The sequence below is a fragment of the Nansenia antarctica genome (assembly GCF_963989245.1).
Source record: "Nansenia antarctica genome assembly, chromosome: 8".
NCBI classification, from domain to species: domain Eukaryota; kingdom Metazoa; phylum Chordata; class Actinopteri; order Argentiniformes; family Microstomatidae; genus Nansenia; species Nansenia antarctica.
In genome coordinates, this window is record NC_137678.1 from 51,708,199 (window position 1) to 51,852,377 (window position 144,179).

Here is a 144,179-nt window from a genome sequence, read left to right on the forward strand (position 1 = left end):
GGATTGATCTCGCGAGATTTATAAAACACCCAGCCATATTTGGATAAATCTCGCGGGATTTATCAAAAATAAGCCTGGATTTTCCTTTAGCAACGTTGATGGAATACCCCCCCTGGGCTGGTCAATTTGCTGGATGGAAATGCGAACTAGATCATGTGAGACTGAGGGGGGAGAATAACACTATAGAATAGCTGACTAGAACATGAGTCAGTCATGTAACTATTTAGCTCGCTAGAGCCAGATTATAGCTTTGTTAGCCAGTTAACGTTAGCTAGTAGCTACTCTTGCTACCGTTGACAGCTAGCTGTCTGGTAGTATGTTAGCTAGCTAGCTAGATGTCCATTTGAGTTAGTTAGTTATGCTGCTCATAGCTGTCAGCTATGATGACCAAAAACCGAAAAGAGACCGACCTTCATATTATGATGATGTAAGACGCGTTGGTCGTTGGTTAACTTGCTCAATCGGTAAGGATAATCCTAAACTCTTGCAGGGTTACAGAACATCGTTGGGATTTGAATTTTGGCGCAGTTGACGCAGTCCTTGACGTTCCGGTCACGTGATGTTTTCATTATCCAATAGATTTGTACAGCGAAAACCGGTGCCCGACTGTAGACCAATCACTGGCTGTCTGAATGAAAACCGGGAAATAATGTTCAGGACTCAGGAAGATAAACAGCAAGCAAAGATGAATGACTATAAAACCTCTCTGCACTACGCATAGTTAGCAAGTACACTGAGAATCCCTAACCCTGACATTATTTACTGACATGAAGTAGGCTAACATCCAGCAGGTAGGTTGCATCTTACCAATGACCGTTAACCTCCCTCTCTAACCTTACTAAAACCTGCCAGCCACTCTCTGAGCTCTTCATCTAGCTAGTCTAACCTTGATATCTCGTTACGTTTTCCATTGTACTCACACACATTGTGTTTATAACAGCGTGTTTGATGTTTCTGTTCAATTCAATTACAGCTCGTCAGCCATGATTTCTGATGCCCCGTAAAACACGAACAAAAGCGTTTCTGAACTCAGAGAAACCCTCACTGTCGTTCGTGGAGCCGCCACTAGATGGAGCTATACACCATGATGTGCCCCAAGTGCGACGTGCACTCAATCCCAAATCCTTTCTGGCAGAGGAGCAACGACCGAACAGCACAGCCAGCACTTCCTGGGTAATCCCACGACGGGGTGTGAATTGTGATAGTCACTCAATCAGAACATTGTTTATTGTAATTGACTGTGGCTTGTGTTTCTGACCTCTGCCCCTGCTCCATATGACCATCTTAAAGTCTTCCACTTTGTCACTTTCAGGTGAGTCCACAGTTTGATCTGCTACAGCTCCCTGCACCCAAAGCACGCCAAAGAAGGAAGAAGTGCCTGTCAGCGTCCAGCTTTCTCGACAGGAGTACTCAATTGTCCCGAAAAACGAGCGTCTGCCAGTTCCCCTCGTTGTCCTTTGCGAAGAAGACAACAGCCGCCCAATCTCACCAACCGAAGCGTGCATGTGGAACGAGGGCCGCGAGATCGGCTGTCGTGGGCCAAGGGGATCAGCAGGACCTACGTCAGGTCCAAACTAACCATCGTACACAAGAAACAGAGACACCGAAACGGCGACAGTCTCTCCGAAATAGGACCGCTGAGGGCACAGGGTTGCCTGAGGTAGCAGCACCCATAGGTGCATCGACCCACAATAGTTATTCGGAGGCCCTTCGGACTCCCCATTTAGCCGCACGTGACAACATACCAGGATGCTCTGCTTTGACCCCGGCCTCAACAAACAACCGCACCCCTGGCATGAGCAATGTCTTCACGCCACCTGACCTAGAGACTCCTGAATTACACCAAGGGGGTAGTTCTTCCTCCACCGCTTGTCTTCGCCTCCTGTTTCCTCACTCACAGCCGTCAACCCCCCCACAATCTCAGCACCACCCCCCTAACATGTTGGTGGCAGATACCCCAGAGAGGGACTATGGAGTGAGGGTAACATGGAGGAGGAGGAGAGGATTGAGGAGGCTGCTGGATGATCGAGGTCACCTTTGAGATGCATTAAATCAGCATCTGATATCGGATTAAGAACATACCGTTATAATCTATTATCAGGATTTATGTTGAAATATAACTATGGTTTACTTTGTCCATATTCTGCTATTAACATTGATATGATACAGAATGGATTAGCCGTCCATGGAGTGGAGTTGCAGAGTCCTGCAACACTTTATCTGAGGATGGGTGTCATGGTGAATATCAAGCTTCAGTGACACTGCAAACCCACCCAGCAACCTTTAGACATGACAGTGTGCACACAGCACAGATAACATTTTGTCATCATGGTTTATTTATAAACACAACGTTCTGGTTTTGTCCATCTCATCTGTACAGTGGGGCAATGTGGGTCATTAGATAGATAACACACAAATAATGAGTTTAATTTGTAAATAACACACAAATAATGAGTTTAATTTGTAAATAAATGCATTTTGATCTTTGTGAGGATAATGATAATATCAGTTCTTCAATAAAATGCACATTTTTAAAAAAATAAGTAATTTTTTAGAAGAGGACACTGCATATCCATCCAGAAGTGCATCAGCCCCACCACAACACCCCCTGTGGTAACCTTTAAACGTAATAAAGCCACATGACGCTTGATGTCCTTTCGGTTTGTACTTTATATAGAACGGGAGCATGGAGTCATACATACATGTCTGTGCGTCTTACACTGCGCACCTGTAAAGCTATCTCTGAATACCGGATACGGAAACGCATCCTGTCTACATCTCTGTAGTCCTAGAAATAATATAACTCCCCCTGGTGGGAAAACATAGATATTGCATCTCAATATAAATCCTAGGACCTAGGTATAATGCTCACATTATAACACCTCTCCCCCTTTAAATTTCAACATTCCCAAATGTCAATGCAATACAAAAATAACAGTAGGGTCTTACCCTTGTACTTTTCTCTAAAAATATATATATACCCGAAAATGTCTTAGCAACAGCTTACCAAATAAGGCACTTGAAAAACATTTTTAAACAGTTATACTTTCATAACTGTCCCATTAAACATTCATTCTGTCGGGAGGTTTGCGATCACGCTGTGACCTGCGCAATACTCCTGGTGACCTCGGACACACCACAGGTGACTGAGGTTTGGGTGGCTCTGGGGTTGAGAGCCTGAGAGGGGTCTGAGTGTCAGTGTGGGGAAGTCCCACTTCTCTTGGGGACACAGACACCTCTCCTAGTGAGTCTCTCTCTGGTACAGTCACTGGTGAACATACGTCTCCAATAGTCTGTCTCACATGGGTATCCACCGTGGTGCGATCTGTCTCTGAAACTGTGTCGTGACGCAGACGTACATGGTCCTGGTGTCTACGGAAAACACGTCCATCAGTCAGTTTAACAACATAGGAGACTGGGCCACTCTGTTTCAGAATAACGCCAGGCAGCCACGGTTGCTTGTTGATATTACTGAAGTTTCTCACGTAGACATTGTCCTCAGGTTATACCCCTGTTTTATCTACTGTGTTGTAGCACTCTGAGATTTTATATGTAAAGTGCTTTTATAAATAAAATGCATTATTATTATTATTATTATTATTATTATTATTATTATTAAGTAACAGGGCTGACAGCTCAGTAACAGGGTTGACACCAGTTGGTTGTCAACTGGTTACTGCTTGTTTAAGTTACAGTTATAGGTCTAATGGAGCTTAATGGTACATTCATAAACCTTTAACTCAAAACTACTAATCAGAATAGTCTGGACACAGATTTATTAATAGACGGTGATGAAAAATGATGATAGTATGGATGGAACCAATCGTTTTATTCAAAACTTAGAGCAGTTTTGTTCAAGTGACATAAAATGGCACGTATTTAACACCTATGCTCTGTGCTGCAGTCCTGGAATTGGAATAGTTCAATCTAATCAGACTAGTGGAGAAGAGCTTATGGGGTGCCCTGGTGGCTATTATTAATAATAAGATAATACAATGAAATATATGCAGTGGGTGTATAAAGTTGTTTTAAATTATTAATAAAAATACAATACAATATACAGAATTTTGACAACATCATTAGTCTTATGTTAGGCTTAAACATTATGTTAGGCTTAAAGTATGAGTAGGAAAATGGGCATAAAAAGCATAATAGTGTGTACAAATTCACCAGAATGCAGGAAATTAAGTGTTAAATCCTCTTTTTTTTCTGGGGGAGGACCCCCAGACCCCCCACTTGGTTGATGGTTGGCTCGTCAACCTGAACAGTTCTAAGAATTACTTTTAATACCACTTACAGTACACTGACACTAATGTTGAGAGGCACATTCCAGTTGTTACACTTGAGTATTCTTGCTTGAATGTGTATACATTGGTCAAAATAAGGTCAAAATAAATGAAACAGCAATTGTCCCCGTTTCTGTATTTCATCATGATAAAATGTATAATTTTTTCCTAAAAAGTTGGAAATGTCCCCAGATTGCATCTGAGAAATCTGGTCACCTTAACGGTCATTGGTAAGATGCAACCTACCTGCTGGATGTTAGCCTACTTCATGTCAGTAGATAATGTCAGGGTTAGGGATTCTCAGTGTACTTGCTAACTATGCGTAGTGCAGAGGTTTTATAGTCATTCATCTTTGCTTGCTGTTTATCTTCCTGAGTCCTGAACATTATTTCCCGGTTTTCATTCAGACAGCCAGTGATTGGTCTTCAGTCGGGCACCCGTTTTCGCTGTACAAATCTATTGGATAATGAAAACATCACGTGACCGGAACGTCAAGGACTGCGTCAACTGCGCCAAAATTCAAATCCCTTTCACTCTGAGTGGAAGGGAAACGATGTTCTGTAACCCTGCAAGAGTTTAGGATTATCCTTACCGATTGAGCAAGTTAACCAACGACCAACGCGTCTTACATCATCATAATATGAAGGTCGGTCTCTTTTCGGTTTTTGGTCATCATAGCTGACAGCTATGAGCAGCATAACTAACTAACTCAAATGGACATCTAGCTAGCTAGCTAACATACTACCAGACAGCTAGCTGTCAACGGTAGCAAGAGTAGCTAACGTAAACTGGCTAACGAAGCTATAATCTGGCTCTAACGAGCTAAATAGTTACATGACTGACTCATGTTCTAGTCAGCTATTCTATAGTTATTCTCCCCCCTCAGTCTCACATGATCTAGTTCGCATTTCCATCCAGCAAGTTGACCAGCCCAGGGGGGGTATTCCATCAACGTTGCTAAAGGAAAATCCAGGCTTATTTTTGATACATCCCGCGAGATTTATCCAAATATGGCTGGGTGTTTTATAAATCTCGCGAGATCAATCCAAAATAAGCCTGGATTTTCCTTTAGCGACGTTGATGGAATGACTTCCAGGCTGTCTAGATTCCCCTGATGTTAGCGACGAGTCAGCATCACCACAGAATTGAGATTGAGAATGTTTCTTTTGGTCCTTTATACAATTCACAATACATATACAAAATAAAATGTTTGCGTACCAGGACCAAAAAGGTTGTGGCTGAAGCCATGGCTTATTGCGCCTACCCTTGTTACATGCATGTTTTCTTTCCAACAACAACAACAAAATGTCACTTGCGCATCTCAACAGAAAACTCAAAAGTACCAAACAAAAAACGATATTAATGCGCCTACCCTTTTTACATGAGTGGTTTTCCCCTTATAAGTGCATCATCAAGACATAGAAACATTTATAAACAACATTTTACTTACGCATGTTAACAAAAAGTTCAAAAATACCAAACCAAAACGATATCTATACCTCTGTTCTATGCTTGTCAATCATCTTTTACTTTTTAGTCCTTTTGATTGAGAATGATGACGTCACGACATTGTGTTCTAGATCTAGAAGACACTCAGTTGACATTTGAAAGACGGATCTTTTTTTAGCTCGCTGGCTTGTCAGCCACCTAAGGAGGCTACTTCGATTTTGGCTTGTAAAGTTAGCTGTAATTGATGTTTTTGAGTGACTAAAAGTTGCGACGTTAGGCTAATCATAAGTTGATTGGTGTTACACACATCTGGTGTGAATGTATTTTTGCCTTGTCTGGTTTACGCTAGCTAGCTTTCATCAAGGAACATTCGAACGTTGTTGAATCAACTGCTGTTACATCAACCCTCCAGTTTACAACTCGTCTCTTTCAGGTAGAAGGATGTGTTCTGAATAGTACACGTAACTAGTATCAACTGCTCATTGTTCATCATCTGATTGCAATTAATCTAGTGGCTTGTCTTCCCTGTCTGTCGTTTATTTAGACAGCAAGTGAGCATAAAAGGACAGTCTCTGTGATCTGATCAGAATGAGACAGAGCCCAAGGAGACCACTGATCCTCAAGAGGAGGAAGCTGGCTTTCCAGCGAAATGATCCAGCTCCCTCACAGGATGAGCCAGATGGACCAAAACGCAAAGAAGCATCCAAACCATCAGGTGGCCAGCGCTTTCCTGATGGCATCCGCATGATGGACCACCCCACTATGCCTGGCACGCAAGTGGTAGTCATCCCTAAAACTGCAGACCTTCAGAGTGTTATTGCAGCACTCACTGCTAAAGGGAAGGAGTGTGGTCCTCAAGGACCCAACAAGTTTATCCTTCTGAGTGGAAGTGGCAATCTAGAAGATGGTCCGGAGGAAGGAAGCACCTCTGGTAGGAGTAGCATGGCTCTTTTCAGACGGCCAGAGAAAGCATCCAAAACGGACTACCTTCTAGATCCTAAGTCTCTGACTACAATTAAACCATGTAAGTAAATGTAATTCATGTTTATTTAATTTAATATTTTTGCTCAAAGAACCACCACATGTCATGAAAAACATCCATTGATGGAAGAGCTATTCACAAGGAACAGGTACAGGTTATTCTGCACAATCATTGTTTTTCAGTCAATAAGGACCTGGATTGCTGTCCACTAGATGACAGCCTGACTAACATCCAGTGGCTTGGGAAGATGAGCACAGACGGCTTAGGGCCAGATGCTGCCAAGAAGGTTTCTGACAAGGAGAATCATGATCCATGCCCACAGATACACCAGGTTTGTGTTCTGTCTCTTGTCACTGGAGTGGGATTGTCACTAGGCATAGTACACAAACCCTGAACCTCAAGGAGGGTTTACTGATACATTGTTGTTGCAGTAGTCTAACATGTTCCTGTGTGTTCTCCTGACACATTTGTTTACCCAGTGTGTTTGTCACACCAGTTTTGCCCTCAGGTGTGATAGTATACAAATAAAGTTTTAGGACAACTAAGACCATACAAACTTGATTCATTGTTTAACAGATTTGAGGCAAGCAAGCAAAGTCTATTGAGTGTACCAATATGAATAGAATGAATGTGAAAAGTATTCGAAATAGTATGCTACATGAAACAATTTATGAAGTTTGTATTGCCCAAGTGAAGTATCTAAACAAGCCAACCTATTTTTTTTCCTTCCAAAGCCACAAAGTAAACAAATGGAAACCGAAAGTGTTATCAAAGACCCCTTCTCAGAGAGGCCACCATACTCGTACATGGCAATGATCCAGTTTGCCATCAACAGTAAAAAGAACATGAGGATGACTTTGAAAGAGATCTACACCTGGATTGAGGGCCACTTCCCATATTTCAGAAATGTGGCCAAGCCAGGCTGGAAGGTAACCCATTTACTAAAACCATTTTGTCAGGTGTCCTATACAGACAATGTTGCGGTCAATTTCCTTTAAAATAGTGAAAATACCACCGCTCATCTGTGATCAGACTTAGCTGAGGTGCTGGAACTGAAAAAAATAACAGCATCCGCACACTCAAACACTGTACACATTTGTTTTGTTTATTGCGAGCTTTCTGTCATAGACCTTCCTCAGGCATAAAGTAGACAAGTGAATGCAGTGGTATAAAGGGTTCAAACAACATCACTTCATTTTAGCCAATGCACAACACCTGTGTCAAAAATGTCACCTAGTGGCTAGGCATCAAGGGAATTGTAGTCTTAGATTTAGTGGACTACAAAAACAAGTGTTCATGAGACAGGAAACACCTAAATCAAATATTTACAATATACATAGCAGGACAAAAAACTATAGAGAAATGCAGACGTCAGGCAGAAGCCATCATATAGCATAGAACATATAAATCTAAAGTAATTTATTCATAGCACGACACTCGTGTCAAAATCCTCATTTAGACCTAGGGGTTGTAGACTTCCTAGGGTATGGATCCAACTTTAAAAAGGAAACTTGCATTGCCATGAGATAATGATCTTATTTTGATTCCCTCTATGTCCCCCCCCGCCAGAATTCTATTCGCCACAACCTCTCCCTGCATGGCATGTTCACCCGTGAGACGACCCAAGATGCCAAGATATCCTACTGGACCATCCCACCAGAAGCTAATCGATGCCTTACACTGGACCAGGTTTACAAGGTGAGCATGTTGAAAGAACCTGTTTATTCTTATGTCAAGTTTTAGCCACTGACCGTCACAACTCTCCAAACTCTTCAACAGACCACACATGGTTATATCTGTGCGTATCACTGTCTTGTTTGCGTTGTTGATAATAATGTATCTTTGCCACTGTCACATCTTTCTTGGTTCCCTGCCCACCAGACTGGTATCGACCCATCTTCCTCGACCTTCCCTCATACGATGCAGGTCTCAGACCAACACGTAAGATTGTTTTTACCTTTCTTTCCCTCTGAAGCAGTCAGCCAGGGAGGACAGGACATGACAGGACAGGGCAGGCAGAGAGGACATGCTTTTCCATCTGGTCTTGATTAGCTCGAGTGGACATTTTATTGCAGGAGCAGATGATGCAGAGAGAGGCAGACACACACATGACTTTACTTCATTACCTCATAGAAACTGTAGTCAGTCAGCTATACCTTTTCCCCCAGGTCTAGCTTATTCTGTCTTCATGTGTTGCCTTTGAGAGGAGTAAAGGATTAAGGATCAATGTGTTGTATTATTATGAACATCTCAATTGTCTCTCAAGCGTGAGAAGAGAACGGTTCCTGAACTCAAGAGAACAACAGCTGCAAGTGCCCCTGGTGAGTGAGAGAAAGACTTGGGACTAAGTGGGGGGGAGCACAAGCAGCTGGAAGATTGTGAAATCTGGAAAGAGCTGGAAATGAAGGTGTAAATATTGTCTCATGAAGTTTTTTCCTCCCTCCTCCCCATGTTCAGAGAGGAAGATGAAGCCCCTTCTTCCTCGAACAGACTCATACCTGGTCCCCATCCAGCTCCCCATCACCCCCTCCCTCTACCTGTCCTCGGCTCCACAACTCTCTCTATCGGCCCCCCAGCTGAAACCTTGCTCTTCGGGTGGGACTAAGAAGGTCCGCATAGCTCCCAAGGTAAAGTCTTAATCACATTTGTTTGTTTTGAGAAATAATAATAGTAATACATTGGACTCATGTAGCTTTTCTAGACACTCAAAGACGTTTTACAAACTAAAAAGATTGAGTAGTAATAATAAAAAGAAACAAAAGAGAAATAAAAGAAAGTATAGGGGTCTAATTAAGTTTTTGATTACTAATCTAAATCTAAGTGCAGGACAATCTACTCTGCAATTGTATACTGCAATTACACCTAGATTTCGGGCAGAGAAGCGGCGAACAAGCAACGCCAGCGTCTTCTCTCAACTGGCATTTTTTGAAAAGTGAAATAATTTGTTTTGAAAAATCACCGAACAAATTATTTCCTCCATATGACGAGTGTTTGTTGTGTTATGTGTTTGGCAGGTGACACACGCGTACGTCCCCACCGTGATGGTGTGTGCTCTCCCCAAGGAGCAGGTGAAGGACGAGCAGGTGTGTGTTTCCCTGTGCATGCAGTCCCCCGGGGCCGTCCCACCCACCGCCAAGAGAGAAGTCAGCAGCTCACGCCGCAAGCAGCGCCTCGTCCTGCCCACCAACGAAGAGCCCGTGCTCCTCTTCCCCGACAGCACCTTCTTCGACTCTGGCTTTGCTTCCGACGGGTCGGCCTTCCAGAACACACGTGACACTGAGCTGGACCCCCGACCTGGCCCCGACAGCCCCGGCAGGGAGTACTCCTTCAAGACCCCTATCAAAAGCAGCCATCCGGCCTCTTCCACCCCCAGCAAGCCCCCCACGTTGTTGCCAGAGCCGTGGAGGGAGACCCCGCTGGGCAAGGAGAGCCGCGGCGTGCTGGACTTCAGCCCCATCCGCACCCCGGGCCCCAGCTTCACCTCGCAGCTCCACGACTACACCCCCTTCAGATTCAGCAGCACGCCCTTCAAAGACCTGCCCCTCTTCAACTCCCCCAGCGAGCTGCTCACCTCCTCCGGGCTCTCCGCCGGCGCCGCCAACTACCCCCCGGGCGGGGGACGTCTGCCGGGCTGTTCCCGAGAGCTCCAGGTCGGGGGCCCCTCCTTAGCCAACCAATCCCTCACAGAGGGCCTGGTCCTGGACACCATGAACGACAGCCTGAGCAAGATCCTAGTGGACATCAGCTTCTCTGGCTTAGAGGACGACGAACTGGGCATTGGCAACATCAGTTGGTCCCAATTTTTTTCTGGAGTAAGCCTTGCCTTGCTCTGAGCTTACCCTCCTCTCCCAAGTTCTTTCACCTGGGGAAAACATAGGCCAGAGTCTGAATACCAAGCTCCTCACATATCGTCTTCCAATCTACATGTGGGATTTCTTTCTGAATTTCAGTTTCAAGTTTTCGTCTTTGTCACTAACTCCGTCACTGCCGCTTTCTCTTATGCTGTCTCGTGTAGGTAGTTTCTTTCCACAAGCTACCAATATTTTGACTATTATAATTCACTGCCTCCCACCATAGTCTTGAAGGAACTGCTAGAAAAGTAGATAAGTATTGTATTTGCGTACATAGCCTATGTATGTTTGATTTGCACATTTGTAATATATTTAGCTGTATTTAAATGGATACATTAACTGATGAACCAGCGACACACTACCATGCTAGATTTGAAGTCCTTATGCCTCTGCTGCATACCTACAGGAGTTGCCATTTGATCACCTTGTAACCTGTACACCACGAACAAGTGGAGAGGATGTGGTCAAATGAGGAACAAAAACGACGTTGTCTACGCCCCCAATGAGGCTCAGTGTTTGCGGTCATATCAGTACCGTACATAAAAACAAGCATGTTTGATTGATCAGTAAGTCAACACCTATTTCAATGCACTTTTCCAAGAGACGTTCTAGATATGACACTTCTCATCAAAGTACTTTGTGAACTTATCATCAATGAAATAATTATAATTAATTAATAATAATTATAATTAAATCAATCAATAATCAATGCATTTTAGCAGTAGAGTGATCAGCTATGTATGTAAAAGCATGGTGTAGGGGTGATGCGTTTTCTTCTGATGTATCGTACTGTGTAGAAAGTAATCTATCGGAATAAAAATCTTTGAACAATTTTAGTCTAGATTAGAGGAATACTCATTTTGACCAGAACAGTTAACGATTGCAGTACCTTCATATGAGAGAGCAGGAGCTGAGGAATCGTTTGTTCATGACCAACCCAAAGTGATATGTAGCTTTGTTTCATTCTTAATTCTGTCCGGTTGCTTGCGATTGTATGCAGCAAGTTATCTGTTTGCTGTTGTGTTGAATATCGTGCCATAGCCATGGGATTGCTGGTGTTCGCAATGTGATAACATACCTCCACTGTTTACATCATTCCATCAGTGGTGTCATGTTACGGTTTGAATTTATTTTTCGATAACATTTGGGGTCTACAACTTTTCAAGAAAAGTGCCTTTTTATTTTTTGGGGGTGTTGGGTCGCTGCTCCTTACAATACATACATTGTTGGGGTTTTGTGTCAATATTTGTAATGGTCTTCCTCCACTTTGACTACCCACCCAGTCTCCTCATAATCATGTTAATGATTAACTGACACAAGCATTCACACCACGTACTTGCAATAACATTCTGGTCAGAATTTATCCAAAGACCAGATGGCACTACTGCAGAGATGGGAATAGTTGGTCTTAGTACAACACCTATTTGGGATGTTTTAGCAAAGCACATCAGTTTTGTAAATCTTTTGTATCTGTAATTTGAATAAAGGGGTAAGAAATCAGTTTCTCTTGTTTTATTTATGTAAAAAAAAGAAAGAACTATGAACACCTAACAGAATACATCTAACATCACTAATTTTCATTTTTGATTGAATAAAGAAGAGTTCATTGATTATTTAGTCAGAATGACATGGCGGTATAAGCCAGCTATATGAATCTACAGGGTCTTCAGTATGTCTGGACCTCCTGCTGAGCCACCTCAAGCAGGATCTGGAGCTTCTCACTGCAGGAGTCTAGAGAGAGAGAGAGAGAGCACTGTTAGGGCTTTCACACCGGCGAAGAACCGTTCCGGTTCACGTTCGCAAACCAAGTCTGGAACCGGCCAGTGCGTTCAGCCCAAATCTCCCTAGGCACTTAGGCAAAGATAATAATTATACATTTATTTATATAGCAGCTATCAATACAGTGTTACAAAGTGCATTACAAATGCGCAGATAAAACATGCAAATAAAAACAAAAATATACTGTAAGTAGGAAAAACAGTAAAACACAACACATTAAAAACAAGCTAGTCGATAAAAAGATCTGAGAGGATTGGATAGGTGAAAATAATATTACCATATCTCCACCCTTAACCGATAGGGGTGATGGAGTTCTTGCCACAATCTTTACATTTGGTTCATAATCTTAGGTCTCTACAGGACCCTATAGGGGTATGGGGTATATAGGGTTTATTTAGAATTCAGGTTTGGTGTGTCATGACAATGTTGAATATTGGCTCATGACAGCCACAATTATAACACACACAACCTCACAGAGGTCAATTCATTTCGATGGCAAGTTAGCAATGCAATAGTATCCGTCACAGATGTGAAGTGAACACGGCTGTGTAGATGGGAGTCAGAGTCGTATAATGTGTATTACTATTAGCAGTTGAACGGGCTGGCAGACATCCTGAAGAAGTCACACTCTCACCATTTTTCAATTCCTTCGCGATTGTAATGTGGCTGAAGAAACCACACCCTGACCATTCCTTTATAATAATAATAATAATAATAATAATAACTTTATTTGTATAGCGCTTTTCCTGCAAACACTGCAGCTCAAAGTGCTTTATTCATTATATAATCTTAATTGAATTATTTTGTTATTTATAGGCAATATTAAAAGGATGGGTTTTTATAATCTTAATTTAATTATTTAGTCATTTAAAGGCAATATTAAAAAGATGGGTTTTTAGTCTTGACTTGAACATATTTGCTGAGGTTGCATCCCTAATGTAAACTGGCAGTGCATTCCACAATTTGGGTGCATAAAATGAGAATGCAGCCTCACCAAATCTCTTATTTTGTACATGTGGTACACAGAGAAAACCAGCGTCAGAAGACCTGAGAGCTCTATTGGGCTGATATGCTAGCAAAAGGTCTTTCAAAAGGTCTTAGCGATTGTAATGTGTCTCACACCTTATCCTTTGTTGTGAATGATATTTAAAGGAGAGGGGCAGCATTATTCTTGGAGTTTTGGGTTAGGCCCGTCACAGACACCATTCTCCTGTGTTGTCCTTGAAGCACGTATTGTGTGGTTAGGACTTACAGTCATATGTTGCTTTGAAACTGTTACATTGGCTATTTTGTTGATATTATATATATTCTCATTTTCAGTTAAAACAACACAACATCATCGTGACCAGGTTATCACAGAGTTTACCACCAATGTCTGATGTTCACATGCATTGTTAAGGAGAGGTTGAGAGAGGTCATCAGCTACTGCTATAGGCAGGAACGTAAACTCCTAGCAAGCCGATTTATCTTAACGTGAGGGGGCGGTGAATTAGCATTTTGGGTATTCTTAATGGAATCTAGGATCCAATATGATCGATTGTCATACAGGGATGAGCAAGGCATTGTCAATCATTATTAACCATGGAATGTCTTTTGGAGTCAGATCTAACATTAACGTTAAGTTGGGTAAGCTGGTCATGTTGACCACTTGACATAATCATTGGGAATAAATGGATGTCTTATGTTTGAACCGTCGTCTATTTTTCAGTGTTTTCATTTTGTTAAGTCGTGACGTGTTTCCGGGTCCAAAGTTGGCTGAGGCGCTCTCTTCGAAATGCCTCAGTAATAATAATAATTCATTATATTTATATAGCGCTTTTCCGAGGCTCAAAGACGCTGACAAATATGGGAAAAACAGGAAAGTATTGTGTCCCTTGTTGTATGAATAGATCCATGTCTAAAAAACGATTGAACCGTCATTCTACCGCTGTAGTACACTGGTACTCTGGTGCGGGGAATTTCTGGTTTGGACCCGGAAATTGCTAAACGTCACTTTTGATGTCAGACTTAACAAGCGAATAGCAGCCACGTGACTCACTGAAGGTGTGTCTCCATCGGGCTGGCAGGCGGGAGCGCGCCACGGTCAGGTAGTACACAGGGACCCCAGTCAGGGTGAGAGCACAGCTGCCCCCCGTGTTCCAGGGGTCCGAGTACAGAGACGTCCCCACAATGGCGAAGCACACCACTGTGAAGGTGACCGCGATGGCTGCCGGCACCTTGAGAGGAAAGGATAGATATGGTGATATTAGAATTATAAGGTTCCATCTCAATTTTTGTCAAAATGTAGTTTTTTACATGTTTATTAAACAGTATTATTTTACTTTGAAAAACAGTACCGCTTGCTCACTTATATTTCAATGAAATAGGCAGGCTTGCTTTGATTTGATGCACTGTTAGCACTGTTAGCAGCATATTTACACTGTTAGCACTGTTAGCAGCATATTAGACACACACATACATATATGGCCACATACACATCGACACAGTTTGTCACAGCACCTTTATTGAACTAGACATCGCAGATGACGGTGGGCTTATTGTATTTTGACTTGTAAATCAGTCGATACAGCCGCCATACCGTGACCTGACCAGCAGGTGGCATTATGGAGCTGCTGTATCGACTGCATCGATAGATCGACACTTTTTCCAATTTAATTTTAATAATAATTTAATTAATTAATCATTTTAATAATTTTGCAGACGCTTTTAATCCAAAGCGATTTACAATTACGAATTACAGGGACATTCCCCCTGGAGTAACTGAGGGCTAAGTGCCTTACTCAAGGACACACTAGTAGTGGTGTGGTTTCAGGCGGGATTCGAACTCACAACCTTCCGATCACAAGTCCAACTCACTAACCATTAGACCACCACATCATCACTAGTTGTAATGGGCTGAAGCGCTAACAAGCTGCTATGTTAATTAGGACTTTATAGTCTTCAGGTGTGGGAGCCAGGCAGCATGTAGCCTTTATAAACCTCACAGACTCAGGGAAGGTATTCGCTCTTGAGGAGCAGAACTACAGAAGTCGTATCATGTATGCTGTGATGGTATTGCTGAGAATTGCGCTAAATTTCTGGATCCTCACAGGTTTGTGTGTAATAATTAAACTTGATGGTTTTCCATGCTGCATTTGGGTGAAATGGCACTTCTGTCTTGTTACTTAATCATTGACACATTTCCAAGTCTTGTTGGATGACACTGAGCGCTGTGTTCCCCATATGTTCTAGCACTACTCTCTTACGATGACTCTGGAGAGCTGCTTCAGCCTGTGGACGGGGCCAACGTGACTTTGGACGGGGCCAACGTGACTTTGGACGGGGCCAACGTGACTTTGGACGGGGCCAACGTGACTTTGGACGGGGCCAACGTGACTTACGACGGGCCCAACGTGACTTACGACGGGGCCAACGTGACTTACGACGGGGCCAACGTGACTTACGACGGGCCCAACGTGACTTACGACGGGGCCAACGTGACTTACGACGGGGCCAACGTGACTTACGACGGGGCCAACGTGACTTACGACGGGCCCAACGTGACTTACGACGGGCCCAACGTGACTTACGACGGGCCCAACGTGACTTACGACGGGGCCAACGTGACTTACGACGGGGCCAACGTGACTTACGACGGGGCCAACGTGACTTACGACGGGGCCAACGTGACTTACGACGGGCCCAACGTGACTTACGACGGGCCCAACGTGACTTACGCCGGGGCCAACGTGACTTACGACGGGCCCAACGTGACTTACGACGGGGCCAACGTGACTTACGACGGGGCCAACGTGACTTACGACGGGGCCGACGTGACTTACGACGGGCCCGACGTGACTTACGACTGGCCCGACGTGACTTACGACGGGGCCGACGTGACTTACGACGGGGCCTACGTGACTTACGACGGGGCCAACGTGACTTACGACGGGGCCAACGTGACTTACGACGGGGCCAACGTGACTTACGACGGGCCCAACGTGACTTACGACGGGCCCAACGTGACTTACGACGGGCCCAACGTGACTTACGACGGGGCCAACGTGACTTACGACGGGCCCAACGTGACTTACGACGGGCCCAACGTGACTTACGACGGGGCCAACGTGACTTACGACGGGGCCAACGTGACTTTGGACGGGGCCAACGTGACTTACGACGGGGCCAACGTGACTTACGACGGGCCCAACGTGACTTACGACGGGCCCAACGTGACTTTGGACGGGGCCAACGTGACTTTGGACGGGGCCAACGTGACTTTGGACGGGCCCAACGTGACTTTGGACGGGCCCAACGTGACTTACGACGGGCCCAACGTGACTTACGACGGGCCCAACGTGACTTACGACGGGCCCAACGTGACTTTGGAAGAGGCCAACGTGACCGCTGAAGGTGAGGCCCCCTCTACTGCAACGACCAATAGCAACCTGCCGGTGGACAACAACCTCACAGTGTTGGTGACCGGGGGCAACCTGACAGTGGGCGTCCGACGAGGGTAAGGCCTGTTTTATCTACTTTTAAGTCAATTCGTAATCTTATTCCTGAGTTCTCAAATTAACTTTACGTTTGTCTTGATTACTGTCGTCATTCTCTTTTTAGATGAACGGAACTGAGATCTCAGAAGTGTATCTGGTGTTTTATTTATTCTGAATAACATATTTTACTGAACACACTGAGCCTTTGGATGGTTCCTTACCTTCAATGTCTATGGGCCAGGAGAAAATGTAATTCATGGTTGAGTTGTTTAAATAGTATTGGCTAACATTTGCCAAACAATGGGAGGTTTGGGTCTAACCCCCTCATGATATCCACCTTGTTTCATCAGTCTTAGCTTTATGCTTTGCTTCAGAACCAGCATACCTTTTGACTCCATCTTCTGCATGTTGCTAAATGAGTTCTAACTAGTTAGGTATACCAAGAGTAAGAAACTATGCGGTCTAATTTAGCTAAATCTACGTTCCAATGGCTAAACCTCATACGCAAGCTGCTTTGAACTACAACCTGTCAATGAACAATGCAGAAGACCATTTCAGTCTATGCATGTTTGTGGGTAGATGCTTAAGTTGGATACTTTACTGACCCTTACCTAATTTTAACCCTGAAGCCTTGTCCTTGTGGTGGACTGAGGTTTTATGCAACTACAGTATGTTTTAATCAACACATAAATCCTGTAATAATCTGCAGAACATATTCCTACCACTAGGTGAAGCTCACACTAACTGACATTCAGAGAACCAGTTCCAGGCAAAAGGTGCAAACATCTGGCTAGCAGGCTATAGAGCAGGTGCCCTGTTAAAACCCCTGAATATTAGGCACAGGTCCACCATGGACCAATCCAGGGTCTGACATTAATTAGGCCCCTATACTTTCTTCTATTTACCCGTTTCTTTTTATTATTACTACTCGATCTTTGTTGAAGTTTGTAAAGCGTCTGTGTCTAAGCGCTATATAAGTCTAATGTATTATTAATAGAATGCTGATTGATGTACATCTGTTTCTGCATTGAATATTATTGCACAGCGTGCCCACATTTTAAAATGTCTGATTGGCTGGCCTGGTTGTCAATCACAACATTTACGGACCAAAGGCGATTGGAGGAGATGAGAAAATTGATGGTTGAAGGTTGAGTGAAGATATAAGATTTAGAGTGAAGAGATGGCGAAAGATGGCTCATACAACGCCTAGTAAGTTTTGTAATGTATATCTTCACTCTTCACACACTTTTCTCATCTCCGCCAATCGCCTTTGGTCCGTAAATGTTGTGATTGACAACCAGGCCAGCCAATCAGACATTTTAACACATTTAAGAACTGGCCAGCCAGCCAATCAGAATTCTGGCACATTTCTAGCAGGGTAAAATGTTTTGAGAGAGAAGAATCAAATGTTGCCGGTCAAGCAAATGTTGACTATCAACTGTGCTGCGTGCATTATCGACTTAAGCAGACATGCAAATAAACAACTTTTATTGAGTACAAAATCGATTTTCCTTTGCGCAAAATGTATTTTCTTTTGCGCAAAATAATATTTTTCTCGAAATAATTATGCCACATAATTAACTCCATACTTCGATTGCAGACTCAACGCGCGTGCAGAAAGATGCCACGAAACTCATGTCCGGTAGCTTTCTTTCAAGGAATTTCAAAAATAAAACAATTGAATTTCAAAAATTTCCGTAAAACAATTGTTATTTCTCGCCAATAGAGATGCGGCGTGAGAGCGTGAGAACTGGTTGAAATGCGTGAGTCTCACGGCGATTGCGTGAGACTTGGCAGCTCATTACTTAGATGCCGAGTTTAGAAGTATTTGGTTAGGGTCTATGTAAGCATCTGACTTCAACTGTACATTTTCCATACGCAACGACAAACAAACCAAACGTCCTGAGGCTCAACTTGATAAACCACCACAATACACTATGTGCTGTTTCAACATCATTGCCTATTCGGTTGTTAAGTCGTGACGTGTTTCCGGGTCCAACGTTGGCTGAGGCGCTCTCTTCGAAATGCCGCAGTAATAATAATTCATATTTGTATAGCTCTTTTCCGAGGCTCAAAGACGCTGACAAATATGGGGAAAACGGGAAAGTGTTGCTGTGTCCCTTGTTGTATGAATAGATCCCAGTCTAAAAAACGATTGAACTGTCATTCTACCGCTTTAGTACACTGGTACTCTGGTGCGGGGAAGTTTTGGTTTGGACCCGGAAATTGCTAAACGTCAGACTTAACAACCGAATGGAGTAATGTAGATCACCGTTCCGATGCTCGCAGGCCCAGACTGATTGAATGTGTCTTGTGACTGCTGAGGTAGGCTCCTTTCAGAACGGTGTGGCCGAGGGACAGATCGATGCAGCGATGCAGCCACTTTCCTCTATACGTCTGACAGTGCACGTAAACTCTGACGTGTGGGTCCTCCTGAACGAGGTGAGCTGTGTGTGTGTGTGTGTGTGTTTCTGTCTGTATGTGCATGTGATGTGTTTTTGCCTATGATTCCATCATTGTTAGGGTTTAAAGTGAGAGCCCGCCTGTGACGCTCTACACTTGGACCGGCATTGCCCTCTAGTGGACAATGAGTTATTAGTTTTCTCCATGTGCCTCATCACCGGCTGCTGGGAACACACAGACGATGTTATTTACAAGCAAGAGGAACATTGGATCAGCCTCCTTTGGGATTGCATACTGTGATTAATAATGTGTATTTGGAGGAGAGTGGGTCTTTAAAAATGTTGATTGTCGACACAATGGCAGACTGAACTATACAGAGCCGACAACTCTTGATGTATTTAAAGAGTTGTAATATATTATATGCCACTGTTGGTGTTTCTGGTCTCTATAGGAACTATGGGGAGTGAGGAATACTGCACTTAGGAGAGAGCAATCACTCCATAAAAGAATGTATTGTTCTACAACGGGCTGTAAATAAAGTGACTATTCATTGATTGTGGATAACAGACCAACTGAGCAACAGGTCAACTGCTATACATTTAATGCCTGTGTGGTGTTATTTGTAAAATGTTGACATTTTTGAGTTAGTAATTCATAAAATACAAAGGTTCCATCTCACAAAACATAATGGAATGTAAAAACTTTGATGCTCAATATCTCTGAACTACCCTAAACGGAGATGGAACCTTATCATTCTAAGCTCACGAAATGATGATCTGGTCATTTATGAATACAACACTGACCTCCTGCAGGAGAAAGAGTCCAAATAATGATTGCTTCATTATGGACTAGTTAAAAGGAAAATGTTCACTAGAACAATGGACCAACTATTGGCAGTGACATGAGTCATCGTCATAGCAACCTTGAAGGGTCTGGGGTGGAGGGGGAAGCGGTAGCGATGAATGAGCATCCCCGTGGTTGCCAAGGCGATAAAGAACCATCGAGAGAAGGAGGCGAAGTTAATGAGCTGGTAGATCTCTCCTCTGGCCACCATCACTACCACCAACGGGTACTGCAGGGAAATGGGCAACACAACCATCGTGACTATCAATCATAATAACTTTTTAATCATAATAACTTTTATTTGTATAGCCTTTTTCCTGCAAACGTTGCAGCTCAAAGTGCTCCAATCATTATAGAATCATAATTATTTAGTAATTTAAAGGCAATATTAAAAAGATGGGTTTTTAGTCTTGACTTGAACATATTTGCTGAGGTTGCATCCCTAATGTAAACTGGCAGTGCATTCCACAATTTGGGTGCATAAAATGAGAATGCAGCCTCACCAAATCTCTTCTTTTGTACAGAGAAAACCAGCGTCAGAAGACCTGAGAGCTCTATTGGGCTGATATGCTAGCAAAAGGTCTGAGATATTCTGGTGCTATGCCAGTGAGAGCTTTATAAACAATGCACACATTCACTCACATCTCCATGATGTGGCATTCCAACAGTACAGATGCACTCTATGCAACAGGTCTCTGATGAGGTAGATAGTGTATTGGGTCAGTACTCTACGTACCAGCAGCAGCACAGCAGGCAGTGGTGTCTGTCTCCGGATGTGGATCATTGAGAACAGTTTCGGCCAGTGGCCCTCCCTGGCCCCTACAAACAGCATCCTGTACCACAGACACACACATGCACATGCACACACACGCACGCACGCACACACGCACACATGCACACACGCACACACACACACACACACACACACACACACACACACACACACATAGACAGAGAGATCAGTTGTATGACGAAGTGTATTCTGTCGTGGAAATGTAAGTCCAAACCACTTGGTCCTTGGTGAGACTCTGCAAAGATGCATGTCCACAATATGTTTTCTTTCGGTTTATATGACTAAATGGTTACAAGCGTAGCCCGTAAGACAGAGAGCCCAGAATACAGTTAGAATACACATTTTTTATACCTTTCAAACCTCCCCTCTCCAGGTCAGGGTTGTCACAAGTTACTATCCTTGGGGTCATTTCTGAACAAGCAATGCTTCTTCTAGAGGGAACCATACATTCTTATCTGATGGGAACTGTTGGAACATGTTCTCCTGCATCTGTTAGATAACTTGTTTCTTCTCGAAGGTAGGGAAATCGTGGGAAATGGTCCACAGGTCAAGGCTGTGGGGTCATATTGAGGCCACGGTACAAAGGTACAAAGGTAACTACAAAGGTAACTCCTAGGCCAAAAGGGTAGCACCTTTCTGAGTAGAGCAAGGGGTGAGGAGAGCAAGGGGTTACCAGTTTCTCTAGTCAGCACGCATGATTAATAATTCTCATCTAGGGATTACATGGTTGAATCAACAACTTCATAAATGTTTAATCATCCATAACATTAAAGTCAACAGTTAGTATTACATGGTTTGTTAAACAATTAGTGTTACATATTCATATTTGGCCATTCCGATTCTGGCTCTGAAGCTTAGTGAGAGGAAATGGGAAAATGACCTGGGTACTCCGAAAAAGCCTCCGTTTAGCGCCCCGAGACAGGACGCAGCTACCAGCACAGGAACCACAGAGGCGAAACCTGTCAGGGCACGGTTGGCGAACGTCTGCAGAAACAGATGAGTTTGAGGGACATGACATTCGCCTGATGTTCACACACATTACCGCTACTTGTGAGCTTAGAATTAGGTTCTATCTCCGTTTAGGGTAGTTCAGAGATATTGATCGTCAAAGTTTTTACATTCCATTATGTTTTGTGAGATGGAACCTTAGTATTTTATTGATTACTAACCAACAAATTTAAACATTTAAAAAATAACACCACACAGGCATTAATAAACACCTAATGGGTCAGATTATGTAAAAAAACTCAATTTTGGCAAAAATTGAGATAGAACCTTATAATTCTAACGTCACAAACTGTATTTGATCTCTTTGGCTTTGACACTGTGGTGTGTCACTAACCACAGCTACAGCCTCCGACACCAGAAGCTCCTCTGCCGTCATCATGGTGTAGTACGCCACGTTAACCAGTACGTAACACACGGTTACGGTCACCATGGAGAAGATGATAGCCAATGGGATGTTTCTAGGAAAAAATAGAGCAAATGAGTATGAGGCATAACATTCTTTGAAATAACGTGCAACCACACATTGATGTGACACCTGGTAGTATGTTCGATATGAAAGTAGATGAAGTACCTATTTGGATTGATAACCTCCTCTGTGACATAATTGAGATAAAACCTTTGAGAGAGAGAGAGTGAGAAAGGAGAACAACTTTGCATACAGATTTCAGTGGACAGCGATACAGATACACTGTATGTAGCCTACTATTCATGTCCATACCATCCACCGTAGGCATAGAGACCAGAGAAGAAGGCCAGCGGCAGCTTATGCAGGCATAATGTCTCCGCTTCAAAGGAATTCTGGAAGTTTTCTGTCTGTCCTGAGGAGGGGGAAGAGGAATAAAGATCATGCCCTCAAACACTGGGTGTCATTAAAAGAGGCCATATTACCCAATCGATCCCAGTTACTGGCGTGACTTCTTTTGTCATTGTGCCTCAGACATCTATGTTTGTATTCACGCACTCAAATCAATGTTTCTGGTGATAAAGGCAGTAAGGTTGTAACTGCATACCAGTGGAGGCTGGTGGAGGTAGAAAGGAGGACAGAGGACAGGCTCATTGTAATGTATGTAACACTATCGATAATGTTGTACTTTTATATCAGTTCATACTGAGAATTGAAGTCTCTCTACATTTTGGCGATTCTAGCACTCAAGGAAGGCCCATTTCCTTCCTGTAAGAGATGTGCCAAGATCTGTGGCGCAGTGAATAATTCTGACTGTGGACAGGGCCCATAACTTGCGCAATCACAGATTTGTATAATATGATTGGTTCCCAAGAATAGTGACCTCATGACCAAGGACAGCTCTATAAATATGAGTTCCGCCCAATGTTGGGGGCTTTTTGTCTGCTATTTTCTCTCTGCGCTCATGTGACTTGGCTTAATAAAAGGCCTCTTTGGAGACTTTATCTACTTTAGCTCGTTGTGCTTTATAAGGTTTACTCAATCTATTAAGAATCAATTGAATCCACAACAATACCATTCCCTATTCCATTAGAACAAGCCTGTCCTCTGATTTCTACCTCCACCAGCCTCCCCTGTTAACTCAAACACATCCGCCCCCACCTCTGGCTAACGCAATGACACCAGGGACGATGATCAGGACCAGGGCGAACATCTTGATCACCGTCAAAGTGACTTGGGTACGAGTGGCGAGGGACACGCTCCAGCAGTTCACCGCCACCACGAACGCTAAAAGAAGAGATTGACGTACCCGTAAAGCTTAGTTCAAAACCGCCTTCCGTAGAAACCATACATACATACAGTTCACAACATGAGACGAGTCATAGACGGCACTCTATGGAAACCCGCACGGAATCCAGGTAGAAAAAGGAAGGAGAGCTGCGTCACTCACTCACTCCAAGGATGCTAACCAGTTTGATCACCACGGGGGGCGCCACGCAGGGGGAGAAGAAGGGCTCCACCACGTATTGGCCGAACGCCAGGGACACATAGGACGCCACCGCTGGCCTGCAGCATCCACATGGTGCACAGGTCATGAAAACAGCAGACATCGTATGACATTGTGTATAACTCTAAATATATCTCTGAATCAAAATAGATGATATGAATATATATGATATACAGTATATCGTGACGTTAGAATTATAAGGTTCTATCTCCGTTTAGGGTAGTTCAGAGATATTGAGCGTCAAAGTTTTTACATTCCATTATGTTTTGTGAGTTGGAACCTTAGTATTTTATTAATTACTAACTAAAAAATGTCAACATTTAAAAAAATAACACCACACAGGCATTAATAAACACCTAATGGATCCGATTATGTAAAAAAAAATCAATTTGGACAAAAATGGAGATAGAACCTTATAATTCTAACGTCACGAAGATCCACAGCTACCATTAACTGACCTGATAAATATGAACTCAGCCCAGAGGCGTAGGAAGGCAGGCAGGGGTCCCAGGGTCTCTAGTAGGTAGGTGTAGTGGCCCCCTGACTTAGTAAAACTGGTGCCCAGCTCCGCGTAGCACAGGGCCCCTAACACAGGACAGGGATAGATAGTACTGGCACATTAATACATTATAGATTATACAGTATTTTACTTCATATTTGCGTAAATATTCCTACAATTCCTACTACCTTTCGTTGTATGGGTATTATATTATTCCTAACAGTTACTGTGTGCTTTTATGGAGAGTTGCAGCATAAGCAGGATCACTCTCCCTGACCTGCCCATAGGCCTACTGCTAATTTGATCTCTTGAATCGGTCACTGTGGAAACTAAATCGAAATCTTTAAATCTGTTGCTTTAACATGTCAGAAATATGAGAGGATTGTGAACCCCCTGAGTCACATGACTCAGCTAAGTGAACACATGCCACACGCTTACATGCTTACTGTGGAAATGTAGGTTGAATATAACTAAGCTTTTATACAACAGTTCTACAGTGCGATTTATTAGTTAACAGTAATAAGCGACAACAGATTACTATTTGTTTGTTTATTTAATCATAAAAATAAACCAAAAATATTTCCGCAACTGAACTTCAAATGGACTGTTGCCTAGTAACCTGAACACAAACATGTAGTCTAATTAACGGTCATTTAGTAGAACATCTGTGCGGCGGAGTGATACATATAGTTAAAAGTCCCAGTGCTGTTATACTGTATATCAGCACTCATGGGAATGCCTCTTGTCCAATCAAATTACTTGGTCGGAACTAACTGTTGTATAATAGACTACAGTTCCATCTGTTGACCAGGGGAGGCTGGTGGAGGTAGAAGTCAGAAGACAGGCTCATTGTGATGCATGGGATGGAATCAGGAACGGTATCCAAGAAAGAACGGTACCGTTCCCCATTCCACTCCATCCATTTGAATGAACCCGTCCTGCGATTTCTACCTCCACCAGCAGCCTCCCCTGCTGTTGACATAGGCTGGAGTAGGTGCATGTGTTACGGTACATGTGAGAAAACTAGGGTTAGGGTTAGGTGCTAGGGTGACTTGGTACATGCCGGCATGTCTAACCCTAACCCTAACCCTAACCTTAACCTTAACCCTAACCCTACCCCTACCCCTAACCCTAACCCTAACCTTAACCCTAGCACCCTAGCACCTAACCCTAACCCTAGTTTTCCCACATGTACCGTATTCCCACATGTACCGTAACACGTAATATGCATTCTGTGTCTGTTCTATGTGAAATATGATTTCATCCCATTTGAATAGTCTTTTAGAAAGAAATGCTCCATGTGAGCTGCAACTCTTTTATCAATCTTGTATGTAATAGCCCAGCTCTTTCAATGTTCAACGAAAACAAACGGGATTCTTACCGAAGGTAGAGAGAACCCCCGCTAGTGCCCACACCACCAGGGACAGTCCCACACTCCCCGTGTTCATGAGGACCCCTTTGGGGGCGATGAATATGCCGCTGCCAACCACCGTGCCAATGATGAAACAAGTGGCGGGCAGCAAGCCTATCGTTCTCCTCAGGTGCACCGCATCCTCGTCCTTCTTCTCTTTCACCTCCTCATCCCCCTTTCCCTTTGTCTTGGCTCCATCCATGCCTCTGCTGCCTTGAAGGGGCACTCGGAAGACACCTGTCTCGGACAGGAAGATGACATTTACTGGAAACGAACCGACGACGTCTTTTTCGGCTTTACAAAAACATATCGTTCATAGCTGACACTCCTTCTGTCCGATGGTGACTGTTGTAAAACCCGTTGGAACTAGCTTTCTCCAACGAGGGCAACCATCCTGAATAACAAGGGAACAAAGCCTGCAGCCTTTTCAAGCTTCAACAACACAAGTAATTAAGGCAGTTTAGAGGCCCCCTCTCTCCCTCTCTCTCTCTCTATCGCTCTCTCTCTCTCTATTTCTCTCTTTCTCCACTCTCTCTCTCCCTCTCTCTCTCTCTCTCCCTCTCTCTCTCTATCGCTCTCTCTCTCTATTTCTCTCTTTCTCCACTCTCTCTCTCCCTCTCTCTCCTTCTCCCTCTCTCTCTCTATCGCTCTCTCTCTCTATTTCTCTCTTTCTCCACTCTCTCTCTCTCTCTCTCACTCTATTTCTCTCTTTCTGTGTTTGTGTGTGTGTGTGTTTGTGTGTATGGCTGACTGACTGGATGAAATTGACTGTGTGCACAGCTTGACACAGGAATCTAGCATGGGGAGAGAGTCCCCTTGTCTTGTAGAGGCAGCTGTACTGATGACAGGAGGGCTGTTTTCAACAACAATCACCTCCATTAGAACCACATGACCTGATTTATACTACCTCTTTGTCACCTACAAGACATGTGTAAAATAAAAGACACAGAGTGCAAAATAACAGCATCCACACACTCAAACAAATGTAGTTTATTGCGAGCTTTCGGTCATAGACCTTCTTCAGGCATAAAGCAGTCTGCTTTATGTTTTTTTGCACAATGTTTGTGTGTGCGGATGCTGTTATTTTGCACTCTATTTGACACTCTTCAGTTCCAGCACCTCAGCAAAGTCTGATCACGGATGAGCGGTGGTATTTTCGCTATTTTCAAAATAAAAGACATGAAATCAAAACAACATTTTTCAAAACACAACATGATGTAACACATACGATTTGAAACCTGGAATAGGGTAAGATACTTAAGTTACCTGGACTAGGGGGTACCTTCTTTAGTGATACAGGTTTGGCTCCAGCACCTAGTGTTAGGGTTAGAGTTAAGGTTTCCACCAACAGAGAGGTCTGGTACTGTAGCGTTATCTGTGTTTGAGGCATTCCTCTCAGGAGCAAAGTCACAGCAGTGTGAGATCTCTCTCTCTCTCTCTCTCTCTCTCTCTCTCTCTCTCTCTCTCTCTCTCTCTCTCTCTCTCTCTCTCTCTCTCTCTCTCTCTCTCTGTAATGGAAATGTAACCATACGGTCCTCAGGTGAGACAGGAAACCAACAAGATGGTACACAGTATTTACTCGTTAATAAGGTTTAATCAAAATAGTTTGCAAAGTATTGACTTCTTAAACAACACTACACAACAGAAGTGTCATGAGAGCTGTCCTGGCAAGAAGCCCTGAATTCTGGTTCTCACCAACATCTTATACTCGGACTGGACGGACAAGGTCAGCCGGCCCCCCTCCGAGGGTGGCGTGATTTACAGACAATGAGCTGGTGTGTACCTTATCTTTCTCAGTACTAGCAGATGGGCACACTATCTTGTCAAGTGGCAGATTTAGCACATTCTGTACTGAGAAGTAAGGTAAGAGTTCATCAGAACACAATATCCAAACTTGCATTCATGTAGAACTCCAGAGTAGTTAGATCAGATAACATACTGTTAACCTCTTAGTCTATGACGTTAGTACAGGAACAAATCAACTTAGGATATATTGATTATACACAGGAATAACAGGAAGACGTTAGAGCATTTTTAGCCATTACACTCTCTCTCTCTCTCTCTGAGATAGATCACACATGAGAAGCTCAACAGCAAACTGTCAGTGGCCTTTCTTCTCTCCTTTCCTTGTTTGCGCTTGGCTTACAGGGGCTGTCTGAGTAAATTCATCAGTGGCTGGACTGCTTGTTAACATTCCTTTACACAGCAGGTAACAAAGGCCGTTAATAAGTGCTTTTGTATTTCCATTTGACATGTTTTGTCATTACACGTGTGTGTGGCGTCATGGGGGCTGACAAGCGTTAGAGAAACATCAATAACAAGGCCGATATGAAGAAAGATAGACGTGGACACTCGTGGAGTCTCACTGTAACATGGTTTTAGACTAGATTCAACTTTATTGTCATCGCAGAGTACAAGTCCTATACAACGAAATGCAGTTTTGTATCCAACCAAAAGTGCAAATATTGATATAAAGGGCATAAATAGAACCAGAATGGTAGTGATAGGTGACTATGCAATATACAGTATGTGCAGAGGTAGTGAACAGTTTAGTTTAGAGTGTGACAACCCTCTCACGAGGACCAGGGGAATATGCACACTCGCGAGCTAGAGAGATGAGGAGACAGCGGATTTATTTAGCCTCATCGGCATATTTATTCTTTTTTTTTGTAATCAGTATTTTATTGAATTTGTCAATTAACACATTTCTTGACTTATACAATTTTTTTATAAAATGGTAACAATATCACCGAATAAGTCTTGCTGTCATCAACCAGAAATAATACAGAGAAAAAAACAAAATATAAAATTAAAATAAAAATAAATAAAAAAGCACCCCTAGATTACATTCATCACTCATCCAATTTGTCAACTTCAGATTCAGATTCAGATTCAGATTCAGATTCAGATAACGTTTATTGCCATTATGCATACACATATAGGAATTTGCTTCGGCATTACAGTAAGTGCGTTTATACTTTTTTCACGTGTATACAGAAACAAATGCAAAAAACAGGACAACACAGGACAGACAACAGTGCATTGGATAGTGCAACATATATAAAGTGCAGTGCAGAGTTTTTACAGTGAGTCCAGTGCATATTCAGTCCTGGGCAGACTTGGGGGCGGGGGGAGGGGGAAGCCAGAGTCATTTATCAGCCTGGCGGCTGAGGGGTAGAAACTGAGCCTGTGGCGGGCCATCAGTGCCTTAGGCAGTCGCAACCTTCTTCCAGAGGGAAGCAGGGTGAGGAGGCCGTGGCCGGGGTGGAAGGGGTCGGCCATGATCTTTCTTGCCCTCCTCAGAGCCCTGGTGTCATGCAAGGAGTTGAGGGAGGGCAAGGGACAGCCGATCACCCTCTCTGCTGAACGTAACACCCGCTGCAACTTGGCCTTGTCCTTGGTCGTTGCAGCAGGGAACCAGGTGATGATGGAGTGGGTGAGGATGGACTCTATGATGGCCGTGTAAAACTGGACCATCATGGACCTCCGCAGCCTGAGTTTCCTCAGCTGCCGGAGGAAGAACATCCTCTTCTGGGCCTTCTTCGTGAGGGCCTCGGTGTTCCGCTCCCACTTGAGGTCCCGGGAGATGGTCATGCCTAGAAAGCGGCATGACTCCACGGAGGCCACCGGGGTACCTCCCAGCGTGATGGGAGGGGGCAGGGCTGCTTTCCTACGGAAGTCCACCACCATCTCGACTGTTTTCAGAGCATTGAGCTCCAGATTGTTTAAACTGCACCAGCTCTGCAGCCCCTCGATCTCACCCCTGTAGGCAGAACTTAAGTCTTACAACCGACTAGCAATATATCTCAAGTAGCCTCCCCATTTTGCTGTGTATTGTTCATTTCTGTCCATAGTCCTGAAGGACATTTGTTCGTATGCTGCCACCTTTGCCAACTCCATAAGCCATTCCTGGAAAGACGGTTCCCCTGCGTTCCTCCAGTGTCTCATAATGATTTGTTTTCCAACCATTATACTGGTCTGAATAAATTCTGCAGCTCCACATAGAGATGTCATTTGTGGATCACTGAGAACATACAGTCTCGGACAAAACTCAAAGTTGTCCTGGGTAATGTTTTGCACCCATTCGTGGATCTTTCGCCAGTAATTTTGAATCATCCCAAAGTAAGTGAACCAGGGTCCCTTCCGGCCTGCAACATTTCCAGCAATCAGCATTGTCCTTGAGCTTCAGCCTGAACATCCTGGAGGGGGTCCAGTAGAACCGGTTAAGAACCTTGAACTGGATCAATCTAATTTTAATGTCTCTCGATACTCTCTTAATGTTCTCACATATTTTGTCCCATTCTTTTTCTGTGAAATCAATTTTCAAATCAACTGACCAAATGACCATCAATGCATAGGATACCTTAACCGTCTGTTGGAAAACCATTTTATAATAGATAGCCGCCTCATGTCCCATACCCATTATCTTTGTAATCTCAGACAGAAGAGTTGACTGTTGAGGTGTGATTCCTTTACCTAGAATACTGTCCAGCAAATGGCGGAGTTGCAAGTATTTCCAAAAATCATGTCTAGGCAACCCATATTCATTAACCAACTCCTCAAATGATTTCAGACCATCTCCCCCATATATGTCTGTTAATGTTACAATTCCTTTTCTTACCCATTCCTTCCATATAAAGGAACACTTATTTATTTGCAATTTGGGGTTATTCCAAATACAGGATTCAGAGTTAAGATAGACATTTACTTTAAAGGACTTAGATATTTTCTTCCATACATTGTAGAGGTTGGCTATTATAGGATGGGATCGTAATTCAAATGATAATTTGCTGGACATAGAATTTATAGGGGCAATAGGGGAAAGCAATTTTTGCTCAATCTAAAACTAAGGAGGGGCCCTTTCAGGTTGCAGTGTCCATTGAGCAATGTGTCTCAGGCAGTAGGCATAGTGAAACAATATGTGGCATGACGTCATCGAAGTGCGAAACGGGCGCAAAGTGCAAAGGCTTCAAAGTTGCGTTTTTGCACACACAAAAAAAAAAATCTGATTTCATTTTTTTGTCACCAGACACAAGTTAAGGTTTTGAACTACCCACTCGTTATTTTTTCGAGCAGTTTTACGATAGTTAAATACGTGTACTTAATCAACAAAATAAGCTTATTTTTCGCCTGAATGCTTCTGAGAACTTGGGGGCGGGAACGTGAGCCCAGCTAACAACAACAATCGGTGTGAATGGCTGTGAGCTCAATCGATGTAGCCAATAGCTGGGCGAGGGGGAGGGATAAAAAGCCACATGCAGGAAGCAGTGCGCTTTTGTTTACACCAGAATGTTTTCGACCAGACTCTAAGAAGGTAAGATCTTCTATGTATGTACATGCCTTTGTTAGTTAAGTTAGTTGTTAGTTACTAGTTGAAACCAGTGTGTTCGTGTATTTAGACATTTCTTTATTATTACCCACGAGCAACTAACTGAAACCAGTTCAGTAGTGATGGCGAGATGAAGCTTCATGAACTGTTGAAGCTTTCCATCCAATTGCGTCACACATGGGCCGAAGCTTCGTGTTGCTTCATTTGCTCTACTGCGCCATCAAGTGGACAATAAATGTATAGCAGGCAGAGTGATATTGACACCGTGGCTTTGGTGTGTGAAGCTTTGAATTGAATAAATGTGCATGTGTTACTAGGAACAACAACATTTTATTCATTTTTATTTAAAAATAACATCTTCTCCACAGTGCTGGGCTTCAGGCGGTTTCTTTTTTTTGAGACGATTTCACCTGCTTTTGAAAAGATCCTTTCACAGGGCACAGATGAAGCTGGGGTACATAGAAAAACAACGGCAAGTTTATACAAATTTCCCGAATCGGTCACGTGGTACGGCCGGCAGGCGAAGCTTCGCTCTTACCATACGTCATCAACACATGCCTCGATACGCGCACCACAAAAATCTGCCTCGGTTACTCGACACACGCTACGAAGCGTCGGCTTCATCTCGCCATCACTACAGTTCAGTCTGTAAGCTGAAGATTGTTAGCATGCTAGCATTGTAGCTCGGTATTCTGTCTATGTTGTAAGTACGGTTAGTAACTTAGTATGTCTACGTTGTAAAAGTTGTAAGACTCATGTTCAGTGTGTAATACTGGAATACTGTAACATGTCAAGTGTAATAGATTACAGAAATGTTAAAAGTTTAAAAACATGTGCTTTCTTTGTTAGAACCGAGCTAGCCGCTAGTTGGCTAATGCCAAACACACTACTCTGATGATTTTCAATACATGTAATGTTTTTCTTCTCTTCCTCTTTTTTCTATTATGACCTTCTCCCTTACGTCCACTGACCCTCATCTACTACCTGGAGTTACTATGGAAGTATGGAGTTGGACAAACATACTTAGTGCTACAGTATGCTTAGTGCTAGCATACAGTGCTAAACTGCTGCCGTCCAATGTCACCAAAACCTCCGTCTGGCGTCTCTACAATGATGCTCTGCAAACATCTGGTATGTAAAATGTGTGTGTGGGACTACAATCCAAGATTACAGAAATGTAACATAATGTAAAATATGTTACATTGTGTTAAATATGCTAAAACAACTTTTTAAAATGACTTGACTGATGGCTGTGTTAACAGCCAGGCCCTGTGTATACACTGTGATAGCCATGCTAATGTGCAAACAGTTTTGATTTTGCACAACAGGTGAGAATAACTTCATCCTATGACACTGTTGATTTGGTTGATTGAATTTCATTTACCCACACACACACCTCTGTGATGTTACTTTTCACTGCATCTAATCTTTTTCTTATCTTCCTCTTTTGCCTCTCTTTCTTAGGTCCACTACCCCTCTGACCCTCATCAACCAGGGCCCATGTACTTTCTGACTCCACGCAAGTGCGGCATCTTTGGTGTCTCCTGCGAAGGGATGCCTAAGCAGGTGAACTACCTCATCGATGAAGGGATGTCATCGAGTAAGGGCAGCAACGCAGTCATCAATTACCTGCATCACTTCTTCGAGAAGTATGGAGTTGGAGAAACATACGTGGACCTGAACTGTGACAACTGCAGTGGCCAAAACAAGAACAACTTCATGCTGTGGTACTGTGCATGGCGGACCATGCATGGCCTTCACAAGACACTGGGCCTCCACTTCCTGATTGCAGGCCACACCAAGTTTGGCCCCGACTGGTGCTTTGGCCTTATCAAGCAGTGCTTCAGGAAGACCAGAGTGGACACTTTGGATGACATTGTTAAAGTCGTGAGGGCCAGCTCTCCAGTGAAACACGTCAACATCCCCCAGCTTGTAGGCCTGGAGAATGGCACCGTGCTGGTTCAAACCTACGACTGGCAAAAGCATCTGGGTGGCTACTTCCGAAAGCTCCCACAGATTAAGAGTTACCAGCACTTAGTTTAGGTAAACCCATACCACCCTTATTGATCGGGACTTGGAGCTTTTCCAACTTTATCCTAGCACGTTTACCATTCCATAGAAACTTTTTGCAAATTTGGTCAAACCTTTTGAAATACACCTGGGGTATGGCAATAGGAAGGCATTGGAGCAGGTAATTCAATCTCGGGATACAGTTCATCTTCAGGACATTGACTTTCCCCCATAATGATAGAAATGGTGTTGACCACCTTTCTGTATCTAAAGCAATTTTCTTAAAAAGTGGGTCGAAATGTTTTTCTATTATTTTGCTGGTTTGATGAGGAAAAAGGATACCTAGGTATTTTATACCTTCCATAGGCCACTGAAAAGACCCTGCCTGGAATAAAGTCTTAGGGCAATACGAAGTTAGTGGAAGAGCCTCGGACTTAGACCAATTGACCTTGTACCCTGATAGCTTGGAGAAGGACTCGATGTTGTCTAAAAGTGCTGGGACAGATCTACCTGGGTCCGAGGCAAGCCATAATATGTCATCCGCATATAACATAAGCTTATGCGTGGACTCATTTATTCTAATTCCTGTAATATTCGGGTTGTTACGAATCATTACTGCAAGGGGTTCGAGGGCTAGACAGAAGAGCCCTGGTGACAGCGCCGAGCCCTGCCGAGTGCCTCTACCAAGTGTAAAATAGGATGATATTAGACCGTTTGTGTTCACCGCTGCCTCCGGGTCTTCATAAAGGATCTCAATCCATCTCAGAAATGTTTGGCCAAACCCAAAAGCCTTCAATGTTTGAAACATGTATCTCCATTCTATCCTATCAAACGCTTTCATAGCGTCGAGCGAGATGGCCGCTGTTGGATTGTTAGAATTTCGCATAAACCACATAATATTTATAAGGCGCCTCACATTATCAGAAGAATTTCTACGTCTAATAAAGCCCACTTGGTCCGGATGGATAAGTGACCCAAGTGTTTTATCTAATCTATTAGCAAGTATTTTAGATAGGAGTTGACAATCGACTGAGATCAAACTTATCGGACGATAGCTTTTGCAATCAGTCGGATCCTTCTCTTTTTTCAATATAAGTGTAATAATTGCTTGATTTAGAGACTGAGGTAGCCTACCACTTTCAAATGCCTCCGTAAGCATCTTTTCAAACAATGGCAGGAGATCTTCAGCATAACATTTGAAAAATTCAGCTGTAAAGCCGTCATGGCCAGGCGATTTGCCTGCTGGTAGGGCCTTGATTGCTTCAATAATCTCCTGTGAGCTAATAGGTGACTCTAACTCCTCTTGTTGTGCACCACTCAGTTTAGGGAGGTTCAAATTATCAAGGAAGGATACTATCTCGTCATCCGTGGCAGTGCTTTCAGACGTATAGAGGTTTATATAAAAGTCTTTGAAGGTGTCATTTATCTTACTAGGTTCAGTTGCCAATGTCCCTTCTGCATCCCTCACTGCTGCTATAATAGATTTAGACTCTTTCTGTTTAATGTATCTAGACAAGAATGTTCCCGCCTTGTCCCCAGATTCAAAAATAGTCTGCCTAGCTCTAAACAGAAGAAACTCAGTTTTCTTAGATATTATAGTATTATATTCATACTTAAGATGAGTCCGTTTTTTTACAAAGCACGTCAGATATATTCCTTTTTAATTTATCCTCTATATTCTTAATTTCCCTTTCTAAATCTAGAAGTTTAGCAGTGGAAGCCTTTTTTTAATGAGAGGAGTACTGAATAATGAATCCCCTGAGAAAAGCCTTCATGGCCTCCCATGCTACTATGGCGGAGGGAGCCATAGTAGCATATTTATTCTTAACAGAAAGGGTGAGGGGCACTGCCCACTGGAAGGAACGGCACTGCCGTAATGTTCAATTCAAAAAGATATATAAGGGTCTGTTAAGCCTCATTATGTAATAACTGCACATTATGTAATAAAATCCCAAAATGTAAACTAAACTAAAAAGTCACTTTCAATATGTAATAACACTGCATTGTGTAATAACCTGCACATTATGTAATAAATCGCCTGAACGCAAAATGTAACAACATTTGCCTACATTGTGCAGGTTATTACAAAATGCGGCGGTTGCACTTTTTTGTAACACAATTGAAATAATGGAAATGTACTAAATATATTTGACCATTAAAAGCATTTTAATTCTCCAACATAAAAAAATTCCAGAATTGCATGTTGTGTTGAAACTAATTAGTATTTCTATCGACCACTTATATGCTGATTTGGTTGCTTTCTTCTCAAGTTATGAAGCCTCCAATGGCAATTTGATTGTTTAGGAGGCATTCTGAAGACCTGATAACTCATATTAGTGTTATAAAAATGCCTTGTCTGGCAATTAACATTATGCAACTTTTCAAAGCATTTAAACGTACTGAGGATTTTATGACATAATGTGCAGTTATTACATAATGAGGCTTAACAGGGTCCTTCCACCGGAGGGGCTCGCCGGCTGGCGTCAGGGGGGATCGGTTGACCCGGGGTTGTAGGGCGGGTCTCCGTCGCGCTCTCCGTAGTCCAGGGGGTACTCCATACCTCTCGCCGTCTGATCCGTTGATGATAGCTTATCCGCAATCGGACGGGCTACGGTTTAACTGGTCTCGGGGGTCCGGGCGTACCTCTCTCCGGCAGGGCTATAGTTTAACTGGTCTCGGGGTTAAGGGGCGTACCTCTCCGGCAGGGCTATAGTTTAACTGGTCTCGGGGTTAAGGGGCGTACCTCTCTCCGGCAGGGCTATAGTTTAACTGGTCTCGGGGTTAAGGGGCGTACCTCTCTCCGGCAGGGCTATAGTTTAACTGGTCTCGGGGTTAAGGGGCGTACCTCTCTCCGGCAGGGCTATAGTTTAACTGGTCTCGGGGTTAAGGGGCGTACCTCTCTCCGGCAGGGCTATAGTTTAACTGGTCTCGGGTTAAGGGGCGTACCTCTCTCCGGCAGGGCTATAGTTTAACTGGTCTCGGGGTTAAGGGGCGTACCTCTCTCCGGCAGGGCTATAGTTTAACTGGTCTCGGGGTTAAGGGGCGTACCTCTCTCCGGCAGGGCTATAGTTTAACTGGCCTCGGGGGTCCGGGGTACTCCGTACCTCTCTCCGGCAGGTTGGGGGTTATCCGTCTCTCAATCTCTGGAGCTCGCCTCTCCCGGGCTCTCCGCTCTGCTCTCGTCGGTCTAATCACAAAGATAGCCGTTATTATATTTCAGTATTTCAAATGGTTGCCACACTCTCACCCGTCTGCGAGTCATGCGGTGCACTGGTAGTCTCTCTCCCGCCATGGGTTTGTAGGAGTCTATCACAGCTATCCACAGCTATCCTGCATCCGCTTGATGAGCCCACGGTTGCCGCTGCGTTGATTTGATGCGGTTCAGCTGTGCGAGCGGATAATAGAGCCCTCTGACCCTCTGCCCAGGGGTCCAGGGTGCTTTCCCAGGTGCTGAAACCCCGGCTCAGGGGTGGTGGTGAGAGGGATGTCACAAGAGGTATAGGCCTACAGTTATGGGTTTAGAGGTATATACAGTTATGGGTTTAGAGGTATATACAGTTACTAGTTTTAACTAGTGCCTCTGGTGACTTGGAGGGAAAGGAATTTCCTTTGTGTGATCATTATGTTAATGTCAGAAGGTGTGTGTGAATTTTATTAGAGGCACTAGTCAAAACTAGTAACTGTATATTGAATGTTTATCTATTTACTTCTTATATTTGCTTTTATCTATTTACTTCTTATATTTGCTTATATTTGCTATATTAGCATTGTCATATTCTTACTATATGCTCCTCTTGCTGTATTTTAATAATGTATGTAGCACTTTGAATTGAGCCTGTTGTATGAAACGTGCTATACAAATTAACTTGCCTTGCCTTGCCTAGTGTATGGGAACCATGATGAATAATTACACAGTATTAAACACAATAACTTGTTATTAGAACTGATATGCAACCAAAGTCACTCTGTACCATCATCACATGAGCGAACTTGACCTGGATGAACACGGAAGAGAGAGAGAGACAGAAAAAGAGAGAATATTTCCTTATTTTCAACAATAATAATGTTTATTCAGCTGAGTGCTGAGATAATTCGTTTGTTCAGGGAAGATCCCCACAGCTTTAAATAACAAATAAGCTCCATGTCAATATGAAACATCACATCGTTTACACACGTGGCTGCATTCATAGGTTATACTAGATTAACAGTTACTCAAAGGAATATTGAGAAATCAAGAATAAACTAAATTCTCAGGTCAGATTGAAACAGGAACAGGTTAGTAAACCTACATTATTTGACCTCTGACCTACAGAGCAGCGTTACAGGCTGGAGCAAGAGTGTCACTCTTATGATCTGCGTTTTTCTTGTTTATTTGAAGCCAGATGGCAACATTTCCACCCAACCGATTAGACGGCACAATGAGGGTTGGGGAAAAGTAGCCATAGGTCAGCTTAAGAGCTTGGTGCTCCTGCAGCCATTGAAAGTAAATAAAGGCCTAGAATATCGTGACGTTAGAATAATAAGGTTCTATCTCAATTTTTGTCAAAATTGAGTTTTTTACATAATCTGATCCATTAGGTGTTTATTAATGCCTGTGTGGTGTTATTTTTAAAATGTTGAAATTGTTTAGTTAGTAATTCATAAAATACAAAGGTTCCATCTCACAAAACATAATGGAATGTAAAAACTTTGACGCTCAATATCTCTGAACTACCTAAGCTCATGATATAGAAGTGGAGTTAACTTTCGATAACAGAACACAGCCTCTTTGTCTGTGTTATCCTGTGGGACCAAGAAAGTTTGTGGTAGGAAAGACGTAGGAGTAGAGGTAGAAGTGGGGCGGCTGTGGCTCAGGAGGTAGAGCCGGCGTCTAATGATCACAAGGTCGGCACATCGGTGGTTCGAACCCGAGCTGGCCACATGTCGAGGTGTCCTTGGACAAGACACCTAACCCCAAATTGCTCCCAGTGAGCGGGCCGGCGCCTTGCATGGCAGCTTGCTTTCATTGGTGTGTGAATGTGTGTGTGAATGAGAGGCCATTGTAAAGTACTTTGGAATAAGGCACAATATAAGTCAGTCTGTTTATCATTTAAGTTACTCATTAACACTTTGAGAAACGGCTGATCCAGAACTTTCTCCCAGGCACCTGTCTTTTCTCCTGCGTTTTGTTTGCACCTCGTGACGTTAGAATTATAAGGTTCTATCTCAATTTTTGTCAATATTGAGTTTTTTACATCATCTGATCCATTAGGTGTTTATTAATGCCTGTGTGGTGTTATTTTTAAAATGTTGACATTTTTGAGTTAGTAATTAATAAAATACAAAGGTTCCATCTCACAAAACATAATGGAATGTAAAAACGTTGACGCTCAATATCTCTGAACGACCCTAAACGGAGATAGAACCTTATCATTCTAAGCTCTCGACCTGTCTTGTCAATAAAACATCATCTTGTACTCTGAAGACCCACCGTCCGAGTCCTTCATAACCATATTGCTTATTTCCATTCATTATTCTCAGAACTAGTGAGAGTTTGTTGTCAGTCTTTTTAACTTCCCATTGAGAAGTTGACTGTCCGCTCGAGCTCTAAGATCATTTTCTTCAATAAATACTATACCTAGATTTAAAGCAAGTTCCTATTTTGAGTCTCATTAAATAATCCACAACAGCCCCCATAACCATAATGGGATGAGATTGACAGACACAGGGTAGATCTACAGATAGGTTGTAGATTGACAGACACAGGGTAGATCTACAGATAGGTTGTAGATTGACAGACACAGGGTAGATCTACAGACAGGTTGTAGATTGACAGACACGGGGTAGATCTACAGACAGGTTGTAGATTGACAGACTCGGGGTAGATCTACAGACAGGTTGTAGATTGACAGACACAGGGTAGATCGACAGATAGGTTGTAGATTGACAGACTCGGGGTAGATCTACAGACAGGTTGTAGATTGACAGACTCGGGGTAGATCTACAGATAGGTTGTAGATTGACAGACTCGGGGTAGATCTACAGACAGGTTGTAGATTGACAGATAGGGGGTAGACCTACAGACAGGGGGGTGGACCACTCACCTAATATGGGCCAAGTTGAACTCATGATATACTAAGCTATGATATTATGAAGTACCCTAGGACCACGGGCCTGTAAGGTACCAGTCACCTAATTATGGTCTGATATACATAGGCTACTATGCTATGATGGTAATATACACTAAGCTTAGTGTATATTACAAAATTAGAATTTAATTAATTAAATTAAATACGAAAATGCATTGTGGATTAACCTTCCCCAGTTAATGACCATGTTGTATAGTTTATGTCAAGCATTTCATTACTTATAATGTGCTTACACTATATTCTGCAAGCCTAGCATAGTATGCCACCCCCATCTGACTGATTCAGGGAAAGTGGTTATGAGAAGATACGTTTTAAAATGCTATATTAGCATTAGCCTTAGCTTTTAGCCAAAATGGTCAAATTTCAAAGGCCTGTTTTTTTAGATATCTTCAAATGCTTCGACATAGTAACACTTTGTAGTGTAGGGCCCTCTATCAGCCTGTCGACTGCCATACATATTGACGTAGCAGGGCAAATTCTCAGAGCATTTGAAAATTCTGGGCCAATTTTTTTTCTTTTCATATCATTTTCGCCGATATCTTTAAATGGATCTCTTATCCTTTAACACCATATAGAGAGACGTGCACCACGCATGTTCATATACAATTTCGGACCAATCTGACTTACAGTTTATTATTTTTAAGCAAATTTCTATAAGTTAAGCCAAATGTTTCGCCTGCAGAAAACCCTATGTTAAACACTATGAACAGTACAGACACGCTATGACAGTTCATACAGCTGCAGTACAGACACACTATGACAGTTCATACTGCTGCAGTACAGACACACTATGACAGTTCATACAGCTGCAGTACAGACACACTATGACAGTTCATACAGCTGCAGTACAGACACACTATGACAGTTCATACAGCTGCAGTACAGACACACTATGACAGTTCATACAGCTGCAGTACAGACACACTATGACAGTTCATACAGCTGCAGTACAGACACACTATGACAGTTCATACAGCTGCAGTACAGACACACTATGACAGTTCATACAGCTGCAGTACAGACACACTATGACAGTTCATACAGCTGCAGTACAGACACACTATGACAGTTCATACAGCTGCAGTACAGACACACTATGACAGTTCATACAGCTGCAGTACAGACACACTATGACAGTTCATACAGCTGCAGTACAGACACACTATGACAGTTCATACAGCTGCAGTACAGACACACTATGACAGTTCATACAGCTGCAGTACAGACACACTATGACAGTTCATACAGCTGCAGTACAGACACACTATGACAGTTCATACAGCTGCAGTACAGACACACTATGACAGTTCATACAGCTGCAGTACAGACACACTATGACAGTTCATACAGCTGCAGTACAGACACACTATGACAGTTCATACAGCTGCAGTACAGACACACTATGACAGTTCATACAGCTGCAGTACAGACACACTATGACAGTTCATACAGCTGCAGTACAGACACACTATGACAGTTCATACAGCTGCAGTACAGACACACTATGACAGTTCATACAGCTGCAGTACAGACACACTATGACAGTGCATACTGCTGCAGTACAGACACACTATGACAGTTCATACAGCTGCAGTACAGACACACTATGACAGTTCATACTGCTGCAGTACAGACACACTATGACAGTTCATACAGCTGCAGTACAGACACACTATGACAGTTCATACAGCTGCAGTACAGACACACTATGACAGTTCATACTGCTGCAGTACAGACACACTATGACAGTTCATACAGCTGCAGTACAGACACACTATGACAGTTCATACTGCTGCAGTACAGACACACTATGACAGTTCATAAATGACAAACTGCAGGATGTAAATACAACTGGAGACATTTATTTTTTTATCATTTATTTATTTATTTTTTAAAAATGTATTTATTTTACCTACAAGTTTAGTAGACATTGGGCCGGATTAGAACATCATTACCGTCGGTTACCAACTGCTCAGATTAAGTTTTGCTAGCGGTCGTAACGTGACATCTGGTAAACACACGCCGTTCAAACAGTGTTACTTTCAACCACATGCTGTAGAAAACATTCAATTGTGTAATTTATGTGTTCATTTCAAGTACAGTCAAATTAAAACAGTTCAAGTTTCATTGTTCCCCCGAGACTGGGATCCATTAAGTGCTTGAGTTAATGGTGGTGCGTGTTTGAAGCGCTGGTAATTAATCATCCTTGACACACACACACACACACCTAAAAAAATCCTGTGAGACATGTTTGGTCCATAGGGATGAGATGTCCCAGATCCTGGCAGGAGAGGACGCAGGCGCTGAATGTTCGCCGCTTCTCCACCAGAGCTAGCTTAGTTCCAGTCTTTATTTTACTTTTTAATCAGTACTAAAGTTAGTATTTTAGCATATAGTATTTTAGCGTGTCTTTGTTACTTTCCGGCAACTTTTCGGCAACTTTTGGCCACTAGCAACAGCAAGCCATTGCTACTCCTCATCCTCCTGGACCTCACAGCCGCCTTTGACACCGTCGACCACACCATCCTCCTAGACCGCCTTCACTCCACTATCGGACTCTGCTACACTGTTCTGGACTGGTTCACATCCTATCTTTCCGAACGCACCGAGTGCATCTCCTTGGGAGGTGCAAAGTCCCGGACCCAGCCTGTCACCTGTGGTGTCCCCCAAGGATCCGTACTCGGACCCACCCTCTTCACCCTGTACATGTTACCCCTCGGCCGTGTCATCAGCAAGCATGGTATCCCCTACCATTGCTATGCTGACGACACACAACTCTACATTAAACTGGACCCAACCCCTCAGTCAACCTCATCTGCACTCACCATCTGCCTGGAGGAGATAAAGGCGTGGATGAGAGTTAACTTCCTCCAATTAAATAGCTGCAAAACAGAAGCCATCCTCATCGGCACCCCTCACCAGGTTAAATCATCCCCCATAACAAGCATCACTTTCTCTGGACAGGTTATCCCTCTGTCATCCGTCGTCACCAACCTTGGTGTTCGAATGGACCCCCACCTCAACTACGAGGCCCACATTAAACACATATCCAAAACGTCATTCTTCCACCTTAGAAATATAGCAAAACTCCGCCCCACCCTGTCTTTGCCCGATGCCGAGAAGTTAGTCCATGCCTTTGTCTCCTCCAGGCTCGACTACTGCAACGCACTTCTCATCGGGATCCCTAGCAAGAGCCTTCAGAAGCTCCAGTACATTCAGAACAGCGCTGCTAGGATCCTGATGAGAGTGCGCAAATACGATCACATCACACCCATCCTCCACTCACTACACTGGCTTCCCATCTCCTCTCGGATCATTTACAAAATCTCACTGTTAACTCATCAATGCATTTACGGCAACGCACCCCCTTACCTCAAGGACCTGGTCAAATCCCACAGCCTCTCCACTCGCACTCTCCGCTCATCAAATGCAAACCTCCTCAAACCCACCAAAACCCACCTCCGCTCCATGGGAGACCGGGCCTTCTGCTCCATCGCCCCCGAACTGTGGAACGCCCTCCCTGCCCACCTGAGAGCACCACAGTCGGTCGACTCTTTTAAGAGCGGACTTAAGACTCATCTTTTTAACAAAGCGTTCCAGTAGCCAGATTTGTATTTTTTTTTTCTTTTTTCTTTTTATGCCACAGTGTCTTTTTAACCTTTCTGCTTTTGATGTTTTTAGTGATCTTTATTGTGTTGTGCTGTTTTTGTTTCTTTTATTGACTGTAGCACTTTGAGATTCTTGAAATGTAAAGTGCTTTATAAATAAAATCCATTATTATTATTATTATTATTAAGAACAAACAGTAAACCATCTCCCTGAACACAACATATTAAAATGCTAAAATGGCCTCCTGTTCAAATCCAAATGACCCAAGCAAAGTCAAAATAACTAACTAGGCACATGAGAGAACAAGTCCACCCCCCCTCCTGAGATGTAGTAGGTGTAATGAGCGGTGGTTCAGAGGACACCAACCTCCTACCCCCTCTCCCACCCCCCTCTCTCCTGAGATGGTGTAATGGGTAGTGGACCAGAGGTAATCAACTAACAGGAACATTGTCTAAATTAAATCAACTAGGTACAAACTGAAGGCGGTATCTCTCTTCTTTTCTTCCGCCCCTCCCTACTCCTCCTCTTCTCTCTCAGGCGGTGGTGATGGGACAGGCCAGACTGAATCTGAGGGTACGATCAATTATCAATGCTTTCACAGTATTATGAACGAGTTAATAGTGTTATCAATAAATGTGTAGTGTTATCAACACGTTCAGCGCTATCAATAAATGTAGTGTTATCAAAACGTACACAGTGTTGTCAATACGTTTAGTGTTATCAATAGTGTTATGAACAAGTTAATAGTGTTATCAATAATTAAACAGTGCTATCAATAAGTTCACAGTGAAATATTCATGTTCATCAAATGCCTTTCCTCAGCTCTGTGAGAGGATCTGGAATATTTCATACTTCAGATTGTCTTCTTTTCCAACAATGTGGAAGAGTGTGAGATCAGGAGCCCTACTCCCCACTGGGCATGAATAACCATCTGTCTTATTAAGCTGAATATGAGTGTGTGTGTGTGTGTGTGTGTGTGTGTGTGTGTGTGTTTAAAGAACTGAAGCTCAGCATGAAGTATCATGTTCTTGTATTAAGTCCTGGTGCTGAGGTTGCTCTAGTGGGACCAATCAGAGGAACTCTGTCTGGGTGAATAAAACCCATCTGATCTTGTGTGTGTGTGTGTGTGTGTGTGTGTGTGTGTCTAATCTGATTTTTTTGTATCTTAACTTCTAAGAAGTCAAGCTGAAGATCAAGAAAAGGCTGACTAGTGTTAACAGTGTTCAAGTACTATTCTCCTCTGTGTGTGTATGTGTGTGTGTATGTGTGTGTGTGTGTGTGTGTGTATGTGTGTGTGTATGTGTGTATGTATGTGTGTGTGTGTGTGTGTGTGTGTGTGTGTGTGTGTGTTTGTGTGAGTGAGCGAGTGCAGTGTTCTCCCCAGAGAATGGAAAAGTGGCACTGTGCCACACTGTGAACATGGCGGCACCACTATGTCAACACAAGTTAAACTACGTTATCAAAGTTCCAAACATAAAGTCTAACAAGCTTCAGCCATGTTTAAGATCCAACACTGGGCACTTCCATTAGACTACCCAAAGCGAGACACCGGAGCACTCATACAATCTGCTGTTTAGTGCAGAAGAAAAGGGTGACTAACAAAAAAAGGTTTTGACTTGCGTCTTCCTCAGAGTCAATAACAGAACAGAGATATGGCATGGCCATGGCAGAGCCTTGTGATTGGATGTAGTAAGAACCTGCATATTGGTTAGAGTGAGTAGAAATGCATTAGGTGGAAGAAAACCTTCAGGGCGCTTCTCACCTAATGAATGTCTACTCTCTCTAAAAGAGATGGCCCTCAAAATGAACTTCCAATATGCAGGTTCTTACTACATCCAATCACAGAGCGCTGTCATGGGCGCAGGGTTTGCACCTAACTATACTAACCTCTTCATGGGTCATTGGGAAGAAAGGTTGATCAATTCCACCCATGTCATTTACATGCTGAAGTGCCCTTGTGATCGAGTCTACGTGGGTCAGACCAAGCGAGCACTCAAAGTGAGAATTGGAGAGGACGAAAACGCCATACGCAATAAAAATCTGGATTATGCTATGGCACGTCACCACGGCTCGGTCTCCTCCCTCGAATTTATAGGCATAGAACAGGTTAAGCCATCCCCAAGGGGAGGCGACATGATCATTAACTACTACGCAGGGAAGCCTTTTGGATATACACTCAGCTGCAGCTGCTTCTGGTGGAGTAAATGACCAACCAAGCCTCTCCTGTTTCCTATAATGATCCCTAGTCTACTCTGTACTGTACTGTGAGAATAAATATCCAGAACATGTCAATATTTGTAAATATAAATATATTGTTTTTGCTATAGACCTACATCATTTATGACTGCTGTTTGAGATAATTGTGATGAGTCCCATTATTTATTCATATACATACATAATTATTTCTATCTTTGAAAATGGCTGACAATTATCCAATTATGTGGGTGGAGGATATATATACCCCCCCCCCTTTCCTCTGTTGTTGACTCTGGGAAGACGCAGGTCAAAATGTCAGTCACCCTGTTCCTCTGCAATAAACAAGCAGTGTGTGAGTGTATGAGTGCGCCGGTGTCTTGCTTTGCGTAGTCTAATGGAAGTGCCCAGGTAATAGTTTTGAAGTTTAACTACATATTTAGTAATGATAGAGTAACTATCTTTATTAAACTACATATTTAGTAATGACAGAGTAACTGTCTTCATTAAACTACATATTTAGTAATGACAGAGTAACTGTCTTTATTAAACTATATATTTAGTCACAACATTGTTGTTAAAAACAAAAGCTAAAGCATTGTGATGTTCCTCAGTGAAGGCAGAGTTTAAGCTGGTATTTTTTGCACATGTTGACATGAATAAACGAGAGTCTGGTTTTGATGATGCAATCGAGCACCACGCTGTTCAAACATCCTGGGTAGAACCCTGCTTGTGTGTGTGTGTGTGTGTGTGTGTGTGTGTGTGTGTGTGTGTTTACCTGTGGTACGGGGTCAGAAGAACCCTGACTGGCTGGGGATGAAGAGCCTCTGGGGTGTCTGTGCGGTCAGGGGGAGAGGGGGGGAGAGAGGGGGGAGGGGGTAGGCGGGGTAGGGGTAGGCTCGACAGCCGTACGCTAGAAGGCCGGTGCTGGTCGGAGAGGGAACAGGGGGAGGGAGACAAGCTCCCAGGAGACCCCTCGTTCAGGAAGGAATAATCTGGAACGGAGAGAGAGAGAGAGAAGAGGGGGGAGAGCAAGATTTGTTAGCTGCTGTGATAGAAAAAGGCAATCAAATGGGCTAAAACCACCATAAGAATTTAAATAAGTTTTATTTCATTTATTTATTCTAGTATGTAATCTATTTGTAATCTATTTATTTGTAATCTAGTATGTAATCTATTTATTTATTCTAGTATGTACATGTATGTACATTACATTATTTTTGTTTTTGATCTTCACACTTCACATGCTTTGGCAATGTAAATGTATGTTTCCCATGCCAATAAAGCCCATTGAAATTGAAATTGAATTGAGAAGAGGAGAGGAGGAGAGAGAAGAGGATAGGAGGAGAGAGAAGAGGAGAGGAGGAGAGAGAAGAGGAGAGGAGGAGGGAGAAGGGGAGAGAGAAGAGGAAAGGAGAGAGAGAGAAGAGGAGGAGATAGAGAGAGAGAGAGAAGAGGAGGAGGAGAGAAAAGAGGAGAGAGAGAGGAGAGGAGAGGAGGAGAGAGAAGGGGAGAGAGAAGAGGAAAGGAGAGAGAGAAGAGGAGGAGGAGAGAAAAGAGGAGAGAGAGGAGAGGAGAGGAGGAGAGAGAAGGGGAGAGAGAAGAGGAAAGGAGAGAGAGAAGAGGAGGAGATAGAGAGAGAGAAGATGAGAGGAGAGAAAAGAGGAGAGAGAGAGAAAAGAGGAGAGAGAGAGAAGAGGAGAGGAGAGAAAGAGAAGAGGAGGAGAGAGAGAGAGAGGAGAGGAGGAGAGAAAATAGGAGAGAGAGAAGAGGAGAGGAGAGGAGAGAGAGAGGAGAGGAGAGAGAGAGAAGAGGAGGAGAGAGAGAGAGAGAAGAGGGGGGGAAGAGATGGGGAGAGAGAGAGAAGAGGAGGGGAGAGAAGAGGAGAGGAGAGGAGAGAAAGAGAGAAGAGGAGGAGAGAGAGAAAAGAGGAGAGAGAGAGAGAGAAGAGGAAGAGAGAGAGAAAAGAGGAGAGAGAGAGAGAAGAGGAAGAGAGAGAGAAGAGGGGGAGAGAAGAGGAGGGGAGAGAGAGAAGAGGGGGAGAGGAGAGGAAAGGTCAATAAACAGGTAGTTGAGCGGAGTGTTTGATCTGAGTGTGTCTGATCGTGTTGACACAGTGTGTTGGCTCAGTGTCTCTCACTCAACCAGGTTGTGTGTGTGTGTGTGTGTGTGTGTGTGTGTGTGTGTGTGTGTGTGTGTGTGTATGTGTGTGTGTGTGCGTGTGTTAGTGGTGTACAGAGACATCATTATCTGTATCCGTATCTGTTCAACCTACAACATTATCTGTATCTGTATCTGTTCAACCTACAAAGTTATCTGTATCTGTATCTGTTCAACCTACAAAGTTATCTGTATCTGTATCTGTATTCGGATAGAAGACCAGAAGTGGGCGTGGTTTATACCGGAAGTCAGATTCAATCAGGCAAATGTTGTAGCTTCTAATATAATATTAATTGGCAATGCAATGTTTGTGCCTTCAATCAATATTGGTTCAATTCATATTGGTTTATAATTGACATCATCACCACATCATCATACTGTATGTTTTATCTCTCTCTCTCTTTTTATTTTTTTTAACTAAACTAAGCTTTGAATCTCACCACCACCCCTTTAACTGGGGGACGTTGAACAACCAGAAACAAACAAATATTTTCTTTGAAACTGAAAGATTCTGTTTTGCATTGGAAATAGAAATGATTTACATTAAAGATAATAGAAAAATATCCTTCAGTTGAAGGGAATCATCTTAAATTCCAATGATGCTGCATTCGCGTTTCTTGAAGTGTTAACATTACTGCAGTTCGCAAGGGAAATGTGAATTACTACTTCCAATGCGAGAGTTTCGCATCGAGGCAGCGTTGACTTGGTGGGGACGGCTACTGAATAGTGATCACTTTTCCAAAATGTGTAGTAAATGAAACGACTAGTTAGTGGAATCAAAGTCCTATGTTGCAAACAGAATGGGCATTTTTATCTTGTGACCATTCACAATGATATGAATGGATTTGAAGAAAAATAATGGCTGACGAACAGACATGTCAATGGCTTTTTTCAGAATAATAACAAGCAACTTCGGGTAGAATCTGTATGTGTTTCCATCGCATTATATGTGCTTTCCTGAATAACTTATTTGTATTCGGGTACATCCCTAGTGTGTGTGTGTGTGTGTGTGTGTGTGTGTGTGTGTGTGTGTGTGTGTGTGTGTGTGTGTGTGTGTGTGTGTGTGTGTGTGTGTGTGTGTGTGTGTGTGTGTACGTGTGTGTACCCCGGTTCCAGAAGGCGTTCTGAGCGGCCAGCTCCTTGGCATCGTCCAGGACGCCGCACACCTTGTCAGGCATGAAGCTGCTCCTCGCTAGAGAGATCACCACCTAGTGGACAACACAGGCATCAACACACGGTGACCATCTCTCTCAGAGACACAGAGTCAGACAGACAGACACAGACAGAGACAGACACAGACATAGACAGAGACAGACAGAGACAGACAGACACAGATAGACACAGACAGACAGACAAAGACAGACACAGAGACAGACAGAGACAGACAGACATAGAGACAGACAGACACAGAGACAGACAGACAGACAGACAGACAGACTGTCATGAATGTCTCCTGAATAATTAAATTAGGCTAAATAACATAACAATAATGCACAACAGAAAAAGGCATGCCGCTATATCTATGTTTATAAAGCTCTCACTGGCACAGCACCAGAATATCTGAAAGACCTTCTGCTAGCATATCAGCCCAATAGAGCTCTCAGGTCTTCTGACGCTGGCTTTCTCTGTAATAATTAATAATAATTTTGCCATTTAGCAGACGCCTTTATCCAAAGCGACTTACAATTACGAATTACAGGGACATTCCCCCTGGAGTAACTGAGGGCTAAGTGCCTTACTCAAGGGCACACTAGTAGTGGTGTGGCTTCAGGCGGGATTCGAACTCACAACCTTCCGATCACAAGTCCAACTCACTATCCACTAGACCACCACTACCCCTCTGTGTACCACATGTACAAAAGAAGAGATTTGGTGAGGCTGCATTCTCATTTTATGCACCCAGATTGTGGAATGCACTGCCAGTGTACAATAGGGATGCCAACCTCAGCAAATATTTTCAAGTCAAGACTAAAAACCCATCTTTTTAATATTGCTTTTAAATGACTAAATAATTAAATTATGATTATATAATGATTAAATCATTTTGAGCTGCAACGTTTGCAGGAAAATTGCTATACAAATAAAAGTTATTATTATTATTATTACTAAAACGCTGCGCACGCATTAGAGCGGCGCACGCATGTACAGTATAGCTGTTCAGTCCAATTACAATGTTTACCAATAGTCTAGTTATAGCCTACCCGAAATAAAAACGGCCAAATACCGGTACACAAAAAATGTATAAAGGATTTGTTCGTTTTTTCTCTACTGTACTAATAGGCATCTTTAGCCACCGTGTCAATTAGAGCAGTAGCCTCGTTTTTTAGCTGCAGGTTCTGCCACACTTGCAAGTGTCGAGGCTGTCTTCCATAGGGAGAGGAGACCAGGTTTCCTTTACCAGTCAGTTAACTCTGCAAAAGTATGGCCCACACATCTTTTGCCCAGCGGCAATGCCTCAAACACACCCAAGTAAATCTCAACCTCAGACTCTTGGAAAACAGGGACCAATGAAATGTGTTAACTCACATCAAAACCTGAGGATCACTGCCCGCCAGCGTTAGATCCCATCGCTTATGGCGTATTCCTACACTAGCAATGTAGCCTTCAATGGCTAGGCTAGGCTAAAAACAAGTAGCCTAGTAACCCAACTGTAAACACAAGTTGAATGACATCACTCCGCTCCACAGCAACCCCCCCCGCCCCCCCCCCCTCCAAATATATTCTCATCGGATCCACACGATTCAGGTAGGTCACCTATTGTGGATTCAAAACGGCGAATTTCGCCGAAAGGTGAGCGATTATCATGCCTGACAGACACAGAGACAGAGACAAACAGAGACAGAAAGACAGACAGACACAAAGACAGACAGACAGACACAGATACACACATTCAGCCAGCCAGCCAGAGAGCCAGCCAGCCAGCCAGACAGACAGAGGCAACCAACCAGAGAGCCAGACACAGAGACACACATTCAGCCAGCCAGCCAGCCAGAAAGCCAGCGAGCCAGCCAGACAGAGAGCCAGCCAGCCAGACAGACAGAGAGCCAGCCAGCCAGCCAGACAGACAGAGAGCCAGCCAGCCAGACAGACAGACAGACAGACAGAGAGCCAGCCAGCCAGACAGACAGAGAGCCAGCCAGACAGACAGACAGAGAGCCAGCCAGCCAGACAGACAGAGAGCCAGCCAGCCAGCCAGACAGACAGACAGACAGAGAGCCAGCCAGCCAGACAGACAGAGAGCCAGCCAGACAGAGAGCCAGCCAGACAGACAGAGAGCCAGCCAGCCAGACAGACAGAGAGGCAGCCAGCCAGAGAGCCAGCCAGCCAGCCAGACAGACCTTGTATATGAGCAGCAGCTTGCCGTCCAGCCCGGGGGTGGAGTAGAGGTGGTACTCAGGCAGATCCCAGCTGTTCTTGTGGCAGTAGAAGTCCAGCAGGGAGACGGCAGAGCAGAACTGGCCTGGCTTCAGAGAGTGGAGGCTGGTGGGAGTCAGGCTGGCCCCGGGGAAGAAGGGATACACACATCTCTCCAGGTCCACCTCTCCTCCTCCCTCTCCTCCTCCTCCTCCTCCTCCTCCGATGAAAGGACTGCCCAGGCGGTGAGGCATGCTGAAAGGCCGAAGTGGGGTCCCCCCCTCCATCCCCCCTCCTCCTCCTCCTCCCATCCCTCCATCCTCTCGGTAGAGGAAGCCCACTCCTCGTCCTCCTCCTCCTCGTACTCCTCCTACTCCGTTCCCCACATCGCCGTACGGCCCCACGACTCCTCCTCCGACTCCTCCACCCCCTGCGACCCCCGTGTAGCCACGGTTACCGAAGCAGCGCCGGGTGCCACCGGCGCCATCTCTGCTGACGGGCTTGGCCAGGGTGACCTCCACCACGGCTCCGTCGATGAGCGCCCCGTTCATGTGGTGCAGCGCGGCCAGGGCGTCCTCGCGGCTGTGGTAGTGGACTAAGGCGTAGTCCTTCTTGACGTGCTTCTTGACGCGCTCCACGGCGCCCGGCTTGAAGCGGGAGAACTCCAGGCGCAGGGCGTCCTCCGACGTGGCCACCATCAGGTTGCGGACGTAGAGGACGCGCATGCGCAGCATGGCCTCCTCGTCCACGTCCTTCTCCGCCCAGTACGCCCGGATGGTGTGGCCCCACAGCTGGAAGGTGCCTGGAGGGTGGGGGGACACACACAGGGAAACACACACATGAACACACACACATGAACACATGAACACAGGGAAACACACACATGAACACACACACATGAACACAGGGAAACACACACATGAACACACACACATGAACACATGAACACACACACATGAACACATGAACACAGGGAAACACACACATGAACACATGAACACAGGGAAACACACACATGAACACATGAACACAGGGAAATACGCACAGGGAAACCACACAAAGGGAAATACACACACAGGGAAACACACACACACACAGGGAAATACACACAGGAAAATACAGACACACTTGCGCGCACACACGCACACACACAGGGAAATACGCACACACGCACACACAGGGATGGACACACAGGCACGCATGCACACACACACAGATAAATACACACAAACACAGACAAACAGACAGACAGACAGACACAGACGGACACACACACACACACACACACACACGCACACACACACACACACACACACACACACACAGGCATACACACATAAAGGTTTTAGGGAGGACAGTATTACAGGCATCTTGCCACAGTGATGCTTCATATGTGTAGCTGTAGTACCCCCTAAAGGAGAACTGAGGAAGTGTTGCTATCTACTCAGGTGTCACTGACAGAGGTGTGTGTGTGTGTGTGTGTGTGTGTGTGTGTGTGTGTGTGTGTGTGTGTGTGTGTGTGTGTGTGTGTGTGTGTGTGTGTGTGTGTGTGTGTGTGTGTGTGTGTGGGGGGGGGGGGGGGGGGGGGGGGGGGGGGGGGGTGATGTGAGTGTTGTGAGTTTGAGTGTGTTCTGTAAGGTGGTCTGTAATAAAAGAGAGAGCAGCATGGAGGCCTTGTTGGTACGTGTCCTTAATGCTGCCAGATAAAGAAATCTCCCCTCTGATCGCTGATGCCACTAAAGTCTTGCATCAAATCAGGCTTCAGCTCTCTGAAGATGACATGGACTGAATGTGTACACAATATTCCATAATGTAAAGATGAAGTTGAATAAAAATCCACCTATTATCATGACGTGACCAGTTAACAGGCATACTGTATCTGGGCAAAGCAGAAATAAACCAAATAGGGCAATAAATGGATTATTTTCAGTCAGTGAATTCGTCAGGTTTAAAAGATTGGAGACACGTGGACCACTGGTCTTTAGAGATTGAATTTACTACATTGTTTATATTTTGGAGCACTGGGGCCTTCTTTCACATGATTTGGATTTTGACTATAGAGCCCCATGGGTTTTATGCACCAGGATTGTATGGAGTGTGTGTGTGTGTGTGTGTGTGTGTGTGTGTGTGTGTGTGTGTGTGTGATGTGAGTGTGAGTGTGAGTGTGAGTGTGAGTGTGAGTGTGAGTGTGAGTGTGAGTGTGAGTGTGAGTGTGAGTGTGAGTGTGAGTGTGTGTGTGTTTGTGAGTGTGAGTGTGAGTGTGTGAGTGTGAGTGTGAGTGTGAGTGTGAGTGTGAGTGTGTGTGTGTGTGTGTGTGTGTGTGTGTGTGTGTGTGTGTGTAAAGTCAGTGGCATAAGGCTGTACACCCCCCAAGGAAGGCAACAAAGCCCAGGTGGAGAACCCTTCTCCCCGCTGTGTTCAGGAGTCACGTAGAACCGTCCTGCTCGGTGGAACAGTCACGTAGAACCATCCTGCTCTGTGGAACAGTCACGTAGAACCGTCCTGCTCTGTGGAACAGTCACGTAGAACCATCCTGCTCTGTGGAACAGTCACGTAGAACCATCCTGCTCTGTGTAACAGCTCTGACCAGCGTCAGGCCCCTCTCTCTGCTAATTAAATGGCCTCTTCTAGTTGTAGCACTCAGTAAATTGCCTGTGTGTGAGAGTGCATGTGTGTGTGTGTGAGTGCATGTGTGTGTGTGTGTGTGTGAGTGTGTGTGTGTGAGTGTGTGTTGCGTGCATGCGTGTGTGTGTGTGTGTGTGTGTGTGTGTGTGCGTGTGTGCGTGTGCGTGTGTGTGTGCGTGTGTGTGGTGGAGGAGAGAGAGAGAGTGAGCTGAAGAGCCAAGGGAACTGTCCATCAAGCAGAGGGAGCGAGTGAGGGAGATAGAAGCTAAAACAAAGAAAGAGAGGAGAGAGTGAATGTCACAGCTCTGTGGTAGTACAGAGGGTACATCTCCCTCCCTCCCTCCCTCGCGTACAGCACATTAGAGAGAGCATAATAGTGACGTCGCACAAAGTGTCCATCTGGCTAAATGTTCTCGCTCGACAGCCCCATCAATAACCATCTTTGAGAACAAGATGGAGGTGAAGATTGTGTAACGCTGAGGCCACCGTGTCTTTGTAGCAGGGTCACAGTGTTACTTGTGACACTAGATGGTGACGCACCGTAGATGGAAATGTGTAGTCCTCTCTAACATGGTTGTAACTTGTTCTATTTTTATTTAACTAGAGATTTAAGTGTTTTATATTATGCCAAATGTAAAATTGTATAATGTATGATATATTTCAATGTTTGATATTTGTAATTTAAAGTATGTTTTATATGTTAAATGTTACTTGTAATGTATGTTTTAAAAGTGGACTCCAACTAGATATATAAGTGTTTTATATTATGCCAAATGTAAAATGGTATGATGTATGATCTATTTTAATGTTTGATATTTGTAATGTAAGTATGTTTTATATGTTAAATGTTATTTGTAATGTATGTTTTAAATGTGGACCCCACTAAAAGTAGCTCATGCCTATGGGTAATGGGGATCCTTCCAATAAATAAACAAATAAACTTCCACACCAGTGCAGGCTGGTGAACATGGGGAGGACAGGCTCATTGTAAGAGATGGAACGGAATGAAGAACGGTATCAAACATTACGTGAGTTTAGAATGATCAGGTTCTATCTCCGTTTAGGGTAGTTCAGAGATATTGAGCGTCAAAGTTTTTACATTCCATTATGTTTTGGAGAGATGCCTCAGAGGAGGACCGTTCCTAGGCAGAGCGGGAGACGGGAGAGAGAAATCCTCCAGCTGGTAAAGGAGCGGCGACGTTTGCGGAAGGCATGGAGGAGAGCTGAGGAAGAGGAGAAGGAGGGCTTGCAGAACCTCTGGAGTCAGATCAGAACCAGACTCACCCACCTGAGGCGAGCTGAAAGGATCAGGAAACGTAGAAGCAACAAGGAAAAGGCAAGGACGAACTTCTTCCGGGACCCGTTCAAGTACGCCCGGGGTTTGCTTGAGGAGACGAAATCGGGGAAGCTGCAGACCACCGAGCAGGAGCTGGAGGAACACATCAAGGACCAGCTCAGTGACAGCCAAAAGGAGAGTCCCCTTGGTTCCCCAGGGCACGTACCGCTCCCACCCGAGCCCTCTTCTCAGTTTGACACCACTCCCCCCAGATGGTCTGAAGTTAAGCAGGCGGTGGAGCATGTGAGAGCTGCATCTGCACCCGGACCAAATGGCGTCTCCTATAGGGTATACAAGAACTGCCCAACGACCCTGAAGCTTTTGTGGAGACTAATGGGCATTGCCTGGAAAACAGAATCCATCCCTTCAGCATGGAGCAGAGCAGTCACTACCTTCATCCCGAAAGAGAAAGACTCCCATAACATCAGCCAATTCAGAGGCATAGCCTTATTGAATGTGGAGGGGAAGATCTTCTTCTCAGTGATGGCAAAGCGCATGACCAGCTACCTCCTGGCAAACAATTACATCGACACCAGCTGTCAGAAGGCAGGCGTCCCAGGATTTCCTGGCTGCGTGGAGCACTCGGCTATGATCTGGGAACAGATCCAGACAGCGAAGCGGAGCAAATCAGACCTGCACGTCGTTTGGCTGGACCTTGCAAATGCATATGGGTCTGTTCCCCACCAGCTCATCCATTTTGCCCTCAAATTCTTCCACATACCACCGTGCATCCAGAGCCTACTAGCAACCTACTTTAACAACTTCCATGTATGCTACACAACCCAGGAGTTCTCAACGTGTTGGCACCGGCTGGAGAAAGGGATAGCGATGGGTTGTTCGATCTCCCCCATCCTTTTCACAGCAGCGTTTGAGATCATCCTAATCGGCGGAAGACAGATGGTCCGAGGAATCAGATCCCAGTCAGGTCTGCGACTCCCAGCCCTACGGAGCTATATGGATGATGTCACCACACTCCTTCAGACAGCAGCGTGCACAGCGAGACTTCTGAAGAGGTTTGAGGAGCTCCTAACATGGGCCCGGATGAGGATAAAACCAACTAAGTCCCGCAGTCTCTCAATCAGGAAAGGAGTCCGGAATGACAACATCTCTTTCTCAGTGGATGGCGAGAAGATCCCGCTGCTAGTGGACCATCCTGTGCGAAGCCTCGGAAGGCTTTACACGGCTGACCTTTCTGACAAGCACATGGCTTCTTCTGTCACTTCCCAGCTCTTGGACGGCCTGAAGAAGATCGACCAAAGCCTCCTGCCAGGGAAATTCAAGGTGTGGTGTTACCAGTTCACCTTATACCAACGTCTCATGTGGCCCCTGAAGTTGTGTGACATCACTTTAACAACAGTGCTGAAGTTGGACGCAAAAGCCAACAACTACATCCGCAAGTGGCTGGGCCTTCCCCGCTGCCTCACTAATACAGCGCTGTTTGGAAGAACCACACTGAAGCTCCCACTGAAATCCATCAGCCTGGGCTATAAACAGGAGAAAGTGAGACTCGTGTTCGAGCTGAGAGACTCACCCGACCCGTTTGTCCAACACAGCAAGGCCCAGGTTCGCACAGGACGCAAGTGGGATGCCACGCAGGCAGTTGACCAGGCCATCAATCGCTTGAAACACCAGGAGATCGTCGGGGTGCTGCAGCCAGGCAGGACTGGTTTTGGATGGGGATCAGCACCCAAGATGTGGTCCAAGGCAACGAGGAAGGAAAGGAAAGATCTAGTGATCTCTGAAGTCGTAAAGATCGAAGAGGAGTGCTACAAAATCAGAGCCGTGGGCCAACAACAGCAAGGAAGGTGGACAACGTGGGAGGCTGTGATCAACAGAGCCATCACATGGAAGGATATGTGGAGGCTGCCCCAAGCAAGGCTGAGCTTCTCGATCAGGGCCACCTACGACACCCTTCCCAGTTCCCGGAACCTGCACCTCTGGTACGGCACAGAGGAGACCTGCCAACTCTGCAACGCCAACAACCCAAACTTGCGACACATCCTCTCTGGATGCAAGGCGGGACTGACGCAGGGTCGGTACAGATGGCGGCACGACCGGGTGCTGAGCAAACTAGCAGAAATTCTGGAAGCACGCAGACTGGAATCAAACAAGAGCAGCCCAGTCACATCACAGCAGCGGATCCAGTTTGTCCGGCAAGGGGGAGAAAGTCAGGGCAGCAGCACGAAGCAGTGGTCCCTCCTGTCTCCTGGAGGAGAGTGGAACATGAGAGCTGACCTCGATCGACAGCTGAAGTTCCCACACGAGATCACATCAACCTCCCTTCGGCCAGATGTCGTACTCTGGTCTACCCCGATGAGGACAGTCATCATGGTGGAGCTGACCGTTCCATGGGAAGAGGGGATGGAGGCTGCCTTCGAGAGAAAGAAGGAAAAGTACACAGACTTGGCAGCTGCGTGCTCGCAAGCAGGGTGGAGGGCAGTCACCTATCCTGTGGAAGTTGGGTGCAGAGGCTATACAGGAACATCTACACAGCGGCTCCTGAGGTCGCTGGGGATCACAGGATCCAAGCTGAGAAAGGCGCTCAAAGACCTGGCGGAGGAGGCTGAACAAGGGAGCTTCTGGCTCTGGCTCAGAAGAAAGGACAAGGCGTGGGGGAAAGGAGGATCCTAGGGCTGGCTGCAGGGAGTGGCAGGGAGATGTCCCTGTCACTGCTCCACCACCTTGAGATGTTCCGGGATTAAAGGAGCGAAACATCAGTGAAGGGTGGCTCCCGGCTGACGACCCTGCAGTCAGCCCACTGGCACCGTCGGAGGTGCGACAGGCAGCAATGCCCAGCAGGTATACCCACCTGTGCTTTCATCTGTGAGATGGAACCTTTGTATTTTATGAATTACTAACAAAAGAAAATCAACATTTTAGAAATAACACCACACAGGAATTAATAAACACCTAATGGATCAGATTATGTAAAAAACTCGATTTTGACAAAAATGGAGATAGAACCTTATAATTCTAACGTCACGAGTAGTCCTCTCCATCCACCAGCCTCCACTGTCCCTTGCCCAGGTAAACCACATTAACAACGCTCCAGAGTATGAGATGATGAGGGATAGAGTAAGTTAGAGTATGTTTTAAGAAACTACAAAATGTAGTATAATAATCGAATTAGAGTGAAATAAAAAAGAAAGTTATCCCCCTTGTTGTTTTAATATTTGTTTTGATTTCTTTTTTTTTATTGAGTATAATAGAAAACAATTGGAAGGGAAATAAGGATTAAAGGTGTTACCCAACGAGGAGAGGGTGGAGAAGGGCCAATGAAAAAAAGAGACAAGGGAATGCATCACTAGTCACTACCCATCTTTGTACCCTGCCCTGTGCTTCCCAAGAATTGAAACTGAAAGTATATCAGAGAAATGTCGAGAGGACTAACACAGCACTGAACAAGGACTGAATTTCAATCATTCTCCTCAACTCAACATCAGTAAGTAACAACAAAGACTTAAGTTGCATGCAAAGGTACAGTAGTGTCAGTAACAACCAGGTATTCGATGTGATAGCTTTTTAATGACTAATGCAGATAAAAATGGCTACCATGCTGTAGTTGTGTAAGAATTTAAAAGAGAGAGAGAGAGTCTCCTGCACTAGCTGATGCTGGTCATGTGTATATGTTACGGTACATGTGGGAATACGGTACATGTGGGAAAACTAGGGTTAGGGTTAGGTACTATGTCGACTTGGTACATGCTGGCATGTCTAACCCTAACCCTAACCCTACCCCTAACCCTAACCCTAACCCTAACCCTAACCGTAGCACCCTAGCACCTAACTCTAACCCTAGTTTTCCCACATGTACCGTTCCCACATGTACCGTAATCCCACATGTACCGTATTCCCACATGTACAATATTCCCACATGTACCGTAACATATACATACTGATTTACAGTGAATCGTCACACCACCCCGGAGAAACCCTCACACCCCAAATTCCAGAGTGCAGGTAAATCGCACAAAATGCAGTTACACAGTAAAAGGCAGTTAAATGAAGAGTGTTTGAAGAGTGACAGGTCAGTGGATACTACAGCGAACCTGGAAGGAGGAGTCAACCCCCCTGGCACAAGGTGAGAACAAAAGGAACATAAACAAACACTATATAGCTTCAAACGTTTGGGACACATTCTACTCTTTTGGTCCGCATGTCGGCAACCAATCAAAATGTTCTGACTTTTCTTTTGAAACACGTTGTTGAGAATCACAACACAAACTCGCTAGTCGAGCCAAAATGCTGCAACGAAATGGATTCGGTGAGTAATCCCCACCTAGTTTACTAGAACACTACTTTACATTGTTAGCAGGCTCACAAAACAAGCTGTGTTAGTTGACGTAGGGATGTGTCATTGATTTTCAACAACACCGAAATGTATTGACATTTTTCTAAAGAAAAGTCAGATCATTACATCAGATCCCGATGACAGCAGACCAAAGCATTAGAACGTGACACATTTGTGTAAACTTTCCTGATGATGTCACAGAGTGTTAGTGGTCTTGCTTGCATCCAAAGTTCTGTCTTCTTCTTTCGTGTAACGTCAGAGGTCCAACTCGGTGTCGCGTAGCCATGCCCGCATCTCTGGTTCTAGGTCGAAGAGGCTGGCTTCTGAGGGTGGTCTATATAAGGGGCAGATGGTGATTATGTGGTCGGCGGTCTGCTCTGGGTCACCGCACTCGCATGCCGCACTGTCCGCCAGGCCCCACGCCTTCATTGATGTTTTAAAGCGACCGACACCAGTTCGTAGACGGTTCAGTGTGGTCCATTGCCGGCGTGGTAGGTCGTCTCCTCCAATGGCGCCATCTCCTGGGTCCCAGATGTAGCGGTGGATTCGGGAGGGCCCGGCTGACTCCCACTCCTGCTTCCAAGCTGCTGCCAACCATGCATCTCTGGAGATGTCCTCAGAGGTGGAGTTGAGCATGGCTTGTGCTGCCTTGTTGTAAGGGTGGCGGGTCTTGAGTCGGCTTGGAGGTGCTGGTGTTATGGTGGTGTTGTGCAGGATGTGCCAGTCATGCTTTTGTGCCTTCCTGGCCAGGGCGAGGGTGGCAGCCTCCCGTCGGAGGCCGGCCGGTGCTATTCCCGCGAGGACTGGCAAGAGGGACACAGGGGTAGGCTTCAAGCATCCAGTAATTATTCTGAGGGAGGTATTGATAGCCACGTCGACCTTTCCTGGATCTGACTGCTGCATACGACACCGTGTGGCACCGGGGACTTCACCTGAAGCTGCTGAGGACAATACCGGACCGCCACATGGTGAAGTTCATCATGGAGACACTTTCCAACCGCAGCTTCATCTTACAGACCAGCAGTGGCCAGTGCAGTAGGCTCAGAAGACTGAGGAACGGGGTACCTCAGGGGTCTGTTCTCTCGCCGATGCTGTTCAACGTTTACATCCACGACCTACCTGATACAGCATCTAGAAAGTATGGCTACGCAGACGATCTTGCCATCATGCTGAGCCGACCTACGTGGAAGGCGATGGAAGAGGGTCTTAACGTAGACATAGGCACACTGGTAGCATACCTTCGAAGGTGGCGTCTACAACTCAGTGTCGGAAAGACAGTCGCAGCGGCATACCACCTTAGCACCAGAGAAGCCAGGAGGGAACTTGAGGTGCGCGTTGACAACAAATGTCTGGAGGTCCAGCAAGCCCCGAAGTACCTTGGAGTGCGCCTGGATCGGACATTATCCTTCAAACAACACCTGGAAGAAGTCAAGGCCAAAGTGACATCCAGGGCCGCGCTGATCCGCCGCCTTGCTGGTACAACCTGGGGAGCCTCCGCTAAGACGCTAAGAATATCCACCCAAGCCCTGGTCTTCTCTGCAGCGGAATACTGCGCCCCAGTCTGGAGCAGAAGCCCTCATGCGAGAAAGTTCTGTCTGAGAGTGAATTACAGATTGTGGCTAACAGTATATATTTTTTATGAATCCCAGTGTCATGCAGGAGAGGGAGGGGTCTCCTGCTCCCAGTTGTCTGACTATGAAAAGTGACTTCTCAATGGATATACCAGCACACTTTAAAGGAGGAGTCAGTCTCCATGGCCCAAGGTGAGTGCATAAAAAAACAACCTAGTCTCCAAATGAATATGTGACACGGTCTGGTCATTTGGGCCTTAAGTCGGCAACCAATCAAAATGGTGGTTAGACTTTTATTTTGACACACAGGAATACATTTCAACATTGTTGAGAATCACAACACAAACTTGCTAGTCAAGCCAAAATACTGCAATGCAATGGATTCGGTGGATTCACTGCTATCCAGTTAACTATAACACTATTTTACATTGTTAGCAGGCTCACAAAACAAGCTGTGTTAGTTGTCTAGTGAGTGTGTCACTGATTTTCAACAACGCTGAAATGTATTAACATTTTTCAAAAGAAAAGTCTAAACATTAAATCCGATGCCGACTTGCGGACAATTGACCAGACCGTGTCACATATGTGACAGGGTCTGGTTAAGAAGTAGTTGAAGAAGATATGCTTATTTGAATGTTGCTAGGCCTCAAACCAAATAGCGGAGAAACGCGCTCTGAATCAAAACACAGACAAAACAGCTGCTAATAGCTAGCACTAAAAAGGAACTTTGCTACGAACATCTAACTGCATGTTTAGCACATCACAGCATGCTGATAGAACATCAACATGCTAAAAACACATAACTACACATAATTAGATGATCAGACAGTCCTTGCGTGGCGGTTAGGCAGTATTAGGCGTTCATTTTGAGGGGTTAAGGTACGGGTAAGTTGTCAGGGGAAGGCATTATCAAACATTAGCATTAGCAACAACAATTAGTAACAAAATAAAAGTGTGATTTGAACCAGCGATGTTCAGGTAGCAAATGAAGCTGTTAATTTGGAGGCTAGGTTGATACTGATTTGTTAAAGTAACCAGTGTGAACTGCTGTGAGAGGTCTCATTGTTGATGAAATAATGTTTAAAACCTGCTGTTCGAAGACAATATTTCTTAGAGATGAACAACATTCTTAAATGAATCCCAGTGTCATGCAGGAGAGGGAGGGGTCTCCTGCTCCCAGTTATCTGACGATGAAAAGTGACCGGTCAATGGATATACCAGCACACTTTAAAGGAGGAGTCAGTCTCCATGGCCCAAGGTAAGTGTAGCCAGTGTGTACTGCTGTGAGATGTGTCATTGTTGATGAAATAATATGTGACAGGGTCTGGTGAAAAAGTCCTCAAGTAGGGCATGTCATTTTTCAGTTTTGTTTCATAATCTGAAGTTGAAGAAGAATAATTGTGTTGTGCCCGTGTGTATGCATTTATCATTATACCAGAATACATCTAGTGAACTTGGTGGAGGGCATGTGATGTTTCATGCCTCATCAGAACAGAATTCTCTGATCTTCTCAAAAAGAGAATTCTGCCTGAACTTTAATGACAACGTTTTGTTTTCATCATTCTCTCTATCTTTCTCACATGCTCAGCAAACACACACACACACACACACACACACACGCACACACACGCACACACACACGCACACGCACACACACACACACACACACACACACACACACACACACACACACACACACACACACACACACATAATGTGTTTAGAAAGTGTTTTTTGTATTTTCTTCATACAAAATAGTGTATATTTATTTCAGATACTGTAGTGGAAGATATCCTCATTTCCAATGAAGTAGCCGCCATCTTGTTGTGATATCTTTGTTTATTTGTCACTTTGATTGGTTTCTTGGTCCAAAGAACTACTACTACGCCCCTGGAACCACCGGAACCCCCCCCCCCCCCCCCCCAGAACTATTCTAAAACTAGCAAAGTTTGCTAATAAATTATAGGTATTTAGTGATCCTAAAACTCTTCAACTTTCGTAATAAGAGAAAAAACTTAAAACACGTTGTCAAAAAAAGAAATGTTTTGCTGATTTGCGAGACTTGACAATTGCTGAGTTGTGGCCCTTTTCACCAGACCGTGTCACATATTTAAAACCTTGCATAAATGTATAAAATGATGTTTAAAAATGTTGTTTATAAATGTTTCTATGTCTTGTTTATGCACTCATAAGGGGAAAACCACTAATGTAAAAAGGGTAGGCGCATTAATATAGTTTTTTGTTTGGTACTTTTGAGTTTTCTGTTAAGATGCGTAAGTGAAATTTTGTTTTGATTATGATCAAAGATTATGTACATGGGGAAAAACTATACATGTAAAAAGGGTAGGCGCAATAAGCCATGGCTTCAGCCTACACCTTTTTGGTCCTGGTGTTACGCATTGTGACTGTGTACATTTTTTATATCTGTATTATGAATTGACCAAAATAAACATTCTCAATCGTAACATTTCTTAACATTTCTTTGAAAATAATAGTGTCAAACAAGAGAGGGAGGAGTCTTCGACCCCTAGTTGTCTGAGTATGAAGAGTGATTATTCAATGGATAGACCGATAAACTTGAAAAGAGAAGACTGTCCCTCTGACCTAAGGTGAGTCGGTTGAAAATAGCAGCCTATATTGATATACTGTGGCCTGAAAGAATGTGTGGAAGGTTTTACACATTAGACAACTCGTGAGCTCAGAATGATAAGGTTCTATTTCCGTTTAGGGCAGTTCAGAGAAATTGAGCGTCAAAGTTTTTACATTCCATTATGTTTTGTGAGATGGAACCTTTGTATTTTATGAATTACTAACTTAAAAATGTCAAAATTTTAAAAATAACACCACACAGGCATTAATAAATACCTAATGGAAAAAACTAAATTTTGACAAAAATGGAGATAGAACCTTATAATTCTAACGTCACGAACTAAGCTTCCCTCTCGTCTCCAACTCTCCGTCTGCAGTGAGTTCGGTGTCGGTGTCAGTCTGCTGACTGAGGACCAGTTCAGGTGCTCCGTGTGTTCAGAGGCGCTGAGGGACCCGGTCTCCGTTCCATGCGGACACAGTTACTGCAAACAGTGCATCAGTACATACTGGGCCCAGCCCGGCCCTGCAGGAGACTACGTGTGCCCCCAGTGCAGTAAGAGCTTCAGCACCCTACCGGAGCTGAACACTAACGCAGCCTTGGCCAAGGTGCTCCAGGCTCACCAACAGGCAGGCTTCAGTCCTGCCCTCCCTGCTCACAACTACGCTGGGCCTGGGGACCAAGCCTGTGATTTCTGCTCTGGCCAGAAGCTCAAAGCGGTGAAGACTTGTCTGACCTGCTCTGTCTCCTACTGCGAGAGCCACGTCAGACCACACTACACTGTCCCGGCACTCCGTGGACACAACTTATGCGAGGTCACTGGAAGTGAGGGACATACAAGCAGGGATTCTACATTAAAGAGAATCAAAGAGGTAATGTTATTAGCTATTGTGTTATTTTAATTCAAACCTTCCCTCAGGTTTCCCCAGCAGCTTCTGGTTGTTTTAGCATCCTCAATGATTTCCAACGCTGTCGATGCTAAGCCTAAAAAAAGATACCTAAAGACCTTGAAGATGCTTTGATCCAACCTCTATCACAGCGATAATATCAATATGAGTAATATTATTACTTCACAAGAATGCCTTCATACAAATGCTATAAAGTCTACATACAGTACACACGTCAAAAATAATCTCTAACAACATCTTACTACAGTAATAACAGATCCATATCTGATTATTTTACAAATGTGCATGAATGAAATGAGCATCTATGCAGGCTTTGTAAAGGGTCTATGGTGGAGTCATAAAGCCTTTGAAGAGCTATGTTTTACGACAAATCTATTGTTGTTATAAACTCCTCAAAAAAGGTTTGGAAACATTATTTAGGTCGATTATTCCTCCCCTTTAATAATACCAATTGGTATTGTTTTTTATATCGTTGGAAAGCCTGATTAGTCACCTTTACAATGAGGTACACTTGTAAGGATCATGCATTCGTGGAAGGAGCAACACAGCTAAACATGTGGGTAGAGGCCCCCCCCAAAATTCCAAAATCAGGCTTCCCAACAACGATATAAAATACAATACCAATTGGTATTATTAAAGGGGAGGAATAATCGACCGAAATAACGTTTCCAAACTTTTTTTGAGGAGTTTATATCATCTACCAGGTAAGCGTGGCCACTTCCTAGAAGAGATCGCTGTCCTTCTCAGCTCCTTCCCTGAAGACGGCATGCCGCCAATGACAGTAACTGTAGTGCAAGTTCAATGTGTCTTATTTTCTTTCTAAGGAGAGAAGTGAGTCTGAGGACGAGGATGGACAGAGTGCCTGCAAAAAGATGAAGAAGGAAGTTAAAGAGGAGGAAGATCCTGATGAGAGGATTTCTGAAAGGCAGAAGAGAACCAGCAAGCTAAAGCAGGACGACACCTCCAAGTTGAATTCAGACGTGAAACAAGAGAACTCTCAACTCAAGCATGATACAAGTGGAGAGAATATTGAACTTGAACAACATAAGGCAACTGTTGAGCAAGCAACTAGGGACACTAACACTGCAGACCCGAAGGAGACTGTTGAAGGAAACCCGAAGAATATCGCAGCTGGTCAGTGTCAAGAAGAGAAGATCACATTACCTCTAACTGGGCATCACATAGATGATGAGGAGGATTATGAAATTAATGATGATGAGGAGGATTATGGTTATGATATTAATACTTATGATGATGATGATGATGATGATAATGAGGATATTTATGATGATGAGGAGGAGGATTATTATAATGAGATTGACGATATAGGGGAGGATCCTCAGGAGTATGAGGATAATGATGATAATGATGAGGAGCATGATAAAGATGAGGACGATGATGATTATCATGAAGATATGGACAATTATGAGGAGGTGGATGAATATGACGATGAACAAAACATGAAAAATGATACATATGAAGATAACAATTTTGCGGACGATGAGGATTATCAGTGACCAGATTCAGAGAAAGATGAATTGTTTTAAATATAGTTAATATACTGTATAATCCTTGTTGAACTAATGAAATGTAATATATTTGTAAACATTATTATTCATTTTTTTTGTTTTTACTAGATATTGACTTTTTACAGTCTATGAAATCCTGGGGAAACTACTTTGAAATTCAAATTCATCCGTTGAAATGAGAACATGAATATTAGAGATGCTAAGAGTTCTTCAAACTTCAAACATTTTGCAACCCGGTTCCTATGTCTATCTCAAAGTCTAATGTCATCAAAAGCAATTTGATGGACTTTTGGGACAATACCCCGAAGAAGCTTTATAATGAGATGCACTATGCAGTTGCATACTTCCTTTAATCCATTGATGTGTCATTTACGTAGGCCTTGACATTCCTAATAGGAACGTTACATGCAAAGCCTCCATTTTATGTCAAAGTGTGATACTGATCCTAAGATCTTCCAGACTACTACAGCAAGCTGCACCTTCTGTTGATGTACATTAGTCATTTAGAATTATTCTTTGCATGTACTGGATAAACATATTATTCATTACTTTCATTATCAAAAACTGTATTGAATAAATCAATCATGTATCTCTCATGTGTTGTGTTCTTTTTTTAATGACAATGTTTATGGAGGGGTGGAGGAGGGCCAATGGGAAAATGAATAAAGAATAATGCATCACTAGTCACTACCTGTCTGTCTACCCTGCCCTGTTTACCCAGAATGGAAAGTGAAAGTGTTGAGGACGTTAGAGGAATGCCAAGAGAAGAAGGGCTATTCTCTGTAGAATTGCAATTATTTGTCAACTGAAGATCAGTAAGTAAGAAAACAAAAAAAAGACTTAAATGGAAAAATATTGTGTTGGATGGAACGAGTCACGTAGTTAATGTAATCCTAGCATTCTAATGACAAAGCTTAATATAATATAATATAACAAAATGGCTGTGCTATGCTAATGCTAATGGACATGCTGTAGCCTTAAGAAATTAAACAATCTGAGAGTTGCATCCACTTAAAATAAAATAACATAAATAAAAGTAAATTGTATTAATAAGTTAAGAAATACATACTTTCATTATTCATTACATTAAATTGACTATATTTATCACATTCATTATATATAATAACTACAAAAGAAAAAGTGAAGACGAAAGTGTTCAGTGGTCTGATGTGATGTGTTTGTGTGGTGTGCACTGTGGCATGTACTGGCAGGCTCTCAGGCCCACTCTGCACTATAAGCCACTAACTTCTATTAATGTAACAGGCTAACTACTAGCCTACCACTCTATTAATGTAACAGGCTAACTACTAGCCTACCACTCTATTAATGTAACAGGCTAACTACTAGCCTACCACTCTATTAATGTAACAGGCTAACTACTAGCCTACCACTCTATTAATGTAACAGGCTAACTACTAGCCTACCACTCTATTAATGTAACAGGCTAACTACTAGCCTACCACTCTATTAATGTAACAGGCTAACTACTAGCCTACCACTCTATTAATGTAACAGGCTAACTACTAGCCTACCACTCTATTAATGTAACAGGCTAACTACTAGCCTACCACTCTATTAATGTAACAGGCTAACTACTAGCCTACCACTCTATTAATGTAACAGGCTAACTACTAGCCTACCACTCTATTAATGTAACAGGCTAACTACTAGCCTACCACTCTATTAATGTAACAGGCTAACTACTAGCCTACCACTCTATTAATGTAACAGGCTAACTACTAGCCTACCACTCTATTAATGTAACAGGCTAACTACTAGCCTACCACTCTATTAATGTAACAGGCTAACTACTAGCCTACCACTCTATTAATGTAACAGGCTAACTACTAGCCTACCACTCTATTAATGTAACAGGCTAACTACTAGCCTACCACTCAAGAGGACAGGAGGAGTCTGCTGTTCCCAGTTGTGAGTCCCAGTTGGAAGAGAGACAGTTCAATGAATGGACCAAGGTGAGAACACATTGATATGGACCAAGGGCCGGATTCACAAAAGTGTTCTTAAGATATTTCTTAAGACAATTCTTAAGAAAAAATATGTTCCTAAGAATGTTCTTAAACGCTATTCACCATTTTTTTCCTTAAGAACGCTTTGTGAATCCGGGCCCAAGTCTCCAATTTTCCATAATTGTGTATGTCTACTGTATGTCTACTGTGTATTATGCTTATCATTTAGTTACTGGCACACAAAGTTAAGAAACATAAGAAAAACATTGTAATTTGAATATAGCTATACGTGTGTCTATGACAAATCACTACATAAATATAAAATAATATAATGTATTATAATTATATAATTATATAATATAATATAATAATAATAATTATAATAATAATTATATTATATATTATAATAATTATAATTATATAATATAATATAATGTATTATATAATGTATATAAGAATATATATGTGCAATGCACTACACAAATATGTTAATATTTGTTATTATCTGTGTTATTATCATAGAATCAAGCGGGAGAGAGATGGGTCTCCTGCTCCCAGTGGTGTGTCTATGAGGAGTGACAGGAGGAAGGATACACCCTTACACTTTAGAGGAGGAGTCTGTCCTCCTGCTCCAAGGTGAGTGTATAGAAACAGCAGCTCAGAGCAGCAGGCCATAGTGTGAGACCTAACTCTGATTCTGAGACCATTCATAATGGGTGAAATATAGTTTTACCACCTTGTTGAAAAGCAAGTTATTTTTAACTGCAGAGTCACTACCCATCTTCAGTCGGAGACTGAAGACCCATCTCTTCAGGTTACACCTTAACTGCTCCTCCTGAGACATCTACTGCCCCCCAGCACTGCGTCTCCTGAGACACCCGCTTTTCCCCTTTACTGTGTCCCCCAAGACTTCTACTGCCCCCCTTGTACTGTTTCTCAGTTTCTCCAGTGTCTATATAACAAAAGAAAACAAACAAAAAAGTGTTTTCCTTCTATCACAGAGACTGCCAATGGCCCCGGGCCTGAGCTAGATTACTCTTCCTGCTACGACTGGTGGATTGATGATTCACTTGCTTAGTCAAATGTATTGATTGTAAGTCGCTTTGGAATAAGGTGTCTGCTAAATGCCACAAATGTCAATGTAAATGTAACCCTCTAGACCCCATATCGGCCATCGACAGCCATTCTGTAGAAGAACAATACCAAAAAAGGATGATCATTGCAATATATATGTGTACGTATGACGAAGAACTACATATGTGTGTTATTATCATAGAATCAAGTGGGAGAGAGATGGGTCTCCTGCTCCCAGTGGTGTGTCTATGAGGAGTGACAGGTCAAAGGATACACCCTTACACTTTAAAGGAGGAGTCTGTCCTCCTGCTCCAAGGTGAGTGCAGACAGTAGAAACAGATATTTCAGAGCAGCAAGCTACAGTATGAGATCATTCATAATTGTTGAAATATAGCTTTACCACCTTGTTGAAAATGTATTTAAGCTGAACAGTATTTTCATATTAAAGTATAGTATCAAACATAACTTACTTATGAAAACCATTTGGATCATGATATAGGATAAATACATACTTATATTTAGTTGTTGTTAGGGTAGGGTGCAGGATGCAGAAGGTTTTAGTTAGGTAACTGTCAGCTGTGTCTATTGTACTTTTATTTGATTCATTTAGTTATTTGCACACTCAAAAACAGTAAGTCATTTGTTTTAAAACATGATAATTGGAATATACTGTATATGTGCAATGCACTACACAAATATGTTAATATTTGTTATTATCTGTGTTATTATCATAGAATCAAGCGGGAGAGAGATGTGTCTCCTGCTCCCAGTGGTGTGTCTATGAGGAGTGACAGGTCGAAGGATACACCCTTACACTTTAAAGGAGGAGTCTGTCCTCCTGCTCCAAGGTGAGTGTATAGAAACAGCTGCTCAGAGCAGCAGGCCATAGTGTGAGACCTAACTCTGACTCTGAGACCATTCATAATGGGTGAAATATAGTTTTACCACCTTGTTGAAAAGCAAGTTATTTAACCCTGTCAGAACTGCAGAGTCACTACCCATCTTCCGTCGGAGACTGAAGACCCATCTCTTCAGGTTACACCTTAACTGCTCCTCCTGAGGCATCTACTACCCCCCAGCACTGCGTCTCCTGAGACACGCGCTTTTCCCCTTTACTGTGTCCCCCAAGACTTCTACTGCCCCCCTTGTACTGTTTCTCTGTTTCTCCAGTTCTATATAACAAACAAACAAACAAAATGCCAATGGCCCCGGGCCTGAGCTAGATTACTCTTCCTGCTACGACTAGTGGATTGATGATTCACTTGCTTTGTCAAATGTATTGATTGTAAGTCGCTTTGGAATAAAGTGTCTGCTAAATGCCAAACATGTAAATGTAAATGTGACCCTCTAGACCCCATATCGGCCGTCGATAGCCATTCTGTAGATGAACAATACCAAAAAAGGATGATTATTGCAATATATATGTGCACGTATGACAAAGCACTACATATATATGTGTTATTATCATAGAATCAAGATCATTAATAATTGGTGAAATATAGCTTTACCACCTTGCTGAAAATGTATTTAAGTTTAACAGTATTTTCGTATTCAAGTATAGTATCAAACATAACTTACTTATGAAAACCATTTGGATCATGATATAGGATAAATACATACTTATATTTAGTTGTTGTTAGGGTAGGGTGCAGGATGCAGAAGGTTTTAGTTAGGTAACTGTCAGCTGTGTCTATTGTACTTTTATTTGATTCATTTAGTTATTTGCACACTCAAAAACAGTAAGTCATTTGTTTTAAAACATGATAATTGGAATATATATGTGCAATGCACTACACAAATATGTTAATATTTGTTATTATCTGTGTTATTATCATAGAATCAAGCGGGAGAGAGATGTGTCTCCTGCTCCCAGTGGTGTGTCTATGAGGAGTGACAGGTCGAAGGATACACCCTTACACTTTAAAGGAGGAGTCTGTCCTCCTGCTCCAAGGTGAGTGTATAGAAACAGCTGCGCAGAGGAACAAGGCAGAGTGTGCTCTGCTGTGAGATATTAATATGGACATTAAATCATATCTAATCCCTTTGTTGAAAAAAATCTAATTATTTAAATATTTTTGCATTATATCATAGTATCAAGCGGAAGAAAGATTGGTCTTATGTTCCCAGTTTTGCGTCTATGAGGAGTGACAGACCCTTACACCTTCCACAAGTCTATCCTCCTGCTCCAAGGTGAGTGCAGACAGTAGAAATAGATATTTCAGAGCAGCAAGCTACAGTATGAGATCATTCATAATTGGTGAAATATGGTTTTGCCACCTTGTTGGAAAAACACGGTATTTAAGTAAGTAAGTAGGTAAATAAAATGTATTTGCACAGCACCTTTCCCAGACCAAGGGTCACAAAGTGCTTTACATATAGAGAACATAACAAAGAAGAAACACAATAAAACATAATAAAAGAGCGAAAGCCACAGCAGGCAAACAAGTTAAAATAAGTAACAAGTAACAGACAACAGGTATTTAAACATAACAGTATTTCGTATTCAATCATAGCTTCAGGCAGGAGAGAGGGGAGTCACCTGCACCCACCTTTCTGTCCATGAGGAGTGGCTGGTCAATGGACACACCGTTCAACTTTAAACGTGGAGTCTCCTTCAGTCCTGTCCTGCCCGCTCACGGCGGCTACGCTGGGCCTGGGGATGTTGCGTGTGATGTCTGCTCAGGCCGAGCGGTAAAGACCTGTTTGACCTGCGATGCCTCCTACTGTGAGAGACACGTCAGGGAGCACTATAGCGTTCCAGAACTGCTGAGACACACCTTATCAGAAGCCTGTCAACATGGGGGACATGACAGAGGTGGTGGCAGCAGCACTATTACCTCGCAGGATATTAGAGAGGTAACATTCGTGACATGTTAGTTCAAATAAAACGTCGATTGCTTGATATATATCGGTGGTCCACCCTTTTAGAATTACCACCTTTATAAATGTTATGAAGGCCCACAATTTAGAGCCAGTTAGTTTCCCCGAATCAGCCCTATTTTGCCCCTGTTATTTCCTTTATTATTTTCCATACTGTTCATGTACGTTTTCATGAAGGTGTATGTATTGTTATTGTAATTGTATAAGTTCTGTCTTAGATTTGTTTAGTATTGTGTAAGCGCCAGTTTAGTGGGCGTGGTTTTGAGTGGCGTACGTGACCGGATGTATGATTGGCGTACGTGACCGGATGTATGTTCGGTTGGTGTATATATAGCGACGGAAGTGGTCTGTGCGTCAGAGTGACGAGAGTTAGAGTGACATGAGAAGGAGAAACGAGAAGTCGATCTAAGATGGCGGAGTCAGTAACACGCACACCGTGCTGAAGCGGAAGACCTGAAGAGTGATTATTGAGTTTACAACTGTGACAGAGGGCAAACCTTACAGCAGCAATTCAACATCTCTCAACAGTCCACAAGGAGAACGGGAGACTCTGAGTGTCGGAGGAGACCTGCCTTTGGCATAGACTGTTGGTGGTGAATCACTGGCTGCCCGCATCACCGCGGGAGTTCGGAGTTTAGTGGGTTAGCAGCGCTAGCCTAGTTTAGCTGTGTCCCCGTTAGCCAGCCTTGCTAGCCGCCGGCTGCTAACGTTGGACCAAGCGAGACCCAAGCTGGACAGAGCCGTCGCCTTCACGAGGTGGATTGCGACCGACCGCCGACACCACCGGAGCTGACCGTGGACCACCGGACCTGAGCCATTCACACCTCGTCGTGGACTACGAAGAAGCCCCTTTCCCTTCAAGTTGCTACGTCAACCCCCCCCCTTTGTCTGCTGCCTTCCTCGAAGCACATGCGAGCTCCAACCAGGCCTCAACGCGCTCCTTTCAGTCCGGGACTCTAAGCCTTTTTCAGGCCAGGTACTGCGTGTGAGTGAGTGATTGAGTGTGTGTGTGGCCGGCTGGGAGGGAGTATATACGGGGATGTATATATCATTTGTCTAAATAAATGTGTTTGTTCATCTTTGCTACATTACTGTGTGTTTAATTCTAATGCTAATGCTAATGCTAATGCTAATTCTAATGCTAATGCTAATGCTAGTACTGCTAGTCTAAAGGGTTGCTGGCGCCCCCTGCCTGTATCCTCCTACACTGCCGATTTAGCTCCGAGTTAGTTAGATAACCAGCCCTTCCTAAATTCTACAGTCCTTTAGCTACTCCCTGGTTACAATAAAAGTATTATAAAGCCTTCAAAATGTATAAAGCCTACTTATAAAGCCTACATAGATGCTTTAGAAATTATTTAAAACATTGTCTGGATGGTTCTACGATCTACTACCAACGAGGTTGGAAAAACAGACATGAAGCAAGTTTAAAAATGATTAACTAATCTATTAAACGTGTGTCATATCCCAAGGAAAGGCGCACGGCTGGAGAAGAGAGGCCTAGCGCCCCTAAAAAGCGGAGGAGAGGAGAACAGGAGGACTCTCGCAAGGACGCGTCTGGACGACAGAAGAAGCGCATTCGTAAGTTGGAGAGGAAGCTGGAGGACAAGAAGTCAAAGCTCTTGAAGGTCTCAAAGTTCAAATGTAACCTGGAACAAGAGAATTTGAAGTTCAAACATGACATAAGTGAGCTGAATAGAAAGAATGTTGAGCTTGAACAAAAGGCAACGTTGGAGAAAATATTGAGAGACTACCAAGCTACAGAGCCAAAGAGAACTGTGAGAAGAGGGTTGAAGAAGAAGAATGAAGATAAGAGGAGTGAGGATGATGAGAGGAGTGACGATGAAGATGACAGGAGTGAGAGTGATGACAGGAGTGAGAGTGATGACAGGAGTGAGAGTGATGGCAGGAGGGAGAGTGATGGCAGGAGGGAGAGTGATGACAGGAGTGAGAGTGATGACAGGAGTGAGAGTGATGACAGGAGTGAGAGTGATGGCAGGAGGGAGAGTGATGGCAGGAGGGAGAGTGATGACAGGAGTGAGAGTGATGACAGGAGTGAGAGTGATGACAGGAGTGAGAGTGATGGCAGGAGGGGGAGTGATGACAGGAGTGAGAGTGATGACAGGAGTGAGAGTGATGACAGGAGTGAGTGAGGATGATGACAGGAGTGAGGATGAAGATGAGAGGAGTGAGGATGACTATGAGGGTGATCAATATGATGATGATAGTGATGTTGATTATTAGGCTAGAAGGCAGAGAATAATGAAGCACCAGAAAAAAACTGTGTACTGTTGCTAGGCATCAGGAAGTAGAGTATGGGCATATAACAGGATTCAACACATATGTAATGACCTTGGGCTTCATCCATAAGCATGTTCATAAGTAGGCCTAATTTTTATTTTAATAAAACATGCATGCCAAAACCGACACAAGATTCATGAAATCTATGCAAACTCTTTAAAAAAATAATTAAAAAAAATGAAATGTTAGTTCAATATGTATCAAGAAGAAGAAGAGGACACAAAATTGCTGTTACAAATAATAATTGGCTAAATCCGTGTGTACAAATGATTGATACGCAAAGCCCAGTGTGTCTGTAAAGTCTAGTACATGGAGGCAAAGCGTAGCTTCTATGTAGCCTTGGGCTGGAGAAACAAACGTTGTGCATGTTGCTGCAAACAGTAGCCCAGCAATTCAAGTTTCCATGACCGAGTCTCGAACTTGCGCCCACTGACTTGCCAATATATGTGACCGTCTCCTCAAATACCTGAGGTTAACCAGTTACGCAGCGCGGACGGGTAACTTGAGGGGTGAGATTACCATCTCAACTCTGTTACTCTAGCTTGGACAGAGGCAATGCTCCAAGTTAATAAAAAGGATGAACAAAGCCCAATGTGTCTAGGAAGTATATTGAGGCAAATGCAGGGTGAGGGATTGTTGGAACCATGTGCTCAATAGTAGGAACGTTATATTAAACCTACATTTTATGTTTTCTATGCTAGGTGATGTTATGTTATGGTACAAACTAGCATGCAAGATGTAGCTCCTGTTGATAATTTTTGGTTATTTTAGATATTTGTGTATTTGTTTGTTGTTTGTTTGGCATTGTTTATTTGACTTAATCAATGTAGGTATACTATAGACTGAATATTGTATTAGTCTACAGTATATTATTTTTAAAATTTAATTATATAAAATGTTATTGAATTAATCAAATGTTTACAACACAATTGCTATGGTTTTTTTGTACATATTATATTAAAGTTTTTTTTAAAGTATTATTATTCACTGTCACGACGAAGCTATTATTGGAAATAAATGCTTGGGAGTAATTGAGTTAACTCTGTTTTTCAATCAGGTTTGAGGTAGAAAGTGAGAGTGCTGAAGGCGGAGTGATCAGTGGTGGCAGTCTGCAGAGTCCCCAGAGTGGGAAGAGTATCGCAGGGGAGAGATAATTAGCCAGCCACACACACACACACACACACACACACACACACACACACACACACACACACACACGCACACACACACACACACACACACACACACACACACACATACACACACACAATACACACACACACACACACACATCCACACACACACACACACACACACACACACACACACACACACACACACACGCACGCACACAAACAGAAACAAGCGTAATGAGTCAGTGTTTAACGAGGCTAGAGCTACTGTGGCATCTCCAGTGTGAAGCAGCCGTCTGTTTTTCATGCTTCTGTTCCCCCCCGGCCACGCCCCCGTACACATCGCTACACCCAAACCTCACTCCCATCATCCCCGGCCAAAAGACATGGAGTGTGCAGGGCACACGAAGGTGAACGCTTTGACATGAACCCTACCACACATGAACAGGGCCGTACACACGCCAGACAGCGCCTTACAAGACCCTCCTGGAGGGAGGCCAGCTGTCCTAATGACACGGCTGACAGAATCTCAGTGAGATCAAGACAAAATGGAGTCAGCGAGAAAGGGTTAGAGCATCTTTTCTTTCCCTATTCTTCCCCTAAGCGCTGACTCGCTGATTATCTTTGAATATTCATATTGATTTCCAGAAGTTTCCTACCCTATCCTGACCTCTTCATTGTTTCCAACTTTCCTTTCCTCCTATCCTCCCTCTGTTCATGTCTCTTGTCTCTGAACTTCTCTGTGAAGTCCTTCCTTTCTGTTTTGTTTTTATGTTGGTGTCACTCAGACTTAGGCAACTATCTCCGTTGAATAAAAATGAACCAAGGTTGAAATCTCACATAAGCTTAGAGAAAGAGGTCAAAGATAGTCATTCAATAGATAACTCGTGAGCTTAGAATTATAAGGTTCTATCTCCGTTTAGGGCAGTTCAGAGATATTGAGCGTCAACGTTTTTACATTCCATTATGTTTTGTGAGATGAAACCTTTGTATTTTATTAATTACTAACTAAAAAATGTCAATATTTTAAAAATAACACCACACAGGCATTAATAAACACATAATGGATCAGATTATGTAAAAAACGAAATTTTGACAAAAATGGAGAACATGGATAGAACCTTATAATTCTAACGTCACGAACTCACACAAATTGGCCTCAATGTCCTCAAAGTATATTTTTACCCTGTTCACCAATGTAGTAATACCACTGTACTACTCAGACATCAACAATAAGAGGGTATTAGTCTACTCTCATGAACACAATTCAGCACTCGGCTTGAATCTGTCTTTGTTAACTTGGTAACCATATATTTGATATTCTAAGTAATGTCTGTAAAACTCATTTGTCTGAATGTCAACCATCAGAGTTAAATCCCAAAATATCCCAGCCGGCATTTTAACGTTTATTCATGTGTGGAACCAACGTTGTGGAGCAAGGTTGAATCACTATTGATTTATTTTCAATTTTGAAAGGACATTTTGCATTAAACAGTGTTTCAATGTTTTTTCAACGTTGAAACAACAACTGACATTATTTCAACCACATTCAGCATTGAAGATGCCCGCTGGTTTTCCTCCAATGCATAAATTAAATGGTGAAATTACCATTTCACTTGAAAAAACACTTAAATGAATTGAATTATGGGGAGTTTCCCGAAAGCCTACTATAGTTAGACTATATACCAAACATGTTGCTTTATTTACCTAACATGATACACCATAATGACACAATAAACCCCATCACTTCCAAGTATTCTGAAAACAAAATGTGGATATTTAAGTTAAATATCCACCTGGTTTTTGGGGATGTGGAAATGGATCAGCCCAACTGCATCTATTTAGAAGTCAGTTTCAAGCTCATTAGGGACAAACTGAGGTAGAAACAATACACAGTTAATACAGTGGGAAACACTTGCTATGAATCATCTGCATGCTACACGACATGCCCTGTTCGCAGGATAATGACAGTAATTAGCAAACCAGCGTTGTTGTAATGGTGGCTACGGTCCAACAGTTGCTCGCTCGCTCTCTCTCTCTCTCTCTCTCTCTCTCTCTCTCTCTCTCTCTCTCTCTCTCTCCCACCCTCACACTCTAAAAGTAACAACAACTGTTCCTCTACTTTCATCATTCTATTCAGATGTACTCCCCCCAGCCCCTCTCTCTCTCTCTCTCTCTCTCTCTCTCTCTCTCTCTCTCTCTCTCTCTCTCTCTCTCTCTCTCTCTCTCTCTCTCTCTCTCTCTCTCTCTCTCTCTCTCTCTCTCTCTCTCTCTCTCTCTCTTGCATAAACGGATCTGTGATCTACAGTCTAGAGTGCTCTAGTTTCCTATAAGAGATGATGAGTGTGAGCATGTGCCATCAACTCCTAAACCTGGGTTGTGTAAAGCAAATGTTGTGCTATAGCATTCAAATAGCAACTTCATTTAGACAAGTTCAGTGGGATATACCCTATGGGATAATAAAAATGTACTTGATTTGACTTGTAGTAGTACCTTTCTTTAAAACGTTCTCTTGCATTTGCTCCTACTGAGTGTGACCCAAGTTGAGCCTTTGGATATGAGAGGTACAATCTTCCAATCTAGTAGATTGTAGTGTTTTAGTAAATGACAGAGGGCTGAATAGACCTAAATTATAAGCAATGATGCTATCTTGAATCGTTCGAACCGTTGCCGAGGTGAGGCTTCGTCCTGAGCCTCAGGGCCAAAACTCAGAGGCTAACCAACAGCTACTTCCCCCAGGCGATCAGGCTCCTGAACAAGCCCAATGTAGACACTTGACTATCTTCCCCAAGCACACCCCATGTATACGGACTACGGAAATCTTAAGCTCACAGCCACTTTACTACTGAACTATCTATTATCACTAGTGGCACCACTAGTGTATCCTGTCTTACCTGTTCTATTGTCACCGTTATCTTGTATTATGCTTTTTTTTGTCACTTATGTCCTGTACTACTGTCACTTTGTTATCTTGAATTATGCTTGAATTATTGTTGCCTTACGTCTTGTGCTGCAACGCAACGTCAGGAACCGAAGCACTAAGAATGTTACTCTTACACTTGTGTAATGTGACGAAGAAATACACTTGAAACTACGCCCTCTACTGGAGGCAAGAATAGCATGGTATGACCAACTATTTTGGAAATAAGATAGAATAGGAAGAAAGGCAAGGGAGTAAGTTGTAAAAAAGAGGGATAACAAAGGATGAACGTAGCATCCTGGAGTGGGGACTATTGACTGTGCTTGGCTAACAAAGGAACTGTATTCCCAATGACTTTTGGCTTTGTTCCATGTAGATAAACAGATAACGAAAGTGTACAGTATCTTTTCTTGTTATTCTCTCTGTTCTTTTAACAACTTTATCTGAGATGTACTTTCAACCCACTTAGAAAGTAATCAAAGCTGCATATTTCAGTCCATACTTAATTAGATTATCCTAATTATTATTCCATTACACTTCAATTAGGGCCGGCTGTGGCTCGGGAGGTAGAGCCGGCGTCGAATGATCATACGGTTGGCGGTTCTGCGGTTCGATCCCTGGCTGGCCATGTGTCGAGGTGTCCCTGGGCAAGACACTGAACCCCAAATTGCTCCCAATGAGGGGGGCCGGCGCCTTGCATGGTAGCTTGCCGCCATTGGTGTGCGGGGTCATCCCAACACAATTCTGGTGTCTGTGCATGAATTCACTAAGAGACACATCCTGGCACATGGAAGAGGGGCAGGGTGACATCTTAGCCTAAATAAACTGTTCTCACTGGAGACAACTAGCCTGCCTGATGACCTTGGGTGACCCCCACTGACCATGGGTGACCCCCAGCGAGCGCCTCCTTGTTCAGCAGTAGGCTTGAAAGGACAGATCAGCATAGAAAGAGTTGAGGTGGTTCTTTTCACCCTCCACGGAACCTACTCAGTTTCACCGGACAGTAATATAACGTATACTGTACAAACTTGTTAAAGCATGGAACAGTGTAGGGCAGGGGTCACCAATTACATTTGTTCAAGGGCCAGAATTAGCATGCATTGTGGGGGGCCGGACTTACAAAAAAATATATATAGATTTAAATATATATTTGTTATTATTACTTAGGCATAATTAGCATATTGTTGTTTATATATATACAATATCATATATATATATATATATATACATATATAATAATAGCACTTAGCATTAAGGCACTCAGCATTAAGGGTTGGATCATCATCAGGTAGCAGCATCATGTCCAGGGGATGTACTTCAAGCCGCCTCGCGTTATGGAAACAGGAGATATGGCTCCTGCCCCATAAGGGCCATTAGGCTCGAGAGAACCATTGGTTCTCAAGGCTACTTTATGAAAAATAATTTTAAGAATAATTGACCATTTAGCAGACACTTTTAAACAAAAATGATTTACAATTAGAGATTACAGGGACATTCTCCCTGGAGTAATTTAACGCTCTCTGGGAGGACTCTCCCGCCTCTCCGCCCTGCTGCCCAGCGGGCGGCCCGTGGCCCGCTCCTCGTCGGTGCTGTTGGTCTCCACCATCTCGCTCTCCTCCGTGGAGATGACGTGCTGCTGCTTGCGGGGCTTCTTCCTGGGGGAGGCCCCGGGGATCAGCTCCCCGGAGGAGGGGGCGCTGAGGGAGGACTGGGAGCTCAGGCCGGGGGCGGAGGGGAGGTTCACACTGGACACTGAGGGGGGGGGAGACAGCCGAGTCATTCACACTATTATTTGTGTGCTCGACTCTGTTTTATTCAAAACAGTAGTGATGCTTTTAGCTTCCTTGTTTATTTTTCTGTGAGTTCTCTACATGACAAGCAGGGTTATACAACAGTTAGTTCCGACCAAGTCATTTGATTGGACAAGAGGCATTCCATGAGTGCTGATATACAGTATAACAGCACTGGGACCTTTCACTATATGTATCACTCCGAAATGACCGTTAATACAAAGTAGCTAGCCTGCAGATGTTTGTGTTCAGGTTGCTAGGCAACAGTCTGGTTGCGGAACTATTTGTTGTTGACGGAGCCAAAATAAATGATTAAATAAACAAACAAATCATAATCTGTTGTCACTTATTACTGTTAACTAATAAGTTGCGCTGTAGAACTGTTGTATAAAAGCAATATCACCCTCGAGGTCGTGCTGTTATACTGAATATCAGCACGGCTGTGATTGTCTTCCTACTCGGCCTGCGGCCTCGTACCTACGACCCAATCACAGCCCTGCTGATATTCAGTATAACAGCACTCCCTGTTCTGTGATATTGCTTAATTAGGGTTAGGGTTAGAAAGACTCCGCCCACATACCTGGCTGGAAGGTGTCCATGGGCTCCATCTCCTGTTTGATCTTCACCTCTGCGCAGGCGGAGCTGACGGCACACGGCGCGGTGCTGCTGGCCGCCGGCTGGGTGGGCGAGGCCACGGTGTTGGCCATGGAGGCCGGGACAGGGGGGGTGACCGCCATGGAGGCGGGGAGGGCGGAGAGCACTGTGGCGGGCTGGGAGGGGGGCGCGGGCCCGGGGGGGGCCAGCAGGGTGGGGATGGCCTGGGAGAGGTGCTGGGCCGGGGACGACACGGCCTGCTGCTCACCCCCCTGAGAGGGAAGGGCCTCTACGGCCGCCATGACGGGCGGAGCCATGGTCATGTGGACCTCCGCTTTGGGCTTCCCACTAGAAGGTTCCACAACAGGAGAGAATCATGTTAGGGGTCCGTAGTTGGCATTAATACGACTACTCATACTGATTTACACCTGATATACCATCCATCATATCGTGACGTTAGAATTATAAGGTTCCATCTCCATTTTTGTCAAAATTGTGTTTTCTACATAATCTGATCCATTAGGTGTTTATTAATGCCTGTGTGGTGTTATTTTAAAAATGTTGACATTTTTGAGTTAGTTAATAAAATACAACGGTTCCATCTCACAAAACATAATGGAATGTAAAAACTTTGACGCTCAATAGCTCTGAACTGCCCTAAACGGAGATAGAACCTTATCATTCTAAACTCACGATATATCATCCATCATAGACCACTCATGTAGCAAACACTCACGCTGCAGGCCGAGGGGACCCCGCTCCTCTCACCCCCCCCTCCACTCTGCCACTGTTGGGCTCGCCGGGCTGGCCTGGGATCAGGTTCTTCCTCACACACCTGGAACAGCAACAACAACACAGCAGCGGCCACGTTAAACACATTCTACAGTAACAACCAACACGGTGTCAGTCTCACTCAGGCATGCCGTGTGAAAGTGCCGTGGGGTAACGTAGGCGCAGAGGCAACACTCGCCCTTCATTGGCAGGCTTCTTGCGGAGGATGCTGGACCTGGGGGAGGAGACCAGGGTGGGGGCACTGCCCACGCCGACCTGGGGGTGCGTCTGCACCATGGTGGCCACAGGCTGCGTGGCGCTGAACGTGCTGCCGATAGGACTGGCTACGAACGTGGAGCAGTCTGCCAACATCACCCCTGAAAGGCACAAAGCATTAATGTAGTCACTTATTCACCAGCTATCGAGAGGAGAGGAGAGGAGAGGAGAGGAGAGGAGAGGAGAGGAGAGAGGAGAGAGGAGAGAGGAGAGGAAAGGAGAGGAGAGGAGAGGAGAGGAGAGGAGAGGAGAGGAGAGGAGGGGAGGAGGAGAGAGGAGAGAGGAGAGGAGGAGGAGAGAGGAGAGGAGAGAGGAGAGGAGAGGCAAGGAGAGGAGAGGAGAGGAGAGGAGAGGAGAGGAGAGGAGAGGAGAGGAGAGGAGAGGAGAGGAGAGAAATGGTTTGGTTTGATTTTGGGCTATTCAAAACATCTGTTTTGATGTTTAGTGTCTCCGTTTATTTCAGATGACCTGGAGCTTTGGCCTCAGACTGCGGCTGCTGTTGGTGGGCAGAGAACGGTGCCTGCTGCATCCCTTGCGTGGTGATTGACCCAGAGGTGTGCAGGCCCTGCACTCCCATTGGTGCAGGCTGGATGCCCTGCGCTGCCATTGATGCAGACTGGATGCCTTGGGTGCTGATCTGTGCTGACTGCAGGCCGATCCGGTCCACCGCCATCAGCTGCATCGGGTTCAGGTGTACAGTGGTGGCCACGCCCACTCCGGCTTGGTTGGGTAACCCTGAGCTCGGGGCTTGGGGGGTCACTGATGACAGGGGAGCAGCGTATATTAGATACATTCAAGCATACCTGCCAGACTATGTTCGTGAGCTTAGAATGATAAGGTTCTATCTCCGTTTAGAATGATAAGGTTCTATCTCCGTCTAGGGCAGTTCAGAGAGATTGAGCGTCAACGTTTTTACATTCCATTATGTTTTGTGAGATGGAACCTTTGTATTTTATGAATTACTAACTCAAAAATGTAAACATTTTAAAAATAACACCACACAGGCATTAATAAACACCTAATGGATCAGATTATGTAAAAAACTCAATTTTGACAAAAATGGAGATAGAACCTTATAATTCTAACGTCACGTGTTGTTAAATGTTGATATAAACTTGAAGGTTCTAAATCTTTCTTGTGTGTGTGCTGAGGCTGGTGTGTTGACCTGGGTACTGGCGTATGGTGGACACAGAGCTGGTGATGGGGGTGTAGGTGTGTGTCAGGGGGTACGGGGACGAGGAGTCGGTGGGCAGGAAGTACTGGAACTGCACTGGCACCGGTGGCCTGAGGGAGGCAGCAAACACAGTTATATGTTTAAGTATTACATTAGCAATGTATTCACTACCTGTATGTTTATTGTGATACATGCAGTAGTAGAATGTTGTGATACATGCAGTAGTAGAATGTTGTGATACATGCAGTAGTAGAATGTTGTGATACATGCAGTAGTAGAATGTTGTGATACATGCAGTAGTAGAATGTTGTGATACATGCAGTAGTAGAATGTTGTGATACATGCAGTAGTAGAATGTTGTGATACATGCAGTAGTATAATGACGTCACAATGACTCACCTGTTGTCACTTCTGGCTTCCATGGCGACCGGGTTAGGAGAGGAGCGGTGGACGGAGATGGAGATGAGGATGGTCCTCTCCCCTGGGTAGTCAGGCTGGACGCGGGGGGAGGTGTGGGCGATGGGCTGGGGGACCACTTTAGCTGTGATGCACAACACACAGAGAGAATATCATGAGGGGGGGAAATACACTTCAGACGAACAAAGCTGATCTGAACATCCAAAGGTAGAAAATAACAAACACAAACAGAAGCTAATGTAATAATAATAATAATAACTTTAATTTCTATAGCGCCTTTCAAAAAAAAACAAGGACGCTTTACAATTCTAAGAGAAATGATCAGACAGACAAAACAGAAAAACAAACAAAGCAAAACTGAAACATTGACTAGGGGCCAAAGGCCTTGGAGAACAGATGTGTTTTGAGGGCTAGTTTGAAGGAGTCCAGGGTGGGGGCGTTGCGGATCACTATGGGGAGGGACTTCCAGAGAGTAGGTGCGGCCACGCTGAAGACTCTGTACAGAGCAGTGGTCTTATTGAAGTGTTACATGAATGTGCTGCATGATGATTCGTTGCGCACGCTTACCAACAGGGATGGCAGAGGTCACGGCTGTGGCATGGGAGGAGTGTGAGGGCATCGTCATGGTTACGATGGTGCTGCTGGTCATCTGGGTGTGTGGCACAGCGCCTACGAGATGACGGAGAGACAGACAGCATCATCTATCAGTTCACAGCCACACTAATTACTGTATGGATAAGTGACACTATCTACTTTTGTGGTAAACTTTACATAAACATTTCAATCTCATGAGTTTCTCCCTCAATATCTGTGTCAAACAGAGTATAGTTGACAAGCTTAAATAGGGAACTCATGAGTTTAGAATGATAAGGTTCTATCTCCGTTTAGGGCAGTCCAGAGATATTGAGCGTCAACGTTTTTACATTCTATTATGTTTTGTGAGATGGAACCTTTGTATTTTATGAATTACTAACTCAAAAATGTCAACATTTTAAAAATAACACCACACAGGCATTAATGAACACCTAATGAATCAGATTATGTAAAAAACTCAATTTTGACAAATGGAAATAGAACCTTATAATTCTAACGTCACGAACTGTCAACGACCGAGTTAGCAAGGAACATGAAGTTCCACCTGTGATCCAGCTACCCCAGTGTGATTGTGATCCAGCTACCCCAGTGTTACTGTGACCCAACTACCCCAGTGTTACTGTGAACCAACTACCCCAGTGTTACTGTGAACCAGCTACCCCAGTGTTACTGTGAACCAGCTACCCCAGTGTTACTGTGAACCAACTACCCCAGTGTTACTGTGAACCAACTACCCCAGTGTTACTGTGAACCAGCTACCCCAGTGTTACTGTGAACCAGCTACCCCAGTGTTACTGTGAACCAGCTACCCCAGTGTTACTGTGAACCAACTACCCCAGTGTGATTGTGAGCCTCACACCTGTAGTGGTGGTTGATGGCACAGTATTCGTGGCAAGAATTGGTGCCACTGTTGCTGCAGCCACCAGAGTCACAGTGCTGAAGATAGATTTCTGTAATAAAAGTATTAAAAAGTATTTTTTTAAACATATTCATCAACTTTGATATCAGCATATTTGCCCTGTTGATTTGAAGTCTTATCGGGGTTCCCACACCTTCTGAAACATCAAATTCAAGCACCTTTCAAGGACTTTCAAGACTCAATTCCCTCAAATTCAAGGACCCAACACGGCATAGTTTGAGACAGAACTAGATGAGAATGTAATAGGAACTATCCGCTCACAGACAACAATTGAAAAGAGAGGCTTGAATGTGTGAACACTAGATGGTCTCTTGCCTTCTCTACCACAGCACAGCTAAACAATATATTGTGAAATATGTGTAAAGTTAAGCAATACGGAGACTTATTTCCTAGTTGACGAGCTAAGTAAAACATTTTTGAGAGAAAGAGAGAGAGAGAGGGGAATTCAAGCACTTTCAATGACTCATGTCTCAAGTTCACAAACTTTCAAGGATTTCAAGGACCCATGGAAACCCTGTCTTATCTATGAGCAGCCCTCGGACCTGTGTCATGGTGTGTGGAGGCTGGGGCTTCTGTGATCCGATGGCAGGGTGCGAGGGCAGGGTGATGCGTGTGGCCGTGTCACGAGACATCTGAGGTCGCTGGATGGTCAGCCCCGGGCGCCTGGAACAATAAACAGACAACTTAACAACACACGCCTTGTTAGCATCCAGAGCTAGATATGGTTTTACATCTGGAAGGCACACGTGCTGTTATTCTCATCCATGAGGGGAAACACAGTTGTCTATCGGGTTGTTAAGTCATGACGTGTTTCCGGGTCCAACGTTGGCTGAGGCGCTCTCTTCGAAATGCCTCAGTAATAATAATAATTCATTATATTTGTATGGCGCTTTTCCAAGGCTCAAAGACGCTGACAATATGGGAGAAACGGGAAAGTGCTGTGTCCCTTGTTGTATGACTAGATCCCAGTCTAAAAAACGATTGAACTGTCATTCTACCGCTTTAGTACACTGGTACTCTGGTGCTTTAGTACACTGGTACTCTGGTGCTTTAGTACACTGGTACTCTGGTGCTTTAGTACACTGGTACTCTGGTGCTTTAGTACACTGGTACTCTGGTGCTTTAGTACACTGGTACTCTGGTACTTTAGTACACTGGTACTCTGGTGCTTTAGTACACTGGTACTCTGGTGCTCTCACACTGTTCCGTCCATCTGGAAAGACGCTATCATTATTCCTGTTCCTAAGAAGGCTAGCTGCAAGGAAAATAATGACCTGCGACCAGTCGCTTTGACATCTGTTGTAATGAAATGTTTTGAAAAATTCATTATATGTAAAGTGAAAAATGCAGTCAGTTGCTCTCTGGATCCTTTTCAGTTTGCGTATAGATGTAACACAGGCACAGATGATGCAACCTCAGCCATGGTGCACTTCATATCTAAGCACTTAGAGGACCCTACCTACTATGTCCGACTCCTATTTGTTGATTTCAGTTCTGCTTTTAACACGATACAGCCGCACCTTTTAATTGAGAAGTTAAATGGGCTTAATGTCCCCCCCCTCATTATAAAATGGTATCACTCCTTTTTAACTAACCGCACACAGCGGGTCAGTGTTAATGGCACTCTTTCGGAACCCAGAACCATAAGCACTGGTGCTCCACAGGGTATAGTCAGTTCCCCTGTGCTCTTTACTTTATACACAAACGAGTGCAGAAGCACCTACCCTAGCAACCGCATCATAAAATTTTCGGATGACACTGCCATCCTTGCTTTAATCAAAAAGGACAGTGACCTAAATGACTATTATTCTGAAATCCAGAGGTTTGTTAAATGGTGTGATGTTAACTGCCTGGTTTTAAATGTTAAGAAAACTGAGGAGATGGTGTTCGACCCCAGAGGTGTTGGGGACCACAGGCCTGTGGTCATCCACAAACAATCCATCTCTCAGGTCGCCTCTTACAAATATCTTGGGGTTTTCATTGATAACTCACTCACCTGGAGCACTCATGTAGACAGCCTTTGTAGCAGATTACAACAACGACTACACTTCCTACGCCGCCTTAGAGTTCATGGTGTTGACCCAAAATGTATGCTACTTTTCTACCAGTCTGTCTTAGAGAGTCTCATCAGATACGGCATTACATCTTGGTTTGGTAACCTATCTGTAAAACTAAGGTCCAAACTGGTCCGACTGATACAGACTGCATGGAAGACTGCAGGGATGAGTGGTCTATAGGGGTGAAAGACCACTCATCCCTGCAGTCTATTTTTGAACAGGCTACTCTCAGACAGGCTAGTAGAATTCTCATGAATCCCTCCCATGTCCTACATGCAGAGTATGAACTGCTGCCCTCTGGGAGGAGGTTCAGAGTCCCCCGCGCTAGATTAAATAGATTTAAAAATTATTTTATTCCCGTTTCTGTTAAACTTTTAAACTGCACCAGATGAATGTAACTTATCTTGCTTATCATTTTATTCCCACTCTTGTTTTAATCAGGTCCGCCTTCTGTTTGTGTGCTAATATCCTGTATTGTCTGTTGCTCTTTGTTGGCTGCTGTGGGGTGTAAGCCCAATACAAATTTCCCAGTGATGGGACAATAAAGTGACTCTTGACTTGACTCTTGACTCTTGACTCTTTAGTACACTGGTACTCTGGTGCTTTAGTACACTGGTACTCTGGTGCTTTAGTACACTGGTACTCTGGTGCTTTAGTACACTGGTACTCTGGTGCTTTAGTACACTGGTACTCTGGTGCAGGGAATTTTTGGTTTGGACCCGGAAATTGCTAAACGTCACGTTTGACGTCAGACTTAACAACCGAATTGGCATGCACTCCTACCAAGTCAGCAAGTACATTACAATTACAGCTAACTAGCTACGTACCCATGCACCATCTCCCCAGAGTGTGTGACTGTGGGACTGATGACAGGAGACTGAGTCCTGGTGGCCGAGATGGGGGCGACCACCGTGGGGAGCACCGCCGTGGAGGTGGTGACGGCCGGGCGGGACTGAGGAGAGATGGAGAGAGAGAGGGTTTATAAACACAGTCAGTTCACCTTCTGTTTCTCCACAAGACTCCAACCATAGTCCTTCTATTGTCCAGCATGTTTACAGTTAGTTTGTAAAGACTTTTACCTGACTGTCCGTAAATTAACTGATTTCAGAGCTTTCTGAAATCTGTATTTACGAATGTGTTTATTATTAAGCTTCGTCTTTTGATGTGCTTGCTGCTTATAGTAGCACAACCGTTTATGAATGAATGAATGAATGAATGAATGAATGAATGAATGGTCTTTATTGTCATTGATATAGTACAGGTACGAAACAACGACATTTGGGAGGGGGGGCTCCCCTGGTGCTAGGAAAGAAAAAAACTAAAAAACAAGAAGGGAAAGGAGCTGGTTTACATAAATAAAGGCTATGTACACTATCCACTATACTATACTATACAAATAAAACACTGTGCTGTACTCTATGCTATGCTATACCTATTCTAACATTTCCTATTCTCTGCAACCTTATGTACCCTAGGGTTGTCATATTGCACATAGTGTTATTGCACATTCATTTAAAGTGTCGCAGTTTGCAGGCTTGAAATGTACACATTTGTGCCTCAGCACTACACCTGATTTCAATCCAGCAGCTGCCATCAATCCGTCCAGACTGTCCAGGGCCCAGAACCTAGGTCTTTGCTGTGTTCAGGGCCTGAATGGCCCTGGGGTAGAAGTTGAGCTTCAGTCTGTTTGTCCTTGCGAACATGGTCCTGAACCGCCTGTTCGAGGGCAGCCGAGCAAAGTGTTCGTACCAAGTTATGCTTGTCAACAGAGTGACGTGTGTCGTGTGTAGTTCTTCATAGATCTAGCCTCTTAATTCTGCCCTCAAAGTGCACCAAATTGATGCATTTTACTTTCAAATGTAAAAAAGAAATCTGAATTTTTAAAATGTTTGCCATTTAGCAGATGCTTTTAATCCAAAGCAATTTCAGGGTATATACAGGAATCTTGAGGTTAATTTCAATACCTTTCTAAGACTTTTTAAAGACCTTGTCAATATTTTTCCAGACCTCACCGCCACTTCGAGCTGTAACCGTTTACATCAGTGAGACCTTTAACTTAACAGTTTTAGTTTGCAATAGACTAGACCACTATCATACAACAGAATTTCCGGTTCATCTTTGTTTTTTAATAAAACTAATAAATTCACAAACTTTTACTAAAAGTTTTTAGGACTCAAACTCTTTGGACAGTCTAATTCAGAAAAATACCAACAAAATTCAAGACCTCATAAAATCGTGATAAGACTTTTTAATACTTATTAAGGGTCTTGATTTTCCCAAAATTGATTTATCAACTTTTAATACTTTTCAAGACACCGCGGATACCCTGGATGTGTTTACATACAGCACTTCCCCTGAATGCACATGAACTGAAAACTATAGTTTCGATGTGAAAGGTAAGTTGATTTGAGTTTGTCATTATACAGTAAACAACCACCAATAGGGAAACCATCAGTCACGATCAAGTGATTAATTTATTTGACCCTGTATGGACAGGAATCCAATTAACTCAGTTTTTACTTTTTGCTAAACACCTCTCGAAAAGTGTTGGGCGTGGGCTGTGGTACTTCCAAACTAATGTAATCAGTCAAACACAAAGTTGTACTCAACCTTCCTCACCTTGTGTTAAAAACGGGGGAACACAACATTTCACACGTGTTCGAATATTGTAGCAGGAACCTTCATAAGTGTTAGAAGTACAGTACAAATGTTCAAATCATTTATTTTTTAGGACACCATCCACATTCAATATTTAATTGGAGTCCTTTGACTACAAGTCCTATAATTCATTCTAAACTTCAAAACATACTTCATCCAAAACGTTATTAAATATGCACGGTCACACATACCCTCTCCCCCTCGTAGCAGTTGAGTAACTTCTCATTTTCCCTCAGGGATTAATTGGTTGGTGGATTTATTTACACTAAACACTCTGGACCACTGCACCGCAGACAAACACAGCGAATGTTATCTTTATTCTGACGCGTTTGGTCTCTAACGGCTGAATAAGCAGGAGGGCGACTCCCCTCTTGGTCTCTATGCACAAATGAAAAGAAGTTGAGTTAATTAAAGTTAATTAAAGTGTAATCAGTTGATTCTGGGACATGGGATGTGACGGCAGTTGGTGAAACTGGGAACAAAGTCGGCAACCGACCAAATGTTCAGACTTCTGTTCTGAAAAATGCTCTCGCTAGTCAAGCCAAAGATATTGCGATGCGATGGATTCGGTGAGTAATATATCCAGAGTCATCAAGATTATCTATCCTGCTGTCGCTGACTGAATGTTTTGCTGTAATATTTTACAGATAAATCGTGAGCTTAGAATGATAAGGTTCTATCTCCGTTTAGGGTAGTTCAGAGATATTGAGCGTCACAGTTTTTACATTCCATTATGTTTTATGAGATGGAAACTTTGTATTTTATTAATTACTAACTAAAACATTTCAAGATTTTTAAAATAACACCACACAGGCATTAATAAACACCTAATGGATCAGATTATGTAAAAAAATAAATGTTGACCAAAAATGGGGATCCTTACAATTCTAACGTCACGAAATGTCAGCGTACAAAATCTCTCCAATGGCTGGAATATATACAGTAGCCTGTACTGAAATGCAATTGGTCTAATTTTCCAAATGGCCAGACTGGTCTGTTTAAAATGCCATCGATAGGACAAATCACCATGACAACCACAATAACTACATAACTATACAAGTAACATAGTCTCTGATAACATTGTCTCTGCTGCCCGCCTGTGGACGTTAGATGATGTACTTTAAGGGCTCAAAAACAAAAGTGTCGGTTGTTGATACTGAAATCATGTTTGTAGTCTTTAGTCAGATACAACACTATCATGTCATGAACAAAGAAAAAATAGGGATGAAATCACATTTTGCCATACACTGTACAATGTGTGTGCTACAAATATTATATCACCAACTTCAATGATCCTTCTTTGCAAGTGTGATTTAGACCTGGGCTTTATCTGTGTCAGTGTGACATGTATGATGTTTGAATTGAGCAGTTATGGCTCTGTGATAACCCTGCTCTGTCTCTGTGATAACCCTGCTCTGTGGTAACTCTGCTCTGTGGTAACCCTGCTCTGTGATAACTCTGCTCTGTGGTAACCCTGCTCTGTGATAACTCTGCTCTGTGGTAACCCTGCTCTGTGATAACCCTGCTCTGTGGTAACCCTGCTCTGTGATAACTCTGCTCTGTGATAACCCTGCTCTGTGATAACCCTGCTCTGTGATAACTCTGCTCTGTGATAACCCTGCTCTGTGATAACTCTGCTCTGTGATAACCCTGCTCTGTGATAACTCTGCTCTGTGATAACCCTGCTCTGTGATAACTCTGCTCTGTGATAACTCTGCTCTGTGATAACTCTGCTCTGTGATAACCCTGCTCTGTGATAACCCTGCTCTGTGGTAACCCTGCACCGCAGGGCACAGAAAAATAAAGTATCTTAATCAGGGCTCTCAAGTCTCACGCATTGGGCGTGAGACACACGCATTTCAACCCGTTCACACGCTCACACGCCGCGTGTGTCTTACGCCCAATGCGTGAGACTTGAGATCCCTGATCTTAACGACAGCAAAAGTGATGGATGTCAGAAATACATTACCTGGAGATTCAATAAGGTACTTTTATATGACAGGATATGGGTTAGGGTTATATGACACCTATAGCGAGATCATTTATTGAATAGAACAATCAAACTTGGCGACGTACAAAAATAATCCATAAGCGATCAAAACCAGAAAAATAACAAACAATGCGTAGGCCTAGCCTATAGAATATGCGTATAATGCGGTCAACAAAAATACATCGCTCCCCTCTCTCTCCACTACCGCCATGCAAGATGCGCAGGTGCTTGAATTACCTTGCAATATCACCCCCCATAACCATATGACTTCTCAATACGGTGATCAAGGCAATAAACAAACAATCAAAGTAAACTCACAATAAACCCATTAGCCTGTTATAGTAAATACCCCCCTACAACACCTCAGGCAGACTGAAAGGACACACATTTCATTATCGCCTATTTCATTACCTTTCTCCATAACGACGTCGGATGGGAGGGATGGGAGTTAGAATCGGTGCTCTATTATTCTACCTAGCCCAGAGTCCCCGGATGAGTGCCTCTAAAACTGAACTCGTATTTTGAGAAAAACGGAATTGTATTTAGAGAACTGAATTGTATTTTGAGAAAAAACGAATTGTATTTAGAGAAACTGAATTAGAAAACTGAATGAAAATAATGAAAACTGAATTGAATACAATTCAATCTGTCGAATACAATTCAGTTTGTGCTCAGATTCAATTCAATCTGTCAAATACAATTCAGATCTGTGAAATACAATTCAATTTGTGCTCATATTCAATTCAATCTGTCAAATACAATTCAATTTCTGCTGGCACTAAAATAGCTCCATACGATACCAGTCTGGTGGGCAGGGAACCAAGAAAGATGTGACAGTGGCAAAGATACATTATTATCAACAACGCAAACAAGACAGTGATACGCACAGATATAACCAAGTGTGGTCTGTTGAAGAGTTTGGAGAGTTGTGACGGTCAGTGGCTAAAACTTGACATAAGAATAAACAGGTTCTTTCAACATGCTCACCTTGTAAACCTGGTCCAGTGTAAGGCGTCGATTAGCTTCTGGGCGGATGGTCCAGTAGGATATCTTGCCATCTTGGGTCATCTCACGGGTGAACATGCCATGCAGGGAGAGGTTGTGGCGAATAGAATTCTGGCGGGGGGGGACATAGAGGGAATCAAAATAAGATCATTATCTCATGGCAATGCAAGTTTCCTTTTTAAAGTTGGATCCATACCCTAGGAAGTCTACAACCCCTAGGTCTAAATGAGGATTTTGACACGAGTGTCGTGCTATGAATAAATTACTTTAGATTTATATGTTCTATGCTATATGATGGCTACTGCCTGACGTCTGCATGTTTGTAGCATTTCTCTATAGTTTTTTGTCCTGCTATGTATATTGTAAATATTTGATTTAGGTGTTTCCTGTCTCATGAACACTTGTTTTTGTAGTCCACTAAATCTACAATTCCCTTGATGCCTAGCCACTAGGTGACATTTTTGACACAGGTGTTGTGCATTGGCTAAAATGAAGTGATGTTGTTTGAACCCTTTATACCACTGACTGCATTCACTTGTCTACTTTATGCCTGAGGAAGGTCTATGACACAAAGCTCGCAATAAACAAAACACATTTGTACAGTGTTTGAGTGTGCGGATGCTGTTATTTTTTTCAGTTCCAGCACCTCAGCTAAGTCTGATCACAGATGAGCGGTGGTATTTTCACTATTTTAAAGGAAATTGACCGCAACATTGTCTGTATAGGACACCTGACAAAATGGTTTTAGTAAATGGGTTACCTTCCAGCCTGGCTTGGCCACATTTCTGAAATATGGGAAGTGGCCCTCAATCCAGGTGTAAATCTCTTTCAATGTCATCCTCATGTTCTTTTTACTGTTGATAGCAAACTGGATCATTGCCGAGTACGAGTATGGTGGCCTCTCTGAGAAGGGGTCTTTGATAACACTTTCGGTTTCCATTTGTTTACTTTGTGGCTTTGGAAGGAAAAAAATAGGTTGGCTTGTTTAGATACTTCACTTGGGCAATACAAACTTCATAAATTGTTTCATGTAGCATACTATTTCGAATACTTTTCACATTCATTCTATTCATATTGGTACACTCAATAGACTTTGCTTGCTTGCCTCAAATCTGTTAAACAATTAATCAAGTTTGTATGGTCTTAGTTGTCCTAGAGCTTTATTTGTATACTATCACACCTGAGTGCAAAACTGGTGTGACAAACACACTGGGTAAACAAATGTGTCAGGAGAACACACAGGAACATGTTAGACTACTGCAACAACAATGTATCAGTAAACCCTCCTTGAGGTTCAGGGTTTATGTACTATGCCTAGTGACAATCCCACTCCAGTGACAAGAGACAGAACACAAACCTGGTGTATCTGTGGGCATTGATCATGATTCTCCTTGTCAGAAACCTTCTTGGCAGCATCTGGCCCTAAGCCGTCTGTGCTCATCTTCCCAAGCCACTGGATGTTAGTCAGGCCGTCATCTAGTGGACAGCAATCCAGGTCCTTATTCACTGAAAAACAATGATTGTGCAGAATAACCTGTACCTGTTCCTTGTGAATAGCTCTTCCATCAATGGATGTTTTTCATGACATGTGGTGGTTCTTTGAGCAAAAATATTAAATTAAATAAACATGAAATACATTTACTTACATGGTTTAATTGTAGTCAGAGACTTAGGATCTAGAAGGTAGTCCGTTTTGGATGCTTTCTCTGGCCGTCTGAAAAGAGCCATGCTACTCCTACCAGAGGTGCTTCCTTCCTCCGGACCATCTTCTAGATTGCCACTTCCACTCAGAAGGATAAACTTGTTGGGTCCTTGAGGACCACACTCCTTCCCTTTAGCAGTGAGTGCTGCAATAACACTCTGAAGGTCTGCAGTTTTAGGGATGACTACCACCACGCCAGGCCTAGTGGGGTGGTCCATCATGCGGATGCCATCAGGAAAGCGCTGGCCACCTGACGGTTTGGATGCTTCTTTGCGTTTTGGTCCATCTGGCTCATCCTGTGAGGGAGCTGGATCATTTCGCTGGAAAGCCAGCTTCCTCCTCTTGAGGATCAGTGGTCTCCTTGGGCTCTTGCTCATTCTGATCAGATCACAGAGACTGTCCTTTTATGCTCACTTGCTGTCTAAATAAACGACAGACAGGGAAGACAAGCCACTAGATTAATTGCAATCAGATGGTGAACAATGAGCAGTTGATACTAGTTACGTGTACTATTCAGAACACATCCTTCTACCTGAAAGAGATGAGTTGTAAACTGGAGGGTTGATGTAACAGCAGTTGATTCAACAACGTTTGAATGTTCCTTGATGAAAGCTAGCTAGCGTAAACCAGACAAGGCAAAAATACATTCACACCAGACGTGTGGAACACCAATCAACTTATGATTAGCCTATGATGATAAAATGTTGTTTATAAATGTTTCTATGTCTTGATGATGCACTTATAAGGGGAAAACCACTCATGTAAAAAGGGTAGGCGCATTAATATCGTTTTTTGTTTGGTACTTTTGAGTTTTCTGTTGAGATGCGCAAGTGACATTTTGTTGTTGTTGGAAAGAAAACATGCATGTAACAAGGGTAGGCGCAATAAGCCATGGCTTCAGCCACAACCTTTTTGGTCCTGGTACGGAAACATTTTATTTTGTATATATGTATTGTGAATTGTATAAAGGACCAAAAGAAACATTCTCAATCTCAATTCTGTGGTGATGCTGACTCGTCGCTAACATCAGGGGAGACAGCCTGGAAGTTATTCCATCAACGTCGCTAAAGGAAAATCCAGGCTTATTTTGGGTTGATCTCGCGAGATTTATCAAACACCCAGCCATATTTTGATAAATCTCGCGGGATTTATCAAAAATAAGGCTGGATTTTCCTTTAGCAACGTTGATGGAATACCCCCCCTGGGCTGGTCAACTTGCTGGATGGAAATGCGAACTAGATCATGTGAGACTGAGGGGGGAGAATAACACTATAGAAATCGCTGACTAGAACATGAGTCAGTCTATATATATATATAGACTTCGTTATTACAAGATTACTTAGTAAACCCCTCAAAAAAAGTTTTGGAAACGTTATTTCAGTCGATTATTCTAATAATACCAATTGGTACTGTATTTTATATCGTTGGAAAGCCTGATTAGTCACCTTTACAACGAGGTACAACTCAGTGGTGTAGTCTAGTTTTTTCTAGTGGGTATACTGTGATTTTGCCCTCCCAGCCGGAGCGACACCTGTCCCGTAGCGACACCCCATAAGCACCACCACACTCACTTGTGCATACAGTATGCATCTACACCAGTGTTTGCTGCCTTGGGGGGGGGGGTGGCATGGACTGTACTTGTACATCAAGCTGCCTCACGCTACAGAAACAGGAGATAGGCTCCTGCCCCCTAAGGGCCGTTAGGCTCGAGAACCACCGGTTCTCAAGGCTACTTATGTGGTCTTGACTACATGTCCACTTTCTCACCTGGTTCTTGCTCTCTCTCTGGTGCCGATGTAACCCGTGTGTGTTACGCCTGCGTTGTGTTCTGGTGGTGTGTGGGGCAATAACGAGGCCGGAAGCAGAACTGGGTCTCTGGTTCACTTTAGTGGAGCTGTGTGACATACAGAACATACACAAAATGCATCAGTCTGATGTGTGTTAGTTGTCTCGCTCCCCTCTTAAGGCGATCTATAGATCTGTTACGCATATTATACAATTATATACATGAATATGTATAGATAATAGATATCAGCATAGCTCATAGATGCATAGATATGAACAAATAAAAAATTTGGCAATATTCTATTATACATCAGAAAACCCATATTTCGTTTCTTAAACAAATATAAAAATAACAGCATCAATTATTAACATAAAATAAACGACACATTAAACAGATAACTCTGTCATGTTGCAATAACAGCCACACCAGCTGTATATAGCTACTGGTGTGGACTAAACCAAGAGGCTATCACGCTTACCTCCCATTACACAGTAAATAATAAAAGTTTTCAAATGAAACAGACAAAACATCTCCATACCTGTGTGACATACAGAACATACACAAAATGCATCAGGTAACATCAGTCTGATGTGTGTTAGTTGTCTCGCTCCCCTGATAGAAGAAACAAAAGCGGACGATTAACGGACGTTCAACTAAATCATGCTAGCAACCGTTAAACGTTTAGTTTGCTAATTAGCCCACTTTCTTCAACTGATACAAAACCGTGGGTTAGCGATTTCAGATCCAAACAGAATGTACACAAGACGAGTGGGGTATGTTACACAACGACTAGCAACAACTGGATTACATTCAAGACACGAAAATACAACTTTTATAGACATTTATCAGGCGGAGATGATCACGACGCAGCTCACCTCTTAAGACGATCTATAGATCTGTGACGCGTGCGCACCTAACGACGTGACGTAGCCAAAGTAGGCGCGTTCAACACGCACCAAACTACAGAGCACACAGGTAGGAGATTCAACACACACCAAACTACAGAGCACACAGGTAGGAGATTCAAACACACCAAACTACAGAGCACACAGGCAGGAGATTCAAACAAAACAAAGAAACAAGGGGTGTTTTGGTGAGATTCATATGCAGACCATGTTAACCTGTTAACCTGTTACACCGACACCATCCTGCTCTCTCTCCTTCTCTCCCTCTCTATCCTCCTCTCTCCCTCTTTTGCTGTCAACCAAAGGGCAAATATAACGAACCAGAGTATTTATAATTTAATAAGAGGTATAAATTGATTCATATCAAATCATAACATCATTCTGATTTAATATTGTGTTGCTGTGGGCAATGCAGTCAGATACTGTCTTTACTTACTCTCTCACCTGTAAGAAAATCGTATTTCCAACTACAAAAAACAGACATTTCCAATGAGTGAGGGTTTGTTCCAATGCTTCAATCCACTGTCCATGTACTGTAAATATACCATTATGGTATTACCATAAAGCCCAATTCTAGCAGAATAAGAAAGATTGTATATCTACTTTAAGTAAAATAATAAAGTGCATCCAGTTAGCTCTTTAGCTGGCATGCGTGCAGCAGACTAGCTCATCTAATCACCTCTGAGCACGCTAGCTAGCTTGCTAGTTCTTTGACACTATTATTCACATCATGAAACTATAATCAGACACTAGTCACAATAAGAACCAACTTTCTCTGTCAGAACACTCAGTAATTATATTTGCTAACGTTTCAACTTGCTTACTTTCTTCTGCAGTGACATATGTATACTTGATATAAATTGCAGGACCACGGAGCCAACGTCTTCAACTCTTTATTGTATAACTTTTAACCGTCCTCTAAAACCAACTGTCACACTGTTACCATGGCAACTACAGGCGTCCATCAAGGACCTCCTGCTAGGCATTGTTATTAAGATGTCCCAACCTGTGCCTGTCATAAAATGTAAATTCAATGATATTGATAATTAAACATTATTCACCCAGCAAAAACTCTCTCGCGTCGCACGCGCACACTCGCGATGGCACAGCACGAGGCGACCTGTGGGGATAGATAGGTCTGGCCCGCCCACCCCCAAGGCAATTGTAGGGGAAATACTGAGAGCATTCTGAACGACTGGTTATGTGTTAACAAACATGTCAGAAAGTTCGATGTAAGTGCTTCGTAACACAGACGGGGTGAATTCTATGAATAAAAGTGTGAAAGTTCTGTCACAAAACGCCGTTTACGTATCCTCGCGCATTTTTAAGTGGGTATACGCAAATCCTTGGCCTTTCCTAGTGGGTATACGGCGTAGTCCTGCGTATCACCTAGACTACTACAACTTGTAAAATGTGAAACATTGCTAGCCAACAGAACTCTGGTATAATACAAATGTTCACAAACGTACAATCAGTGGATAAAACTATACAGAAATCATCACAATAATGTAAAAACAAATAACACAGTACTACACCAACATTTTCCACCTTATATGTACAGGATTCTCCACACAAATAATAAAATACTAGGAGCATTTTACATCGCGGACATACCTGTTCAGATGGTGTCTATTCTAGCGCGACCACTGGGTATGGCAACAACAAAAGGACAAAAAGACGCGCAGACCTGCAGTACACCCAAACTCCAAAGGGGGCTCCAACAACAACCAGGGCTGCTCAAGCACAGCGAAACTCATCCACATTAACCACAACTCAACATACATTCCCAACTCTGTTACACAACTACTACTAACTATTACTAACTAAAACATTTCAACATTTTAAAAATAACACCACACAGGCATTAATAAACACCTAATGGATCAGATTATGTAAAAAACTAAAATTTGACCAAAAATGGAGATCCTTATAATTCTAACGTCAAGAAATGTCAGCGTACAAAATCTCTCCAATGGCTGGAATATATACAGTAGCCTGCACTGAAATGCAATTGGTCTAATTTTCCAAATGGCCAGACTGGTCTGTTTAAAATGCCATCGATAGGACAAATCACCATGACAACCACAATAACTACATAACTATACAAGTAACATAGTCTCTGATAACATTGTCTCTGCTGCCCGCCTGTGGACGTTAGATGATGTACTTTAAGGGCTCAAAAACAAAAGTGTCGGTTGTTGATACTGAAATCATGTTTGTAGTCTTTAGTCAGATACAACACTATCATGTCATGAACAAAGAAAAAATAGGGATGAAATCACATTTTGCCATACACTGTACAATGTGTGTGCTACACATATTATATCACCAACTTCAATGATCCTTCTTTGCAAGTGTGATTTAGACGTGGGCTTTATCTGTGTCAGTGTGACATGTATGATGTTTGAAATTAGCAGTTATGTCTCTGTGATAACCCTGCCCTGTGGTAACCCTGCCCTGTTATAACCCTGCTCTGTCTCTGTGATAACCCTGCTCTGTGATAACCCTGCCCTGTGATAACCCTGCTCTGTGATAACCCTGCTCTGTCTCTGTGATAACCCTGCTCTGTGATAACCCTGCCCTGTGATAACCCTGCTCTGTCTCTGTGATAACCCTGCTCTGTGATAACCCTGCCCTGTTATAACCCTGCTCTGTCTCTGTGATAACCCTGCCCTGTGGTAACCCTGCTCTGTGGTAACCCTGCTCTGTCTCTGTGATAACCCTGCTCTGTCTCTGTGATAACCCTGCTCTGTGGTAACCCTGGCCCTGTGATAACCCTGCTCTGTCTCTGTGATAACCCTGCTCTGTGATAACTCTGCTCTGTGATAACCCTGCTCTGTCTCTGTGATAACCCTGCTCTGTCTCTGTGATAACCCTGCTCTGTGATAACCCTGCTCTGTCTCTGTGATAACCCTGCTCTGTGATAACCCTGCTCTGTCTCTGTGATAACCCTGCTCTGTGATAACCCTGCTCTGTCTCTGTGATAACCCTGCTCTGTCTCTGTGATAACCCTGCTCTGTGGTAACCCTGCTCTGTCTCTGTGATAACCCTGCTCTGTCTCTGTGATAACCCTGCCCTGTGATAACCCTGCTCTGCCCTGTGATAACCCTGCTCTGTCTCTGTGATAACCCTGCCCTGTGATAACCCTGCTCTGCCCTGTGATAACCCTGCTCTGTCTCTGTGATAACCCTGCTCTGTGATAACCCTGCTCTGTGGTAACCCTGCTCTGTGATAACCCTGCTCTGTGGTAACCCTGGCCCTGTGATAACCAAAACAATAATGTTTTGACCCTCTAATATACTATACAAGTAACATAGTCTCTGATAACATTGTCTCTGCTGCCCCCCTGTGGACGTTAGATGATGTACTTTAAGGGCTCAAAAACAAAAGTGTAGGTTGTAGATACTGAAATCATGTTTGTAGTCTTTAGTCAGATACAACACTATCATGCTTATAATGATGAAAAATGCGTATGGATCTTCCACCTGCTACTGAGGCTCCTGACGGTGTATTAAATGAATAAAGTGTCAAATTGACAATATATCTTGTTTCTTCCTTGTACTGAGAGAGAGTTCAATCATCCAATCCACCAAACAACTCAAAACAAGAGTCAATACCAACAGGAGAATACACTGTTTGATATTTTATTAAGGATCCCCATTAGCTAGTGCCGTAGCAACTAGCTAGTCTTCCTGGGGTCCACACATAAAACACATAAGTAACAATCATCAACAACAATCAGTCTGTACTACAAAAATTATACATAATTCAGCATTGTGCAATGAATATAACTACCAAACTAAGTGATAGATGAAAAAGAAAATACAAAGTGTAAGGTATAAAAAGAACCGACATAACAGGGCCAACAAAAACATGATCAAAACAACATACATAAATATACAAATACATCTAACCTCCTTTTAGAAAATAAGATTTAAGTTTGGTTTTAAAACACAATTTACTGTGGGTGGTGCGAAGGTTCCTAGGCAGGTTGTTCCAGAAAGCTATTGACCTATAAATAAATGACCGTTTTAATGCATTTGTTCTAGGCCGAGGAAGTACCAGCTGACCATTTCTGGCACCTCTTGTGTTGTGGTCCTGTATACTTTTTCTGTGGACTAGCTGTTTACACAAAAAATATGGTTTTTTACTCAACTCAACAGTCTTCAACAGCACGAGTGAGTTCAAAGATAGCCTGTTCTCCACTGTAAGCCAGGAGAGATCAACATGCATGCTGTTCACATTAGTTCGGACTGAGCAACCCAGAACCAACCGCGCCGCCCTATTCTGGGCCACCTGGAGCCTCCTAATCTCACCTCTGGCAGCCGAAGACCAGACTGGAGAGCAATAATCAAGATGACACAATACTAAACTCTGCACAATCTGATGTAAAAGAGGACGATCTACAAGGGATGCACATTTCCTGGAAATGCCGATAGCTCTACCCATCTTTGACACAGTGTTATTGATGTGCTTCTTCCAAGCTAGAGAACCATCTAGCGTCACCCCCAGGAGCTTAGCACTATCCGCTTGTTCAACGGTTGAGTTACATAAACCCAAGATGAGCTTTGGGTTGCAAGCCAGCCTGAGCCTTGACCCAAACACCATGCTTTTTGTCTTAGAGATATTTAGGACAAGTCTGTTCGATACTATCCAGTCATTTACTATGTTAAGTTCACTACTCAGGACCTCATTTAGCTGCTTGCATGACTGTGCAGCATAATGTAAGGTGGAATCGTCTGCGTATTGAACCAATTTGGCCTGCTGAGTGGCCCATGGCAGGTCATTGGTGAAGACAGAGTAGAGCAGAGGCCCCAGGGAACTTCCCTGTGGAACCCCACACTCCAGAATCCTGCTCTTGGACAGACTGCCATTCCAATACACCTGTTGTGACCTGGAGGACAGATAGCTCCGCATCCACATCAGAGCCAGAGGGTTGAAACCATAACATTCAAGTTTCTCAAGCAGAAGAGAATGGTCTAACACATCGAATGCAGCACTGAAGTCCAAAAATACAGCTCCAACCAACATGGTGTTATCAATGGCTCCGAGCCAGGCATCCGTCATCTGTATCAGAGCAGTGGACGTAGAATAGCCATCTCTATATGCATGTTGTGACTCAGTTGCCAGTCCGCTGACCTGAAAATAATCCTTAATCTGCACAAAAACACACCTCTCCATGATTTTGCATAATACAGGCAAGATGCTTATTATAAGCTATAATATAGGTCTGGAGTTTCCTTCATTGAAGACTGATTTGGTATCTTTTGGTATGGGTGTAACCTTGGCCTCTTTCCATATCTTTGGACATCGTCCCTCATGTAAACATCTATTTATGATATGACAGACAGGAATAGCTATAATGCTAGCCGTCATCTGTAACAATTTGCTATCCATGTTGTCAGTGCCAGCTAACTTACTTCCAGGAAGAGCATGGAGGAGACTTTCAATCTTACCAACTTCAACCTGTTCAAATTCAAATTTACAGCATTTGTCTTTCATAATGATGCTCTTAATGATGTCCGTAGATATTGTGTTCTTTGAGACTTGCGTACTATCCCTGAGCTTGGTTATCTTATCCACATAAAAGTCATTAAAATGGTTAGCAATATCACATGGTTTGGTTAGTACAATATCATTTGATTCAACTACAGGTGTAAGGACATTGGACTTTTTCCTACCCATGATTTCATTTAAAACATTCCATAGGTATTTACCTTCATGTCTTGCATCATATAACTTTTGTTTGAAGTACTCCCTCTTTTTCACCTTGTTCAACTTTGTAACATTGTTTCGTAAAGCGCAGTACTTTTTCCTATTGTCCATAAAACTGGAACTCACTAAAAGTGTTTTTGTTCTACTTCTCTCAATAGTGCAGAGCACCCATGTCTCTCTCTCTCTCTCGCTGGCTGGCTACCTCTTTTCCCTTCTCTGTCTGAGTTACTATTCCTCCATCCTCTCTCTCTCTCTCTCTCGTCTGTCAGATGCTAGCCCTGGCAGTACTGGACAGGATCCTGTCTATAGACCGTCAGTGCCAGTCATCCTTGACTCCACCCTCTCCTTCCAATCTCACATCAAGTCCATCACCAGATCCGCCTTCTTCCACCTAAGAAACATTGCCATACTCTGACCATCACTCTGGACTCACCTCCCGCCTGGACTACATTAGAGGGTCCATGCACATTCATCCTACTGAAGTGTACATTGTTTGACCTGTATACGTTTACCCGACTCGGCTGTCTCCTCTTCATGTCTTCTTCTACGGTGTGTTTTGAGGAGTAGATTGGGAGAGAGGTTGCAAGGAATTGAAGAAAAAAACAAGAGGCATATGAGCCCAAATCTAAAGTCTTTCCTTGACTCCTTGTCTATCTATCTTGAAATTCTCCTCCAATACATTCTGAGGTCAGGAGAGAGTACATGAGTTATCAAGGAAAGACAGACATTCAGACTAGTTACACATAGAAGGGTAAGAGTTAAATTCCTGAGTTCACAGCCTGGTATATACCTTTTAGTGAGAACATGCTGGTGCAATGCACTAATACTTTCATATTGTTAATTATAGAACAAGATGGGCATATACAGTTAAAGCTGTATGTCAGTGAAAAGCTTTACCCAAGGCTAGACTAGGGCATGTTAAATTGTCTTCCACTGCCTTCTGCTGAAAAGTCTGAGATTGGCATTCCTTTTCCATGCATGTTGAACATTTATTCAGAACCTGGCCCAGTTAAATTGAGCAACTCCTTGGTGGGGTTCAGATGGACTGAATATGATACAGATTTCTATAGACAATTACAAACAGTAAACAAGTGTAAATTAAGAAACTTTAATTTACCCTTCAAACCAAGCACAATAAAAAAATAAAAAAAACCTGCTTATACAGTAGAGTAACCTCATCAAAAGTTAATACAGAAATCTGGAGGAAGATAATTGAACTGAGAACAAAAACTGATACATCTCTAAATGTATTATTTAATCATAATATATATTTTTAAAAAAGAATTGCACACGGCCCCGATTTTGTCGCACCGCCGAATTCGATTCCATTGTTTTGAATGAGACAATGCACACGGCGTGCGATGCGATTTTGTCGCACGATAACATTCGATTCTCCATTCACACCCACTCACTTCGGTGGTGTGAATTGAGAATCGAATGTTGTCGTGCGACAAAATCGCATCGCACGCCGTGTGCATTGTCTCATTCAAAACAATGAACGCCGTGTGCATTGGGCTATAGACCATCACATTTTTTCCACAGTGTTTGAGTGTGCGGATGCTGTTATTTTGCACTCAATTGATACTCTTCAGTTCCAGCACCTCAGCAAAGTCTGATCATGGATGAGCGGTGGTATTTTCACTATTTGTATTTTACATTTTTTTTTAAGTGGTTTCGCTTTGTCATTCTGGGGTATTGTGTGTGGATTGATGGCAAATTATTTTAATTCAATCCATTTTAAATTGAGGCTATAACACAACAAAATGTGGAAAAGGTGAAGGGGTCTGAATACTTTCCAAATGCACTGTACATTATATTACATTCACAATGAACACTTTATTAGGAACACTATACTAATAGCCTAAATTCTTCATGGCATTGATTGCACAAGATGGAATTTCAATTGGATCTAACTCTGATGATTGACATGGCCAGTCATTTCTCACAGGATTCTGCAAAGCACCTTTCTCAGGACAATCACCTTGAACATGGCGTTTTAGTTGCATGGGCAAGTCGGTCGCCTCTCAGGAACACTCATGGATTTGTTGTGTGTGTGCACGCGTGGGGGAATTAATTCTCGTTAGCTGGGTCTTAACCAATTCAAATGCTTAAGTCTTAAAAATGTGTCTGTATTCCTCTCTCTTTATGATATGTGAGGAGAAGAAGAGTGTTTTAACATTCTGAAAATGTCCAGTTAGTCTTTTACTGTATATCTGAACCAGACTTAAACTATTTAGGATCTCTTGCGTCCTTGGCCTCCAAGGCTAAAGGAGTTTGGCAAGCTGAACAGTAAAGAGAGAGCTGGATAAAGGTTGGGGGAAACACAAAGTCCTCTGAGGGTTCCAAGGCGATATTTCAGGGCAGACTGATGGGGGTTCTGGTTGAAGTACTCAGTCGCTCTCACTGCCACTCTCTGACCTCACATAGAAGTCTTCCCCTCCCCCGATCTCCTCGAAAAACAAGCGACCTGGTGACAATCACAAAACAAGGTGATCCCTGAGAGATTATTATCAGAGTGAATATCTTAATACAGCAGAACAATACAACAAGTCTAGTATTAAGAGATTTAAGTCTTAGCATTTGGAATCTCCTCTTCATTGTCCTCAAAATGATCAAAGTCCAGACTTACAAAAGAGCTCTGTTGGACGACATGATACATTTTCAGTATCTTCACACTACTACAATGATGAACCAATATCAAATAAAGCAATGTCAATTCTGTATCAACTAGTACTTATTTTCTGTTACAGTGAACATAACTCTCATACCAACTGGATGATTTTCATTTGGTCACAAAGCAAAGTTGAATATCCATAACAGGACTGAGCCCCTTACGTGCCCGAACCCAGTTTTCCTTGCATGACAATTAAGCAGGGATTAGGACTGCCCAAAGACCAAAAAAATAAAACATTCTGAAAAAATAACTAATATATTGTCCTTTTTAACAAATACAGGTGCTTAACACTCATGTGTGATGAAGAGATCCAGAATAGAAGTTTTCATTCAGCTTTTGAGCCACAAAAATATTATTTTACATGAGGCCTATGCAAAGCATGGATGTGTGATTACAGTCCTTAAAGCCTGATGTTGTGTATACCTTGGTATTTCAAGTGACTGAGAAAATGTACTTCTCTGGACATCTTATGAGCATTTTGCATCCACTGAATTTCAGAAACTCACCCAAGACTAACCCATCGAAAACGTACGTTTTCACCAGAAGGTGCTTGAAGTGTTTATTAGGACCTCTTGTTCAAGAAAGTCGTTTCTTTTTGTGACTTGATCTGGTACAGACACTTTAACACGTCGTGAGCTTAGAAAAGGTTCTATCTCCGTTTAGGGTAGTTCAGAGATATTGAGCATCAACATTTTTACATTCCATTATGTTTTGTGAGATGGAACCTTTGTATTTTATGAATTACTAACTCAAAAATGTAAACATTTTAAAAATAACACCACACAGGCATTAATAAACACCTAATGGATCAAATTATGTAAAAAACTCAATTTTGACAAAAATGGAGATAGAACCTTATAATTCTAACGTCACGACGTGTTGAAGACATTGTTGGGTGAATCAAGAGATTGATCACAAAGCACTTGCCTTCTGCTTGAGCAGCATCTTCCAATCTCCCCGGTCCTTCTTCATCAGCTGTATGACTGGCTCATTGCACTTCACCTCCCAGGAGCAGCTCTCAGCAGCGATGGGGCCATGGAGCTCCAGGTCTGCCCGGTACGGTCGCTCATTAACAGTGGCACTACTGAGAATTATATAATCAATAATAATAATAATAAAATCAATTACGCAATAAATCAGTGCAGCGTCTACTATTCCCTTTTCCACAAAGACAGCATTGACGGTGACATACACATCCATCTGGAATGTGTTATTATTTAGCCTGTGAGGCAAGATGGACCTAAGACGAGTCAACATGTGGAGGAGTGATGAACAGGATCATACCGTTCGTTTCCAATGAAGAGAGAGAACAGGTTTCAGATGTCCAAACTGACATCTAAACATTTTTTATGTAATGTCCTGCATGACAAACCTGAACACCACTCGCTCAGAGGAGAATTTACATCTCTGTTCCACAGAGTTGAGCAGCATTACTCTCAGAACGACTCGGTCGTCTCTCTGAAACCACTTGATCTGTGGGTGGAAACTGACAAAGACATGCACACAGTATACCCGTGATATACAGACTAAATATAACTTGGTATTCTGAAATAGGCAAACAAATATTCAAGTACCTTTTTACAGAGTCCTCTGCAAAGGCTTTCTCAACATTTATGACCTGCTTGCCCTCCGTCAAATTACCTAAATAGGACATATCATATTCAGTGATAAGACAGCCCTCATAGTCGTCAATAAAAGTAAATTAAAAAACAGCATGGTAGACTAGGCATACATTTAAGTGGATATTGTTGATCAGTTTCACAGGGTATCATTTCAAGCAAAAATATTTAATAATATGGCAGAAATAAATATGTGGCTCATAGGTCACCACATTAAAAACACCAGAGAGAGAGAGAGCGAGACATTGATTTGAAAGCAGGGTTGCATGCAAACAATTATGTTTTCATACCATTTTCACATGGGGGTTGGACTGCGGAAATCCATTCTTTGGGAGACAATCCTTTCAGGCCAGTATTCCTGCAAGACAACAACAGTCTGGTGAACATCACATGTAGATGTGAGATCAAGGCACCACAGAGAGGACATGACCAGTAGTTCACTATTCACACTTCCCATACAAACTCTAAAAGCACTCAAACGCGTCATGGGGTAAAGCTGCATAGAGTAGTGAGAGAAAGCACAACAATCAAACATTGTTTAACCAAACATGACTTTTTATTTGTCGCAGCACATAGAGTCGCGTGTGCGTGGCAGAAGTGCTGCTGCACTTTGTCGCGTCTTCACTACTGGAAGTGTTTCTACTGCGGCTCTACTGCAGAGCTGCTACAGCCAGCCTTATCTTTGTACATTGAGTTTGCCTTTGATAATGGCTGTCAATAATATCCTGTTTAATTTCACTTCATTATAATCTGGGTTCAGTCTGCTGTCATCCATCCTTAATGAGCGAAAAGTGAAATGGTTATAAGCAGAAAGCAGTCATGTCGTTTTTGTTTACCCTCTTTCAGAGCAAGAGTACTTAATTACCTCAGCAACACCTACTATAGTATAATAGTACCTACAGGGCTTTTAGCGAAAGTGTTGATAAAAAAAAAAAAAAAAAAGGAAGACTATTTATAGGTAAACTGTAGTGTATGTTGCTGGTACGATAATGTTCAGGTGGGCCCGTATGGCTGCTCTAACCCATTAACATGGGCTGTATGGCTGCTCTAACCCATTAACATGGGCTGTATGGCTGCTCTAACATATTAACATGGGCTGTATGGCTGCTCCAACCCATTAACATGGGCTGTATGGCTGCTCCAACCCATTAACATGGGCTGTATGGCTGCTCCAACCCATTAACATGGCAGCCGAAATGAAACTCACACGAGCCGCTGAGGTTGACGCAGCCAGTGAAATCTAGCCCTTAGTGTCAGTTTTTGACGCCCCTTCTCTCTGGGCAAGAAGAAGAAACAAACCTCAGTGTTTCAGTGGCGTTTTTCAGGTTGGCTATGAGGCTGTTCCACTGCTGCATCTTTGTGTTGCGACAGGTACTGGGGCCTCGCATGGCTCCGGGGAAGCCAGGACCTCTGTCAGGGCCTGGGCTGGTTCTGTCAGGACCTGGGGTGGGTCTGTCAGGACCTGGGTGGGTGGATCTGTCAGGACCTGGGATGGGTCTGTCAGGGCCTGGGTGGGTGGATCTGTCAGGACCTGGGGTGTGTGTCTGTCAGGACCTGGGTGAGTGGGTCTGTCAGGACCTGGGATGGGTCTGTCAGGGCCTGGGTGGGTGGATCTGTCAGGACCTGGGGTGTGTCTGTCAGGACCTGGGTAAGTGGGTCTGTCAGGACCTGGGTGAGTGGGTCTGTTAGGGCCTGGGTGAGTGGGTCTGTCGGGACCTGGGTGAGTGGGTCTGTCAGGACCTGGGTGAGTGGGTCTGTTAGGGCCTGGGCTGGGTGTGTCAGGGCCTGGGTGGGTGGGTTTGTCAGGACCTCCTGGTGACAGTGCAGGCTCTTTATGGCTGCTCTCATCCGGTGGGCCAGGGTCTCCTCGGCAGCCTGCATCCTGTCCTCCAGAGTCACCTCAGAGCCCTCCGGCCTAACATGACACACACACACACCCACACTATTAATGGGGAGCCAGTGAAGTGCTCTCAGCAACTATTGGGGAACTAGGTTGAGATTGAGAACGACAAATCTCTCTATCATATAGAAACGAAATGCCACGGGTCCCCTGACGTGTTAGGAGGTCATTAGGATGTCTGGTGTGTGTGGTGCTGGAAGCCTCATCGCTCACCCCAGGCTGTGAGTGACCTCCCCAGCGCCGGCGGGCACAGCCCCCCGGCAGAGCTCCTTCAGCAGGTCTAGGTGGTGCAGGTTGCTGGTGCCCATCCCCGTGTTCAGGATCTCGGCGTGGACGTTGTACTCGTTTATGGATATCTTCAGGCCTGGCAGACGGGTGGTTCTCACCTACAGACATGCCACACAAGGGTTAGGCTAGGAGTTCAGTTGACTTTGAAATGAAGTAGAGATAACTCTGGGTCATCAAGTTGCTATAGTGCTAAGTGTAATGTAAAGCCTACCATGGGATCAACAAAGACGGTGTTTCCCAGACACAGAACGACCTTGGCTTGGTGATGCAGGCCTTTGATCTTCTGACTGAGGAGAGATGGTGAGCCCAGAGTGGGTAAGTTACACCCTTGGAATGTCATTGTATGATGTTCTTCTACAGCAGGGGTAGCCAACACGGTGCCCGCGGGCACCTGGTCGCCCACAAGGCCAACGCTGAAGAATATAACAATGTTTGCGTGACTGTGCAGGCGCAATGCGAGAGAGTTTTTGCAGGGTGAGATGTCTGCAGATGAAAGTAAGCAAGTTGAAAGGTTAGCAAATATAATTGCTGAGTGTTCTGACAGAGAACGTTGGTTCAAATTGGTCGTTATTATTGTGACTAGAAAGTGTCTGATTATAGTTCCATGGTGTGAATAGTGTCAAAGAACTAGCAAGCTAGCTAGCTGGTCTGCTCATCTCCTTTGCTCATCTCTGTCTCTTTTGTACATAGATTTGCGAATCGTGATACTCGAGTCCTGTGACTGAGAGTCGTGAGAACAGCCCAGAAGATCACCGGCGCCCCCCTCCCCTCTCTGGAAGAGCTGTACAACACACGCTGTCTCAGGAAGGCCTCCAAGATCTCCAGGGACCCAACCCACCCTGGGTACGAACACTTTACCCGGCTACCCTCGAAAAGGCGGTTCAGGACCATGGCCGCAAGGACAAACAGACTGAAGAACAGCTTCTACCACAGGGCCGTCCAGGCCCTGAACACAGCAAAGACCTAGGTTCTGGGCCCTGGACAGTCTGGACGGATTGATGGCAGCTGCTGGACTGAAAAAATCAGGTGTAGTGCTGAGGCACAAATATGTACATTTCAAGCCTGCAAACTGCGACACTTTAAATAAATGTGCAATAACACTATGTGCAATATGACAACCCTAGTCGTCTATCTGTACAGTATAGTGGATAGTGTACATAGCCTTTATTTATGTAAACCAGCTCCTTCCCTTCTTGTGTTTTTTTTAAAGTTTTTTTTTTTCTTTCCTAACACCAGGGGAGCCACCCCTCCTAAATTTCGTTGTTTGGTACCTGTACTGTAGCAATGACAATAAAGACCATTCATTCATTCATTCATACTGACCTTGGGGTTCCAGTCCACCTCAGCGTCGACGGGCTTGGCCCGGCACACAACCATCTCCACGGCCTGGGGAGGCAGGCTGTGGAACTGAGCAGGCAGCTGCAGCAGCTGGTGGGCCTTCGTCTCCTGCTCGCGCCCCTCGTCCAGGAACGCCACCGTCACGCTGGAGAACAGACACCCGGCCGCCTCTGGCACCGAGGTCACCCGCACTCTGACAGAGACGAACGTCAGAGCGGGGAGACGGTTAAGTCTCTCAGAGGAGCCGCCTCTTTGTTGTCTAAGCACAGAAACACACTCAAACGGGACTTCTCTCTGAGTCACCCGATTGTTGACATTGAGAACATCGTTTCATAGCTGAAATTTGTTCATTTGTATTCATGTTGGGTTTGGTGGGGGGGGGGGTTCTGACCTATGATAGGCTTCTTCTTCTTGTACTCCATAGAGGCCTCCCTCTAGCACCTCCTTGGCATACAGCTTCTCCTTGGCGTAGTGAGAGACCATCTCTGCAGCCAGGCTCTCATAACAGTCGTCTTTGTTGCTCACAATGCGGCCATAATAGAGGGAAGCGGTCTTGATGTGCAAGGGCAAAACCTTGGATGACAAATAGGTAAAAAAGGGAAATATTGCGAGTGTACATACACAGATAAGCATGTTACAGTTAGAGGTTCATCTCATTGTGGAAGATAGACAAGCACCCACTACCACCCAAATAATATACTCTGAATGACATTTGGACCATAGTCAAACATGTGGTGAATCATAAACTATGATTCACCACTATAGTTCCTGAGTCTTGATGAAGTGGGCGGTCCTGTTTGGGGCTGATGCTGTGTCGATAAGGACAAACACTACTGTCCCTGCAACAGAAAGAAAGTAATTAAGCATTACAGAATTCAGTTCCACTTCACCTTTCTTCAGACGCATACCTACGAGCAAAATAGCCAAATCCAGGGTTCAGCTAATTACAGTTGCATCTTAGCAGATTATTAATGTCAAATCAAGTACATTTTAGGTCAATCCGTCCATATTCTAAACACTGACTTGCAGAAGCCGAAGCTCTTGAGGTAGCTGCAGAAGGGCCTGTCAGTCTTCTGCTCCTCCTTGGCCTGCAGGACTCCCTGGGCAAAGTGGAGCAGCTCGGGGGGCAGCGATGCCTCGGTGCGCTTCAGGTAGCGCATGACCCCGATGACGTGACGGGCGTTCCTCTCAGACAGCAGGAGGACTGACTTCAGGGGGTGGGATGCACCCTTCTTGTCCTGTTGAAGAAAAGCCTTTGGTGAGTCCAGACAGCAATCTTGAGGTTGAGAAAGCATACCCAATACAATCATGGTGCTGGGAAATGGGCCACATTTCTCAGACGTTTGCAAAGCAACAGGTATAATACCCAAATTAAAAGACCTGTGAACTGGGGGGGCGCTAGTGAGTAGTGGATGGAGTAGACGTGCTTTCGAGAGCTCCTCTCCGTTCTGCCCTTATCCATGATGGGCCGTATCAACACGATCAAGATGGTATCGCCCCCTAGATTTTTTCTATTTATTTCAGAATCTCCCAATCTTCCTCACTTCAGCATTTTTTAAGAAGTTGGACTCCATTATCTTTCCATTTGTTTGGGGATATAAAGCTCATCGCATATCGAAAGCACATCTGCAAAAGTCCAAAACTGAGGGAGGATTAGGCCTTCCTGTATTTCGTAACTATTTCTGGGCAGCCAACGCTAGGGCTTTGTCTTACTGGCAATGGGGTTTCCCAGGTGAGGCCCATCTGTATCCACTGACCATCTGAGGGAAGCCTGGTCCTTAATATCGAGGTGACTGACGACAAACAAGGTTTAGCTAGAATCCAATCTTGATCAATTAATGTCAGGTACAAATTGATCCAATTCAAAGTCATCCATAGACTCCACTATTCAAAGACATTACACCGAATTTATCCATCGGTTTCTCCACTGTGTGACAGATGCAAAAATGCAGATGGGTCTCTAGCGCATCTTTTCTGTCTCGGTCCTCATTTGCAAAAATTCTGGTGGTTTTCCAGGGTCTATGGAAGGGACATTCCCCCTGATCCTGAACTGGCACTCTTTGGATGTTCAGAGACTGCTTCCAAATATACGCCTGAGGAACGGTCGGAATGAATGACTGGTATTGTTGCTGCTAAGAAAATTATTCTATTGGATTGGAAATCACCTCCACCTCCCTGCTTCCAGAAATGGCTCTACGGATTAATCAGTATCATGCAGATGGAGAGAATACACTTCTACAACTCTAAAGTTCCCAATAGATATTTGAACATATGGGGTCCAATTATTGACTCTGAATGTGTATTCAAATGTTTGATTATATCCTGTAGTGATGCAAGCCTGTACACTTTTTTATTTTTACTTTTAAATTTTACTTGTACCCTTGTAATACCTGACGATGTTGCATTTTGGGAATTGCTTTGAACCAAATCATACTAGACATGTATGCCTGGCAGTTTGTTGTTTGTTAGTTCGTTTGTTTGTTTGTCTTGTGTATAAAATAAAATAAAAAAAGACCTGTGAACTCAGTATGCTTGTGAAAGGAGTGGAGGGTAGCTGGTCTGTCCTACCTTGTCAGAGAGGTTCTGGAAGTTGTCAGACATGCAGAACAGACGGCTGCCAAACAGTTTAGGGGAGCTTGGGAAGCCGTAATGCACGACACACGTAGCATCCCTGATGCCCACGGCCTTCAGACACTCATTGGTGGTGACTGGAATACAGGGGAAATACAGGGAGACATTTGTTGAAAGTTATCAATAATATGAAATTGACAAGATTTAAATGTCAAATAATTAATTGATTTAATTTACCCAGATTCCCAGAATGACATGAGTGCCAAGTCCAATGTCCTTCCTCCACTGCTCAATCACAAAGTCAAACTGGTATGTTAAACCCTCATGAGCTTTCAGGGAGAATGCAGATGTGCTGGTCACACCCTGAATGACAGATACAAGGAGGGAAGATCAAATAGATGTAGTTAAAAACATGTATTAATGTTTGGTGACAGTGTTATGTAGGAAAAATTGTCCAATAGAGTTATTCTGTGATATTGTTATCATTTTATACTACAGTTGTATGAGTCGAGAAATGTGTTGACCAAATGTGACAATATGAAAAATCCAATAAAATACAGATTATATAAAATAAAATAAAAACATGTATTAATTAATGACCAATTATTATTTATGTATTTATTATACTTCTACAGTACTTTTTCTCCAAGATAGTGATTTATATTTTGCATGACAAGATACACGTTTACAAAGGTAAATGCTAAACTAAAATGGCACAAACTAATTGTTACAATATTCAGGAGACGTGTAGACATCGGCACAGTGAGCAGACATACGAAATGGCATAACAATCACTGGTCAAATGGCTGAAAAAAATGCCTTTTCAATGGTAGGCATAACAAAGCCATAACTAGGCAACTGGTGATACATCAATAACAACAATGGTCTTTTGGTTCTTCCACTACCCCTGCAAAAGACAGTCTCCCAATATAAGGTTGCAAAAATGAAAAAACCCTCTTCACACAGGAGAGTGTTGTACCTTAAAGACATGCTCGACCTCCTCTGCAGAGTTAGCGATAATGAGGGTCTTCTGGACCACCTCAGGGTTGAAGTCTAACGAACCAAGCAGCACTGAGATCTTTGTGCATTCCAGACACAACAGGATCATCTGTGGGGAGAAAGATGAGAGGGAAACATAATCTCAAGTGATTGAAGACTGTAAGATTTAACCAGGAATAGCAGATTTTTGGGGGGATCTGTACACCAATTGATTATGCCAAATAAAGTCTGTTTATGACAACACTAGGACACATGGGGTTTGATAGTTGTACCCAACTGTCTTGTGGAGACCCTCTACCCCCATAACCCTTTGATACCAGGACCCAGTTTGCCTTGCATGAAATGAAACTGTGATTAGGACTTCCCAAGGGATAACATGTCTGTCTTTTTTGTACAGATATAGGCAGTTAATACCCACGTGTTTTAATTCAGCCTTTGAGCCACAAAAACATTATTTTACATGAAGGCCTAAGCATAAATGTGTGATTTATAAGCGAGCGCTCTACCATTCCTCTCACAAGGCCAAAGTGATCTCAAGAGCCAAAGGTATACTTTAACCTGTGTCCTTCTTAGTTTATGTAGGAGCTATAAAAGTATACTGTATTCTGTGATAGCAATTCGAGAATGAAAATAACAGTGATGGGTTTGAAGAAAAAAACTGTCTGAAAGCAAGAAGCAGACTTCTTCTAGTCTTCGGAGACTACTTCTCCGCTTGCTGAAGTACTAAAAGTCGGAACAGCGCCACAAAACGAACTAGTGGTCGAAGACATAAGAGTTTCAGAGTAAAGCGGGGTACACACATACGGATTTTCTGCGATTTCAGCGATTTTCGGAAGTCTGAAAACAACAGAAAACGCCCGGTTATCAGATGGATCTTAACATTTTCCTATAACAGAATCCTGGGGTGTGAGGTGTGTTAAGAGTCAATCTCTCCCGGCAACCTGCTCGGAAAATGGGCGTGGCCGACAATCGTAAATGTGAAATGCGTTCAATACTTCCGACCAGAAATCATAGGGTTGCCAGATTGTTTAGTGGAATTAGCGGTTTTAGACTGTGGTTAGGGTGGAAAATGTCATTCCCATCTGGCAACCCTGCTCGCCAATCAGGAAGCGAGCTGACTAGTCAGGGTACTACGTTAGATAATAATAACTTTATTTGTATAGCGCTTTTCCTGCAAACGTTGCGGCTCAAAGTGCTTTAATCATTATATAATCTTAATTTAATTATTTTGTAATTTAAAGGCAATATTAAAAGGATGGGTTCACGCGAGATTTCTGGCTTGGGGAACGAGACTCTAGAGTCCGGAATCTGTCGTTCCCCACGCCCATTTTCCAAGCAGGTTGAGAGTTGAGAGTTGATTGCACAATTGAAGAGAATTGACTCTTAACACACCTCACACCACAGGATTTTGTTATAGGAAAATGTTAAGATCCATCTGACAATCGGGCGTTTTCTCTCGTTTTCTGTCGTTTTCAGACATCCCAAAATCGTGCCAAAACCGGCCAAAAACTCCTTATGTGTGTACCCCGCATTACACACAAAAAAGAAAAAAGGAAGAAGCGGGGGGAGGAGGGGTGGGGGCGCTCTCTGATTGGTGCATCTGGGTTGCCAGATGGGAATGACATTTTCCACCCTAACCACAGTCTAAAACCGCTAATTTCACCAAACAATCTGGCAACCCTATGGTTTCTGGCCGGAAGTATTGAACGCATTTCACATTTACGATTGCCGGCCACGCCCATTTTCCGAGCAGGTTGCCGGGATAGTTGATTGCACAATTGAAGAGAAGTGACTCTTAACACACCTCACACCACAGGATTCTGTTATAGGAAAATGTTAAGATCCATCTGATAAAGCGGGGTACACACATACGGATTTTCTGCGATTTCAGAGATTTTCGGATCTCTGAAAACAACAGAAAACGACCGGTTATCAGATGGATCTTAACATTTTCCTATAACAGAATCCTGGGGTGTGAGGTGTGTTAAGAGTCAATCTCTCCCGGCAACCTGCTCGGAAAATGGGCGTGGCCGGCAATCGTAAATGTGAAATGTGTTCAATACTTCCGACCAGAAACCATAGGGTTGCCAGATTGTTTGGTGGAATTAGCGGTTTTAGACTGTGGCTAGGGTGGAAAATGTCATTCCCATCTGGCAACCCTGCTCGCCAATCAAGAAGCGAGCTGACTTCGTCTTAATAATAATAACTTTATTTGTATAGTGCTTTTCCTGCAAACGTTGCGGCTCAAAGTGCTTTAATCATTATATAATCTTAATTTAATTATTTTGTAATTTAAAGGCAATATTAAAAGGATGGGTTCACGCGAGATTTCTGGCTTGGGGAACGAGACTCTAGACTAGAGAGTCTGGAATCTGTCGTTCCCCACGCCCATTTTCCGAGCAGGTTGAGAGTTGATTGACAATTGAAGAGAATTGACTCTTAACACACCTCACACCCCAGGATTTTGTTATAGGAAAATGTTAAGATCCATCTGATAACCGGGCGTTTTCTGTCGTTTTCAGACATCCGAAAATCGTGCCAAAACCGGCCAAAAACTCCTTATGTGTGTACCCCGCATAACCGAAAATCGGGCCAAAACCGGCCAAAAAATCCTTATGTGTGTACCCCGCATTAGTGAACTCCATTCTAAACATCATAAAATCATGTCTCTCTCTCTCTCTCTCTCTCTCTCTCTCTCTCTGACCTCGTCTGGGGCCTGTGAGTAGAGCAGATCCACCTCGTCCAGCACCAAGTGACACAGCCGCAGGAACATAAAGCAGTTGAAGGCCATCAGACGCACCAGGCTGAAGGGAGTGGTCACAACCATCTGGCCTGGAGACAGAAGGGTTAGGGAATGAGGGAATGACATATTCAAATATCCAACAATATACTATACAGTCAATTGTTGGAATTAGGTATTTTTGCTCTAGACCCAGGGTGCCCAATCTTTTTTGAACCAAAATCTACTTTTCAAGTAGCCACACACACACACACACACACACACACACACACACACACACACACACTTCCCAGCCTGCATAGTAAACGCACAGGGGTTAATTGCCTTGCCACATGCAAGCGCCCTCCTGACCTTTCTATTGCAAGCCGGCCTCTCTAACCTCTAGGCTACCGGCCTCTCTAACCTCTAGGCTACCGGCCTCTCTAACCTCTAGGCTACCGGCCTCTCTAACCTCTAGGCTACCGTCACCCCCACCGCCGCCCCCCCCAATGTTGTAATTCAACCCCCCCCCCCCAAAAAAAACAATTTCTATGACTTCAACTAGAGCAAGTCTAATAGAGCCCCCGAGACAGTAGGCTTACAGTTCTTCTGGATCTTGATCGTCTTGGCTTCGTCCTTCCCTAGTCCCACCAGTGCAATCATGGGGTGAAGGGACTGGGCAGTCTGGCATTCCTCCAGCCGGTCAAACACAGTCTGGGCCTTCTCCCACCCCGGGCACAGGATCACTGCTATGGGCTGGGGGGGGGGGGGGGACGACGACACCAGACGACAACAACAACAACAACACATGGGTATCTTCACTCACCACTTGATCGTTTTACTATGGATTTGTAGTAGTCCAGAAAACAGCATCTAAAAAACAGCCTTCTGATAGCATGGAAAGTACTGGAGTTGGAACAATATTGTTCTATTGTACATATTTTAGCTAGTTTTAGGCTAGTCTGTTAATAACACAGACACTCCTACATTGACACTATGGAGACAGGCTTGAGCTTCCATCCTCCAGTCTGGTGTGTGTGTGTGTGTGCGTGTGTGTGTGCTGGGCTCACCCCGGTGTGTGAGGAGAGGGTGCTGTAGCCTGAGGACAGCTGCATGTGAGCCAGTAACGGGGGGAGGTAGGTGAGGGGCTCGTCTGCGCTGCGGGAGATGAGGACCGTGTCACAGCCCCGGGCGACTGCTGGCCAGCAATAGCTTTCAGCCACCGACGGCCTAGTGAACTTCTGTCTCACTAGGATCTGGAGAGAACACATATGACACATTCTAATGCTTTGGTCCTCATGTCGGGATCCGATGTAATGATCGGACTTTTCTTTCGAAAAATGTGAATAAATTTCCGCGTTGTTGAAAATCAATGACACACACGTCGCTAGTCAACTAACACAGCTTGTTTTGTGAGCCTGCTAACAATGTAAAGTAGTGTTATAGTTAACTAGATAGCAGTGGAAATTACTCACCGGCAATCCATTGCCTTGCAGTATTTTGGCTTGACTAGCGAGTTTGTGTTGTGATTCTCAACAACGTTGAAACGTAGTGTTTCAAAAGAAAAGTCCGAACACTTTGATTGGTTGCCGACATGCAGACCAAATGATCAGACTGTGTCACATATATTATACACATTCGTCACCACAACATCTGACTTAGACAACTGACAATCAATGAATGTGATTTCACATCTTCCAGATCACATGTAGAAACCCTCATTCAATATTTTTATTAATATCAAATTGTTACAGCCGTAGGGTGTTGCAGGGCTTAAAGTGGGAAAAAATCCTGTGCCTGAAACTTTTTCTTGGGGAGGGGGGTCACAGTTTGAGATATTGGGAGAGCGGGTACAGAAGACAGCTTCTTGTCTCAATGTTTAAATGCATTAATACTATTTTATAGTCAATACAAAATATATGTCTCAATGTTAAAATGCATTAATACTGTTTTATACTCAATACAAAATAAAATAATATATTTAGATGTCTTTAAAAGAACAAACTGATTAAATCACTTAAGGCTAAACTGATTGCATCACTTATCAAGCCACTATCACTATAACAATAGATCAATAGATCTACATCAAGTAGAATACTGATGACTAGTGACCAGTCAAGACCATTGGACTCCAGGATATCTTTGAGCTCCTGCATGAGGGCTGATGAGTTGGCGATGTTTACTTTCCTGCTGACTAGGTGTTGTGTTGTTACTTTGGCCAGATCCTAAAAAACTCGAACAAGGACATTGAGGATTTTGTCCATGTTAAGATTAGTAGCTTTGTCGATATTAATTGAAAACGTTGCTTTTTTAAGCTTTTCACACAGCCGTTTTTTCAATTCCGGGACAAAGGCCATGTGTGTTTAAATAGCTGGCGTGCTGATTGGAAACGGACAGCTTTGTCAGTGCATTTTTGTCTTCTGATAGCTTCTTGCACAAATCGACGAGTGGCTGAGCCATTGTGAAAGACAGATCATGTTCAGCTATAAACGCGCACACTCGGATCTTTTGCTCGCAAACACGGTCGGCTATTGAAGATGAAGTGGTAGGCTACCTGTAGCCGTCGCTCCCGGCAAGGTTGTTGTATAAGCAAGGTTTAAGAAACTTGGCTTCCATTTTAATAGACTCTTACTAAAGTTAGCGAGATAGCGGGCTGCTAAAAGCGAACGTCTCTACAAGCTAAAGGCCAATGCACACGGCGTGCAATTTTTGTTGCACCACAACATTCGATTTTGAAGTTTGAATGGAAGTCTATGAGAAAATCTCATCCCAACGCACACGGCCCCGATTTTAATCGCACCGCGAAAATTCGATTCCATTCGTTTTGAATGGGACAAAGCACACGGCGTGCGAGTTTTGTCGCACTGTCAAATTTTGCAAATTTTGTAAAAGTTTGTGGTGCGACGGATTATTGCATCACAATGGGACAATTGGGAAAACTTCAACTGGTCTATCTAAATTAATTGAGTCACTCATAACGGGGAGAGAGACCACTGGAGCATACATTTTTGACTGTCTCCTTTTTTTCTGAAAGAAATTATGCAGTCTCACAATGAAAGGAGAGTTCAACTTGGTCAACAGTTGAGGCTGTAGTGTACAGGAGGACCGCTCCAGACAACTTACTTCAGGTTGAACAGACAGGAGTTTGACGTGGATCTGGGAGAGATTGGAGGCGGAGCGGAGACATTTCGGAGCTAGCATCAAAACACTAGTCTATTAGGGTACTGTACTGTTATAAACTGTTTAATAACAGCTTCCAATACAAACGGAACCAAATTAATTGTAACAGTTGTTTGTTTCTACCTGGCCCTGGCTCACAAACAAAGAGGTGGCTAGCTGGCTAGCTAACATTTCGGAGCTAGCATCAAAACACTAGTCTATTACGTTACTGTACTCTTATAAACTGTTTAATAACAGTTTCCAATACAAACGGAACCAAATTAATTGTAACAGTAGTTTGGAAAACATTAGTGTAACATACATAATACATACATGCAATTTCAAAGTACACATATAGTGTTGTCAGGGCTTGACATTAAGCTTTTTCAGTGAATTTATCTATAACTTTGCATACCTGCATTCTTATGAATATGTTGGTTTTGTTTTTGATGAAATACGTGCTTTAGGGAGGGTATTAAGTTATTTAACATGATGGCATATATTACATGTGAATAAAATATTACTAAAAAAGTATTATCATTGTTGTTATTTGTATTTTGTACTGTGCAGCCAAAAAGGCTATCGTAAATCTTTTAGCAAGTACGTTATTTATACTTATAATATATACTATACTACAGGTGCTGGTCATATAATTAGAATATCATCAAAAAGTTGATTTATTTCAGTAATTCCATTCAAAAAGTGAAACTTGTATAATGTATACTGTATATATTATATTAGTTTACTCAAAGATCTACGATAGCACGGGGTTGCCAGATTTCTAATCTAGCACGACTGAATGACCAGCCAAATTGTACACACGTTGTATAGACACTGTCCACTGAAAACCGGACATCTGGCAACCCAAAATGTATATTTACTCTACTGTACGTGTATGTAATTTACCGGTAACCTGAATGGATGAAATGGATGACGAAAAGCTCATAACTTGTCAACCAGTCAACCTGACATCTTCAATTGTGGATGGAGCAATCATCTATTTTAACGGTTTGACAGTCAAGGGCAATATATGAACATCACCATCAGCCAGCCACTACACCTAGCCCACAGCTGCCACTATACACATTACTAGATCTACGAATTACTGCATACATGATTTATTTCCGTGTCATGCCACATAGCTACACGGCCCATCTCACATACAAGATGCCTATATTACATAATAATAACAATCGAGCATGTAGGCACAATATTGTAGCGCGAACGCAGGAACATTCGCTGCCGTGTAGTGGTGAGCACCCGGTCTTGCTGATCGCCCCTTGTAGTGGAGTTGTGTGGCGTCCTATGGCCTCGTGTCGGCCCGTATGGTTATGCTGTGGCTCGATATGAGCGTGTTTCTATGTGTGGCTTTATGAGCGTGCTCTGGCTCCAATAGAGCGTGCCTTTTTTGTACACTGTTTGTAATGGTAATTAGGGAAACCAGCTCTAACTTATTGAACTATGCCGTCCTCCGAATCTATGTCCGGCTGACCATCGCCCATAATAATAAAGTGGCTTTTATAATACACCTTTCTGGCTGTGTGTTTTGTGCGCTCCCTCTCCTGACATTTTACCAATACCCCTAAATCAGGGGACCCACATATTTTATCACAATATGTCCAGTTGTATCTTGTAGAAATTGTGGAAGCAAGGCAAGCAATATTGGTAGAGCCTATTGTAATCAGCCTGCCTGGTCCGACTACGTAACAATAAAGTAACAATTGAGAATGGAATGTTGTGGTGCAATAAAATTGCATCGCACGCCGTGTGCATTGGGATGAGATTTTTTATGATTTTCTCATAGACTTCAATGGTGTGAGTTGAAAATGGAATTTTGCGGTGCAACAAAATCGCATCGCACGCCGTGTGCATTGCAATCGAATGTTGTGGTGCAACAAAAAATTGCACGCCGTGTGCATTGGCCTTAACATTACACTCATTCAAACTTCTTAAGGCCCGCCCCACTACTCTGCCTCCGATTGGCTAGAAGTCGTTGGTTGGCTTGAGCAATGTGATACCATTGGTAGGCGGAACTGTCTCTTTGCTGAAGATGACTCTTTAAATTACGATGTAAAGAAATAGCATGTGATTTTATTTTATTTTATTGCTCAAAATTCCCCCGTGCCGCCGGAGAACTTTAAGCCCTGCAATATAGCAACATTCTTCAGGATTTCATGCACATTCTACAGCCAGAGACAGATTACATTACATTCTTGTAGCACCTGAAAATGAGAACCCCATATTGCTGCGAGAGACAGACAAGACAGACAGACACCACAGTCACGCAGAGTTCCCCAACCCTCCATAATGTTATTAATATTTTTTCCTACTCCCTCCACCCTTCCTCCATCCTTACGTTTGGTTCTTGCTCTGGAGCTCCTGTAGCTCCGCTCTGGGCTCCAGCTCCTGTTCAGCCTGATTTCTTTTCAGCTTCTCTAAACGATACTGCAACTGGTAGATTTGGGCTTCTATTAAGGGGGGGGGACAATTAGAATGCAGGAAGCTCAGTATAAGTAGTAGCACCTGGAGATATAAAAGCAATTTTCATACAATAGCACAAATAAAATCAACCTGATGGATTGCTTAAATAGCAGAGAAATGCATACCTCTCTATGTGATAGTGGTGCTACTGTTAGCCAATTCTCTCTCCAGCTCATCCCTCATGTCTCTCTCCTGGGACAGCTGCCTCTGCAGCTTCCTCAGTCTGAACTGAGGAGTGTTCATCAGATCCTGCAAGGGAGAGCTGAAGAGCATACAAGTATTTGCAAAAATGTCTGCAGTGTACAGTACATGGGTGATTTAATTCATCAACACTAAATTCAAATGTAATTTGGCAATACCCATGCCTCGGAACAGGCAATGTACCTAGAGTCTGAGTTGCCGTTGTACCCATTTCAACACCCCCAAAATGACATGATCACAGTAAATGGAAAAGTATACCTGACTGAGGAGGAGGCCACAGTGTGGAGCTGCATGAACTGGACCCTCTGTTTGCGGTTGAAGACAGGCGACTCATCATCCGTGAAAGAGGAGGCACTAGACCCCCATCTACTAGCAAAGGCTGAAACATTTGAGAGAGAGAGAGAGAGAGAGAGAGAGAGAGAGAGAGAGAGAGAGAGAGAGAGATACTTGCTGTTATTTCAGAACTCTGTGCAGACCACTGCAGGGGCAGTGTTGTTGAAATATGAATATGAAACACAGAAAAATGTTGTGACTTACTTTTCCTTTTCTTCAGATACTTCTCCAGATCACTGCTCACAGAGGCCGTTCTCGTCGTCCACAACAAAGCGAAGCATGGTGACAAGCTCAAGCTAAGGGATAAGGAATGAGCCACTTATGTATTTACAAATATAACTTATAAATGACATGCTACAGTATGGAACTGTCATTTAAAAACTGCTTTAAATGCTGTGGTTACTTAGGTCTACAATAATGAGGCCCTGTCCCCTACCTCAATGTTATGCCCCAGTGTGTGAAGGGTATAATGATCATTATACACAGCATGGTGGAGCAGCAGTAGAACCACCTGAGAAAACACAACAGGTATGATTGAGCACACAGGGTGACCCCACTAGTAGTAGCGATGCTCTAGTTCTGTCCAGTTCTGTCCGTGAGTGTGGATTACAATTCTGAAACTTGGTCTGTGTTTGGTCTGTGGTGGTTGATATTTCTCAGATGCATTAATATGCTTGCCTTGCTGTGGGATCATGTGATGTTATAAGGGATTGGGACAGTCAGATTGTGCCTGGAAAATCAATAACTGTCATTTATGCAGTGATAAAGCAGATACCTTTGATAGCTCCATCTCTAGGTTTACACCATTACTGAGATTTTCCCAGGAGACCATAGCTCCGTGGTCTGAACTGTACCTGCAGTCTCCTGAAAAATAGATAGAAGGAGAGACATGTGGAGAGTTATGAGGAAGACTGACGGAGAGAGGGAGCTGGCCATCTGGGGAAATTAAGTAAAAGACTACGGCCCAAATTACACTGGAAGCGTCAACCTCGCCTTACCTCAGCGGCGTGTGAGTTTCATTTAGGCGCCCATGCTAATGGGCTAGAGCTCTCACGTGCACCTCATGCTGGCTCCTCCGACTCGCTTGCTATAGAGTTGGAGTCTCGCCTATTTTTCACGTGTGAGGCCGACGTGAAAATTATCTTAACCAGCAACATAGACTACAGTTTCAATGTCTACATCTAAATATGTCAAACTTTTTTTTAAATCAATACTTTCGCTATCTGTTTCAAAGCAGAAACCCCAGGTAGACTATAATCATATTATGTTAATAAGTTAAAAGAACATCATTGCCCATGAAGGGCAGTATTTTTCCAGTGATTTCTCCCTCTCTCTCTGTGTTCGGTAGTTTGGTTATTCTCTTGCCACGGCAACATTGTGACATACATTTCCATCTTGCTTATGTTGAGATCGAAGTCGCATGAAATGACATGTCGTTGGCACGATCGCAAAATATTAAAACCAATAACATTCCTGTGGAAATGGACATGCTCTGAATAATTTGTCCACTACTCTTTCTACCGTTCTCTCTCTTGCTCACACACACATACACACTTTCTCTTTGCTTCTCTCTGTGTTTCCCTGTCTGTGTGTGCATGACTGCGTTTTGCTTATAACCATTGCACTTTTTGAATCGCTCATTAAGGATGGATGACAGTAGAGACTGAACCCAGAACTATTCATAGTGAAATAGTTTGGACTATTGTAACGGTCTCCTTTCTGGTCTTCCGAAGAAAGCGATTGGCCAGCTGCAATGAGTCACAGCGAGAGTTTTAACCAAAACAAGCAGACAAGCTCATATAACTCCTATTTTAGAGACTCTACACTGGCTTCCTGTTAAGTTCAGGATAGATTTCAAGATCCTTCTGCTTGTTTATAAAGCTCTCACTGGCACAGCACCAGAATATCTGAAAGACCTTTTGCTAGCATATCGGTCCAATAGAGCTCTCAGGTCTTCTGATGGTGGTTCTCTGTGTACCACATGTACAAAAGAAGAGATTTGGTCAATCTGAATGTACAAAGATAGGCCTGGCTGTAGCAGCTACGCATTAGAGGCGTAACAAAAAACATGGGCAGTAGGGAAGACAGAAAGTTCTGCAAAATTCTGCCACGCACACACAGCTAACGCAGACAGTGTAATTTGGGCATAACAAGGTGCAAGGCATTTGTATTTTGAGTGGACAATCTAACCAGACAGATTAACCTAAACTGCTTCTCTTATCCTTGAAAAGTAGTTAGATAAGTAGTCAATTGCACTTGGAAAAGACTGCAAATGAAGCTTAACTGATTAAGTTAAGGCAACGTATTTAGAAGTGTGCCCCACCTTGAAGGAAGTCAGAGAGCAAGCTCAACCGCGCCTGAATGGGCTGGTCCAGGCAGGACTGAGGGGTCTCCACTCCCTTCCTGTTAGGGAAAAAGCTATGAATGAATGAATGGTCTTTATTGTCATTGCTACAGTACAGGTACCAAACAACGAAATTTAGGAGGGGTGGCTCCCCTGGTGTTAGGAAAGGGAAAAAAAAAATCACAAGAAGGGAAGGAGCTGGTTTACATAAATAAAGGCTATGTACACTATCCACTATACTATACTGTACAGATAGACGACTAGGGTTGTCATATTGCACAGTAGTGTTATTTCACATTTATTTAAAGTGTCGCAGTTTGCAGGCTTGAAATGTACATGTTTGTGCCTCAGCACTACACCTGATTTTTTTTCAGTCCAGCAGCTGCCATCAATCCGTCCAGACTGTCCAGGGCCCAGAACCTAGGTCTTTGCTGTGTTCAGGGCCTGGACGGCCCTGTGGTAGAAGCTGTTCTTCAGTCTGTTTGTCCTTGCGCCCAAGGTCCTGAACCGCCTTTTCGAGGGCAGCCTGGTAAAGTGTTCGTACCCAGGGTGGGTCGGGTCCCTGGAGATCTTGGAGGCCTTCCTGAGACAGCGTGTGTTGTACAGCTCTTCCAGAGAGGGGAGGGGGGCGCCGGTGATCTTCTGTGCTGTTCTCACGACTCTCTGTAGCGCATTTCTCTCCGCTGTTGTGCAGCTGGAGAACCAGTTGCAGATGCCGTAGGTGAGGATGCTCTCCACTGCACCGCGGTAGAAGGTCACCAGTATCTCCTGCTTGCTGTGTTCCTTCCTGAGGACTCTCAGGGTGTATAGCCGCTGTTGTGCCTTCTTGATGGTGGCTTTTGTGTTGTCCTTCCAGGTCAGGTCATCCCGCATGTGCATCCCCAGGAATCGGAGGGTTGAGACTCTCTCCACGCTCTCTCCGTCGATGAGCAGGGGCTGGATCTCGGACTTTTTCCTCCTGAAGTCTACGATGATTTCCTGGGTCTTTGACTTGTTCAGCAGCAGGTTGTTAACCTTGCACAGCTTGCTATCAATAAAGACAAGCACAACACACAAGATCATCTGCAGATACATCAGAGAGAATGGAAGCCACACACATCCCCCCAAAAACACACATACTGTGTAGAAATGTCTACCCTACACATAGGGTGCAGAAACTTGGGCACCCCTGGTTTTAATGTCTGTTACAATTAATCTCCAAGTGATTGAAAGCAAACCTGAAAGTTAAACATGACACCTTTCCGCACATTTTAAAGAAAGGTTTCTTTTTATTTCAATGTTTTGTTTTTCTCATTTCTCATTTTTTAAAAAGGAAAAGGGCCCTGTGCAAAGGTTTGGGAACCCTTTTGGATTATTCTTTGTTACCTTTTGAGAAGATGATTCAGTCGTTAGGGCTTCAATGAGTCAGGTGAATATAATTCCAGGGTTGAACTATATATTCTGAAGTAACTCCATGCCTTCTAAAGCCTGACTGTGGTGGCTGTTGTGTCTGGAGTTAAAAACCATGGGTTCCTCTTAACAGTTGTCCAAGGATATCAGAATGAAGAGACAGTTCACTTCCACCATCAAGGAGAAGGCTACAAAAAACTCTCGCAACGTTTCAAACTACCCATTTCCACTGTCAGAAACATCATGAGAAAATGGAAAATAAATGGAACAATTGAAGTCACGGCAAGATTTGGAAGACCAAGAAAAATGTCAAATAGAATGGCCCGAGATCTGGTGAGAAATGCTCAGAAGAGCCCACACATCACTGCAAAAGATCTGCAAAAAACAGTAGCAGACACCGGTCTAGTTGTTCACAGGACAACAGTACAGCGTACCTTAAACAACAAAGACCTACATGGCAGAGTTGACAGAAAGAAGCCTTTCCTACGACCTCAACACAAAATGAAGCGTCTGAAGTATGCAAAAGAAAACCTTGAGAAACCTGAAGCCTATTGGAACAATGTGCTTTGAACTGACAAAACCAAAATTGAACTTTTTGGCCACAACCAAAGAAGGTATGTTTGGAGAAAAGGGTGAAGCATTTGTAGAGAAGAACAGAAAGACTCTTAGCTGGCTACAGGAAGCATTTGCAAGCTGTTATAGTTGCCCGAGGAGTAGTTACAAAGTACTAGCTGACAGGGTTCCCAAACTTTTGCACACAGCCTTTTTCCTTGTTTTATTATTTTGAAATTGTAAAAAGAAAAATCTAAATTAATCTTGCTTCAAAATGTGATGAAATGTGTCATGTTTAACTTTGTACCATTTAGAGCTTAGGTTTGCTTCTTTTTACTTAGATATTAATTGTAAAAGGCATTTTGACTAGGGGTGGCCACATTTTTGCACCCCACTGTAGGAATTTAATGTAAAATATAACCAAGCACATTCGCTTTACTCACAAGTTATGCATTAATCTCAGCAACAACAAGCCATCTTGTAACTGATTGATTTGTAGCAATGGTTGGTCCAATTTCAAGCTGTTGATCTGGAGATGAGAAAAAGGTTGGAGTCTGCATGAACAATTATCAACTACTAGAGCTTGCTAGCTATGGCCTGTGCCATGTCATATCAAATAGTAAGCTACAGAATTGAGCCTAACTTCTTACTTACCCACTCCAACAGGACCAACACTTTGTCTTCGTCTAGTTCCATGTTCACGACTATCGTCCACTACCAGGCTAAATGGGGAAACATGTCAACACAACAGCAAAAAAGAACAACATGTCAGTCCTGATACACACTTTCCAAGTGCAGATAACTAGCTCCGTATTATCTCGCAACAACATTTTAAATACTAGCTAGCTACTTTAGTAGGCTAATAGAATAACAATGGTAAACACAAAGTATGTAGCTAGCTACCAATGACTTAGTTAGACGAATAATGATTTGTAAATGAAAATTCAAATGTAGCTAGTTAGGAATCACATACATTGGCTTTACATAGAGCGTTACGACTTTTTACGATACATTTGCCTCAAAATTGGAGCCAGCTTGCTACTTACTTGCGACGTCAACCGTGTTACCACTAATACTATTATATATATATATATACCACTAACAACCTCCTCGACGGACTGTTGACTTGAACTGGGTTGAGGTCTGGACTCACCGCTGGCCATTCCACCCTCTCCATGGGATCGCCACTGGCCCCAGAATATCATTCCTGTCAATTAGGTGCCATTCAGGTGCCAGTCACACACCTGTGACTGACATACACCTGCCAGCACTTGAAACTCAAAACGAGAGTGAATACCAACAGAAGAATATTACAGGGGATTTTGGCAAAAAATGTTGGGCCGCTACCCACACGTTTAGCTGTGTTACTCATTCCACGAATGCATGGTCCTTACAAGTTGTACCTCGTTGTAAAGGTGACTAATCAGGCTTTCCAACTATATAAAATACAATACCAAGTAAATAATATAGGTAATATAGGTAATTCGGCAAACAAACACAACAGAATGTTCCAAACACTGAAACATTCTTAGCAGGTTGCGCTGACATTGGGTACGTTCGTAAACTCGGTCTGGAAATCTGATCAGCACTCATGGAATGCTTCAATGTCCAATCAAATTACTTGGTTCCTTTGTGACGTTGAACGTAGTGTGCGCTCCGGCGCTCTCGGAGCGAATTTACGAACGCAGCCTAAGTGTAAGGCTATGAAAAGGGAACGCGCGATCAACACGCCAGCAACACTGCGCACTACCACAACTCATCACTGCACCTTCCCGCTTCACACCGGATACAACCAAACAAACACATCCTAACACAATGTGTTTCAAACAAGTTCCATCTACATACCAATGGCGTCCCTGAGTCTTCCACTACTTTTGTATGCATGTGTTTGCATGTTTCTGATGACATACGTGCCTTTATTTGATTTCTATTGGTTCATCAAATCCTGTGTTTCTCAGGTGTCACCTGTCCCATGTCCTCAACGACTCAACCTGAAGGGTATTCTATCAACATCGCTAAAAGAAAATCCAGGTTTAGTCTACCAAGTCTCGCGAGAGTTCCTAAAAAATATCCAGGCACATTCTGATAAGTCCTAATTTTCCTTTAGCGACGTTGATGGAATACCCCCCAGGTAAGGCTCTACCCCGAGTGACAGTGCGCACTTTTCTGTTTTGATTGATTGATTGAAAACTTTATTAGAAGATTTGCAGAAGTAGGTACATGAAAGTACATATTACATACAAGGTCAACTAACAGGATAAAAACCCAAGAAAGCCACTGGCTTATTTCAATTGGGGTCCTTGATTCCTGTCAGTACCTGGAGGTTCTTTTCACTAACAAATCCAGATGAAGGGTTTGGTGGGTTTGCTCCTCTGCGTTCACACCGCATCTGCAGGTCAGTGAGCTACAACACATTTAATACATGGAAATGCTGCTGTTTTACACTTGTTTTTCCTCCTTCACTGAAGACTAAAGCACTTCGCTCGATAAATCTACGTTTCGATTATGTTTGCTGTATCATATCATGGGCCTGTTTGACCTAAGTTCCTTCCGTTATTTACACAATGAAATTAATTCAAATTCAAATATAAATATGTGTGTGTCACATCCATTTGGTTTGATCCCCCTTAGTGTTTGAGTGGTTTAGACAAATGTACTTATTGTAAGTCTCTTTGGATGAAAGCGTCTGCTAAATGACCCAAATGTAAATGTTACTTTCCCAGAAAGCAATTCAGGACTGTTGTTTTACCAAGTGGTTGTAGGTTTAATGACAGTTGATCAACCTAACTAAGACAGTGTTTCTCTAGTCAGACACCCTTTAAAAGTATGAACATCTTTATTGGCATCATGGAAACATACGTCATTGTCAAAGCAAGTGTGAAGATAAAAAACAAACTAAAAGGATGTAATGTACGACTACAATAAAGAAATGGTTATACAAAGCTGTGTATATGTATAGTATACAGGTAAATAAAGATAACTTTAAATAAAAATAGAAAAGTGTGGACAATATGAATACAAATAAATGAGAAGTGTGTAAACATTATGTACAGAGATCAGCATGGTGCAAATAGGTACTTATTTACAGTCTTTATGGTGGTTGTAAGTAAGTAAGTAAAGCTTTATTTATTCAGCACCTTTCATACAAGAAATGCAGCTCAAAGTGCTTTACAACAGGATAAAAACATAAACAAGCATAAGATGAATATAAAAGCAGGGGATATATATAAAACAAAAAGAAGATACAAATAACATACACTAAAAGAAGAGAAACAAATGTAAGAAATAAAAAGATAAAACATTAATAACACAGTCTTAATCTGAGTCCCTTGCCTTGAAAATGTTTAAGATATTTAAGACTTGACTTCCTGGAAAGTCCCTCGCCTTAATTTGTGTTGTGTTCCATCAGACTTCCTTTTAGGGTCACAACAGCTCACAAATCTGGCTGCTATTGGTCAAAATGTTTTGTCACACTGTGTGGTTTTATGAACGTGTTTTTCATCAAAAAGAGAAGCACCTCCTTCAGCGTGATGTCAAACATCATCAGATTGACTCCAGTCTAACAACTACAGGGAACTCTGTGTTTGCTGCCAGGCCCCCTGTACACACCTCCACATCCACTGGGTTAGGTCAGGGTCAGGGTAGGGTCAGGTCAGGGTCAGGTCAGGGTCAGGTCAGGGTCAGGTCAGGGTCAGGGTAGGGATAGGTTAGGGGACAACAAGCTCAACACCTAGGGTCAGGGTCAGGGTTAGGGTCAGGGTCAGGTCAGGGTCAGGGTCAGTGTAGGGATAGGTTAGGGGACAACAAGCTCAACACCTAGGGTCAGGGTTAGGGTCAGGGTTAGGGTCAGGTGTGACCAAATATGATGGTAAACCTCCTTTGTAAGAGTTCATACATACATGGTATTATATCTCTGCATACTTTCATCCATGTTTCTTCTAGTGACCCACACCTTTCACTATTTCTTCACTGCATCCTCTGGCGTTCCAAACCTCCCAGAGTTTGTGGTTGTGGCGATGGTGGATGGTGTTCAGGTGCTTCACTATGACAGCAACACCAAGAGAGCCGTGCCCAAACAGGACTGGATGGACAAGGCAACTGCACATGACCCAAAACTCTGGGAGACGGAGACTCAAATTTTGATGGCCTACCAGTACACCTTCAAAGCAGACATTGGTGATCTAAAGCAGCGTTTCAACCAGAGTGGAGGTAAGAGCAATACCTTCTTTACCACTGTTACATTCCTTTTAATGGTTTCAACCATAATTTATATTTCTGTGTTGTTCTCTTGGATTTGGGAAAGTTCTGACATGATCCGTCTCACATTGAGAAGCATCAACATGATCCTACATGAGAGATAAAACACTGTTGAACTAAACTGACCAGAACAACCTAGTGGACCTTCCGCCATGTTGAGGGACTGTCAGACACAGAACCTTTCATTCTGGACCTTTACGACCCAAACTAAACTGCTTATGAATTTAGAAATATGATGATCAGAGGCTGAAGCAGGATGCATAATAGTTCAGAGTAACAGACCACACATGACAAGGAAATAAAGTAATCACAAATCTTTTTTTTTTTTACTAAAATCTCACTCTCTCCCCTCTCTCTCTGTCTCTATCTCTCTCTCTCTCTCTCTCTCTCTCTCTCTCTCTCTCTCTCTCTCTCTCAGATGTACATATTTACCAGAGTATGTCTGGTTGTAGTTGGGATGAGGAGACTGGAGTCACAGAGGGGTTTAGTCAGTATGGTTATGATGGAGAGGACTTCCTGTCCTTTGACCTGCAGACATCTACATGGATCGCTCCAGTGTCACAGGCCGTCATCTACAAACACAGGAGGGACAGAGAGCTAGCTGGTAATGAGTACAGGAAACACACCATCACCGAGGCGTGCGTTGAATGGCTGAAGAGGCTCGTGCAGTACGGGAAGAGGACAGGTACACACACACTGACACATCACCTGACACAACATGTTCATATTCAACTACTTTGAAGTGGAACAATTACATTCCTTCTATTTCCTGCTCTTTTATTTTTTACTGCTACTATTCCCCGCCCCCCCCTCTCTCTCCCGTCCTCTCTTTCCCTCCCTCTCTCTCTCCTTCTCTCTCCCCATCCCTCTCCCCCAAACTTCGGCTTTTTCCCCCTCTCTCTCCCCCTCCTTCTCTCTTCCCTCTCCCTCTCTCTCCCCTCTCCCTCTATCTCCCCCCCTCCCTCTCTCTCCCCCTCCCTCTCCCCCCCCCCCCCAGTCCCTCCCTCAGTGTCTCTGCTCCAGAAGACCCCCTCCTCTCCAGTCACCTGCCACGCTACAGGTTTCTACCCCAGAGAAGTTGTGATGTTCTGGAGGAGAGATGGACAGGAGGTGTATGAGGATGTGGAGTACGGAGAGGTTCTCCCCAACCTCGACGGAACCTTCCAGATGAGGACTCGACTCCTTGTGAAGCCTGAGGTTTGGGAGAAGAACCAGTATGACTGTGTGGTTCAGCTCTCTGGGATGGAGGACGACATCGTCATCAAACTGGAGCGCTCCGTGATAAAGACCAACAGAGGTAAGAAGATACAACGTGATCATTCTCAGTGACTCAAAGTTCACAAAGTCCCTTCAGGAACTCTTACTGAGTGACAGAGAAAGTGGCTTGGTTGAGAGGAAACCAAACTGTGACCCTAAGTTCCAGTCTGACTGCTCTGTGTTGGTTACAGGTACCACTGCCCCCCCCCCCGCCCCCCTCATCATTGGAGCTGTGGTCGGACTCCTCCTCATCATCATCATCATCATCACTGTGTTCATCATGAAGAGGAAGAGCAAGAAAGGTGAGAAACACCTCCTCTTCATCATATCATCAATGGAGGTGTTGTTGTCAGTTTGTTAGCAGTGATGAAGTCGTCTGTATTGATGTGTTCTAGTGGAGTTGGTAGATGTAGATGTTTCACCAGGAATAGTGATGTTTCACCAGGAATAGTGTTGTGATGTGAAGTCAGGGCTGTAGAAGTAGCGCCTCTAAGGAATCTAAAGAGAACACAGGCATGTTATCAGGTTCGATCCTGTCAGGAATACCAAATACACTAGAAATACAGGATGTAACATACTGTATGTAGTTAGTAACGTCTCATACATGTTGGTTAGTTAGTAAAGTGTCATACATGTTGGTTAGTTAGTAAAGTGTCATACATATTGGTTAGTTAGTAAAGTGTCATACATGTTGGTTAGTTGTAATATTCTACTAAACCAAACTATAAGAGTCAGTAATATCTTCATGTACAATTCTGTTTCAGGCTTCTCCCTAGCTAGCAGTACCGTAAGTATTCTATACCTTCATGTTGCATTTACAAATGTACACTGAACTGAATGACAATCATGTGTGGCTGTTCACCATATAAACTGTAATATCTAATTTGTCTATATTTGGTTGTTGTTGTTGTTGTTGTTGTTGTTGTGTTTTATACTGTGTGAATGTTAATCTGCTATGGTGCGTCTTGGCCAGGGCTCCCTTGAAAAAGAGATTCATATCTGAATAGTATAGTACAGTGGATTGTGTACATAGCCTTTATTTATGTAAACCAGCTCCTTACCTTCTTGTGATTTTATTCTTTTTCTAAAAGTTTTTTTTTTTTTTTTTCTTTCCTAACACCAGGGGAGCCACCCCTCCTAAATTTCGTTGTTTGGTACCTGTACTGTAGCAATGACAATAAAGTCCATTCATTCATCCATTCAAAAGGGACCTGGATAAACAAAGCATGAATGAATACATGTAAATGTTGTTGACGTATAACATGGGACTGTTTCCATGTCAGAATGTAGTTCTGTATTCCTGGTTAGTTGAACTGGCCTTGTCTTGTTTCCTCGTAGCTTCTGACGATAGTTCCAACAACTCTGCACCCAAAGATGAGGTTTCTCTGCACTGATGAAACAGGTGAGATTCTAGTTGTGGAAACAGACTTCATCCATGCATATGACACTAGTCCTCTGTTGACTACTGACACTTTATCTTGAATTATGCTTGATTTATTATGCCTATGTCTTGTGCTGCAATGCAATGTCAGAACCGGAGGCTAAGAATTTTACTCTGTTACATTTGTGTAATGTGAAGTAAGGGGATGGTGAGTTGGACTGGTGATCAGAAGGTCATGAGTTTAAATCCCACCTGGGAACACCACCACTAGTGTGCCCTTGAGTAAGACCTGGGAACACCACCACTACTGTGTCCTTGAGTAAGACCTGGGAACACCACCACTAGTGTGTCCTTGAGTAAGACCTGGGAACACCACCACTAGTGTGACCTTGAGTAAGGCACTTAGCCCTCAGTTACTCCAGGGAGACTGGAACCATGTTAATCTCTAATTGTCTGTCGTTTGGATAAAAGCGTCTGCTAAATGGTTAAAATGTAAAAATAAAAACAAAAACCTTACTTACTTACATCACTGAACTCAGTATTGACCGTGTATGTGTGTGTGTGTGTGTGTGTGTGTGTGTGTGTGTGTGTGTGTGTGTCCTCATAGGAGAGAAGCAGAGACCGGAGGAGGATATGAAGTAATCTCATCTGACGTAGATTAGATGCACCTCGACACAAAAACATGATTTTCTCAAACAGCACTGTATCTGATCATAACTCTTATTATTACTGCACTTGATTAGCAGATGGCAGAAATAATAATATAATAATATAATAATAACTTTTATTTGTATAGAATATAAATAAATATACAATAAATAATACATAATAAGAAGTAAAAATTAGTGTTGAATTCTAAAAAAAACTAATATATGCTGTTCACTCTTTCTAAAAAATGTACAACCTGAGTCTCCAATTATTACCTTACAAAGACAAGAGATAGAGAGAGTAGCGTGTATAAATATTTGGGGGTTTTATTGGATGAAAATATTTATTTTAGTCCTCATGTAGATAACTTGGAATGTCAGATCTGAATTTGGTAAAACTGCATTCTGTTACAATGCTCCATCAATGTGGAATGTACATCAGAAAAAGTTGAAACTTAACATGTTCATCCCACTCTCTGACTTTAAACTGTGTGTTACAGAGACATTGAATCATACATGCAAATGTACTTAGGTTATCTTTTATAGGCTGTATCTGCTCACTGTTTCTGTTGTTATTTTATGTTGTATATTTATATATTGCTTTTCTTGACCAGGGCTCATTTGAAAAAAAGGCTACTGTTTCAATATACCCTGGTTAAATAAAGGATTATTATTATTAATAATAATACTAATAATAATAATAAATAACAATAACAAACCACATATTATAATAATATAAGTAATAATAATAAATATTATAATAATAATGAATAATAATCATCATCATCATCATTGGTAATAATAATAATAATAGTAATGAAATTGAATAAATGTAATCTGACTCTCCTCCTGTCAGAGGGAAACATTGATGATGTCACCAGGTGATGATGTCACCAGGTTTTAGCAGCTGCTCAGCCAGCCTCAGCTGCAGCAGTCTGGTCATGGAACAGTACAGCTGCTGACCCAGAGGTTTAACATTCACACTGCAGTCAGTCATTAGACGCTTTCCTCCAAAGACACTTACAGTAAGGACATTTGTCTCAGTCAGTGAATCAACTGTCCATCAGTCAGCACCAGTAAACCTTCCATAAGAACAAGTGCCATCAGCAGTCACAGTTCTAGAGAGCTCATCCAAAATCTCTTGCGGGGGTGAGATACTTCCTTCATATAAATCAATATCGGAAATCATTAAAGTTCGTGTTTCAAGGTCGGAGCTGACGTCTTGAAATATTCGTACATGCAGCTACTACCTGTGATAATCTGACACCTTAATCCTGTGTGTGTGGTGGAGGATACTTATACAAGGTGCAGAGGTTTATTAATATTCATAATAATACATTAGATATAGCGCTTTTCTAGACACTCAAAGATGCTTTACAAACTGAAAAGATTGAGTAGTAAAATAAAGAGAAACAAAAAAATGAAATAAAACAAAGTATAGGGGTCTAATTCATTTTTTAGGTTACTAAATCTAAATCTAAGTGTCATTGTAGGACAATCTACTCTGTATACTGCAAGTATATCTAGATTTCGTGCAGAGAAGCGGCAAAAAAAAGCAACGCCAGCGTCCTCTCTCTCGACCGGCATTTTTTGAAAAGTGAAAAGTCTTACGAGTATGATCGATGTAATGTTAGCTAGCTACCTCTAAACGTGGATTTGGCTGGGCATACATTAATTAATTTGAGGTGGTAAACACAGTCTGGCTATCTTATCTGTCTGGTTAACTTCTCTGTGTAGTTGTGAGTTTCTCTCCAGAGCCAGAGGCAGATGTCTGTAATAGTGGAGCGTCTGAGAAGTGGTCCTCTCTCGACCGACACCGATATGTTATATGAGGATAACTTAAACATATGTTTATATGTTGGCATATGTTCATCTCTCTGAGAGACATAACACTTTTATCTATATATTTTTATTCATTGTCTATTATCTTGTTAAATGTTTATCTATTTATTTTCTCTATATATAGATATATTCTTGTCATTTTTATTTTCTTACTATTCTCCTCTAGCTGTATTTTCTTTAATGCTGTATGTAAAGCTTTTTGAATTGTCCCTGTTGTATGAAATGCGCAATTAACTTGCCTTGCCTGTGAGATTATCTGCACTCTGCTACATTGACAACCTGGATAAACCTGTTTTTTAAATCTATGTTGTTAAAATATTGACAGAAACATGGTTGGTATCAAACTATTCTGGTCCAACAGATTGTGTCTGTGGCGGTGTTGCTGCAGGCTCCTCGGGGTCCAGTGATGCTCTGCTCTGTCATTGTCTAGTCCTGATACTCATGGTGTCAACACCATCATCTCCAGTCTTTACACTTTTATAGTCCTGAGGGAGAGGGTTATTCTAGTGGGTTTATAGTCCTGAGGGAGAGGGTTATTCTAGTGGGTTTATAGTCCTGAGGGAGAGGGTTATTCTAGTGGGTTTATAGTCCTGAGGGAAAGGGTTATTCTAGTGGGTTTGTGTGATTCTATTGTGTCTGTATCAGTAGGGAGAGAAACTGTTCTTGGGAACTAAATTGTGTGTAAATCTGTACAATGGGTGGTTTAAAGGACATTTTAAATGAAAAATGTTTTTGGTAATATTACTCAAAATAAATGACAATACAATGTCCATTAAAACCATCACCTTCAACGTGTGTCTTCATCCTGAGAACAGCATCGATCAGACTATCATGTCACAGTCAGAAGTGTACATCATGATCACATGGTAATAAATAAACGTCCGTAGTATCAGTCCTGATAATGTCCTTGCTGGTTCAGATGGAGGTCAGTGTGTGTCACCATAACAACAGATCCAGGATCTCCACACACACATACACACACACCACACACATTTTAATCATTTATTTATGTCCACATAGAGACAAGTATACAGGGACACAAATACTGAAGGCACAGATGGGATGCATTCACAAACAGACATGGACAATGTCTTTCACATACAACAGGACAAGACTCACGGGTACAAGTAACACCGTCTCCGCCATATATGGCGGCTGCCAATAATCGCAGAGACAGAGCAATACTTGCTGAGCCTTTTTGCTTCTCCCTTGGACATTCCCAGTAGACGTAGTCCTCTGACAACCAATCTGTGCACATGTCCAAGGCTGCCAAATATAAAGACTAATAGCGTACACCTATTATTATACACCTGGTATTTCATGACCTTAGTCATGAAGGCTTCCTCTAGGCTTATATCAAAGGTGCACGCTACCTCTAATACAGACACCTCTCTGGACTCTTCATCAACAACAATAACATCTGGTGTGTTAGCAGACAACTGTGAAAAGTGACATTGGTCATTACAGAAATTGAACATAGATGCATTGACACAAGCATGTGTATACATTTTCACTGTGACTGGGAAGTGGAGTGATATGTCCTTTACTATAAGGCTCACAATTCTGTCATGACGTGCTATATACATTCCTTTGTAAACATAACAGCCATTCAAGATATGTGATAGTGTTTCTGTAACCTGTTCTGTGGTGTGGTGCAAGCAATGAGGAACCTGAGTGGAAGGAAACCAAATAGAGAGGTTGAGTCTGGTAGGAAGGACTTGTAATCTGGCCTTGGTTGTGAATATGACAATGTCCTCATCGAGTGCAGTGTTTTTTAGAAAAGAGTGGGAAACAGAGTGATCAGCTGTGGGAAGACATGCCAGTTTTCCCTGGAGTTTCAGACCAGTCCAGTGTTGTTGTTGTTGATGTTGATGAAGGTCCATGAGAGTCCGTCTGGCCCCTCTCTACTGACCTGTACTGCACTGGCTATTGGAAGGTGGAGTCTTTTTTAGAGAGGATGTTTTAGAGAAAGATGTAAATATTTGGTCGTGTAAATATGACCAGCTTAGGCAGTGTGTGTGTGTCTGTGTGTAAGTGAAACCGAAACCGAAGGTGTGTTTGAGGCCGACACGATGCTGGGAGGTGCACCATGCTGAGAGTCATAGCTGTCGCAAACACACACACACACACACACACACACACACACACACACACACACACACACACACACACACACACACACACACACACACACACACACACACACACACACACACACACACACACACACACACACACACACACACACACACACACACACACACACACACACACACACACACACACACACACACACACACACACACACACACACACACACACACACACACACACACACACACACACACACACACACACACACACACACACACACACACACACACACACACACACACACACACACACACACACACACACACACACACACACACACACACACACACACACACACACACACACACACACACACACACACACACACACACACACACACACACACACACACACACACACACACACACACACACACACACACACACACACACACACACACACACACACACACACACACACACACACACACACACACACACACACACACACACACACACACACACACACACACACACACACACACACACACACACACACACACACACACACACACACACACACACACACACACACACACACACACACACACACACACACACACACACACACACACACACACACACACACACACACACACACACACACACACACACACACACACACACACACACACACACACACACACACACACACACACACACACACACACACACACACACACACACACACACACACACACACACACACACACACACACACACACACACACACACACACACACACACACACACACACACACACACACACACACACACACACACACACACACACACACACACACACACACACACACACACACACACACACACACACACACACACACACACACACACACACACACACACACACACACACACACACACACACACACACACACACACACACACACACACACACACACACACACACACACACACACACACACACACACACACACACACACACTGCCAGCATTCCAATTATTCAAACCTGACACCAACTGTCTGTGTTCACTGTAGAATCCTTAGAGGCGCTATTTCTACAGCCCTGACTTCACATCACAACACTATCCTTGGTGAAACATGAACGTGAACATGAACATGAACGGGCCTACCAGGCCCAGGGGCCCCAGAGATCAGGGGGCCCTTTGCATTTCTTGTCGCAGGGATGCCGGTAGAAAATGTCCTACTGTAACTGGGACAAATGAGATTCCTTATATGAACGTAAAAAAACTATTTTGAATATACTTTTGAATATACTATTTTGAACAATTTTATAGGGGCCCACGTCTTGCAAAAAAAAGAGAAGCTTGTGTGGGCTACATAGTTTCTATAGCCTACTCAGATTCTAATGCGAATACAGGCTACATTCCCATTAGATTAATGAGTAGGCTATAGAAACTAGACAGTAGAGGGCGCCATTAAAGTTTGTGTACTGGGGACAGGTCACGAGGTCACACTGGTGCAGGTCTTTTACAGATCTTTTATTAAGGCTGAAGATGATAAAAGCCCACAAGGACTACTCCGCGTAATTATCGATTGTGGCATGCAATCTATGTTTCCAAATGTCTATGTTGCGCTGCGGCTATTTTTGACTCTGCCTGTAACCAATTGCGAATGGGAGCGGTCATTCTCTGTGCTGTCCAGGATTAAAAACGAATTGCGGACTAAAATTACGCAACACCGTCTCAAGGCTCTTTCTCTCATGGCAATTGAGAGCGAACTGACCAAATCACTGGACTTTAATGATATCGTGGATGATTTTGCACGAAGCAGAGCCAGGAAAAAATGCATTGCATAAGGTAAGACTATTTTATGATTAATTTAGTCTTATAAAGCCATCCTGTGGTTGCTATATATGACACCATAGTGTTGCCAATTGTTTTTGGTTGAAAGCGGTGTATTTTGTTAATGTACTGTTGTTGGCTTCAATTGAGTGTGGCATGCCTGTGTTGTAAATCCTGTGTCGTTGAAATACAGGTGAAATTTTTCTAGTTATTGTGCTGTTGGCTTTGAGTGTTCCTCCGATGTAAAACCTGTTGAGATGCAGGTAAACGTAGGCTATGTCTTATATGCTGTTGGCATTGTGTTTACTTGCGCTCTAAAAAAAAAAAAATTTGCGCTGGGGAGGGGGGGGGGGGGGCTTTCTACACGTCCAGGCCCAGGGGCCCATTTTTTCATGATCCGTCTATGACCTTATCGAGTGAGGTATATACAGCCCACAAGAGCCTCAAGATTGGGAGGGCAGGCTTCCGAGTGTGCAAAGAGAAGCCCTACATTGGTGTAAGCTGTGATGCATACATATCATGTGATTGCTGTGGGAAAGGAGTGGTTGAGGCAAAGTGTCCCTTGAAATGGGCCAGTGATATTTCACCTGATCACTGGCCCACAGACAAGACAGGACATCTGGACACTTTGTTGTCGCTGAGGACCAACCACAGCTACTACACCCAGGTAATACAATACATAACACTTCACAAGGAATTTCATTTTCTGTGTTTGTGGCAGTTTTGGTGATTGTAGGGTGGTAGAGCTATGCTGTCCTTTTATTTTACAGGTGCAGATGCAGATGTATGTGTGCAAAACAACCTATGCAGACTTCATCACCTGGACCCCGAAGCAAACGGTCATCTTCCGTGTCCATCAAGATGAAGATTTTATTTGTAAGGCAGTGGACACCATCAGCCGTTTTTGGGCCAGGCACATCTACCCTCAGCTGGCAGGAACCTCAGTCACAGAAACAGAGCTGGAGCTTCAGGTACAACATACTTTGTTCAGAGACTGCAAATACATTGTCTGTCATGTAATATATGTAACATATGCCATACAAATATAGGTAAACCCAACACAATTAATCACAAATGATTTATTTGTAATTTCAGGAGATTGAGGTGGAGTCCACAGACAGTGCTGTCCCAGACACAGAACGAGAGCTTCAGGTTAAAATACACACAATTTAAAACACTGCAATATGGAAAATACATAAATAATTAACATTTACAAATGTAACAATTTCTGTTAATTATGAGGTGCATGCCAACAGAATTTATCACCAATGATGTGTTTGCAATCTCAGGAGATTGAGGTGGAGTCCACAGACTGTGCAGTCCCAGAAGCAGAGCAGGAACTTCTGGTAGAACATACAGCATTCAAACACTGCATTGCAGTCATATGGAAATGCTTTTATAGTTCATATCTGTTTATATAGCATTTGCTACCATTTGCTGTTATGAGTTCATGAGGTTCATGGAAACATAATTAATCAAAAATGATTTATTTACATTCACAGGAGACTATGGTGGAGTCCACAGTCAGTGCAGGGTGGAGAGCAGTGCAGTAACGTAGATTTTGGAAGATGAGGGAGCAAATAGTTGTCAAAAGACTGACTATGATGTGATTTACAGTAAATGTGACCTAAGCACCAGACACATTACGGTGTATGTTAAGTTGTAAGATTGTTCATATGAGCTCAAACAGAAAAGAGAGCAGGACTGATTAACTGGCTACACATCCCCCTGTCTGTTTTTATTTAACACAATGCTACCTGACATGTTGACCAAGGCAGCGCACACGTGTACTATCTTGTCAATTGTAGCTACATCCCTGTTCTCAATCTCATCCCGCAGGGACTTCACGAAGCAAAAAGGAAGCGGCCCACCCAGGATTTGGAATCTGCACTTCAGGACGCCAATCACACGTTCTGTAAAATACCAATAAGTCTTTTGATAATCTTTTTAGGAAAAACTTCTCATAACTTTACCCATGTTCTCAGTATTTGTCATAGCACTGTTATACAAATGGCTACAGTCATACGTTGTGCTGTGTTGTTGAATATTGACAGGAGTTTCAATGAAATTGTTAATAATTTATAAATAAATATATATACTTGCCAATATGAATCCGAACTTTGGATTTTCTTCTGGACTCTTCCACGTCTTTGCCTGGAAGTTGTTTCCTGCCCTGAGTGAAGGCTGGGGTTAGGAGACTGGCACCAAGCAGGCCAAAGTCATCTTTAAGCGTGAAACCCCGGTCAGCCAAGATCTGAAACAAGGAATGCGATTGAATAGAGTAAGTCTATTGCTTTTAATGTTTGTGGTGAAACACTAATTTACACCTGTACATAATGAGTACAAAAAAATTTGTGTATGTGATGAACTGTTACAGTATAGTATACAGTATGTAGAGTTCTACATTACCTGGTCCCCAGGATGGTGGTACAGTGGTGAAATGAAGCCAGATTCCCTCACTATCTTAACATCGGATGCTCTTCCACCCCAGCCTTTGGACAAGAAGGTGATGCTGCCTGCAGGACTACACGCAATCAAATATTTTACCGTAGTCCACTTCTTATAGCTGGAGTAAGATTTGGCCCTGTGGAAAAAACAAAGCATGGTTAGCATTCAGAAGTTACCTGGCCAAGTAATCATGAATTACATATTTTTTGGTGTCTTTACCTGGCTTTAAGCCCCTTTGGATGTACAATTCTGATTTCAAAACAATCAATGATTGATGTGAGGCGAGGAAATTTGGCCTTTATCGTTGGTGGTATGGTTTGTCTGATGCAATCCCTGTCAGGCCAGTGAATGAGGAAGGTGATCTTTGCATACAGAAGATTCAGCCAACGTTGGAATATGTGGCGGATGGTAGACTGTCGTTGGTCCAGTATTTGGCTCAGCAAAGCAATAGACGGATTCTGGCGTAGCTTGAGCAAACAGAGGAAAAGCTGGTCCTCGACAATCGAAAAACCTTAGGTGGTGACTTGATAAACTGAAGAAGGTAGCGATGTAGACAGTCAAACACTGCCCAGTCAAGTCCAGTCATGGCCCTGCATGCACTGTTGTTGCCTCGAACAGCATTCACAGACAATCGCTGCAATGCAGCATCACGTTCTCTTCTGGCCTCATCTCTCTCTCTCCTGAGATTGGCTACCTCTATGGCAATAGCAACCTGCTCCCTGTGCGAAACTGGCCTGTTGCTCAGTGTACCGTCCTCAGTGAGAGGTTGTTCAGTAGGCTCAGTGAGAGGTTGTTCAGTAGGCTCAGTGAGAGGTTCTTCAGTGGGCTCAGTGAGAGGTTCTTCTTCTGAAGGTGACCTTTGTTTTCTTTTGGCTGACAGGACCTTCCCATCATCACCAGCCTCTCTCTTCCTGGCATTAATTTTGTAGCGCCGTAATTTAACTCTGCCTTGTGTCAATTGCTGCCGATGTGGAAAAATAGATGGGACATAATCCGGATGACTACAATCATTCACATGGAATCCTGAAACCAGTAGAGTAAGTGTAAGCCAAATGCAGATACTCATTCAAAAGAACTTTATACAGATTTGATTAAATGCACTCATCAAATGTAGTCATTAAGTATGCCAGCTGATACTTCACTCAATAGTCACCAATTCTAATTCTGGATTACAATTACCGTAATCACATTTCACAAGTAAATTATGTTTATTGCTGCAAAATGAACAATTACATGTATGGGTTAATTTAATCCATGACGATTCGATTCCCTATAGTTTTATTATCATGACATTAATGTCATGGTGATCCCAAGGACACCTCCACATGTGGCCATGTGGGGTTCACACCCGCCCTTTACCATGACATTGGTAGAGCCGGCGTCTGATCGCAAGGTCAGCAGATCGGCAATTTGAACCCTACATGGCCACATGTCGAGGTGTCCTTGGGCAAGACACTAAACCCCAAATTGCTCCCAATGAGCGGGCAGGTGCCTTGCATGGGTAGCTTGCCGCCATTTATGTGTGAATGAGAGGCCATTGTAAACCTAGCTACAGGCTAAAGCTACAAGCTACAAGCTTTAACATTAAATTGGGATTTCCTTGGCTTTTCAGTTTGTTTTATATTCCCTATATATATGTTATATATTTCCCTTTCAATGCAGCATCAACATTCACTTTGACTTTTAACATTATAACTGTTGACTTCATTTAACATCATTAACTAACCTGTGATGAAGTGTTTGCCACAGACATACACGTATTGACTGGAAGGGTCCCACTGCTGACCACCTTCATCCTCTCTGCGGATGGCCTGAAGCCACAGATCTCTTCTTTTACTGTCCTTTGCTTTTTGGGGAAGTAAAGAAAATCGTAAATCTGGATTTTTTTTTATT

General features: G+C 43.2%; 7 protein-coding genes across 7 annotated transcripts in view; 2 read left to right on the forward strand and 5 right to left on the reverse strand.

Moving 5' to 3' along the window:
• The window catches only part of LOC308164369 (forkhead box protein M1-like), a gene marked incomplete at its 3' end in the record, with an annotated part of 4,210 nt that extends 3,682 nt beyond the window's left edge, over positions 1–528 (reverse strand). Inside the window, exon 1 of the mRNA XM_080538473.1 lies at positions 411–528. The remainder of the gene's footprint in view (positions 1–410) is intronic.
• Positions 529–993: 465 nt separating this feature from the next.
• rhno1 (RAD9-HUS1-RAD1 interacting nuclear orphan 1) lies at positions 994–2,462 on the forward strand (the record flags this gene model as incomplete). The annotated part of the gene is made up of 2 exons (XM_080538681.1): positions 994–1,173; positions 1,313–2,462. 2 exons carry the CDS (start codon positions 994–996, stop codon positions 2,039–2,041), a joined length of 909 nt encoding a protein of 302 aa, XP_080394807.1. The 3' UTR covers positions 2,042–2,462.
• Positions 2,463–6,323: 3,861 nt separating this feature from the next.
• LOC308164370 (forkhead box protein M1-like) lies at positions 6,324–10,550 on the forward strand (the record flags this gene model as incomplete). Its single annotated transcript, XM_080538474.1, has 8 exons — positions 6,324–6,759; positions 6,900–7,048; positions 7,452–7,646; positions 8,287–8,415; positions 8,599–8,658; positions 8,984–9,038; positions 9,175–9,344; positions 9,732–10,550. 8 exons carry the CDS (start codon positions 6,324–6,326, stop codon positions 10,548–10,550), a joined length of 2,013 nt encoding a protein of 670 aa, XP_080394600.1.
• Positions 10,551–12,234: 1,684 nt separating this feature from the next.
• LOC308164371 (cystine/glutamate transporter) lies at positions 12,235–25,891 on the reverse strand (the record flags this gene model as incomplete). The annotated part of the gene is made up of 12 exons (XM_080538475.1): positions 12,235–12,299; positions 14,386–14,563; positions 20,148–20,297; positions 20,805–20,901; positions 21,742–21,845; positions 22,204–22,327; positions 22,441–22,485; positions 22,588–22,687; positions 23,434–23,559; positions 23,723–23,838; positions 24,238–24,364; positions 25,660–25,891. The coding sequence occupies 12 exons, from the start codon at positions 25,889–25,891 to the stop codon at positions 12,235–12,237; spliced, it is 1,464 nt and encodes a 487-aa protein (XP_080394601.1).
• Positions 25,892–45,749: 19,858 nt separating this feature from the next.
• Positions 45,750–51,863, reverse strand: LOC308164372 (putative RNA-binding protein 46; the record flags this gene model as incomplete). Its single annotated transcript, XM_080538476.1, has 5 exons — positions 45,750–45,885; positions 48,214–48,326; positions 50,457–50,666; positions 50,814–51,274; positions 51,848–51,863. 5 exons carry the CDS (start codon positions 51,861–51,863, stop codon positions 45,750–45,752), a joined length of 936 nt encoding a protein of 311 aa, XP_080394602.1.
• Positions 51,864–79,104: 27,241 nt separating this feature from the next.
• On the reverse strand, positions 79,105–93,918 carry LOC308164374 (histone deacetylase complex subunit SAP130-like; the record flags this gene model as incomplete). Its single annotated transcript, XM_080538478.1, has 15 exons — positions 79,105–79,346; positions 79,965–80,326; positions 80,715–80,813; positions 80,949–81,126; positions 81,494–81,784; positions 82,191–82,309; positions 82,599–82,740; positions 83,184–83,285; positions 84,070–84,160; positions 84,672–84,792; positions 87,014–87,138; positions 91,822–91,950; positions 92,600–92,794; positions 93,197–93,345; positions 93,579–93,918. The coding sequence occupies 15 exons, from the start codon at positions 93,916–93,918 to the stop codon at positions 79,105–79,107; spliced, it is 2,685 nt and encodes an 894-aa protein (XP_080394604.1).
• A 10,595-nt stretch (positions 93,919–104,513) lies between these two features.
• On the reverse strand, positions 104,514–127,210 carry LOC308164375 (putative ATP-dependent RNA helicase TDRD12; the record flags this gene model as incomplete). The annotated part of the gene is made up of 17 exons (XM_080538479.1): positions 104,514–104,585; positions 105,549–105,705; positions 105,994–106,094; positions 107,957–108,155; positions 108,354–108,526; positions 108,640–108,728; positions 109,748–109,959; positions 110,158–110,339; positions 110,524–110,605; positions 110,790–111,004; positions 112,335–112,474; positions 112,583–112,700; positions 113,317–113,445; positions 116,041–116,168; positions 116,658–116,811; positions 117,126–117,311; positions 127,169–127,210. The coding sequence occupies 17 exons, from the start codon at positions 127,208–127,210 to the stop codon at positions 104,514–104,516; spliced, it is 2,379 nt and encodes a 792-aa protein (XP_080394605.1).
• Between the last annotated feature and the right edge of the window lie 16,969 nt (positions 127,211–144,179).